At 41.6% G+C, this 144,179-nt stretch overlaps 5 protein-coding genes across 11 annotated transcripts in view; 3 read left to right on the top strand and 2 right to left on the bottom strand.

Annotated features, from left to right (window-relative positions):
• The window catches only part of tpra (translocated promoter region a, nuclear basket protein), a 26,416-nt gene extending 21,161 nt beyond the window's left edge, over positions 1–5,255 (bottom strand). For all 5 annotated transcript variants that reach the window (XM_026373822.1, XM_026373827.1, XM_026373823.1 and 2 more), the window contains exons 1-11: positions 4,985–5,255; positions 4,144–4,248; positions 3,934–3,998; positions 3,520–3,610; positions 3,309–3,412; positions 3,032–3,196; positions 1,888–1,980; positions 1,549–1,629; positions 1,328–1,415; positions 911–1,048; positions 302–396 (exon numbers count right to left, since the gene is read on the bottom strand). In XM_026373822.1, the coding sequence (XP_026229607.1) occupies positions 302–396; positions 911–1,048; positions 1,328–1,415; positions 1,549–1,629; positions 1,888–1,980; positions 3,032–3,196; positions 3,309–3,412; positions 3,520–3,610; positions 3,934–3,998; positions 4,144–4,248; positions 4,985–5,135 (1,176 nt within the window). In that variant the 5' untranslated portion in view covers positions 5,136–5,255. The remainder of the gene's footprint in view (positions 1–301; positions 397–910; positions 1,049–1,327; positions 1,416–1,548; positions 1,630–1,887; positions 1,981–3,031; positions 3,197–3,308; positions 3,413–3,519; positions 3,611–3,933; positions 3,999–4,143; positions 4,249–4,984) is intronic.
• A 314-nt stretch (positions 5,256–5,569) lies between these two features.
• Positions 5,570–12,404, top strand: odr4 (odr-4 GPCR localization factor homolog). The gene is made up of 14 exons (XM_026375518.1): positions 5,570–5,717; positions 5,969–6,072; positions 6,230–6,346; positions 6,675–6,767; positions 7,416–7,522; positions 7,604–7,640; positions 7,779–7,922; positions 8,013–8,108; positions 9,876–9,920; positions 10,140–10,259; positions 10,339–10,450; positions 11,475–11,678; positions 11,884–11,937; positions 12,292–12,404. Exons 2-14 carry the CDS (start codon positions 5,974–5,976, stop codon positions 12,360–12,362), a joined length of 1,299 nt encoding a protein of 432 aa, XP_026231303.1. The 5' UTR covers positions 5,570–5,717; positions 5,969–5,973; the 3' UTR covers positions 12,363–12,404.
• A 5,034-nt stretch (positions 12,405–17,438) lies between these two features.
• On the top strand, positions 17,439–34,452 carry dpydb (dihydropyrimidine dehydrogenase b). Its single transcript, XM_026374293.1, has 25 exons — positions 17,439–17,597; positions 20,657–20,767; positions 20,862–20,944; positions 22,129–22,216; positions 22,330–22,491; positions 22,702–22,898; positions 25,653–25,734; positions 25,955–26,042; positions 26,274–26,381; positions 26,505–26,674; positions 26,753–26,963; positions 27,283–27,467; positions 27,662–27,877; positions 28,543–28,707; positions 28,801–28,869; positions 29,114–29,197; positions 29,311–29,431; positions 29,525–29,644; positions 31,407–31,549; positions 32,019–32,073; positions 32,242–32,363; positions 32,913–33,062; positions 33,198–33,260; positions 33,477–33,554; positions 33,660–34,452. The coding sequence occupies exons 1-25, from the start codon at positions 17,568–17,570 to the stop codon at positions 33,822–33,824; spliced, it is 3,066 nt and encodes a 1,021-aa protein (XP_026230078.1). The 5' UTR covers positions 17,439–17,567; the 3' UTR covers positions 33,825–34,452.
• An 828-nt stretch (positions 34,453–35,280) lies between these two features.
• LOC113171766 (polypyrimidine tract-binding protein 2-like) lies at positions 35,281–48,942 on the top strand. 2 transcript variants are annotated; one of them, XM_026374441.1, is made up of 17 exons: positions 35,281–35,368; positions 36,598–36,619; positions 37,128–37,179; positions 37,549–37,712; positions 37,870–37,941; positions 38,047–38,118; positions 38,241–38,399; positions 38,653–38,763; positions 38,997–39,165; positions 39,616–39,693; positions 40,172–40,284; positions 42,063–42,096; positions 45,637–45,729; positions 45,921–46,037; positions 46,909–47,008; positions 47,100–47,177; positions 47,320–48,942. In XM_026374441.1, the coding sequence occupies exons 1-17, from the start codon at positions 35,361–35,363 to the stop codon at positions 47,447–47,449; spliced, it is 1,572 nt and encodes a 523-aa protein (XP_026230226.1). In that variant the 5' UTR covers positions 35,281–35,360; the 3' UTR covers positions 47,450–48,942. The 2 variants fall into 2 exon arrangements, with proteins under 2 accessions (XP_026230226.1, XP_026230225.1); XM_026374440.1 differs by having other exon boundaries at positions 37,128–37,197.
• Positions 48,943–58,376: 9,434 nt separating this feature from the next.
• Positions 58,377–120,301, bottom strand: chd7 (chromodomain helicase DNA binding protein 7). Of its 2 annotated transcripts, none has more exons than XM_026373829.2 (41): positions 120,006–120,301; positions 102,231–103,816; positions 101,611–101,939; positions 97,177–97,631; positions 90,501–90,645; positions 89,307–89,435; positions 89,062–89,127; positions 87,917–87,972; positions 86,788–86,902; positions 86,424–86,507; positions 86,181–86,318; positions 85,326–85,447; positions 84,175–84,418; positions 83,370–83,546; positions 83,071–83,214; positions 82,882–82,980; positions 82,576–82,750; positions 82,277–82,490; positions 80,997–81,192; positions 80,566–80,733; positions 78,683–78,862; positions 77,829–77,939; positions 76,279–76,490; positions 74,414–74,613; positions 73,260–73,419; positions 71,806–71,895; positions 69,531–69,634; positions 67,893–68,022; positions 67,204–67,319; positions 66,506–66,932; positions 66,155–66,363; positions 65,039–66,013; positions 64,569–64,735; positions 64,007–64,261; positions 63,635–63,805; positions 63,300–63,533; positions 62,996–63,196; positions 62,639–62,779; positions 62,215–62,319; positions 61,876–62,053; positions 58,377–61,728 (listed from the first exon to the last, which is right to left on the bottom strand). In XM_026373829.2, the coding sequence occupies exons 2-41, from the start codon at positions 103,693–103,695 to the stop codon at positions 60,683–60,685; spliced, it is 9,933 nt and encodes a 3,310-aa protein (XP_026229614.1). In that variant the 5' UTR covers positions 103,696–103,816; positions 120,006–120,301; the 3' UTR covers positions 58,377–60,682. The 2 variants fall into 2 exon arrangements, with proteins under 2 accessions (XP_026229614.1, XP_026229615.1); XM_026373830.2 differs by having other exon boundaries at positions 120,193–120,301.
• Positions 120,302–144,179: the final 23,878 nt, after the last annotated feature.

The raw sequence follows: 144,179 nt of genomic DNA, 5'->3' as shown, positions 1-144,179 counted from the left end.
GAATGATTGTCATGCTTTTGGTACATAACCGGGCTAATCTGTTTATTCTTCCTGGGACACATTCAAAGATGAGAGGTGCAGTTAATGTGCTGCTGTTTCACAAAATTGCATTTATATGAATGTGTTATTTTGTTACTTTTTCCCCGTTGTTCATTAACTATCAATTTGATTATTCAGTATGTCTTTGCAACATTTGAAATGCAGTGATTTATATCAAAGTGTTGACAAGATTAATAAAAATATCATGATATCAAGCATTCAACCATATCGTTGTAACAGTATATTACGGCCGTGCACTCACGTCAAAGAACTTCATGCCTGGCTTGACGATAGCAGCAATGGCAGCCGCTGATGGACACATGGAGTCCAACTCCTCTTCGGTCAGAGAGGGGGTGCCTGGAGCAAAACCAGATTCACACAGAAACAAGAATGGTATGTGAACTTGGAATTTTATGGTTTTCTGCATTAATGAAATTAATTACTGATTGAGCCACAGTCCCAAGTGAACTTCAATTAGCTTTTTTTTTAGGTCATTATTCAAAGGGTTTTTTCCATTCACACTGTGAGGTTTTTATAGTTGTTCTTAACAAAAACGTAAAAAAAGATCAGAATTTATTTTTTGTTATTATTTTAGGCACATTATATTTGTTAATACTTTTGACTTAGAAGATCAGATCACATTTTATGACAAATTCATGCAGAGATCAACACCACTGTAAATAAAGGTGGCAGAAGTGTGCTTCCACACATGCTAAATAATCCCTGGGACAGGCGCAATACAAATTGAAGTATCAAAGAGGCCCCCCTCCCACAGAGACAAAAAGTCAAAAGTTACTCATTCTCCTTGTAATTCCAAATGTTTTACATACTTTTTTATGGCACTGTATGATGTGTGTTTGTGTGTTCTTACAGCAGTGCTTGCCAGCAGCCTTTGTTGTAGCATTTTCCAGCTCTTTCTCCATTTTTTTTACTTTCTCTCTAAGATCTGCCTCAAGACGCATCTTTAGTTCTTCTTCTTCAGACAACTTCTTCTCAAGAGTCTTATTAGCTGCAAAGACAATGACATCAATCATACGACCATTAATGATACTTAGTGGATAAAAGCTACACTTCACACACAAAAAAGGCCAAAGTATATATTTGTTTCCTTTACGTGGTCCTTTTGCAATTATTTGCAATGGTGAAGTTGGAACCCATTCTGTCAAGCCCATAGTCTCACAGTCAAACTATGGCCATGTGGAAATTCAGTGTGTTCAAACTGAAGTACCAACAACATAATGGCAGACAGGAATCACACCGTAACTGTTTTATGAAACCCAAGTCTTACTTTCCCCAATGTCTTTGACCAGCTTGCTGAGCTCCTCCACTGCTCTGTTCAGTTCTTGGTTCTTGTTTTCCATGTCTGTTGCTGCCCCCTGCAGGAAGAACAAATACATCACATACTGACCACATGCAAGTAATAACACAACATTACCATATAAAGACCATGCATCATTTAACTTAAAGTTTAAGTTCTCAGTTATTTTAGAGAACAGCAGTGATTGTTACCTTGTAGAGCGAAGACAACTTGACATGAGCGTTGAGCTCATTGCGATATTTCTCTTCCATGGCAGTCTGTTCGTCTTTAGCCTGGAGAGAAACAAGCAGATCACATATACAACAGACATCATTACCTACATTACTGACATACACGCACAAATAAAAAATAAATAAATAAATAAATAAATAAAAAGTCTGGTAAAATGTTTCATATTTTATAAATCATAATCACTGATTCCTTTTGGACTGTAGATATTGTATGAGGTAAGCAATATATACATAAGCTACTCAAACCAACTCTGATTTCTCTAAACTAGTCTTAGGACAACACTGTAACACTTCCATTACCTGTTTCAGTTTGTTATTGAGGTCTTCAGCTCTTTTACTCTGGCTTTCACTCACTTCCTTCAGAGAACTGAGCTGGCCTTCCAGTCTGGTGACCTGTTGAAGAGAGAAGCCAAGTTGTTAAGTCATTACAAAAGACATCAGCACTGTGGACAGGATCACATGCCTCACAGTCCCTTTGCTTACGATTTAACAGTTCAAAGTGAATTGATTTCATCATGTGTTGCAGCCCGGATGGATTCGACTGTGCCTGCTTTCCCTGGTTGTACGGCTAAAGCTCTACCAGCAAAGAACAGACTGATTTTTAGGAGCTTTCATTATTTATTAACAAGTTTTTCTGTTCATTTAAATGTTATCAGGAGCTGCTGCAGTTACTGCTGGCAAAAAAAAGGCACACCCAAATTATTACCCTGTGCGTGGTGGTTGGGTGGGGGGGGGGGGGGGGGGGGGCTAAGTACTGATACATTTAACTATTGTGATATTGTGTGTATTCTCAAAATTACTAAAATGTTTATTTTTTATAAACAATTTTCATGCAAGGATGTGTAGCAGACAGTGGTTCATTTTGTGTTGTGTTTAAACCAAAGTCTATAAAAGGACACCTCCTATTGCTTTCCCAGGACAAAGTTTCAGTTTCAAACCACAAGGAGTAGTTCTAACTTTTAGAGTTGGCCTTAACCAGGCAAGAAGGGTCTTAACAGTAAAATGAACCAAGGCTCTTTCTGCAGAGAGTCCCTCTGCAATAAAGTAGTAAAAGGAATATCGAAGCCCACTTGGACTTCTGTCAAGCCCTTTTCAACCCTGTCAAACTCCCCCCTCCTATGCTATGGAGGAGGGAGATGAGCGAAGCATGAAAGCAGCTACATACATAGAAAGGTTTGAAGAAAATATGATCTAGAGAGACCTGAGACTGGGTGCTGGTACATTTTCAGCACAACAATGACCTGAAGAAAACAGACAGAGAATTTTGCCACATAGTAGCTGCAGTAGCACCCTCTCACATTTTTAAAGAAACATAAATCTGTATAATCGGAGACAGAAATCAATTAGGATTCCATTGGTATATTTGAGTATTTTACTTTCTTTCTTTCCAAAATCTGCTCAGTTCATGCGTTTTTACTCAATAATTGCATTGTTTGCATGTTACCTGCTCCTGGCTGTTCTTCAGACTTCCCTGCAGCTCTAGTATCTCATTGCCTTTGTCTCTGTTGGTGTTCAGCAGTTCATCAGTTTTGGTCTTCAGTTCCACAGTTAACCACTCAATCTTCTTTTCAAGTAACTCTTTCTCCTGCTCCATACGCTTCTCCCGGTGCTACAACACACCAGGTACCAGGTAAACTTAAAGAGTTTTCTAGCATTTATTGGAAATACAATAGCATTAATTAATACTGGTCTGTGGTGGACTCCGGTAATCTGGTGTGTACCTTTATGGTAACCTCAGAGGACAGTAAATCATCCAGCTTTAACTGCAGCTCTGTCTTGATTTTGTTGGTTTCTGTCAGCTTCTCGTTGAGGCGTTTCACATCCTCTGCAGACAAACGCAATAGACAAAAAGAAAAAGAGAAACGTTTTACCTCTATAATCAAATTTTTAAGAAAAAAAAAAATGTTCAGAGAACTTTATCCTGCAGCTCACCAGTAAGGTTCTCCACCTCCTGCATTCTCTTCTCTAGTAGCCTTGCCAGTTCTCTCTTCTCTGCCTCAATCTCATACTTGGTCTTTGTTTGCTGCAGACACACATCCAGACTTAAGCTCTACTATCCATAATGAGTGGAAAATTAGACATAGGTGGTTGTTTGAAGTAGGCTATACAGATAAAATAATTATGATAATTTAATTGGCCCTAATTGCATTTATATGAGCCAAAACATACTAAAAAAAGGTCCCTTAGTCCTTAGAATCTTCTCAATTTGTTTAAGAACTATGTTAGATGAATATGACACACTGGTCTCAATCACAACCTCAAATCCCATTAATCTTATCCAGGCACTGATGTCATTTTATTATCATCTTTAATTTAAACAGTTTATGCTACATGAGTGATATCTACCTGTTGTGGTGCTTTAACTTCATTGGTCTCTCCTTCTATTCCCTTCAGAGTACTCAGCTCTTCATCTGTACAAGAGAAGCATTAAGAAACTCACACAGTGCTCAGACTGAGGCCCAGAGGGAAAAAAAGGAGACATTACTAGATGATGAAGAAGCAGACATAAGAGGGGACCGTGTGTGAACGTAAATTATTATGTGTGTGAAAACTCACTGAGTTTCTTATTTTCCTCCTTGATAGTCTGTAGGTCTCTAGTGGCAGACAGACTGTGTTCCTGACTCTCCGCCAGCCTCTTCTCCAGGTCAAAGTACTGCTGCTCTGTAGGTGCAGAGAACATTCAACAGTAATATATGGGTATAAAATGCACATGTGACTATCTATCTAGTAATTTATCTATCTATCTATCTAGTGTTTTTTAACACAGTTTATAACAGCAGCATATATGCAATTTATCAGACATGGCTACTTAGGTCAACTGGAAACAGTGTGCAATAGATGATATCCATTTGATTCAACATATTTCACTGATACAAATTCAATAGGTGTTCAGCTCTCATATACAAGTAGATAGAGGTTCCAACATTAATGATCAAAACGACAATGTAATAACGTTTTTATGCTGACAACAAAAGACAATTTGCAAAGGAAGGGTGATGTAATGTAAACCTTTACTGAAACTCTGAATTAGTAACCTTAATGTTGTTGTCTGCTTGTAATAAATTAAAGAGCAAATATAAGTTACAGATATTTGGGAATTATTCTCCACGTCGACATTAAATATAAACATACAGTAGCTTTGTTAACATGTGTTTCTAAACTGTTGGTATAACTCTCTTCCGCCAAAGTTAGCCTAGCCTAGCCTAGCCTAACCCGAACCCAACGTTACTGTGTAGCTAATCTTGGCAGGCTGTCGTAAGCACAGTGAAGCACACATACTGATATTTTAGCTAAATTTAACCCAAAATAAATTGGCTATATATTGGAGTTTGATATGACGTTTCTATATTAGCTTACATGCTAACTAGCACACTAATTGATGGTTGTTGCTTCTCACCACTGTCTGCTTTGAACCGCTCATGCTGCGTCTTGAGCGCCTCGTTAGCATTTTGTAGCTCGGTTACAAACTTCTCCAGTTTGTTCTGGGCACCCTTCGGGAGTTTGCTCAACTCCGTCCGCTCCAGAATCTGCAGCAGGACGGCCGCCATTTCCTCCTATGCCCCCGAAAAATATTAATAAACTTTAACCAAACTCTGGTAAAATGATTTGGTGCTGTATTGAGCCCGCAAAGCAGTTAATGACCAAGAAAGGCTCAAGTTAGAGTCAAAGAAAAGCAGGATGTGTCCTCGAAACTTTCAAAATAAAGCAAACATTGGCAGTTTACTCCAGACGTTTACAGCATAACCTATAATAACTAAAATGTGATAAATATTTTGAATTAAACATTATCTAGTAATTCAAAAAGTTCGTTTACATGAAATTAAACCATTTTTTTGTTGTTAAAAGCTTTATGTTGACAATCAGAAATCAACAGAGTTCCGTTAGATGTAACTATTCTAACTTAATCATTTTTCACCTCGAGTCAAATGTACGACACAGATGTGCGACGGAAATGCGTCACCGCACAAAGCATCCCGGTAAATTGTGTTTTCTTCTTTGCTGACGAGCTGCTGCCAGCTGTCATTAAATTAAAATCAAGCGATCTGTCTCCTGGTTCATATTTGAACTGCTTTGTTGCTATTTTCAGGTTTTCCGCCACGGTTCCCGCACAGGTGTTTGAGGTCGAAGCGGTAGGGACTCCTTTCAGTTGCAACTTTAGTTAAATGCTAGTTAGCTAAATGTAAGGCTAGTAAATAAATGTGGGCAAGCTAAAGTTAGAGAGGCAGGAATACCTTAACCATACCGAAGTTAAGTTTTACTACATTGAACGGGTTATTGCTTTAATGAAGCCACCACCTGTATTATTATAAATACTCAAAACTATACATACTGATAAATAAGCCACTGTCTAAACTGATTTCAACTCACTGTCCCCCTGTAGGCAGTATGGGTCGTGGATATATAGTAGAAGATATTGTGGAGGGATATCTAACTAAACTGTGTGAGCAACAAGCAGGTACAGTCACAGGGCTGCTTATTGGACAGGTAAGCTTACATCTTTGCACTGTGTGTAACAGTTTGCCACCAAGGAAACAGCACATACATTGGTCATATTATAACTGCTACTGTTATGTGAAACAGATTAAGAAGCTGTAGATGTCCAAGATATCAGTCATGTAGTGCTATGTACTAAATATTTCAGAGCTCAGCCCAAAGGGATTTTGTCATCACGGCAACTCGGACACCCCAAAGGGATGAATCTTCTGAACCAACTGGAAAGTCCCTGGACAAGGAGTGGGTTACTGAGCATGCCCGACAGGTGGGCAAAGATGAGCGAAAGCTCTAACCCAGCACATATACATGTGGTCTCCCGTATATAAATGAGTATTAAAGTGTAGTACATGTAGAATGTGGAGAAGCTGTATAGATAAATGATACATCAGCAAATAATATATAGGCTTTCTTTCAATTGCAGTAGTTGTAAAACATCATAAAATGATAGAGTTATATATTTACTTTACAATACAAATAAAGTCTTGTAAAGTACAGTTAGAAAAACCAAAACACTTTTGCTTGTATCTGCAGACTTTTATCCTGGTATGGAGAAATAAATTACTAATTAAATTACTGATTTGATCTGTATGTAGGTGTCCAGGATGCTGCCTGGAGGAATTTCTGTACTGGGAATCTTCATCATCACTGATAATGATGCCAAGGACACACTAACCACACTCCGACAGGTGAGAGTCAAATAAGCACACTGTACATGCTCACAGTCTTAAAGACCAGTAACAGTGATCTTTCTCAATAATGATTTTCCATGCAGGATGCAGGTTTTATGGTTCATTGTGAAAACAATCTTTTATTCTGACTAATTTGCACTAAAGAAATGCATATATCCTCCTTTCTCTGTGGTTCCTTGTTGAATCATTTATCAGCACAGGTGTCCCAAACACAAGTTCTGATCTGACAGACCGTGGAGCTCCGTGGAACATACTTCATTTATGACCACACCGGGGGTGACTCGTGACCTATAATTTTTGAACGTCAAAATCTAATCTGTTTGTCCAAGTGGACATTTTTACCAAATTTTAAAGAAAGAACAACCGGAAAACATAATATCTCCAGCCACAGCTGTTGCTGGCGCAGAGGTATAATAATAGCACCACTTGCCTGAATTAGTAGAAAGCTTTCAGTTATGTCAGTGTGCAAAAGAATAACTGTAGTTCTTTAACCTGACAGTACAGCAGCAATTTCTGGCCACCAGGGGGCAAAAAAACAGCGCAATAGCCTTGGTTACAAAGTTGGTATGACTATTGTTTGAGCCAAGACTGTGTGCTTTTTATCCATTTGATAACTATGTCTGTGTGTGTATTATGTATGTGCAGCTGGTTTTTGCAATGGAGAACCTGATCTCCTCAGATCACCTGTGGACCCCTGAAGATGATGATGTCACAGACTGTGTCACACTGCACGTCAATGCCAAAACCAGAAAGTATCCTTTTGCACAGTTTCCACCCTGAACTTGACAGCTGCCGCATACTGTGTGTGGAGATTCTTTAACGCCACATATCAGAACTACCTGCAGAACCTTTGACATGAAGGACCCCAAGGTTAGTTCACATTGTTTCTTCCTCACAAAGCAACAGCTTCACACTTAGGTTGTTATACCTCAAGTGGTTATGGAGCACTTAGTAGTAGCCATTCTTTTATTCATACTGAATAAAAAAGTAATCTCTCATCTCATACAGAGCATGGCCAAGCCTGCAGACTGGAAGTACCAGTCAGGGATCTGTTCTTCCTGCACCATGGTGTCATGTTGTGTAAATGTAGACCTGTTGGTGCCACTATCAGACAACAGAACCAGTACAGAAAACATGGATGCATGTCTTAAGGTTAGCACACCCACCCACCCGCAGTCACACATAAATCATTTTTTATAAGCTGCAGTGGAACTGCAGTCACTCAGGTGACTCTTGTTTCAGGGGGGACTGAAAGCATGGGCGCACCAGATTAAGGATGGAGTTTGTCTGATTGATGGAAGGAAGCTGCCAGAGGAGACAGAGCTATCAACAGGGCAGGTTGGATTACTCTAACCAATACTGAGGAAACAGTGCAGGACTAATCTGTAGTGGTTTAAAACATAGATGATGTCACCTACAACCCTCATCTCCAAAAAAGGTGTTTTTGTGTTCAAATCTGTAAAACAAAAATGTGTGGTTTGTTAATTTGCTTGAACCTTTTATTCATCTGACAAAAGTGCAAAGACATTTCACTGAGCAGCTTACAAATAAATATATTGTTTAAATATAGGCAAGTGTGACACTGCTTCACACTCAAAAAACAAGTTGGGACAGAGTCATGTTTACCACGCCATCACTTTACTTTTAATTATACTTTTGAATTTTTTAGGAACTGAGGATACTAATTAATCAGTCTAATAATTACAAGCGGCTGTTGTAGTCCATAAAGAATTAGGCCTGACATTGTCAGCATATGTCTCTTATCCCAGTATATGGCCCTCTGTTGGTGGTACCTTCACATATATGCAAGTTAGCCGTGCTGTGGGCACTGGGCACCACCCATATGATCCCAGATGCTGGCTTTTGCTCCTTTTGCCGGATGATCTTTTGTCAGACAACTTGACATGCATTTTTCCTGAAAACAAGCTGAAACATGGACATTTTACTATAGCACACATCTGTGGTGACACAGCCCTACACACAACAAGCAGCAACAGGTGATCATGGCCAGTGTTAGATTTTCCCACATGCAGACACCTTGTTCACCACAACATTAAAACCACCAGATGGTAAATTGGTTAATTTAATTTAATTTAATTCAGTATTTGTATAGCACCAATTCACAACAGAAGTTATCTCAAGGCACTTGACAGTGTTTAAGGTTTAAAACCTTACAGAAAATATTTATACAAAAAATTATAGAGAAAACATAACAATCCCCTTTGAGCAAGCTTTAGGCAACAGTGGAGAGGAAAAACTCCCTTTAGAGGAAGAAACCTCCAGCAGAACCAGGCTCATAGTGGGCGGCCATCTGCCTCAACCGGTTGGGGTGAGTGGAAAGAGAAGAGAGAAAAGAACAGAAGGCAATAAAGACAACAACAAGCAGCAAGAACATTGGGCAGATGAACTGGATTCTGGAGATGTACAGCTCCAGGCCGAGGATACCTGCAGAAAAGTACAGAGAGAGGGAGACAGAGAGGAGGAAACACAACTACAGGAGAGAGAAGACACAAAGTTAATCACATGAAATGGTGGCATTTGCATTGATACAGGAGAAAGGAGAGAGGAGAGGAGCTCAGTTTATCAGTAGAGCTCCCCCAGCAGACTAACCTATATCAGCATAACTAAGAGATGGTTCAGAGTCACCTGATCCATCTCTAACTATAAGATTTATAAAAAAGGAAAGTTTTAAGTCTAGTCTTAAATGTGGAGAGGGTGTCTGCCTCCAGAACCTGAACTGGGAGCTGGTTCCACAGGAGAGGGGCTTGGTAGCTAAAGGCTCTGCCTCCCATTCTACATTTGGAAATTCTAGGAACCACAAGTAAACCTGCAGTCTGAGAACGGAGAGTTCTGCTTGGAAGATATGGAACTATGAGGTCTTTAAGATAAGATGGAGCCTGATTATTAAGGGATTTATAAGTGAGGAGAAGAATTTTAAATTCAATTCTGGATTTTACAGGGAGCCAATGGAGAGAAGCTAACGTAGGAGAAATATGATCTCTCTTGTTATTTTCAGTCAGAACTCTTCTGAAATCTTTCTGGATTTCTATAACTGACTGAAAAAAGACTGATCTCTTCTCTGTCTCTTCTGTATCTGCTCTGTAGAAGAGGAGTGTGAGACAGTACACTGCACAGCTGCTTATCATACCGGTAAGACACATGGTGCACACACTGTTTTGTCTTATAAAACCATTACACAACAGATATGTGAAACAAAAGTTTTGCTACACAGTTTTGTGATATAGACCAAAAAAGCATTTCCCATTAAAAATGAATGAAACTGAAACTTTTATTCTGTACTTTATATGAAACACAGTTCTAATAAGTGCTACGGTCTATAAAAGAGAACTGTGACTTCCTGTGTGTTAGGATGAGCAGAGGTTCACAGATGTGGTCCAGCAGTGCGGAGGCAGTGTGTCCGTCAGAGGAGCAATCCACAGCAGAACGTACCTAATCAGCAATAAACCAAAGGCCAAGCTGGCTGAGAAGGTAACATGTTACTGTATTACACATACATCACATAAAAGGCAATTTCAGCATTTTCAATGGAAATGTTTGTCTTGGACAGCTGCTTAAGAGGGATGTGGTTTCTACAGTGGCCACAAGGGTTCGAATGCTTCTGGAGGAGCTGCTGACATCAGAGGAGGACAGCAAGGTCAGAAGAGACAAGCTTCAAACAGGTACACACACAGAAAACCACAGTTAGTTTCACAGATGATGTGGTCAGGATCATGAGCGTGTTCATTAAGTTCATTAACTTGCGTCATTTTTCTTACTTTTGCTGTAGTCAATTACTTTCACTTCTTCTCCACGGTTTCTGTTATTTCCCTAGATATTCATTTGAAAATGGGGAAAAACATTAGTCACTAGAGCTCATCTTAGCCAGTCACAATTTTATAGGACTGAACTGAGTGAAGTGAAGTGGGTACCCTGAAAAAATTGTACAGCGCACAGGACTAGAGTAAATACACTTACGTTAGTTACTGACTACCTCTGGAAATGACGGTGTCAAATCAATTTACTATCAAAAATGTGGTATTACCTTCCCTGGCATCTGTCAGTACGGTCATCACCATAGGTGATGTACTTGTGCTTTTAATTTTACTCAAGTAAAATAATTGCAGAAAAATAACTCCACTACAAGTAAAAATACAGTTTCTTCACTTTAGATGAAGTACTAAATATACATAATAAATATACAAGTAAAACGTATTCCACTAAGAAGACTGTATCATTTCAACAAACCAAAACACAAAAGGAGCAATGTAGTATATACAGTCCAATGCAGTGATGAATGTTCAGGGCTCTTTACTGGAGAAACAAAGCAGCCGCTAAACAGGGGGATGTGCCAGCATAAGCGACACATCAGGACCAGAATCAGATGTGTGTTTTTATCTAAACCACAAAGGACACTCGTATGAGGATATTGACGTTTACATTCTGGACAGAGAAGATGGGTAGTTGAGGTGAGGTGAGGGGACCACAGCTGTTGTTCACTTGCAGAGCACAGTGAGTGAGATGGATTGTAGACCTGAATGAGGGAGTGAGGGTGAGCCAGTGCTGTTGAGTTGACCACTCTGTAGGTAAGGGTCAGGGCTTTGAACCTGGTACAGGCAGCTACAGGAAGTTAAAACTGAACTACTCTGGTAAAGTACAATTACCTCGAAATTGTACTTAAATAAAGTACTTGTGTCTCTCCATCAGAGCAATTCTGCCTCCCTCGTCGCATCTTTTGTCCCACAAAAGCAACTGGACCGGTGTGTGTGTGTGACTACCAGTTCAGTGACGAGGGCCTGTCTGAGGTGCTGGACAGGCTGAAGGAGATGTTGGACATTGATGCAGCGGAGGAAGACTTAGATACCAAGCAGGAAATGACTGCTGAAGTGATAGAAAACAATTTCACAGAAGGTAGGCAAATGGCGCTGCGCGTGTGTGTGTGTTTAACTTAAACTGATCATTTTTTCATGTGAGCAAGTTCATGACATACAATACATCAAACTCAAATCGTATAGTATGTGAACGTTTTTGAAGCTGATAGAAAGGAATTCTATGAGCATAGTAGTTATTGTGGTTAAAGCAAATATTAACCAGCTTTGATTTAATGTGTCTTTAGAGCCCACGGCAGAATCTGTTGAAGCTGTGGAACCCAAGAGAAACAACTATGCTGGTAAATCACAGTCTACTTCTACAACTTCCTGTTAATTAAACTGTGGACAATTGACTTGGTCCAACACTTCTATATACACTGTGGAGTTGGAGAAACATGTTTCTATAGAATATCCACATGATGATGAGAAAACTACTGTGAATATTTGAGTTTGCTAAATCACAGAACTTGGTAAAACAAGAGAATTAAAATACCTTTAAATGCATTTATAATATATTTTTCTATGGTTTTATACACCCCCACCCTCCTGAGCCTGCTCCTTTATTAAATTAAATCCTACAAATTATAACTATGTTTGTCTGTGTACACATCTGTACGAGCACCCTCCTCATTCCTGTCTCCTGTGTTGTTTAGGTGCTGCCATAGCCACTGCTGTCGCCCTTCTTGCCGCTGCTGCCTCAATGCTCTATCTTAACGACATCTGATGGACACACTCACCAAAATAAAGTCACTTATTTAAAACATCACTGCCAAGCGTCTGTTGGTTGATTTAAAAAAAAATCGATGATTAACTGTTTTGATTGTAGATATGATGCATGATACAAAACAGTGTGAACAAAACACAAGGATATGGCAGCGGACAGACTGATGGAGAGTGGGGCACGTCCAGGCTCCTGCCACAATTCTAGACCCGACTTTATGTTTTACATAAGAATCCTGTATAAATACTCTATAAATATGTCCATATACCTGCAGATGTTACATAGATGTATATGTACTGTAGGGCCCCCTACGTAATGCCTTTCCACTTCATCCTGGTAAAACCAAGAGCCTCTGCATCTCAACTGACAATTATCAGTGCAAGATATTTTACTTAGGCTCTGAATTCAAGAAAAAACAAAAATGACAGACTGTGACTGACTGACTCACCACTGACACCAACCTCTCATTGTGGTTCCTAATTGTGTTGTGTGTTTCTCTTGAGTGATGAAGATTCAAAGTAACTTTATTATCCTCAGACTGAGGCAGCAGTATAACAATAAATAACATTGGACTATCAACAAGCTCCCACAGCATTTTGCTCCCACTACCATGTTTAACTTTGGGATAGGGTTGGAGGCCTCTCCCTTCCTTCGCTAAACAAAAATAGCATTAATGTGCCAAACCTTAACTGTTTGGTCTTTTCAGACAAAATGACAGACTTCCAAAACTCATACTCATATTTCAAATTTCTTCAGTCTGGCTTTGATGTGTGCCTTTGAACAATGGGGGTTTTCTTGGACGAAGACCTTGAAGCCACTCGAGTTTGCACCAAAACAACCGCACTGAGACCCCCAAAATGAGGTGGTCTCGATCCGCATCACTTAGTGAACTCTGGTGCGGTCCTCCTGGTGAGAACGTGTACTGAACCAAAACAGGACCAAACGCTATGAATCTCATGATTTGAGGACTTTGGGTAGTGTGTAGATTTTCATTTCTTTTTTTTTTTTGTCCACCAAAAACATGCTGTCTGATTAATGAAGGACAAACGTGGAGACGTGAGGAGGTGAAGTGTCTCACAGACACCAGGTTTGATGTAACGTAATAAACAATAATCAGCGGGATCAAGGATCAACCTGCGTTAACAGTCATAGTGACCTCATCTCAAACGTACAGTAGTCTACAACACTTTACATTCTTCCTGTATTTAATTTTCTGTTCCCGCGGCAGAAACAATCTCACCAATAAGCTGAGAGGACGTTTTCACATAGTTTAAAGTGACGTGTTTTGGTTCGCTTGGATTTTTACTCGGTGTGAAACGAAACCGAACCGAGGAGGAGAAACTGCTCCAATGTTAGAAGTCATTAACTGATTCGGACCAAAGCAAACGAATTAAGGTGTGAAAGCACCCTCAGTCCAGAAGAGGCCAGTTCAGCAACAGTCATCTTGTCAGAAATCCAAGGATTCTTGTTGATACCTTTGACTAGATTTTGAAATCTTGAACATTGGACTGAGGCCAGATTTACTTCTAAACAGCATTTGCCTTCTTGCGCTTTTCATTGATGATGATGATGATGATCAGTGTTTTACTGATGAATGTTTTATGATTGATGCAAACATTTAGCCAAATTTTACATAAATGTTTCATAGTTTCCCAGGGTCTACTCATGTGGTCTTTGACTGTATGTAAGAATAAATTATCTAGGGCTCAAGAGGTGGATTTTGAACCTGGAAGTTTACTATAGTTACTGTTTTATCCAGAGCTCGGGTGCAGTGCACCAGGAAACCCGCCCCGGCTGTTGCCCAGTTCAGCTGGACTTTGACTATCAGAGTGATAGCCACTCTGTCACTCTACCTTATCAACAGAAAAGACAATGACTGGTGGCTTTAACCAGTTTTTCAGTCTCATAGAGCTGAAAAAAGATACTACGCGTGTCCCTGTGATAATAACAAAGGCATCTTTGAGGGTTTAAAGATATTGTAACTGATATTGTAACTGAATAATTGTAACAAAAGCCACTTTGGTTTATTGATGTGATTATAATAATTATAATGACATAATGGTTATGTCACATTCGCCTTGTCAAATGTAGATTTGTTTAATTATTAAGCTAATAAATGATTAATTAAATAACTTCTTCAATACCCAAAGCAGTTTCAGAAACAGCACATTTATCTGCATTTACTGCTCCTTGCTGTGTATGAACCATCCAGTCCTTTTTGCAGTACAAGTTTAAATACCACAAAAGAGCCATATTGCTAGTCAAATACATTTATTACAGCCAATATTTTGTCACTGCATATTTTTTTGACTCAGATTATCTTTATTTCACTATTGTCGTTTATATTTTAAATATTAATTTTCATCCTTGTGTCTAACATGAGACTGTAGGGGGATGCTGATGGAACTACTTTTCTTTGGTATCCAAGTTCCTCCTCTTTGCAGGCTTGTTCACTCGTGTGTCCTTGCAATCAGCATCAATCTGCATCAATAAGTACGGCAATCCCAGTCACAGAATGTTCTAGCAGGAGCAACTTTAATCAGAAGTGCCTAACAGTGTGTTTCTGAGTTACCTCTTTGCTCAGTCTCACTCAACATTCTGCCCTATATGCTGAAAAATTATGAAAAACATATTGAAACACTCTAGAACAGTAAAAACATGAACTGTGCAAATAATCCATTTTATTTGATTTAATATTGGATGTAAATTGTCTATGCATTCATGTGTAAAGAACTCTTATGCTACTGGTGGTGGATTCATTGCGAGTAAGAGTGGTAGTAGAAGTAGAAGAGTTTGTGTTACTTAGTAGGCTATCAGCAACAGGGTCGTCTTGCAATAACAATTTCTTTCTTCTCCCAATACAGGGTTAGGGTTAGGGTTAGAGTTAGACAAGTTAGCCAACTATCAGAATTGCAGAAAGGCATCATGAAGACGTACCACGTACTTAAGAAGTACAGCAACATGACCATACCTGAGGCTTTGAAGATTGCCAAGCAAAGGCTCACAGCCCTGGCTACTACTACTGAAGAGATACACCAGAGAAGTTGAAACCAGGAGACACAGACCCCTGTGACCACCTTTGGAGGTGTGTTAGAGTGTGGGCCTGTAGTAGCAAATCCTCACCCCTACAAGTGATGTTAAAATAAAATGTTTCAAAACTGAACTGAACAATTCATGTTTTTCCCATGATATAGTATAGTGACAGAGCATAGGCATGTTCCACCCAACTCTGCCTCGGATTGGAACTAATGTTGTGTTGTAATGTTGTGATAACCAGTCATCACTCGTACCTAAACTTAACCATACCAATCAACACAGGCAGAGAACACAGTTGGGGTTCGTGCAGTGCATGACTGTGGATTCATGTATCAAGGTGGATGTGGGTATACAGTGCAGACTGGAAGCTGAGGGCAGCACTACATTACATGATGTGGTATGTATTAGTCACTTTTTGGAACAGTACAACAAACATAAATGTTGACGGAAGCATCGCGGTTTTCTTTACTTTATGCAAAGAGGCAATTTTGCATGAATTAAAAGATAATGTTAGTACTGACTCGAACTTCTTTGTTCGACAACCTGCAGGACCTCTCCACAATAAATGTACTTCCCATTTGTTGCAACACACATCTGTGTTTTGCAGTTTTCCCGCACGTTGCTGGCACAAGTCCAACAACGTGCGGGAAAACTCCCGCCCTCTTCTGTAGGCAACCCAATGCGCGCCTATTCTAGCCGCTACGGTAGTGGGTTGTTGACCGATAAAGCTCAGCTGGCCGCTTGCACACAGAGGCCTGACTAGTTTAACTAATAGTATTAGTTTAACTAATAGTTAAACTAATACTATTATACTATTAGTTTAACTAATACTATTAGTTAAACTAATACTATTATACTATTAGTTTAACTAATACTATTAGTTTAACTAATAGTATTAATACTATTAGTTAAACTAATACTATTATACTCTTAGTTTAACTAATACTATTAGTTTAACTAATAGTATTAGTTAAACTAGTACTATTATACTATTAGTTTAACTAATACTATTAGTTAAACTAATACTATTATACTCTTAGTTTAACTAATACTATTAGTTTAACTATTAGTTAAACTAATAGTATTATACTATTAGTTTAACTAATACTATTAGTTTAACTAATACTATTAGTTTAACTAATACTATTATACTATTAGTTTAACTAATACTATAAGTTTAACTAATACTATTATACTATTAGTTTAACTAATACTATTAGTTAAACTAATAGTATTAGTTAAACTAGTACTATTATACTATTAGTTAAACTAATAGTATAATAGTATTAGTTTAACTAATACTATTATACTATTAGTTTAACTAATACTATTAGTTTAACTAATACTATTATACTATTAGTTTAACTAATACTATTAGTTAAACTAATAGTATTAGTTAAACTAATACTATTATACTATTAGTTTAACTAATACTATTAGTTAAACTAATAGTATTAGTTAAACTAATACTATTAGTTTAACTAATAGTATTAGTTAAACTAATAGTATAATACTATTAGTTAAACTAATACTATTATACTATTAGTTTAACTAATACTATTAGTTTAACTAATACTATTATACTATTAGTTTAACTAATAGTATTAGTTAAAAGTTAAAAAGCTATTAGTTTAATTATTAGTTCAACTAATAGTTTAACTAATACTATTAGTTCAACTAATAGTTTAACTAATAGTTTAATTAATACTATTATAGTATTAGTTAAACTAATACTATTAGTTTTAAAGTCCAACCTATGTACGTGAGAGCTGCTTCTATTATGAAACCTGAAATGTTTCATAATAAAATTACATTAGTCTAAGTTTTACAGGAGCACGGCTGCATTCACACAAATCTAAAGCCTTATTTTAGATTAAAAATCCTTCATTTGAACTGAAATAATTCCGCTTCTGTGGTGAAATGTGAAAATAAAGCAGAAATAATCCGACGCTTCCTGTTTCCGCGATGTCCGTCTGCGACCGTAAAGGCTAGAGTAGTGGCGCTCCTCGACTTCCGGAGCGGACTTGCAGTTGACGCCCTCAGAGTGACAACACGTTAGAAACTTCCCCTGTGCAGCAGAGCAGTCTCGGACAGTGCTTCGAACCTCTAATCCAGATTGTTTTTCCTGAGGAGTTTAGAAAGTGTTTGTGTCCCACATCTGACAGTAGCATCATGTTGAGTACAGATCTTCCAGACATTGAGGTAAATGTGTTTAAACTTCACTTCTTTTGCCTCTTTTCTCAGCAGGTTTCTTTTGTTTCCAGGTTTCCTTTTGTGGAAGTGACTTAAACCACACGTCTTTTAGTTCGTAATAGTAAAGGTGCCCAGAAATCAGTGGAGGTCATGTGCTGAATGTTAAATCATGGTTGGTGTAATGGAAGCTTTACGATGACTAAAATAGCCACTAGTCACTAACACAACAAAAGAGCACGACCGTGTGATCATGTTGACTTCCAAAGTCACTTTCTCTGACAGGGTTTTGTGGTCTAGTATATGTATACGTGAGATCCCTGCACCTCTTTGAATGCTATAGAAGTGCAAAGTGATCTAAACGAGATCAGAATATTCGAATCAGCTTTGAGGATCTAGTACGAGTACAAAGAGTTTTCTTAGTGTTTCTACTAATGTGTCTCCTGTGTCTTCATGATCGGACTGGCTCTGAGTTGTAAACGTGGACAATCTGAAGCTGTAGCTGTAGGGAGACTTTTTTTATCTCTTCTCCCCCCGGGACGATTTTTTTCAGAGTAGGAAGTAACAAGACACAAATATGTCTAGCACGTAAAGAAAGTTGTTCTGGCCCTTGATCTGAAAACAAATCAAATCAATCAGTCTGCAATCAGCTGCAGCTTGTCACCAACACTTTCCAATAGGGAGAAGGAGGATCGAATAATTGAGGGCATTGGGATCCACCCCAGCAAATCCAGAGTGATTTCACACACAACCTATGACAAACCAATGACTTCTGGTTGTATACTGGTTGTATACTGGATGTCTTTGGTTCTGTCCAATCATTAGCAACCAGTTTAGTCCTTTCTGCCTTAATATCAAATATTGTGTTTTCTCTTTTAGTTTTTTTTTCTAAAATATCTTATCTAAGACGTGGACGTTTGTCCGTCACGGCAGAAGCTCTAAGGTCAAGGTCAAAAGACGACACGTTGCAGTTTAATGTACTTTCCTTTGTTCTGCTTTGTGAACACATACTACAAATCCTAGACATTTTCAAGGTACATCTGAAGAGTGCATTGAGGGAAAATGACTGAGATTCTATACTGTAAGAAAGAGGGTCATAGCACACTTGGTAGGAGATTCAAACTGCATAATGTTACTTGTTTAAACAGGAAAGTGGCCAACGGCGCTAAAACAATTTTTTAGCCTGAATCCTCCACCACAGAAGATTTCAAAGATTCACAATACGAAGCTCATCTCCAACATATTCTTTTACTTTTGTGTTATTTTCATATTGCATAGTAATCAACATTGTATCTATTAGCGACTATAAGTAGCACATGTACCGTATTTATTTTGGGACCTTTTCACCATGTTACCAGAGCACATGTGCACTGTTGTTTTAATTATTCTGTCTCTTCTGTACCTGGAGAGTCAGTGCTTCAAAATTGCGTTCATATGAGTACTTGTGGCTCCAATGAACCACAATAAAGTCTGAATCTGATCTTTAAGCTGGAGTTCCCTTCTGGGAAATGTAGGATACAATAAGTAAATTGCAGGCTCTATATTCTGGAGACCTGAATGAACACCATTTTAGAAGTCTTATAACACAGTATTACCAATCTGCATCCCCTTTAGCACACAGATCTTCATGCCATTACAGTTAAATTATTTAAAATGTATTTATTTTGCAGTTTTTACAATTCCAAATTTTAACTGTGGTATGATGGGATTTATGTTGATAGATTTCACCAGTGCAAGCATGTTGTCAGCAGCTTTAAAGTTCAAGAGAGTTAATGTTTTCTAAGATATACAACGTGACATGCTGCACATGCTCACTTGCATCACATTGTGTTTTTTGGGGACAGACCCAAACAAGTTGCTAACACTTTCCTTTTTTAAACAAAATGCTTTTTTGCAACTATAACACATCAGAGCAGTAATGACTAAAAAATACAAAACAGTGTCCTAAAGGAATAACATGCTGTTATGTAACAAGTCTTGTGTAGCAATGTGTAGCCAGCTGATATGTGATGCATGGACAGGGTGGAGGTGCTGCTGCGCACGTGTAGAGATTAAGCAATAGTTTAAACAGATGTCATAAAAAGCTGCATGAAAATTCTTACTACGCTGTGTTAGCTGTTAAATAATGTAGTAAACTCACAAAATATACACAAGCTTTGAATGAGTCACAAATCTAAACATGACTGATATAAAACTATTAAAAATTACATTTGAAAACATCACACTTCGATATATAAAGCAGTTATTTCCAACTGTTGATGATAATAGGTTGTTGAGATCTGTTTTAAAGATACAGCCTAATCTGATCCCACAGGAAGATCCTGCAAGTGGCCAACATAAATCTCATATAAACATATTTACACTATACTTACTTTCTTTTACTTGACTTTTCATACATATACTAAAGTATATGTTTGAAAACTACTCATATATTGTTAGAATATCTTGGATATTTCTAAAAGATATACAGATTATTTTTTGTACCAGGTTGTAAGGTTGGGACATACAGTAAATCATTTCTTCATTTCTGCTGTTACCCACCTCACACATCCCCTTAGTGCACTGACCTTGCGGCTCATAATTATCTTATCATGTTGACCCTAAACATTCAAACATGCAAACTTCCTAGAATGTTCTATATTTTCAAGGTTGTTGCCAGCAGACATAGCGTAACAGAGAGATTTGTAACAGTATGGGATGTATGTAAAGGAATAAAACGTTATCTTTGACGTCCTAAGAGAATGGCGTAATTGACTAGTTTACTCACAATTTTGTAATAACACAATATATGATCAAATTTGGCCAGCACAGGAAACATATGTTTAGGTGTCAAACAGACCACTGAACAACTTTTCTTTTTAACTTATAGGTACGTAACAGAGATCTGAGATTTCTGTTGTCTATCAGAGCTAAAGAATTAATATCAAGTGCAATTGCCAATCTAGAAAAACATGGCCTGACAACCTCTTTCAACTAATGATTTATAATCACTGTCTCTGTAGATCTTCCCTTAAATATGTGCTATACATCTTTTAGTGTTGTGTTAAATTGTTTCCCTCATTTTCTTGCAGAACATTCTGGCTCTGAACCCCAGGGTGAAAACGCATGCTCAGCTAGTTTCCACAGCAAACAAGAAAAAAGAGAAGAAACACTGGAAGAGAAACCCTGAGAGGAACTGTAACGTAAGATACTGAATACCACACACACAGAAAGACCCGCTGTTGGACTTGGATTGCGTGATATACTTAAAAGTTCCCCCACTGTTTTTTCTTTCAGTCATGTGTGAAGTTAGAGAACAACTTTGACGATATCAAACACACAACGGTGAGCGAGCGTGGAGCTCTGCGTGAAGCACTCAGGTGAGAATGAATGACTAGGCTGACTTGGCTGTTTATTGTTGCAGTCTATCTTATCGAGCTGACTTTGCAACAATCTCACAAACTCATTCACTTACTTTTAGCGAACTAAAGATTCTTTGCAAAGAGAGTAGACACTGTATTTAATCACTGTCAAACCATTTCTACACCTGTTAAACGACGCCACCTATATGAAAACAAGGTTGTCATCATGTTGATGCTGATGTAGCGGCTGGTTAGTGTAGTGGTAAGATCACCGCATTCCATGTGGGAGACTGGGGTCTTACGCTTACCCCGCCTACCCGTGTAAGTCGTTGTGGATTATATAAAAAAAAAAAGAGGCCTCCTACAAGCAAAGAAAGTACCAGCTGCCAGACTTCTGCCACCTGCTGTCAATGAGTATTACTGCTGCACGTCTCTGTAGGATACTTAGATTGCCATTACTTATTATTACACAGATGTTAGTCAGTCCCTGCTGGATTTTGTAAACTTTCTTGGGGATTGGGATGACCTGAAATACCTGATTTCACCTAGATTTTTATTTTATATATTTCCAAATATATATTTTTTGTATAGTTTATTAAATATCAAAAGCAATTGTTCCAGTGAGAACAAACTGCTGTTCTAAGTGGTCAAATTAATATGCACACATGCGTGCACACAAACAGCCATGTAAATTATGACTAACTATGCTATTTTAGCCGACAGCATTAGAGAATTGCCTTGCACAGCCTTTCACAGTCATTTTTGCAGACATCCCACCTCTCCTGGAAGTTTCTGGAGTTTCCTGTGTCAGAAAAGGACATGCATTCTAACAGAAGAACATCTATTTCTCCTCTTCTTGTAGATCTATCATTTGCCTTAGTGTGATTTAAGACATGAACAACTTAACTCTGGTCACAACATGGTAAACATTACACCTATTAATATCAGCACTGTATTTGTAAGCAAGTTAGCAATTTAGCTCAAGGCACCTGTGAGACACAAAGACTTTCAGTTAGTCTGCGGGCTTATAAACTGTTTTCATATCTTATAATATCGTTATCATCATCACTGAACCACTTTGTTTGCAGCAGTATTTCTAAGGTTTGAAACTTTCTGCTGGCAGACAGCACACTAATACTGCTTTTCAAGGCTGTTTCATTTGCATCTAAATAATTTACTTTACCTGTCACATTTGTGTATAGATGTCTGAAATGTGCCGACGCTCCCTGTCAGAAGAGCTGCCCGACTAACCTGGACATTAAGTCATTTATTACAAGTATCTCTAATAAGGTACTGGAAAATACACTCAATGAGTTGCATGTACATACACAGTTAACACTGAGTGATCGTTTTATTGATATGATAATCATATAGCCAACAATGTGTGTGTATGAATGTACTAGAACTACTATGGTGCAGCGCGGGCCATCCTGTCTGACAACCCCCTAGGATTGACCTGTGGAATGGTTTGTCCAACATCAGACCTGTGTGTAGGAGGCTGCAACCTGTATGCTACTGAGGAAGGACCTATTAACATCGGAGGGTTACAGCAGTTTGCTGTTGAGGTACATGATGAATTTGCATCAAAGTGACTGTGCTACTTTGTTTTGATGCACTTTATACTTAACTATCTTGCTTGCTAAATGCTAAATAGGTCTCAGTTATCACTTGATCAGAAGTTATACTCACAAGTCACCTATATTGTGTTGGGTGTTATAGTAGAGTTATTATAAATGGTGTTATAAATGACAAATGGGTGTATGTTTTTTTCACAGGTGTTTAGTAAGATGGGCATTGCTCAGATGAGGAATCCTAAACTCCCACCAGCCAATGATATGCCAGAGTCTTACCACAGCCCTATTGCCCTGATTGGCTGTGGTCCTGCATCAATCAGCTGTGCTTCCTTCCTGGCCCGTCTCGGATATGATAATATTACTATTTTTGAGAAGCAGAAGTACATTGGAGGACTGAGGTAACATGTTATCCTTTTCATCATATTCCCTTTCATGGAAAATCTCTTGTATTATTCCAAATGCAGTGCTTTTATACAGTTTTACAAAAGAGGACCCACCTTAGAGGATCATCAAAGAGAAAATTAGATCCTGCAACATGAAGCTCTCTATCTGCTATTTATGATGAAACATTCATCTAGGAAGTACACCAACAAACCCACCAGGGGGTAATCATCATAACTTTTCTGCATCAGAATAAACGTCCTATGACCCTTTAGATAGGTTCACACTCATTAGAATACAGACACAGTAGTAGTGCCTGCTCCATAGTATCACACAAACATGAACAGATCCCTAAGTTATGTACAGTACTTCTGTACCCCAGTATACTTCATTTCCCTTATTGCCTCCATTTGGACTCAAGGTGTCAATACAGTTATAATGAAAAATCATTCTGAGCATCATCATCATTCAATTAATATGAAAGTATCAGTGTTAAATACATAGTGTGGTTCTTAGTCCATATGAGTCAGACATGTGTTACCTTTTGGGAGCAATGTAAATTAAATGTATCGTTGTAATGTATGTTGCTCCTTGTAATTTTGTCTGCGCTAACATCCAGATCCATAGAGTTGACAGTGTCCGGGATGGTGTCAAGGTTGAACATCAGATATGGCGACTGTTTTTATGCTGATGATTTAGCAAAAGCCAGGTCTTTTCTTCCAGACCTGCTTTATTCTAGATATTGTGATGCTGTCTTCATGCTTCCATGCCCTTCTGTCACTGCTGTCATCCTCTAAAGTCTGCAGTTGGTCAGCAGCTTGACCACTCTGATGGAGAGGAGATGCAGTTAGAGATGTTGAAGCATCATAGGTTAATCTTTTTGGTCTCCCTTTCAGTAACCCAGACAGCCACTGCAGCGGTCCATAGAGCACCCTCAGTTTCTACTTAAATGTGTAACAATCTATGGTGGTTAAAAGGAGTGCCCTTCCTCACTCTTAAGAATGCAAATCCTGAATGTGTACACTGTGCTCCTGAAGCTTACATTTGCAGTGCTAGACCTAGGTGCCCAAAATATTTTTCCCATCTAGGTTGTTACATGGGATGGGAAATCTCCCTAAAGTTACAAATCCATGGACACTGGATACAGATACACAGGAATAGTATTTGGATTTAAGAAAATGTATGTATATACGTGAGGGAAAAAATTATTTGAACCCCAGCTGATTTTGTAAGTTTGCCCACTAACAAAGAAATGATCAGGCTATAATTTCAATGGTAGGTTTATTTGAACATTGAGACACAACAATGACAAAAAAAATCCAGAAAAATGCATTTCAAAAAGAGTTATAAATTAATTTGCATTTCCATGAAGGAAATAAGTATTTGATCCCCTATCCGTCAGCAAGATCTCTAGCTCCCAGGTGGATCTTATACAGGTAACGAGCTGACATTGGCAGCCCTCTCAGCTCGTTACCTATATAAAAGAGACCTGTCCACAGAAGCAATCAATCAATCCAGATTCCAAACTCTTCACCATGGCCAAGACCAAAGAGCTTTCCAAGGATGTCAGGGACAAGATTGTGGACCTACACAAGGCTGGAATGGGCTACAAGACCATCGCCAAGCAGCTGGGTGAGAAGGTGACAACAGTTGGTGCAATTATTCGCAAATGGAAGAAACATAAATTAACTGCCAATCTCCCTTGGTCTGGAGCTCCATGCAAGATCTCACCTCGTGGAGTTTCAATGATAATGAGAACGGTGAGGAATCAGCCAAGAACCACTCGGGAGGAACTTGTCAATGATCTCAAGGCAGCTGGGACCATAGTCACCAAAAAAACAGTTGGTAACACACTACGCCGTGAAGGACTGAAATCCTGCTGTGCCCGCAAGGTCCCCCTGCTCAAGAAAGCCCATCTACAGGCCCGTTTGAAGTTTGCCACTGAACATCTGACTGATTCAGAGGAAGACTGGGTGAAAGTGTTGTGGTCAGATGAGACCAAAATCGAGCTCTTTGGCATCAACTCAACTCGCTGTGTTTGGAGGAGGAGGAAGGCTGCCTGTGACTCCAAAAACACCGTCCCCACCGTCAAATATGGAGGTGGAAACATTATGCTTTGGGGGTGTTTTTCTGCCAAGGGGACAGGACAATTGCACCGCATCAAAGGGAGGATGGATGGGGCCATGTACCGTCAAATGTTGGGTGAGAACCTCCTTCCCTCAGTCAGGGCATTGAAAAGGGTCGTGGTTGGGTACTCCAGCATGACAATGATCCAAAACACACGGCTAAGGCAACAAATCACTGGCTCAAGAAGAAGCATATTAAGGTCATGGAGTGGCCTAGTCAGTCTCCAGACCTTAATCCCATAGAAAATCTGTGGAGGGAGCTGAAGGTTCGAGTTGCCAAACATTGGAGAGGATCTGCAAAGAGGAGTGGGCCAAAATCCCCCCTGAGATGTGTGCAAACCTTGTGGCCAACTACAAGAAACGGCTGACCTCTGTGATTGCCAACAAAGGTTTTGCCACCAAGTACTAAAGCACGTTTTTCGAAGGGATCAAATACTTCTTTCCTTCGTGGAAATGCAAATTAATTTATAACTCTTTTTGAAACGCATTTTTCTGGATTTGTTTTGTCATTGTTGTGTCTCACTGTTCAAATACACCTACCATTGAAATTATAGACTGATCATTTCTTTGTTAGTGGGCAAACTTACAAAATCAGCTGGGGTTCAAATAATTTTTTCCCTCACTGTATGTGTTTCTTTCATGCAGCACAACAGAAATCCCCCAGTTTCGGCTTCCCTATAAAGTGGTCCAATTTGAAATAGACCTGATGAAGGACCTGGGAGTGAAGGTATGATAGAAGAATTTCAAATTGCTCTGATACATTTTTAAAATGGCTTTGTACTGCCCATAATATTTTAGGAACACAACTGATGTTTAGCTGTTATGTCTTCTGTTGGATTAGAGACCTGACTGTTATTACTAGTCATATTAAATATAATATTTGCTGCTATTATCATTATCATTCTCCCCTGTACATAATGTTTAAATGTGTGTGTCCATGTGTTCAGGTGGTGTGTGAGAAGGGTCTGGGTGTTAACGGAATGACCCTAAGCTCCTTAAAAGAGGAAGGGTTTAAGGCCGTCTTTGTTGGGATTGGTGAGTTTCACAGACATTTCAGAAACTAGCCAGCCAGCTACAGTTACTGTAGCTTTGTTTGTGCATTAGAAAGTTTTGAAAGGACTCTTTTGAGGGTGCTCCACAACAAATACAGTCACACTGTTTCGGTTCAAACTCTTGTAGATACACCCCCTTTTTCTGCTACTGTACTGCATTTGCATGTGTCTCTGTCAAGTGTTTTCACGTGTGTGTGTGTGTTTGTGATTTCAGGTCTCCCTCAGGCCAACAGAGCTCAAATGTTCCAGGATTTAACCACGGATCAGGGTTTCTTCACCTCCAAAGACTTTTTGCCCCTGGTTGCTTCAGCCAGCAAGAAAGGTAGGGGTTAAAGAAGACCCTGTGTGGTTCCATCTACAATGTAAACCTCAGCAACTTCTTCAGCTTCAGGTTGGCTCACACCAACAAGCTCACATTACTGCATCTCTGTCTCACACTGTCCAGAAATGTGCCAATGTCGCTCTTCTCTGCCCGAGTTAAGGGGCGTAGTCATTGTTCTGGGGGCCGGTGACACCGCGTTTGACTGCGCCACCTCAGCTCTTCGCTGTGGAGCCAAGAGAGTGTTTGTCTGCTTCAGGAAGGGATTCACCAACATCAGGGCTGTTCCCGAAGAGGTGCAGATGCGGGATACACAGACTGATTGACGCTCTGACAAATGAAGAATACTGAACACAGATTTTTGTTTCTGTCAGATGGAGTTGGCTATGGAAGAGCAGTGTGAGTTCCTGCCTTTCCTGTCGCCCCGTGAGGTCATTATGAAGAATGGACGGGTCGCCGGGTTACAGTTCTGTCGCACCGAGCAGACGGAGGAAGGTGATTGGCTAGAAGATGAGGACCAAGTTGTCAGGCTGAAGGCTGACTACATCATCAGTGCCTTTGGTTCGCTGCTCAGTGACTCGCAAGGTAATGAACCATTCAACTGACACCACCACAAGTTTTTTTAAATTGCCTTTAACTTCTGTCAGTCAGTTGGAACTGATGAAGCAGAGGATGTGTATTAAACCTGCTGTGGTATCTTCAATTGTTTGTCTATTTTTACTTTACATACTGGACTGTGTCATGTATGTAATCAACCAGTCTAATTTTTCACAACACTGAATCATAACAAAACATGAAAACTTTGAAGGGAGTGCATACTCTTCATAGACAGTGTAAATACAGAACATTAGGACACAGGGACAAGCTTCTATACATTACCCTGATCCATCCATTCATTGTCAAGTGACCAAAGCCTTGGCTCCCGTGAAGCTGACGCGTTGGGGTACTCCAGAGGTCAACACGGACACCATGCAGACCAGTGAGCCCTGGGTGTTCGCAGGGGGAGACGTCGCTGGTTTGGCCAACACCACAGTGGAATCAGTGAACGATGGCAAACAGGCCTCGTGGCACATTCACAGATACATACAGGTAAACCTGGCATGATTTTCTCTGCCTCAAACATCTTCAGATCACATCTTTAAAGTCGAAAAATCTAGTTCAGCTAGCAGCAGTGCTCTGTAATTCGTCCGTAAAAAACCCCAACTGCAGTCTTCTCTCCAGTTCATGACTGAACTAATGCTAGTGGTGTGATTAAAACATCTACCTCCCTCCCTTCTCTGTAGTCCCTGCATGGACAGACAGTGGACCCAGTTCCAAAGCTGCCACTTTTCTACAGCGCTATAGATCAGGTGGACATAAGTGTTGAGGTTTGTGGAATAAAGTTTCCCAACCCGTTCGGCCTGGCCTCTGCTCCTCCCACCACCAGCACAGCCATGATCAGAAGAGCTTTTGAACAAGGATGGGGCTTTGCTCTGACCAAGACATTTGCACTGGACAAGGTACACACACATGGATGGGAAATGCACAAGAATGTGCTTGTTTGCTTTTCTTTTAAATGAGTGTATTTTACAGACAAACTAGTAGAAACATAAGAAGAAGATGGGGAAGGCATAGGAGCCGAGCCAAGAACCTTCAGAATTAAAAGCACACACCCCTCTTCTGTATTCCACACCACTATGTGTGTACAACAGGATGTTTCTTAATGGTTAGGTATCAACCATTGCATGGTTGATACAGTTAAGGACACAGTGACTTTGGAATGTGGACAACACATCCATATTTCATTTAGAAAAGGAAATACAGCCTGGGTAAATTAAAGGGCATCAAAATCAGCTTGGTTTGTTAGATTTTTGAAGTCAGTTTAGTAGATGTGGAGTTGATATATAATCATTGTTTCAACAGAATTCAGATGTTTTCTAACTGAGGTATAGGCCCAGATTCACCCTAATCCTGTATCACTTCAAAATAGGAAGGAGGAGAAGACAAACTCTAAATACGTTCGGCTCATGGCCTTGGCCTTAGTTAATATGACGACCCTATATCACAACAGTGCTTGTTAGTGCTTGAAATAAGTACTATGTGTGAATTATAAAACCACCTTCACATGATACATGTGCATAACTGTCTGAGAGCATTGTCATTGTCTGAACATGTCTGTCTTCAGGACATTGTGACCAATGTGTCTCCTCGTATCGTGCGTGGCACCACCTCTGGTCATGTGTACGGGCCAGGTCAAGGCTCCTTCCTCAACATTGAGCTCATCAGTGAGAAGACAGCAGCCTACTGGTGTCAGTCAGTCACTGAGCTGAAGAACGACTTTCCAGACAATGTAGGTTTCCCATCACGTTGCATTTCATTTCTTGACAATACAGTAGACGATAGTGAGCATTTGAAAACAAATCTCCACCTGTGTCTTTGCCAGGTGGTCATCTCCAGCATAATGTGCAGTTACAACAAGGAAGACTGGACAGAACTAGCCAAGATGGCAGAGGTGAGGACAACCACAAGCTGTAATGTCTCTACATGCATACATTTTCAACTTGCTTCCTATGGTTCTAGTCTGGAGAATACGGTTCATGTAGATGAATGGAGGCATGGAGATGTTTTCATATGGGGAAGGCAGAGGGAGGTTTAATATCATTCATAATTGAATATACTCTGCAAACTAGGGCCATAACAAATGAGCTGAAAATCAGTGAAGTTGTCCTTTAATTAGAATAAGATGTTTTGTTTAGAAATCAGGAGCAGATGCACTGGAGCTGAATCTGTCTTGTCCTCATGGGATGGGTGAGAGAGGCATGGGACTGGCCTGTGGACAGGTATGCGCACACACACACACACAAAGACACACAGAAACGCACTCATACTTAATTATGCACAAATGAGCAGTCTGATAAATGTTGCATTTTGATGTGTGTGTGTGTGTCCTCAGGATCCAGTGCTGGTGCGTAACATCTGTCGCTGGGTGCGTGCAGCCATTTCCATTCCGTTCTTTGCTAAGCTAACACCAAACGTCACCAATATCGTTGACATCGCCAAGGCTGCTCATGAAGGTAAACACATTTCACCAGCACCTATGTTATTTCTGCTACTGTAGCGTAGAGAAACAATTTAAAATTCAATATATCTTCTCTTACTGTTCACAGGGGGAGCTGACGGGGTCACAGCCACCAACACAGTCTCAGGTTTGATGGGACTGAGGGCAGACGGCTCCCCCTGGCCGGGTGTTGGAACGAGCGGTCGCACCACGTATGGAGGGGTGTCTGGTAAGGACTCATACAAGCGTAGAAACACATACGCAATCTCTAGATTCTGTCACTATATAACTGGCAATGGTAACATAAAAAAATAATCAGAAGTGCTGCTGTTACTGTGATTATTATGTGAAGAGTGGAAAGGCTGTTGGTCTGGATGACGTACCTGTGGAGGTGTGGAAGTGCTTAGGAGAGACAGCAGTGGAGTTTCTAACCAGTTTGTTCAATAGGATTCTAGAGAGTGAGAAGATGCCTGAGGAATGGAGGAGAAGTGTTCTGGTTCCGATCTTTAAGAACAAGGGTGACACGCAGAACTGCAGCAACTATAGAGGAATAAAGTTGAATACACACACAATGAAAGCTGTGGGAAAGAGTAGTGGAAGCCAGGCTTAGGAAGAAGGTGGAGATTTGTGAGCAGCAGTATGGTTTCATGCCCCGTAAGAGCACCACTGATGCCATTTTTGCTTTGAGAATGTTGATGGAAAAGTACAGAGATGGTCAGAAGGAGCTGCATTGTGTCTTTGTAGATTTAGAGAAGGCGTATGACAGGGTGCCGAGGGAGGAGCTGTGGTACTGTATGAGGTCGTCGGGAGTGGCAGAGAAGTACGTCAGAGTAGTTCAGGACATGTATGAGAGAAGTATGACGGTGGTGAGATGTGCTGTAGGTCAGACAGAGGAGTTCAAGGTGGAGGTGGGACTACACCAAGGATCAGCTTTGAGTCCCTTCTTGTTTGCTATGCTGATGGACAGGCTGACAGATGAGGTCAGACAGGAATCACCCTGGACAATGATGTTTGCGGATGACATTGTGATTTGCAGTGAGAGTAGAGAGCAGGTAGAGGAACAGCTGGAGAGGTGGAGGTTTGCTCTGGAAAGAAGAGGCATGAAGGTCAGTCGTAGTAAGACAGAATACATGTGTCTGAACGAGAGGGATCAAGGTAGAAGCGTTAGGTTACAGGGGGCTGAGGTGAAGAAGGTGCAGGCGTATTTAGGGTCAACAGTTCAGTGTGATGGGGAGTGTGGAAAAGAGGTGAAGACGCGAGTGCAGGCAGGTTGGAGTGGGTGGAGGAAAGTGTCAGGAGTGTTGTGTAACAGAAGAGTGTCAGCAAGACTCAAAGGAAAGGTCTACAAGACAGTGGTGAGACCAGCTCTGCTCTATGGGTTAGAGACGGTAGCAGTGAGAAAGAGACAAGAGGCTGAGATGGAGGTAGCAGAGATGAAGATGTTGAGGTTCTCCTTAGGAGTGACCAGGTTAGACAGAATAAGGAACGAGTACATCAGAGGGACGGCTCACGTTGCCTGTGTTAGCGACAAAGTCAGAGAGGCCAGACTGAGATGGTTTGGACATGTTCAGAGGAGGGATAGTGAGTATATTGGTAGAAGGATGTTGGAGATGGAGCTGCCAGGCAGGAGGGCAAGAGGACGACCAAAGAGGAGATATATGGATGTCTTAACAGAGGACATGAGGTTGGCTAGTGTTAGGGTAGAAGATGTTCATGATAGAGTTAGGTGGAGAAGGATGATTCGCTGTGGTGACCCCTGATGGGAAAAGACGAAAGAGAAGAAGAGAAGCTGCTGTTACTGTGATTATTATGTAATTAAAACAGTGCATCAGAGTTCATATTTTCACACAGTTAAAATGAACCATAACCAAAGGTGTATTAGGTGTAGATTGACTTTGACATGAATCAGAACGATACCTGATGTGTACACTGGGCTAGCTGCTAGTGAGGCACTCCCCACGAGCACTTAGTGATAATAATGATGTGTGCAGGTAACGCCATTAGGCCCATCACTCTCAGAGCAGTATCAGCCATCGCCAGAGCCATTCCTGGTTTCCCTATTTTGGCCACCGGTGGCATTGACTCAGCAGAGAGTGGACTACAGTTTCTCCATGCTGGAGCCTCAGTGTTACAGGTGATTTGTACATTACTTTTACCACGACAAGACTGCTGTACAGCTGTGACACTACTGTCCAGTCTTTAAAAAATGTACACAACAGTGTAACACAGAACTGCATTAAAGTGCAACTTAACAGCGTCACAAAACAGAACAGTCAAGTTCACTGAAGTGTGTTTTAGTAGATTATTTGCATTCATTATATCATTAGTAAGTACGTTGTAGGTAGGTTAAAAATAGCACACTTTACATACATTTCTTATAAGTGAATAAAAGCTCAATAAGTATACTTGATTGAAGTACACTTTACTTTAGTATACTTTGATTTTACTTACTTTACTTTTGAGGGCTTTGTGAAACAGCATTTGTGTTCAGTATAAACTGTACATTCAAAGTAAGTTAGCAAAATTGCATTGATTAAAAACTAAAACTACATTATGGTTCTTGGTTATGGTTCTTGATATGAATCTGTGTCTGGTTATTACAGGTGTGCAGTGCAATTCAGAACCAGGACTTCACTGTGATAGAGGATTATTGTATGGGTATGTACAATTCTGTATCTAGCATAGTTTACCCAGCAACTGTGAATGACTAATAATTAGAAACATTTGCAGTCATTCTTTCAACCCTCCTGATCTACCCTCTGACCTGGAAGTGATGCTTTGAGAGAGTGACCTGACACCATAATATAATGATGATAAATGTTTCAGGTTTGAAAGCCTTGTTGTACCTGAAGAGCTTAGAGCTGAAGGACTGGGATGGTCAGTCTCCTCCAACAGAGAAACACCAGAAAGGAAAACCAATTCCCAGGGTGGAAGACCTGGTCGGAAAGGTATCAGTACTGACAGTCATTATTCTGTTGAAGAAATACAGTGATTAGAACTACTGTGCTGAATAAATAGCTGCATTGGCTGAATATCTCTGCAACTTTTCTGATACCACTACTGTTATATTATTAGCAGAGAAAACCTCAGCAGAACCATATGGTCAAAGTTTTACATCATGATTTCTCTGAATGCCTGGGGTGTGTTTGTACCTATAGGGCTATTTTTGTGAGGACTAATTAAAGTTTGATACCTTGGGAGGGAGGGTATTTTTGGAAAAGCTAGGACATTTGGGTCAGTCTTCACTTTCTAGGAAACCTTCAGAGGGCTGGTTTTAAGGGTTAGGGTTAGATTCAGGTCTATGTTAAGGTGTCCTTACACAAAGATTAAAGCACAAACATGGACAAATTTTAGTTCAAACCATTGTTTCGAGGTCATTTTGGCCAACCGTGACAACTTCAAAGGATTGAGTGTTAAGACTAGGTTTAGGTTAGGTTAGGATTAGAGATTATGTTAATGAGTGTCCTCACTACTATATGTATTGTGTACTCATATAGAGCCTACCTAGTTTTGGTCCATACCTCCAACAGAAGACAGAAGTTCTTGCAGAGTACAAGAAGCTGCTTAGGGAAGCTGGGAAAACTGATGTGATAGAAGCCAGCACCACTCGGGTCAACATGCCCAAGAAATCTGTCCCCGCAGTCAAGGTGTGGCACACACACACACACACACACACACACACACACGCGCACTTGCTGTTCATCAACCTGTATTATATTTTGTTACATGAAATCACTTTTTAACCAAGTAAACATGTATGTGCTGTATTTGTGTGTTTGAAGGATGTGATAGCAAGAGCCCTGCGCTACATTGGAGCATACCAGGAACTTAACATTATAGAGCAGGTAATATCTAATATGAACTTGATGGACATGAAAAGGACATAGGCCACATAAAGCTGTGGGTTCCGATATACTAATGTATAGCTTGAGGAGTTAAGGTCACCATTATCTAATCCAGGTTATCAAAAAATAAAATAACTATTGATACAACAGTACTGTTATTTAAAAGTGAAATGAATAGAAATCATTCATGATTATGATGCTTGTCTGTGTTCTCAGGTCCAGGCTCTGATAGACGAAGAGATGTGTATCAACTGCGGTAAATGTTACATGACCTGCAACGACTCTGGATATCAGGTACAGTGTGCCAGCTGGTCTGTGGCATACAGTAACAACGATTGTCTCTTTCCTTTCAATTTGTCTCCTCCTGCCTCATTCCTGTCATACTTACTGTCTTCCCAGGCCATAACATTCGATCCAGAGACCCACCTGCCCTATGTGAATGACAGGTGTACGGGCTGCACTCTGTGCCTCAGTGTCTGTCCAATCATAGACTGCATCAAGATGGTTCCCAGAACAACACCTTATGAACCTAACAGGGGTGTACCCATTAGTCCCATGTGTTAGAACGAAAGCAAGACTTTGAACCTAGTCAGTTCTGTTTAAGACTTTTTTTTCCCGCCACGTGAGGTTTAAGATATTTGTTTCATATCAATGCAAAGTCATTTGGATGATGTAAACAGTCTAGAGGTGGTAGAAAAAGTAGAGAAGGAGGATGATAATTTATGGAAATTGTAGTCCTAATTGAAATGTGAAGATCCAACAGATACACTAGAATACATCATGAGCTATGTGTTCGGAGTTTACTTTTTTGGGTCCTGCAACACTAGACACCCTCATCCAAACCTAGGCTGCAGTGTTAATTTAAGGCTGAGCTAAGAATGATTGTTTTTTCTGATTAATCTATTGATTCACTTTCTTTAATTAATTAGTTAAGTTAACAATTATTTTTTTGATTTAAACTTTTTATTTACCATGTTGTACCTTATTCAAATTACAATCATTGTAGATTCTGCTTTTTTTGTTATCAGTTTGTTAACATGTTATGTTTGATTTGATGATTGCCTATTTCTACTTAAATGGAAATGTACAGTATTATATGTTAAATGTATCAATGAAAAAGAAAATGCTATTTTGATGCAACAATGATTTAAATAAAGTTTCTCTGATGCAGCAAACCATCTGTACAGTGCAAGTGTTGCCTTTTCACTGACCATGTTCCAGCGAACAGCTGTAGGCACAAGAACAGGAACTTGCCTGAAAAAACATACGAGCTGAAATAGGGTTTATTCCTGTATTGTTCGTTTAATAATTTCATGTTATGATTTTGCTTTTGCTTTCCTTTAAATCTCAGAAATAGAAGAAAATAGAAACTGTTACTGAACAAGCTTGGCACATTTTACAAAATACGGCTGAGGGAGAAGTTTAGAAGCTGGAGAACTAAATTCAGAATTTACAGATTAGGAAAAACACTAACTCCACCATTACTACAATTGACTTTCTCTAGACACGTTTATTGGAAAAAGATCTTTTTAGGAGATATGTATCTGTATGTTACTTTGATTCCAACACTATAGGAAGGTGTTTCGGTTAGTTTAATAAACTTTAGAAGCATATTTGAGTACATTTTAAAGGATTCCAATGGGCTATTTGTGGCCACCTTTAACAAAAGAAATGATTAAAGCAAGTAAAAACTTTAGTGTTTTTATGGGAAACTGACTATAGTTTAAGACAGCTCTGAAATATATCATTAACCTGCCCTTTAAGTACAGATGTTTTTAAATAAGACTTTTTATTTTCCCTTATAATAAGAAAACTATAAAATAATATTGTGTGTGTGTGTGTGTTAGAATGAGATCTTTTTAAAGTTGCAGTTCTTAGTAGTGTTGTTTTTTATATATGTGTATCAAAGAACTAGCAGCCGCAGCAGCAGCTTCCCTCCTGAGCGGAAGGTGGCGGTAATGCACGTCACGTCACGTCACGTCACGTCGCCTGACAACAGTCATTAAAGCCTGGAAGAAGAAGAACGCCCATTTTGCTCCCAGGCTCCGGGCTTCGCAGTGAGCTGAAACATTAACAGACTGTAGCGGACAAAGAGCTGCAATGGACGGGTAAATATGTGCCTGTTACACTTAATGCGTCTCGCTCCACTTTCTGCCACTGTGTATGTGGCACAGACAGTATGAACTGTCTTTCGTCTCAAATTTAAATTTACGTTAGCTCATCGGCGGACCATTATTATAATGTTAGCTAGCTAGCTAGTTAACCGCTAACGTTAGCTGGCACACCAAGTCGCAACAAAAAAAAACGTGGTAGTCTGCTTTATAAGAAGATTACAGTTTTATGGCATGTCTCAACTGCATATTGTAAACATTAAGCTGACTGTTTGGGTCTAAGTTCGGCAGTGTAATAGTTTGCAAACTCGTTGGCATATGGTTGTTATCTAATAATACTGTTCACCTTCTGTGGTGTGTAAAATGAATATTAACGTAAACCAACATTAGATTAACTAAAGCTAGCTACCTGCGAAAGTGAAATATGTGCGTTAACTCTGGCTAAATATTTGCATGATGACAAGCTGTTAGCATTGTGTGTAATTAACGAACCATGCCAGAATCTCCACGGGACCTTACAAAATGTAATGAGTTGTCAGTTTGTAAGGTTCCTTTGTCTGAAGCTCATGGATGCTACACTCAACCTCCTAGCTAGCGAATCATATAGTTACGCTGTTACTCAGATGTTGGTAAACAAAATAATAACTGTACATAGAATTATCTCTGTGAAAATTAATTAAATACATTTAAAATACGTGTGATGTTATTTAACATTACGTAGATCTTGGATCTAGGTTGAGCTGAGAGATTATTAAAAAGCATGTTGGTCTCTGTAATGGTTTCATGTTTTTGCTGCAACATCAACTGCCTCTTCTTGAAATAATGTATTTTGCTGAGTAGGTAGCTTTATTCACATGTTTTGTATTATGTCTTAGTATATGTAGATGACAGCTTTTTATTAGTTAGATGTACATGTGCGTTAAATAACACATATTAACAGAAATTGACTAAATAGGCCAGTATCCTTGTTTATTTAGACGTTGCTGAACTGTTAAATCTATGAAGCTCTTAAATGTGTGACATTTCAGAAGCAGCACTTAGAATGAAGAAAACAAGGGGGAAAACACAATTGAAACAGATATATTGCCTAGTATTAATTTAAATATTGTCTGAGTTGGTACACTGTAACACTTAAAGTAATATGCCACAGCATTTTCATACAGATTTTTTGTTAATATTTTCTCTATTTCTTGCCTTCCATCTCTCTGTGTTGTCTCCATTGGCAGTGATGTTGCAGTTGGTGTGAAGGTGAGCTGTTTTTTTTGTTGTTGTTGTTGTTGTTCCTAATTTATTGCGAACACACTCACTTCAGCACAATGTTAAAGTGGAATGGATGTACAGCAGCTTAGTTTTATGATATAGCATGTGAATAGAATTAATCATTTGTGGTTTGGAATGCAAAGTTTCAAGGTAAGTTATTGTAAGGATTTGTAGGTTGGCAGTAAGATGATCAAGGTACAAGTGAATCAGGCAGTGTGCTTTGTCTTCAGTGTGCATGTGTTATGTTATAGTGAATGATAATAGGATAACGGCAGTTCCATTGCATTGTTGAACAAAAACCCAGACATATTTTAGAGCAAAATGTTTGATGCAGCATGTATGGTAATATTATGTGATCATGCTTATAGTAATAACAGTTTTAGATTTTTATTTTTTTTAATTGTGATGTAAAAGAAAGTTACATTTAATTAGTTCCATTTTTTTCTTCTTGTTTTTTTATTTATATTTATTTAATTTTTTTTTCTTAACTTTCCAGAGAGGCTCAGATGAGCTCAACATGTATGGCAATAGCCCCAACTCCATGACTGGTGAGATCAAGCGTTACGGTACCAACAAACACAACTCACCTTTTAAAACGGGAACTAATGTCATTATTGACTATCACATAGGCTGTCTGATAAAAATGCATCCAGACGAGTTCCTTAAGCCTTTGCACTGAACAATCGCTCAACCACTGCCCATGTGATAGTAAATGATGCAAGAAGCTTCTTAAGTTCTTCCACTTCTTTTCTGACAATGATGATCTCCCTCAGCTGCTTTTCACATGCGCCTTTCACATCACCACACAACTTCTTTGTATGTTTTTTACTTTTATAGGTTGATTTTAAAAAGCAGCTGAGGTGTTGTATGATAAATTTTTTATTATTATATTTCACTGTGTGTGTGTCTATGTTTAGCGAATGGCAGTGACAGTAAGAAACAGCGTTTGGATGAATCGCCTCCCTCCAGAGTTCTCCACATCAGGAAACTTCCCAATGAAGTGTCAGAGACTGAAGTCATCGCTTTGGGGCTCCCCTTTGGAAAAGTAACCAACATACTGATGCTGAAGGGAAAGAACCAGGTAAACTATGACTCTATATTGTATGGTAGTTTGACCTAACAGGGCAGTAATCACAACAGCAGTGAAGATCAGCTCAATGATATTCTGCCTTTCCATATTAGGAAAGGACAGTGAGAAATTGACCATGAGATGTTTGGGTTTCCTTTTTCTTTCCCAGGCATTTCTAGAGTTGGGTACAGAAGAAGCAGCCATCACTATGGTGAACTACTACACAGCTGTCACACCACAGGTTTGAAATGCACCAATTTCCATTCATGATGCAAATTCTTATTACTGTTTTCTTGTTGTAAGGAGTTCATAGTGATTTGTGCATTATATGGATCATTCTGCTTAGGTCAGAAATACACCTGTGTTTATCCAATACTCCAACCATAAGGAACTAAAAACTGACTCGGCTCTGAACCAGGTACACACGGGTACTATGCTTCATCAAACCACTTTCTTACTCACTCACATCATACTCCTAACTGATGCTTGATGTGAAGCATTTATCTTTTCATGTGCCCATATTCTTGTCTGTTTACCTAGAGGGCTCAAGCTGTGCTGCAGGCAGTGTCAGCTGTTCAGGATGGAAGCTCTCCATCCTCTCACCAAGGAGTTCTGGATGGCGCTCCACCCCCCAGCCCTGTTTTACGAATTATCATTGACAACATGTTTTATCCTGTGACCCTGGATGTTCTTCAGCAGGTAAAGCCAGAGCGCTTACTATAAATCCAGCAGTTAAATTAGTGCAAAATCCCCCTCGGTTTGTGTTTGGATATTCTTTGCTACTAAAAGAGAACCTTTACAGCCTGAGAAGGAAAGAGTATTACACTAATCACAATTACCCCTTTCTAAGTTTGCATGAGGTAGTTTGTAATCTTATATGAACTCTAATTATGACAATATTTGCGTTAAACTTAGCTTTAAAGTAAAATGTTAAGTTTGATTGTTCCTGCAGATCTTCAGTAAGTTTGGGACTGTGATGAAAATTATAACCTTCACCAAGAACAACCAGTTTCAGGCTCTTCTGCAGTTCAGTGACCCCGTCAATGCACAGCAAGCTAAACTGGTAGGCACATATGAAAAATGTGACTGTTAGTAATAAATTGCAACTGGATATGTCTTTCATGGTTATTTGGTTAGCATTCAAATATTGCAGCCTCAATGAGGCTCAGACAGCAGCAAACTATATAAATATAAGTATCATTGTTGACCTAATCAATCCAATCGATCTTACATAAAAAAAAGCTAAATGAAAAGTGCTGTTGAAACACTACATTTTTTCTTCCTCTTCTACACCAGTCTTTGGATGGACAGAACATCTATAATTCATGCTGCACTCTGCGGATAGACTTCAGTAAACTGGTCAACCTCAATGTCAAATATAACAATGATAAGAGTCGAGATTACACCAGACCTGACCTTCCTACTGGAGATGGAGAGTCCACAAACAAGGACCATTCTTTGTTGGGTAAATATACCTCTGACTCCATCTGTCTCTATTATTCAGACCTTTTTCATTAAACAAAGAAACTATAAAATGAAATGTAATTCCTAGTTTGGTGATGATCAGTTCGAATTACTAGAATATAGAATCTAGAATCTAATATATTCAACTACTTTAAATGTTCAAATTGTCTTTGTTAATATTTGTTTTTTATCAACTATGAAGCCCAGTATGCTTTTACTTTTACTAACATTATGTCTTATTTTGCATGCATGTGTGAATGAATGAATTAATCATTTCTGAAGGGACAGTAGTGTAGTGTAAGCAAGTAATTGGCTATATATTACCATTTATGGTGAATACCATTGTCACAGGTTTAATATTTTACTGGCTGCTTGTGATAATTGTACTTTTTTAGTATTTGGTAGAACACAATTATTTTGTGGATTTCATCTAGTTGTTTTTGTCTTGTAGGTACCCCATCTGGTGCGCTAGCTTCCTACTCTAGTGGAGGTGGTTACTCGTCATCTCTCTCCCTTTCACAGGGCGGAGGTACCCTTTAGTTTTTTATTCATTCTATTTGTCCCATCACTCTGGCTCTGCTGTCTGCTGATGTACTGTCTTGTTTCACGTCTTGCTGTAGTGCCTATTGTGGTGAGTCTAAATGCACCTGGGTTGGGCTTACTCTACTGACGTAGTTCTCAACCTGGTTGTAACCACTCATTTTTTGTAATAGTTGAGATTGAGATCAATGTTGTAGATAATGTTGATTATTGAAATGACTGAAGCAACTGTGTTTCACATGAAATGTTGTGCTGCCACCAAATGCTTCTGTTGCAGCAAATGTTATATTACGTATTTTGATAAAATTTATGTTTTATTGAACAAGATAATGAAAAACTCATCAGCTCTTGTGCTTGAAGATTAATGAAAATTACATTTACACCATGGCATTAAACACACAAACTTTGCTGCTGTTGAATTCTACATTTGATACTGACCCGGTTTATGTCTTGTGCCTTCCTAACAGGTGCCATTAGTCCTCTGAGCGCTGCAGCAGCAGCAGCAGCAGCTGCAAGTCGCGTTGCTTTGTCTGGTTCAGGTGTATCAGGAGTCCTGTTGGCGTCCAACCTAAACGAAGAGGTAAACTAAACTTAATCATGACTTAGTTGTCCATAAGTATCTCCAAACTGTGCCTTACATTACTCATTTCAGCCACTGAACAGACACTGCTGAATGCTTTTCTTGCATAACTGAACTGTAGTGTGAGTTCCTGTGTGGATGTGTGCTTTTGTGTGTTTACCCACTTACAGCATGGTTTATGATGCATCTTCCATCTAGTCTGTTAATATAATTAAGGAATGGAATAAATTCACAATGTCACAGTCACCCCTAAAATCAAGCTGTGATATCTTCTCCAGGGATGTTTACAGATAAGTTGTTTTCTGTTTGTTTAATTTTTTAAGATTTATCAAAAGTGATGCATTAATATTTGAAGAAACAGTTTGATTTTGGTTTTCTACAGAGATTGCTGTGTACAGTATTTCCTCTTGATTCTTTAAATGTGAATATGCACCTACTCTTTCATCTGTAAGTCTACACTTGACAGCACCTGTTATCAGTTTGTGATCCATCTCTCTATCAGAGCCTCTTACTCTCTTTCTCTCGCTCTGTCTTTCTTTCACTCTCTTTCTTTTTCTCTCTCCCTGCTCTGAAGAGTGACTGTATAGTTGAGTGGTGGTTTTCTGCCCCCCTCTGGTAAACTCTTGCCACAGCAGCTGTATCCTGCCTGTTTCAGTAACAGCATACAGTTCTGTGTGGTCACACATGAGTTTGAGAGCAGCAGCATGGGCATAACTATGAAATTGCTTAGTGAAGTCCAGTAGCCAGGCAATGGTTGAGTGTGGTGTGGCCATTTATCATTTTGTGACAGTTGAATCCAGGGCATTCCCATAAATAGATTAAAATCTATGGTCACATTTTGGTAATTCTCATGCAGAACAGTGTGTGTTTTTCTATAGCAGAGGAATAGAAACAAAAAAAACACACAATTGATTTTTTTTTTTTTTTTGTACATTTATCGTGTCTGGTATTTCCAGCACAGTTGCGGCTGAGCAGGACAAAAGAAACTTGTCTGGTTAGGTTAGTTCAATTCAGGTGTCAAATTTAAACAAAGTAGTTTGAATTAAATTTTTTTCATTGTTGAAAAAAAAATCTTCTAGAGATATGATGAAAAATGTTGTTTATGTACAGTGTCTCTACACACAACTCTGTCACACTCTTATTCTTTATTGACCTGATCTGCCATCTGCCTCCTGTTACTTAAAATATTGTGCCACTCACTTTTTTTCATTTTGTTATTTCCTGGTTTATTAATCTTTCCATTCTTAATTCTGTTATTTTCTCCTGCCATCTCTTGTTTTCCTCACTGATAAATATATCGAACAGTGAAGGTGTTTGGGGTGCGTGTGTGTGTGTGGAAACAAACCAGCAATCATTCAGACTCCGTTGATGTTCCAGTGATACTGTTTACTGACCTCTGCTTTGGTTTTTGTCCTCCTCTCCTCCTTTCTCCTTTCCCTGCCTCCTTTCTTCACACCTCTGCTCCCCCTTTCACACATTTATTTTTTTCTCCATTTTACTCATTTTGGCCTCAAATGTTGCACAAATCTCTTAACATCCCTCCCATGTATGTTTACCCCAATTTTCTTCCATCTCCTCTTCCTCTCTTCCCTCCTCACTCTTCTTAATCTGACTGCCCCCCACCCTCCCTCCATCTTTCCTCCACCCCTCATCTTCTTGGAAACCACCTCCTCCCACGTCCAATGCTGGGCGGTCTGATCTCTACCTTCGTCTCTCCTCTTCCTCCTCCTCTGTTCCTCCTCTTCCTGTCCTCTGCTCTGCGGTCTCTCTCTCTAAAGATGGTCACGCCTCAAAGTCTCTTTACCCTCTTCGGTATGTTCAACCTCTACTATTCTATCTGTATATCTCTCTCTGTTAATCCAGTTTTGTTCACTTTCTTCAGTGGTGTCGTGGACACGCTTACTTCTCTATTTCTTTCTGTATCTCTGAGCCTTCCTCTGTCATATTGTGCATTACAAAGTTCAAATCTACTTGTGTCTCCACATTAAAATACCAGTGAGTCTGAGAAATGTCTGTTTGGTCAGCTTTTCTATTAACTGTTGAGAGCAAAGACATCAAAATCAGTCATGTGTTCCACCAATGAAAATGTAATATAAAACTTTCAAATCTAGATTGAGGAGAGAGAAAAGATTGGTTCTGCTAGCAATGACATAAAAGACTGACATACGCAAATGTGATAACAGCGATGCTGTTGTAAACAATCTTGGCTGATCAGCTTTAATGCAAAGTAAACACAACAACTCAGACTGCTTGCCTCGTGCCTGACTTTGACAAAGGGCTATGGGCTAGTTTTTTGACATTTAAGTTGAGTCAGCCATCTATTTAGGTTTTTGGTACAGTCAGATTTACTACTTCAGTTATGCCTATGCCTAAAGTTTGAGCTACCTGACCTTAACCGTACCTGAGATTTCTACATTTCTGGCTGAAGCCAACCTGAGCATTAGGCAGAGGCATTTGGTATCATAACTGGTATTAATCCACTAACAATAAAATGATTCTACCAATCCATGATTTGGTTCAGAACTTTTTTGAGCCAAGGTTCAGTTAATACCTCTGTTTTGGATTTGGTTGTTTTGGGGAGCGGTGTACTGTTCCTGAACTAATGGCATGCATCACATCAGATGAGCTGATAGACAGCTCATGCTATGCAGCGAGTGATAGGAGCAGTTTTATTTACAGTAGAACATAGAAAAATATGAAATGTTTAAAACTGAGAAAAAGGATCATTTTGAAATTGATGGCAGCAACATGTCTCAAAAACATTGGGCAGGGTCATGTTTACAACGGTGCAGCATTTCCTCTTCTTTCAACAGAAGTCCGTGAACATGTGAACTGAGGAGACCAGTTGCTGGAGTTTTGGGATGTGAATGTTTCTCCCATTCTTGTCTGATATTGGATTCTAACTGCTCGACAGTACTCCGTCTTCTTTCGTTTCAAGATTCTCTTCTACTACAAAGCTGTGCTGTTGTCATAGATGTAGCATGAGGTTTAGCATTGTCCTGCTGAAATATGGAAGGTCTAATATGCAGCTCTAAAACCTGGATCTATATTTCTGCATTGACCGTGCCTCTCCAGATGTACACTACTGTAATGTACCCTCATGCTATCAGAGATGCAGAATGTCAGATTTCAGTAGTCTGACCTCAGTTCTCCACTTTGCCACTGATCATTTTAAATGAGCTTATCTTCAGAGAAGACGGCAGTGTTTCTGTATGTTTATATTTGGCTTCTTTTGGAAGTATTCCTGAATCTATACTGTGTCCATAACAGAATCCTGTCTGTTTTTAAATCACAGGCATCCAGTGTTGGGTTTCAGCTTTGTTGCTTGCTCAAAGAGAATTTTCTTCAGATTCTCTGAGGTCACTTTCACACCTTAATTCATTTGCTTTGGTCCGAATCAGTTAATGACTTCTAACATTGGAGCAGTTTCTCCTCCTCGGTTCGGTTTCGTTTCACACTGAGTAAAAATCCAAGCGAACCAAAACACGTCACTTTAAACTATGTGAAAACGTCCTCTCAGCTTATTGGTCAGATTGTTTCTGCCGCGGGAACAGAAAATTAAATACAGGAAGAAGGTAAAGTGTTGTAGACTACTGTACGTTTGAGATGAGGTCACTATGACTGTTAACGCAGGTTGATCCTTGATCCCGCTGATTATTGTTTATTACGTTAAATCAGACCTGGTGTCTGTGAGACACTTCACCTCCTCACGTCTCCACGTTTGTCTTCCATTAATCAGACAGCATGTTTTTGGTGGACAAAAAAAAAAAAGAAATGAAAATCTACAAACTACCCAAAGTCCTCAAATCATGTGATTCATAGCGTTTGGTCCCGTTTTGGTTCGGTACGCGTTCTCACCAGGAGGACCGCACCAGAGTTCGCTAAATGATGTGGATCGAGACCACCTCATTTTATGGGGTCTCGTTGCGGTTGTTTTGGTGCAAACTCAGGTGTGATTACCGTGTTCACACCGGACAAAACGAACTGCACCAAGAGGGAAAACGAACTTGAGTCCGATTTAATCGAACTAAATCCTGTAGGTGTGTGAACTGTAGATGATTATTTATTCAAAGTCTGTGTAATTTTACATTGAGAACCATTATTCTGAACTAGTTTAACAAATTGTAAACCCAGCTTTTCACAGACTGATGAACCTCTGTCCGTCTTTACTTCTGACAGACTCTGACTCTCTAAGAGTTTCTTTTTATACCCAGTCATGTCAGGTAACTTAACTATTTATTAAATGTTCTTCCAGCTCTTCCTTGTCAGTACCACGCACTATTCAGCCTTTTGTTGCCCCTGTCCAAACTTTTTGGAGACGTGTTGCAAATAAATTTCAAACCATACCTTATTTTTCCTAACATGGTCCATTTTCTCACTTCAAACATTTGATGTGTTTTCTGTGTTGTTTCTGAATTTTAAATACAAATGTATGTTTAGAGTTTTTGAGATTTGCAAAACGTTGCATTCTGTTATTATGTAGATTATTGAATTATTTAAATTGGGGTTGTACCTTTTTGGTTTGCTGCTGTTGCCACTGATATGGATTAATACTGGATTGATAAGATTACAAATCCTTAATTTTTCACAGTACCCCCACCCCCTCTCCCAGGGACCCTTGGATTATTTTATGTTTTTGTTTTTGCCACGTTAATGGTGGAGTTGATCATTGCATTCCAGACACTCACTAAGACTCATTGTTGCTATTTAAGCCCTCGCATCTCTTCCCTTCTTTTTCCCCTCTTTCTCTAGATTTTGTATTTTTCAACAACTTAACATTTGGGATGTCCTGACACTCGAAGTAGACCTATCACAAGGGTCAAATCAATCAGTCAGCAATTTTTATATTTTTGTCTTACATTCACTGGACCAGGTCTAACTACTTCAGTCTAAAGTGATTAGTCTAAAATGTGGAAAAAGATCACTACTACTGTATGTTTCTTAATACAGCATGTTCTGTGTTAGCTTTAGGAAATGGTGTCTTTTTTCCTACACGTCTGTTGATAGCTTTACCTTTCTATTTGCCTTATTAGACCAGATTGGTCAATCACACACAAGCTGTTCAGTCAAAACATTACGTCAGTTTCAGCTGTGTGTCAGCTTCAGGTGTCTGACCTTCTCACTGGTTGGTCTCACTGGTAGTTTCAAATGGAAGTCAAATGGGAAGATTTCATCTGATATTTTCATTTGTCTTTCTAAAACTAACTTGATTCTTTCCATCCTTCACACTTCTTTTTTTTATCTTGGTCGGCTCCATCTCTCCTGCTCTGACTCTTCTGTCCTCCTCCACCCTGCTCTCTCTTGCTCGTGCTCTCTCTCTCTCTTTCCTTCTCACTCTCTGCCTACCTTCAGGAGTCTATGGGGATGTGCAGAGGGTGAAGATCCTCTACAACAAAAAAGACAGTGCTCTGATCCAGCTGTCTGATGGCAACCAGGCTCAACTAGGTGAGTTTTGTTATGTCAATCTCTAGTATTGGACTACACAGTAACATTAATCACAGTAAGTTTAAGTAAAATCGGTGTGCTGAGTTTTCTTTAACCAGGAGTAGAAAGCTATCACTCTTCCATTTTATCAACATTTGTTGATGCAAATATTTTGTCTCGGCTGCTCACATTTCATTTTTTCTCTCCTATAGCTATGAGCCACTTAAATGGTCAAAAAGTGTTTGGTAAAGTGATGAGAGTGACACTGTCAAAACATCAGACTGTGGCTTTGCCCAGAGAAGGACTGGATGACCAACTGCTAACTAAAGGTAAATGGTAAATGGTTTGCACTTATATAGCTCTTTTCTACCTAACTGGCACTCAAAGCGCTTTACACTGCGTCTCATTCACACACACAAGCACACTCACACCCAGATGGCATATGATTGGCAGACAACTGCTCTACCTATTGAGCCACAGCCACCCCAAGTGGTAGGAGTTCACAGACCCAGGATCAAGTGTTCCAGTGTAATAACAGCAATATAAAGCTCTTAATGTCCAGTTCTACTGGCTTCCATCACATTGGCCTCTAAAGTCTTAAGTGTGGTTTCAGGCTACATTATCCACTACTAGCACGAGTCTGCAACAGAACTGTTGGTAGTTCCACTGCACTATGGGAAATAGTTGCCCCAAACAGGGTTCATGCAAGTATCTGTGCGCAATGACAAATATCCCTGCAGTATGTTCTTGGTGAACATACTGTTACGCACACTTGCTTTTAACATTATTCCAACCTTTTGTCACAAAAAACAAAAACAAACAAAAATTGAGCCAAAAATGACTGAGTACCCCTTCATGATTCAGTAGCTTGTAGATGCACCTTTCGCAGCAACAACTAGTAAGTAATCGTTTCCTGTATGAAGTCTCTCACATCACTGTGGAGGAATTTTGGCCCATTCTTCTCTAAATATTGCTTCAGTTCATTGAGGTTTTTGGGCGTCACACACGCGAGAATGAAACTACACATGGACAGACGTGTAGGTTGAAGCTTTTGGCCAGTAAGACTGTGGAATGAAAAAAGAAAAAGATTCTTAACTGTTGATCTGAGTGTGTAAATGATTTTGAGGATATCCCATAATAACTTCTTAATTAATAATATTATTTCTTCAGTACTGTATTTGATTTCTTATTTTCTGACAGACTTCTCAGGCTCACCACTCCATCGCTTTAAGAAGCCAGGATCCAAGAACTTCCAGAACATCTTTCCTCCCTCTGCAACACTTCACCTCTCCAACATCCGGTAGTACAGCAGCTACACATAGTAGTTACTCAGTACTGCGTTCAGTTGGGCAAATAGTTCATGTCTTTGGGTTTGTTTTTTCCATACCCAGGGATGGTGTTGGAGAGGATGATCTACGTCTTCTGTTCTCTAACAGTGGAGGAACTGTCAAGGCCTTCAAGTTCTTTCAGTAAGAAACAATTCAGTGGTTTGCACCACATCTGCTTTTATAGAATTTTAAAGGAAAAAAATGTCTTCTTAACCTGGAACACGCTGGATTAGTGGCTTGTCGTGCTCTGACCTGACAGTGTTACTGTTACTTTTCTCTTCAGGGACCGTAAGATGGCCTTAATCCAGATGTCGTCGGTCGAGGAGGCCATCCAGACCCTGATGGATCTTCACAACTATGATATGGGAGGGAATCACCACCTTAAAGTTTCCTTTTCAAAGTCCACCATCTAATCCGACTCGTGTATCTAAAGAACCGTGATGAGCGAAGGGGTCGCTGTGGTTCTCACTGAACTGTTTTGTGCTCCCCAACATTTAAATGAACTAGTACAATATTTTTATCACACACAATGTGACGTCCAAACCTCTAAATTATTACAAACAATAGTTTGCAGTTAAAGTACTGTGAAAACATGTTTGCAACTGATCCAGTGCAAATGGCCGTTTTGTTTTTGTATAGTTCGTCGGTCAGCATGACAGACGAACTGTCTGACGTTTGACTTCCTGCAGTTAATGATCTATAATTTTTCTGTACACTGTGTCACTAGCTGATCAATCAAATATCGATTTTAGCCCCAAACTACCGTTCTCACACTCACTCTCAACTTCCTCCAGTTGATTTGTGTCCTGAAAATAAAAAAAGACACCTTGGACATTTCTTTCAGATGCAGACATAAAGCAATAGAATGTGTTGGTGATCAACGTTAAAGTGAGATTCACTCAGCCTTGTCACCTGATCTGCAGTATAAATGTGACCCAGCAGGGATTTTAACAAGCTGCACTAAAGCAACTTGCAGCTGTAGAAATTCTCTACTTCACACAATCACTAAAAATGTAGTTTTACACCAGACTCAACTGGAATTTGAGGATGTTTAGTAGCTAGAACTCATGGAGTCACATTTCAAAAGACACTTTGTAGTAATCTGTGAACAATCACTTTAATGTTATTTAAGAGTGATGCACATTTGCTTAGAAGAAGCAGTTTCATACTGTGCATCATTGAGCATGTTCAAAGGCATTCTGGGAAAGGGGAATCAGGATTTGAAGCTTTTCGAGGACAATGGAGTACTCCCCAAATGTCCTGTACATACTAACTTGGGAATGTATTGACATAACACTTTGTAATAACACCGGTGATGTGGAGATGGAACAGTCCTCGAGGAGCAGCGTTCCTTTTTTAATCCCATCTCAGACTTCTGAAAACAGTTGCCATGAGCGGGCGTGTGAGCGCGCGCACACACACAGGATGCATGCTAATGTTTAGACAAGGTTTTAACATGTGATTGTGGTCTTGGTCTTAGATTTTGGAAGAGACATGCTCAGACCAAAGTACATGATGTTTTTTCTGTTGTGTCATTTAACATCAATCTTTTTACTGGTAGTATTTGTCGGTCCTGTGTGTGTGTGTGTGTGTGTGTGTGTGTGTGTGTGTGTGTGTGTGTAAACCACTAGAAACAGCATTTTGTTAGTATTTTAAACATTTGAAACAGATGTGAACCTTGTCATCCCGCTGCTCTGTTTTATAACATGGATGTTTTTTCTTTTTTATCGAGCAGAGAAAACAGAGCGACTCTTTGAACTGAGCTCATCTCCAATGTGGCTTTTTATTTTTCACTCTTTTTGGACAGTTCTTCTTCAGGAGGTTGTTGTACATTTTCTACTTTAGTTCAGTTTCTTTTGTGAGAAGATTTCAGATTGGCACAAATTAAACTTGTCTTTTCTACAAACCTGCTCAAGTTAAATTGTGTGTGTGTGTGAGTACGATGTTTGCTTGTTCAGGCTTCTGCTCTTCTCTGTATCTGTCCTGTCAATAAACATCCTTCACTTTGTTCAGCTCTGTCTCTCTGCTCTAACTACTTTCTCCTCATTTTCCCTCTTTGAGCTCTTCTGTTCTTTCTACGTTTTACTGTTGACACAAAAACAGGAAGCGAGTTCACAAAATGGGCCTGAAGCACAAACCAATTCCTTCATTGATCAGTTCTGTGTTGCACAGCCCCAGTGTTCAGTAGACTTATCAATCAGTAGTTAAATCAATTAAATAGTCTCACATTTTACAATTCTTGTAGGATGTTCAGGGCCAGTATCATAGCAGCCAACACCCTGAACCTTTCCTGTTCTGAAGTAGGTGATGGTACTGTCATGGATGCTGACCCTTAAGGATAAGAGTAGAGTACAGTCCCACATAGAGACTGTGTGCTGTACAGTATGTACTGCTTTTCTTTGTAGATGACAGTTAATTCTACATCTCACATTGGATCTTATCACACTGGTCAATTTTGCTCAAAATAAACTGGTGTTTAATTTTTTTCCGTTTGAGTGACAACTGAACCTAAATTCTAGTTTCTGCCTTAACTCAACAAATCCAGTGTGATTTCTTCCTGCTTCGATAAAAATAGTTTCCCATCACATATGAAGCCGTTCAGTGACCAGAGATAAAAGTGTAGTTAGTCAGTGATCAGCAGGAATCAGACAGGTTTCTCCTGCGGAGCCAGGATATAATTGTCCAGAGGCTAAGATGAGAACCAACAGTGCTTCATTCAGACATGTAGTAACATTTAGCCACAGTACTTTAAATATTGTTCCTACAGTTCATACTGCTGTTTATGAGTCTAACATTAGATCAGGATCTTCTGAATATCACAACGGCTCAGTTATGCTGTAGTGTTTTCTAATAGATTAAGATAGAAAACAAAAAACGGCCGTTTACCCTGGAAATGCAGCCGTTTTTTCCGCAGTGGTACAAAATTACTGAATAGTATTTTCATTGGGTAGATTCCTTTTTAACTACAGTTAAGAAGACGTGCCGGAGTGAAACATTAGAAACATATCATCAGATGTTGATCACCTACATTAAAATGTTAATAGTGTTAATAGTGGAATGTTTAAAAGAAGCTATTAATCAACATTGTGGGTATTTTTGATATATTTCAAGTCGATTTTCTCCACATCGGCTCATGGCTGCAGTAGTGATTTGAGCTGCAGCTACAGGGTGATCTTTGAATGCAGTCTGTCAGCATTAGATGCAGGTCCTCTCTAATCTGCCAGAGGTCAGTGTGAGCTAAGTGTCTGTCTGCAGGGTACAGAGTGAAACCTGGAGGAGTCAGAATAAGCACCTTAGATATTATTGAAAGAAGGACGGTTACTGTGAGACGAAACTCAGGTATAGGACAGTTGAATGGGTCTGTGTGTTATCAGTCATGGTCATCTCCCATGAGCAGTACATTTCATGACCAAGCCCAGCACACACACACACATGTACATGGACTTCCACTGACTGTGTTCTGCATGAGGTCATCAGACCACTGTTACTCCCACAGATGGTGGTTGGAGGTTCAAACACATACACATTCAGTTGTGGTCTGTGTGTCACCACGTTGGAATAATCTTCTTTGCTGTCGCTCGCTGTAGCATTTGATCTCCTCAGCTGTGACCTTGTGATCAGCACGTCTGTCAAACTCATCTCAACTCGAGGTCTGTTTCCGAGCTTTCACCTGCATCTTCCCGTCTGGCATCTGGTGCCTCGTAAACAAACCTAATTAATGCACTGAAGCTCCCAGCACGGTCTCGCCATCCAGTCAGCAATTAGCTTCCAACCTGCAGCTCTGAGAGACGTGTTCACATTCATAGACAGTATCTTCAACTAGCTGACACTAACACGGCTTTGTGGGCAGCAAACCAGTGGCACACTTAGTAGTAGTACAGATACTTATTATACTTGGTCTTTCTACACACACAGCATAAAACAACAGTAGAAATAAGAACAATTAAAGTAGATCAGTGTTCATAGTCGTATGTATTTTCCTCCTACATGACTGAGTTACTGGACTAAAATGTGAACACAGCTGAACTCCCCATCAGCAACCCGTGCGTGTGAACAGGTGAATCAGCTGCTACAGTTTTGTAGAAATGATCTAAGACTCCAGAAGATCCAGACCAATGTAAATGATGTAACTACATCACTTCAGGCTGTTTCAAGTGGATGTGTGGGGACGTCCAGCCTCTTGTGGCTGCGTGTAGATGATGATGAAGGGGTGTCCAGCTGTTTGCTTCTCAGTCTTCACTCTTCATGACATAAAGTGAGGCTGAACATTGGTGCAGTCACAGCTGTTGTGGTGTAACCTGTGTTCTTTTAGAGTTAGGATGTAGCCATCACGTGTCTCACCAGTTACAGACAGAGGGCGGGTCTTGCTGGACACACCTGTCGTCATATGTAACAGAGAGCCCTGCCTCTCAACGTGGTGTGCATGTAGAGCACCACCCATCACATAAATCCCATATATTAATGAGATTAGTTCCATCTTCAGCTGCACATCCATGTGTCTGCCACTCATCTATCCATCACCCCCCTCTCAGTCAGCCAATCAATACTTGATGTCAGGATGAGGTAAGTGATGACTTCAGAGTCATTAAGCCATATGATAGGCTGACACCGTGTCATCAGCAGCCACTGCTGGAAATGGACTGACCCCAGACACCCCAGGTCGTATTTCACTGGTCTCTAACAGATGCACACGCACACACTCGTCACAATGCAGGCCCAGCGAGGAGCTCATATCTCCTGCCATAGAAATGGATTTTCCCCTGCAGACCACACATGGCTGATTCATATGTCTATCGATCTGGATGAGATGAAGTGAATGGGATGAAACGAGATCGAATTGAATTAATCACACATAGAAACTGAAAATGTAACTTCAGTTAAATGCATACATAAATATAGGTGATTCCTAAGGGTTCACTTACGTTTTCACTAGTGTATGGAGACAACATCCAGCTGCAGCAGCGTGACGCTTTAATGTGAAATGAATTATGAGAAAATAACGCTGAGATTGTCATTAGTCACGTCAGCGACGTGAAGGTCATCGCAGAGAAATGTGGATGTTTACAGCAAAGCGCTGAGCTGTTCCCACGGTCCACTACTGGGACCTCTCTGTAGAGACACAGCCTGAGACCAGGACAAACACACATCACCTGCACCTTTTACATTTACACTGCTAAGACAGCGCCACATCCCACTGAGAAGTACCTTCACTGCAGCTTCTCTGTCCGTCCGTCAGTCCAGCATCAATCTTTTTACTGGTAGTGTGTGAGTGTGTGTCTGTGTGTGTGTGTGAGTGTGTGTGTGTGTGAGTGTGTGTGTGTGTCTGGGCCTCGTTAAGCTGCCATTTCTTTCTTCCATCAACAGCAAAAACACACAGCTGTGGTTCAGTGTCCCACCTGTCTCCATATCTGTGGGGGTCACAGCAGATGTAGTAACATTTAAAATAGCAGAAAACCGTGAAGAGAGACTTTCTGTGTTCCTCCAAATTCATACATGCTCCGGAGGAGGAAGTGAGCTTCAGTGCATGCCATTCTACTCTGTGTGTGCGCGCGCACGTGTGTGTGTGTGTGCAATTGATGCACTGGCTCTCAGTGTCACGTTTCCACCATTTGTCTCCCTTGGAAACAGAGAAAGACTTAAAACCCCAGAGCAAACAGGAGGACATCTGGACCTGTCTCTTCCTCTCCTCTCCTCTCCTCTCCTCCTCTCCTCTCCTCCTCTCCTCTCCTCTCCTCTCCTCTCCTCCTCTCCCCCTCCTCCAGGCATGCCGTCACTCTCTGGGGACTATCAATCATGGCCGCCGTGATGGCGGCTGACCTGTAGGTGGTCATGCCAATGGCAGATGGCTCTTTATCGCTGGAGCCCCGGCCTCTCCATGACAACCACAGAGAGCAGGAAGTGACACATCCAGTCGAGTGGAGACAGATTCATCTGGACAACACACACACACGTTTGGATGCCTGTCTTTGTGAGGACACTCATTGACATCACACACTTCCTGGACCTTTATGTAACCTCAGCCGTCATCCCTCACTGGAACCAACGAAAGGCGGAACGAGGCAGGATTCGAATCAAACTGTACAATGTTGGAATTCTTCTTTTTGGTTGTGTTTGTGCCTCGTTTTTCTCATTTGATCTGTATGTAGACATGCTGTCCTGCCCTTCAGTTTCTTCACCTGGTCCCTGTGTTGCGGCGTCCCTCTCTATAAACTCAGCTCGGCTGTCGTCTGCATAACTTCCCAGTGGCCTTTGGATTCTGGTTTGCGCATAGTGATTATCACAGTGCAGCCAGTCGTGCCTGCAGTGACGTGGCTGACCCAGTGGGGTTCAGGGATCCACTAGCAGATGTTTTATTAGGGCCTTAATACCAAGCTGACGTGAAAGAACTGGAGGCGAGTTGGACAGATGCCTGATGGTCGACCACAGCAAAAACATGAGTGTCCAACTCAACATGTTTGTTAACCTCCCTTCTTCTGCAGGATTGACATGGAGCCAGGAGCAGACTGTGTGCAGACAGGTGCAGCATGAAGCATGCAAACCATTTTCTTTGTGGTTTGGAAATGACTTCCTGTGTATTTACTGTACTGATTTGGAAGTGTTGAAGGCTGCTCTAACCCAAACCTAATTCTGACTAAATGTCCTATCGTGTTTCCAAGATGTGGTCACTCGCTGCACAGTTTTGCTGCTGGTGTTCCCATCATGCTGCCTCAAGAATCCATAGTCCTGTTCCAGTCGGAGCACGTCCTGCTGATGCCGCTGTCGTTACCGTTAGGATCACTGAACAGCAACGTGCAGCAGCAGCACCAACCCTGTCCTCACAGCCGTTTGAGCTCCAGTGATCCACTGCTTCCATCCTCTGCTCTTTTCAGATATCTTTGATTACATTAGGACTAAAAAAACAAATTCAAGTTAGAGAGAGCTTTATTGCCAATATGACAAAGATATTACTAGTCGCAATTCATCTGTAGATGTCTTCAATTATAATAATAACATCAAATAAGAAGTACATTACAGATATGTGTGATGTGAATCCTGTCTGCATTGTATATGTCAAAATATAGGTTTTCTTAATGTAAAAGGCTTTTATCTGTATACATGATGAAGATATCTACACGTGAGCTACACGTCATTCCACCCTCTGCCCTCTGGACTTGTCTGACTCGTCCTGATGCTCAACTTCTGGCTGGAGATCTCGTCGCCTGGATCCACCGTTTGCTCTATGGGATGCGTTTGGAGACTGGAGTTGGTCACATGCTACTATGAAGTCGGTCTTGGCCTCGGCAGACGTCGGAAGCTGTTTCTTGGAGGTCTCGACTAAACGCTCGATAGACCAGGAATGGAACAAATCTGCCTGCAATTAACTAACTGGACTCCACATTAACTTAAAGACATTAACTGTTATACTGGACTGCTGCCTACACAACATGTAATCACACATATATGAGGATGGGTTCCCTGTTGAGTCTGGTTCCTCTCAAGGTTTCTTCCTGTTGCCTTCTCAGGGAGTTTTTCCTTGCCACTGTCGCCCTCGGCTTGCTCATCAGGGACAATCTGATTATTATGATTCTTACACATTCACTGTTCATGTACTGTTCTTTGGTTGTGTAAAGCTGCTTTGTGACAATGTCAATTGTAAAAAGCGCTCCACAAATAAAATTGAATTGAATTGAATTGATATCGATATTATTATTATTATTATTATTATTATTATTATTATTATTATTATTATTATTATTAATAATAATAATAATTTGTTTTGTTCTTGTTGTTGGTGATTTTAATATCCATGATTCTCCACATTCAATTCTGATGTTATCACAGATCTGGACATCACACGCTCGACCTCCTACAGCACCATGTAAATCTCCTTCTACACACACTCAAGACCACACTTACACACATTTCAGTCACATGCTCTTCATTTCTACATTTGTAAAATATTAACGGGATTTTTATTACAATACAACATCTGTGGGAGATTTCTGGGTGTGCACCCAACCCTGCAGTGTCATGCCCTGCTACTAGAAGGCGCTTTCAACTCTCGGCAAGCATTTATTAAAGGGATTAGACGTATTACGCGTTCTGTTTCTGATGCTTTCGAGTGTCCTTACCCAGTTGAAAAAGCAGTCTTTATAGTAAAATACTGGACTTTATTCTGATGGAATTTTCATGTCATCTCTACATTTTGCAGTGACCTTCAATATGCAGGATGAAATCTGGCACCTAACACAGTTGTTTTTTCTTAATTCCTGGAAGGAGAAATGAGGTTAGAAGACAAGAGTACATGCTGGGCTGGTGTGTGTGTGTGTGTGTGTGTGGGGGGGGGGGGGGGGGGGGGGGCACGCAGGTGGATTTCACGTCCCACTTCCTGCAGCAAGGCGATTAGGCCAGACGTCTGTCACACACACACACACACACACACACACACACACACACACACACACCACCTCTCCCTAATGTCTGCTGGAGTAAACACACCCTTGCTCACACACACTTACGCATGTATTCCTATTCGTGTGAGGACATTCACATTAAAGAGGAGCTGAAGTACTCATGTTTGCAAACAGCAACACTGTTCCACTGGCTCTAAAATGCAGAATTGAATTTAAAATTCTTCTCCTAACTTATAAATCCCTTAATAATCAGGCTCCATCTTATCTTAAAGACCTCATAGTTCCATATTTTCCCAGCAGAACTCTCTGTTCTCAGACTGCAGGTTCACTTGTGGTTCCTAGAGTTTCCAAATGTAGAATAGGAGGCCCCTCTCCTGTGGAACCAGCTCCCAGTTCAGGTTCGGGAGGCAGACACCCTCTCTACATTTAAGACTAGACTTAAAACTTTCTGTTTTTATAAATCTTATAGTTAGAGATGGATCAGGTGACTCTGAACCATCTCTTAGTTCTGCTGATATAGGTTAGTCTGCTGGGGGACCTCGACTGATACACTGAGCTCCTCTCCTCTCTCCTTTAATGCAAGTTCCACCATTGCATGTCATTAACTTTGTGTCTTCTCTCTCCTGTAGTTGTGTTTCCTCCTCTCTGTCTCCCTCTCTCTGTACTTTTCTGCAGCTATCCTTGGCCTGAAGCTGTACATCTCCAGAATCCAGTTCATCTGTCCAATGTTCTTGATGCTTGTTGTTGTCTTTATTGCCTGATGTTCTTTTCTCTATTCTCTTTCCACTCACCCCAACCGCTCGAGGCAGATGGCCGCCCACTATGAGCCTGGTTCTGCTGGAGGTTTCTTCCTCTAAAGGGAGTTTTTCCTCTCCACTGTTGCCTAAAGCTTGCTCAAATGGGATTGGTGGGATAAAACAAAATGTGTAACCTGTGGACCTGTACTGAATGATATAGAAAACCCAAAAAGCCCACTTGAGCAGGTGACAGTAGAGAGGAAGAAACCTGCAGCAGAACCAGGCTCAGGATGGGCGGCCATCTGTCTCGACCGGTTGGGGTGAGTGGAAAGAGAAGAGAGAAAAGAACATGCTTGGGAGCATCTAGTGTATGTAGATTAGAAACAAACACTGTACACACTCTGGTCTTTGAATGCAACATCCATGACCTTAGTTTTAAGCTGGTAGTTTTGAGGTACAAGAAAAGGACAGCCAAAGTCTTATGCATACTGTCGTTCTGCTCTCCCCACTGACACACACACACACACCTCTTTCATGCTCACACATACGGTTAAACAGCCAAAGCTACATCTGATCCATCTATTTGGTGTATTGGCTCAGGTATGGCGTCACCTCAGGTGTGTAATCACTATAATGGTCTCTGACTCTCCTGTAACGTAGCACCAATGCCATTTAGTCTCAGCCTTTATTTTATGAAACCCTGAACAGGTGCAATCAGAAATATGCAACGTTCTTCTACACGCCCATTACCATTCGATTCTACGTCTGCTACCAGTATCATGTTTGTAGATAAGCTTTCACTACTTTACAGCTAACAGTATTAAGTATTTATAAGTATACGAGTCATTCTGCAGAAAATCAACTGAAAACTATTTTTTAATGTTGCTTCAAACCTTTTCTGATTTCTGCTTCTCAGTTATGAAGGTTTCATGCAGCATCACCTCTTGTTTGAATCAGTTTGAATCTGCTACATTTTATTATCCAATGCTGATAAAGATACTTTTGATTTATGAGGTGAAAGCAGCATTAATGATTCACCAAACAAGATATGTTTTATACTGTTGTTTCATTTACAAATCTGGCTCTTGTGAAATAATTCAACAGTGGCAATACCTCTACACCAAAACCAACTGATAAGAAAATGTATTGTCTAAACTTATTTTACTTTAAACACTTTGACTTATTGATGGAAGATTGCATTTTGTGATCATATCTGAAATGTACTACTACCATAAAACCATAAGAAGACAGAACATTTACAGTCTACGGCAGGATCGTAATGGAACAAATGGGCTTTTTGGCATTTGTCTTCTGTACACCACCACGTTGAATTTACATGAAAGTACGTGCAAAAATGTAAATGGTTTTGAAGTGTGGCATTAACCATTCAGGAGTTACAGCCATTTTTAATCACACACAAATATTTTTTTGGAAAAGCCTTTGCAGTCAATGACTGCCTGAATCCCTTTCCTGCCTTCACTGCAGCTTGTGTGTTTTTCTGCCTTCAGTAACTGAAAAACTGCTGTCGGGTTGAGGTTTGAGTTTTCTCTTCTTGAGTGTTACCACTGTTTTGTACCTAACATATAAAACAAGTCTTCACTCTAGACTTTGATGAAAACAATTCATCTAGCTCCTTACTAAATGTTGTGAAAGGGTTCTTCTTCAACCTTGGACAGAATTGTGTGTTTATCCTCTTTAGTTGTCGTCAGTGGTTATTTATGAGTCCCAAAAAGGCCATTAGTTCCTGAATTGTTAATACCACACTTTTGTCAGAGCCTTTGAATTAAAGCTGATGGAGTGTTTCATTTCAAATTCAATGTGTTGGTGTACAGAAGACAAATGCCAAAAATTTCACACAAACATTCGCAATCTATCACCCCTCAATCCCACCACATGCCACCCCATTTAAGATTTTTTTCCTTTTGCAGTGGCACAATGCACCGGGTTCCTCCAGTGGGAACATGTAGAAGAACCAAGTTCTACTAAAGGTTCCTGGTCTGAGGGGAAATGTTATTGCAGTGGAAATGGGCCTTTAACATTCATGTTCAGCATAAATGTGTCCACACACAAAACTCACTGCAGTGTTTGTAGCAGTATTATCAGTGAATTTACTTCCACCAGAAGCGCCCCCCCGACCCCACAAACCCTCCCCTCACAGTAGAAACTAAGTGGAGTAAAAAAAAGAAAAAAAGAAGAGAAACAGGCTGAGGTTTGGTTTCCTAGGCGAATATCATGATTCACTTTTATTAAAAGCATCATAGCTACAATTCATCATACATGATGTCTCCAAAAAACAAAACAAAGACACACACCAAAAAACAAAACAAAAAACAGATCAGGAAAAAATAAAAAAAACATTTACATGGTATGTCTGTAAACTTCAAGGCTAGATAAGAATTTTGAGGTAATGCTCTTCAGCTTGCTGGCTAAAAGTAACAAAAAGTCCATTTTTCAAGAAAAGTAGCTAAGTAATAAAGGTACCTGATTATTTTAACTCTTTAACACCAGTGCATCAACAGGAACAGAGTGAGACAAAATTGATTGCAGTACTTATTTGCCATCATTTACAGTTTTAGTTTTGTTTTTCTATTCATACGACACTTGTGGTTATTTATATAACGAGAGAGTGAGTGTGTGTGTGTGTGTGTGTGTGTGTGTGTGTGTGTGTGTGTGTGTGTGTGTGCACGCGCGCTGGGAGAGTGATGTTGGAACATTCAAAAGCTGCCTTGGTTATTGCTGTCTCAGCAATAGAGAGAAAAAACAGGGACCTTGGACATAGAAGGCGTCTTCCAGCGAGCCAAAACTCACCTCTTTTCCCTCTTTTCCTGTCCCTGTTCCCCCTCTCTGCAATTTGCTGGGCTGGCTGTGATAGCAAATGTTAATAAGACCTGGCCACAGTGTGTGTGTTTGTGTATATGTTTAACTGTACTTTCAAATAATTGAGCCACTGGCAGGGCTTGATTTATCTCAACACACTTGAACTGGCCCTCAGGAATGGAAACAAATCAAGCACCACACGCGCTTTTCAAGTATTTAAAAACTCAACTTGCTGACCAGAGCTGAACTTCATATAGAAACCAGTGAATTTCCAACTCTGCTGAAAATGTGTCTCAGTCCTGTTCTGGCCAGGCCTGGTGTCAGTGTGTGTGACTAGAGCAACAGTCTTCAAAGAGAAGGTCACAAGGGAGCAGCACTTTGTCTGGAACTACCAGGATGCAAAGAAAAATAAAATACAGGAGAAAAACTTATGTGGCAGTTACTGGGTAAAACTAGCTCATGTGCCCCCTTAAAAAAAAACAAAAAAAAAAAAACCCTGAAACATCACATCCCTGTGTGGACTACCGCTCCAAATCCATTCACAAAATCCTCCAAAGGAAAGGCTGGATTTTGGTGCCATGAAGCACCAACCAGAGGGCAGACCAAAAACCAACCCCCCATCGAAAGAGACTCTGGACTTGGATGTGGCAGTGGAAAGACTCAAGACTGGTATTCAAACAGTGTGGGACTGGGATTAACAGTATTGGTTCGGTGTGTGCGCGTGCACACAGACACACACACACACACACACACACAGGCGCGCACACACACACACACACACACACAGATGCACAGACACACACACGCGCACACACACACAAAAAAGGAAAACAATCCGTCCCAGAAACAGTCAAGTGACGGAGAGGTTTTAGAGGGTTAGTGTGTGTAGTGGTGGAGATCTGATTGAGTGCGCACACGTGTGTGCGTGTAACTCATGATCAAGTACGTGATGGGATAAATATGTTGCGATCGTCAGTGTGAGAGACTTGAGTTTTAGACCAGTCTAGTATTCCTCTTCCGAGTCTATCTGGTCTGATATGTGAGAACTAAAAACCTGCTCTTAAACAGAACAGCTCAAATCCACTACCCACAATTCCTTCTGTAGCAGCTTTGTCAGACAGACAGCCTGTTTAGCTGAAGGCTGTTTTTTTGTTTTGTTTCTTTTCCGAGAACCGATGTCCGAGAACGAGTCAGGAGCAGGTATTTCTGCTCTTTTTGACAAGATGCTGCTGACGACCAACAACAACAACAAAAAAACCAAAAACAAAACAAAAAAAAAACAGGCAAAAACAGATTAGAGAGCTGAAAGCAGCAATAATATTAACCATAGTACTCCTGGAACCTGGTGAAGTCCTGTTTGATGGATTGTGGAAGAGGAAAAGTGTGAGTGCACTGCCCACAGTACACACAGGCAACCAGACAGAAGGACCCGGTCTTTTGAGAAGCCGAGCTCTAAGGGAGCGGCTGTGAGGACTTTTACTGACCACAGTCAGTCAGACTGAACTTAATACAAACCTCGTCCTCTCGGACACATAGTTAATATACCTGCTCACAAAATAATGAAAGAGAGAAACCAAATAAACTAAACCAAAAAAACAACGCAGATTCGTAATAGTTTGGATATTTCTGGTGGAGGCGTGTAAACGTGGCGAGGGGTGGGGGGCAGGTGAGGAAATGTTCGAGGCCAGTCACTTTTAGTTCAGTCACTCTTGTCCTTCTGAGGAGATGCTGTTGCCTCCTCTTCCTCTCCTCCTATTCCTGCATCCTCTGCAGCTGAATCAGCCTCGCCCCTCATCTCCTCGTGTGCTCCCCCCTCCTTCTCCTCAGCCAAGTCACTCTCTTCTCCTCCTCCTCCTCCTCCTCCTCCACCTCCCTCCTCCTCCTCCTCCTCCTCCTCCTCCTCCTCATCCTCTCCTGTCAGCAGGCCCTTCTTTGCCTGCTCGTTTCTCGGGGGGTTTGTGGTCGAGACGTTGCCCCCTAATGCTCCGGCCATGGCGTTCTGCAGCTCGGCCAGGGTGGAGGCGGCGGGGAAGCCAGGCAGGCTGAGCCCTCCGAGGCCTGGAGGTAGGAACATGGAGGGGTAAAGGAGGCCGGGGGCCATGGTGGAGAGGAGAAAAGGGTTGAATGCCAGAGAGTTGGCAGACATACCAGCTGCAGCCAGCAGGGCGGCAGCGTCACCGTTGATGGAAGCCTCAGCTGACTGTTCAGCCGGAGTGACCTGAGGAGCTGAATCCTTTACAGACTTCTCCACTTTCTCTGGTCCTTCCTCAGGCTCTTTCTCCACTTTTGCCTTCTTCCCTCCATCATTTTCTTCTGCCTTCTCTACCTCCTCATCCTGTCCCAAATCACCATCTTCTCCCTCTTCTTTTTCCTCTCTCTTCCTCTTTTTCATCACCGTCTCATCACTCTCTCCTCCCTCTGCCTCCAAAGTTCCGTTGGTGTTCCCTGACGCGGCAGCGACAGCAGAGTTTGACGCAGCTGCTGCAGCTGTGGCCAGGTTACCACCAAACAGCCCGCCTAGGCTGAACATGTTAGGGAGGGCCGCCATGTTGGGCAGGCCTCCCATGCCAGGTAGCATGAGCGGTAGCATGGAGGCAGCAGCAGCACTGGCAGCAGCCTGCTTGGGGTCAGTTGGGGGAGGGAAGGCCATCAGACCGGCAGCCAACTGAAGAGACTGGAGGCTCTGGAGAGAAGATAGGTCCATCCCTCCAAAGAGACTGTTCAACAGCAATGGGTTGATGCCGCCTGGGAACACACAGAAGCAGTGTTAAAATGGACCTCTTAAGGCTGCTGAGTGTGAATGCTTAATAAAATAATGTTGCTGTACAGTGTCTGCCTGTGCAGGTGGATTCTTTCTGCGTGATAACTGGTCAGTTCAGAAGTAACATGTACCTGCAGATGAAGCAGCAGAAGCCAGTGATGCCTGGGCAGCCTGAGCAGCTGCTGCTTGGGCAGCAGCAGCTGCTTTGGCAATCTCAGACTTGGGCCGTCGCCCCCGCCGACGGGCACCTTCCTCCCTGACTACAGGGCCAGTCAGAAGTCGATCAAACATGGCTTCTGGGAGGAAACCCTGAGAGAAGGAAATTAGATCAGATGACAGCTCTAAATGCTCAAGTAATTTAGGCAAATTGGGCTGCAAGGAAAATATTAGATTTTTTAATGTGCAGGACTGATGAAATTGAGACACAAACTGCTGCTGAAGCACAGGATAGATTTTGTTTTGTTACTAACCGACTGTTTGACAATGTCTGTCCAATCAGGGGCAATAGAAAACTCTGGGTTCTCCAGCAGCCATCTGGGAAGCTCCTTCATTGGTGGAGCCATGGCCCCACCCATCTAAAAACAGAAAAACTTAGTTTTAGAAACAAACTATCAACACACACACACACACACACACACACACACACACACACACACACACACACACACACACACACACACACACACACACACACACACACTAAACAATATGTACTATGACTGTGTTGAATTAAGAACGCAGGTAAGGGCCTGGATACATCTTCTCATTCAGTTTTTCTTTATTTTCTACATTGTAGATTAATACTGATGACATCAAAGCTCTGACATAACACTTAAATTGTTCAGTATGCAAAGCACAGTTAAAACTAAATATGTTTTGTTGGAGGCTTTTTACCTTGCGTCCATTGCGTCTGTTGACCACCGGCACTCTCTCATCTCCTGTCAGGGTATTGATGTCGATCTTGTTGGGGTTTCGACAGCGATGGCGTTTCTGCTTAGGCTTCGAGAACTGAGACAAAAGTAACTCCTCGCTCTTCTGTAGTTGGGACATAAAAAAAGACATGAGTAAATCATTTTAATATAGCAGATAATTAACAGTAAGAGTAAGAACAGTAAGAATAAATGGAACTCTTCACTATTCCACAGCAGAAAAGCAGCTCCCAGACAGAGCTAGCAGAGGTGCTGTGGTCTGGGCTGTAACAGCTAATACTAAACAACTCAACATGGAGATGAAAGATAAGGAGATGCGTACTGGTGTGAATCCAGTCATATCCATGGTGTACGTCGGGTGCTGCCTCAGCCACTCTCCCAACTCCTTGTTGGACACCGCTGCCTCTTCCTCTTCCAGGCTGCCAGAAGCGGCAGATCTGGCACTGGGACTCTGCTGTGGGACAGCAAGGGACCTGTGGGCATCCTGAAGCCCCTCCACAACCTTCGCCCCATCAGCATCATCCTTTGTCCAAAAGTGACACATGGGGAGAAATACATTTACTACAGTTCTTATATACAACAACAATCATCTGTTCACACAACTTGACTAGAATTCTACTTCATACCCCTCCTGCTCTCTTGTTGCCCATGAATAGCAGATCCAGGCCCTCCACGTTTTTCCTGCGGCCTCGCCTCCTCCTAATGATTGGCAGGTCAGCCTCCAATGAACCATTAGCTCTGTGTCCAGAGGGTGGGGCTTGCTGCAGCAACTCCATCTGGGTTTTGAGGGAGGGGCTTGTCACCAAGGCACTAGGGAAGCCAGCCAAGGATGGAGAGGCCTTGTGGTGATGGTGCATACCCTGAACAGCAAATACATATACTTCATGTTATAGAATGTTATAAATAGTTAGTCACACCATTAAACAGGATTAGGTGTGGTAGAGTGAGTTTGTGTGTGCACCTTGGTCAGGTCTATAGCCTGGCTCTGGGATTCAGCTGCAGCATGGCTCTCTCTCAGCTGAGCTACCATTTCCATCAGGTTACGTCTCTTGGCCGCCCTCTCTGCCTCAATCTCGATCTTTCTCCTCCTCCTCCTCCTCTGTCGAGGCACCGTGAGGCTCAGAGCGTCCTCCTGCAACATGAGGCAAGTGTTACACATGTGTCTAACCAACAACATTCTCATACTCATCAGCTGATTGTTATTGTCATATCATTACTAATACTTCAACAAGCTGCAACAATTGGCAGTAATGACATCAGAACCATTTATTTCCACACACAAAATGCTAAAACACCATCACACTAACATATGTGTGTGCACACCAACACTCACATGAACCTGTGGCGATAGTGTTTTATCTTCACTCCCGCTGTAGGGCGTTGTGATGCCCACCATTGTCAGCTCAGCCAAGCTACGTCGCTGTAGTGGGCTCTCCGTTGCCGTAGCTACGGCTGCTGCGGGTACCATGGAGCCGTGCCCTGGCAACAAGTTGCTGGGGAAGTCAAAGATGTGGCGTCTGGTGACAGGCCACTTGCCCTTTAGGACAGCTTCACAGATGTTATCCATCCTGTTTATCATCACTCGATCCTGAGCATTGGAGAGAGGATTGATTTGGTTATATTTAACATCATTGAACATTTAACAACCAATTCCTCTTACATTTTCAATTGTTATACTGTCAAATAAACTTACCACCAGTGGTTTAAAGAGCACTAAATATTCCCTACCGCGTTCAAATGAAGGCAGTGTAAGGAATACTTCATTTTATTAAGTAAAAACATCTGTCAATGTGCCAGAAAACACTATACCAGTTCTTTAGAGCTATTTAATACCTAGGCTGGGGATCGCCAAGTTATCAAACATTCCCCGGTGTTGGCTATAATCCGAGACTTACTTTAGGCCAGAATGAGAAGGCATAGGCACGGTCCTGTAGAGCCTGCAGTGCAGAAGTTTCCGGCAAGTCATCGGGGCAGAACCCATCCCTGGTTTCATCTCGGGCAGACGTGCTCAGAGATGCAACACTCTCCTCATCAAAGTTCTTCTGCTCTGATGCAGCGCTCGCTGTGCAGAGAGAGGGAAAGTCTTAATTTAAGAAAAATAGTTTGGGTAGTTAGCAGTTATCTCTTGCCCCTTGATCTTAGACTCCATAACCAGAAATACACCTGTGACCAAGAGTGGTGTCATCAATGATTGTAGTCAACAACAGTAAGCCGTTAAATAAACAAAACTATAATTTTGTATCTTACATTATAATAAATGTAAGATATCAGACCTATTTCGTATTAATACAGAACTTTATTTCATCATGTTTTCGGCTGTTTTTCTACTTCCAGGCTATTGTAAAAGCAATAAAGTTCCCGCTACCTTCAGCCTGAGAGGATTTCTCTGATTTGTCGTCTTCATCCATTCTCTCTTCTTCCTCCTCATCTGGGCTCTTCTCTGTGTCAGCAGACTTTGGAGATTTAGGAGACTCTGGGCTTTCCCTCTCCTCTCTGTCTTCTTCTTCCACAGTTTTCTGGCTGGCTTGTGCTTTAGGAGAGGCGCTAGGTCCTGAGAGCTCAGTGGCAATCTCCTTCTGGTCCCCAAGAGCATCAGAAACACTCTTCTCTTCCTCTGTCAGATCTTTGTCATCAGTCGGTTTGGGGGTCTTCTCTCCACTCAGCTCCTCTTTCAACTCCTCCTCTAGTTGAGCTACGTCTTCCTCTTTCTTGATGTCCTTTCTTGGTGAAGCAATCGCATCATCTTTCCCTTCTCCGACCTCTCCCTTATTTTCCTTCTGTTCATCAGGAATTTCAGTCTTGGTGCATGGAATGTCACTGGCGTCCCCTTTGTCCTTTTCCATTTTCAATTCCATCTCTGTTTTACCTTCCTCAGTCTTCACATCCTTCCCTTTTTCTTCCTCCACTTTAGCTGTATTAACAGCTATTTTGGTGGCAGCTGCAACACTCACCAGCTCTGCAGGGGTGAGGATCGGTGCAGAAATGCTTTCCGCTGTTCTACCGGTCTCTCCCTGGGCTCCCATGCTGATGTTGGCCCCCCGCTGGCTGGTAAAACGCTGGTGGGCCTCCAGAAAGGCCAACGTTGGGTCGTTTAAAATGTGATAGTCTGTACGGCTCACACCATGTTTAGAGGCCCCCAGAAGAAGGTCCCGATCATGGTGGCCACACTCCCACCACTCTGGTAGGTCTGGAGAGGGCTGACAGAGTTTGAGGCGCTCAGAGAGCAATGGGTGTGGGAGGACCTGCTCTCGGATGCGGCGGAGCAGCTCAATGCGGTACAGGGTGCGAGAGGCACGCTCCTCTGTGATAGGATCGATGATCAGGGTTGGGTCTGGGAGTTCTGATGATAAAAGAAACAAGTTAATTACAACAATAGCCAAATTCTCTCTGAGCCCAAACTCATATTTATCACAATACCTAACAATGAAAGAATAAAATATAAAATAACAAATAACTTGAACTTCTGTCCGTTTCTTTTTACCTGTTTCAGTTTTGACCTGCATTCTGCAGACACGTTTACACATGGCAATAAACGAGTAGTAATACTTCTCCAGACTCTCGTCTGTTTTCTTGTCCAGTCTGGCAAAGGCCCTGAACTGTGTCCAATCAAACTTCTGACGCTGCGTGTCAAAGACGACGCCGAAGGTGGACACAACGCGGTAGAAATCAGCCTCCTCACGTCGAGTCCATCTGAGAGAAAACAGAAAAAAAGGTTTAACTACCAAGGAAAATATCACACGACTTTAGTTTTTTGTTAGATTTTTCTAGTGTTTTATGTCTGGGGTGGTGAGTGTGAAACCCTGCATCTATGGGACATTGTCTGGTATTCTACCTTTGTCTTCTTTCTTTATAGTACATGGATCCATCAGTCATCAGGGAACTGGGAGTCATCACTGAAGAAGCCTCTGGCATGAATTGTCCACCTTTGGCAAAGTAAGCACCTCCTTTTGCAAGATATGGACTTCCCTCTGCCATGAATGTTGCTGCACCATCTTGGATGTAAGCAGCTCCTCCTCCTCCTGTCTCTGTAACCATGGCCATGGAAGGCAGGAACTCCCTGCGTCGACGGCGGCGACCATCAGGCCTGTTCAGGGCCTCCTGGCGGAGCTGCTCTCTCCGGTTTGAGCGCTGATAGGCTGTGATGAGCCGACGCAGACGGGCTGTCAGAGCTGAGGCCGCTGGCCAATATAGTCGCTCGTTGGAGCCCACAGCTCCATCCACAGCAGGTGCACTTTGACCATTTTCACCAGATTTAACTACTGTGAGTAAGAAAGGACAAGGCACATAAAAACTTGTTCACTTGTTCTACATTCAGGTAATACAAACTTAAAGGAAAAAAAAATTATTGGGTAAATGTAAATGCTAAAAATAGCTGTATTATAGTTTTGGACAATAATAAACAGCCATTACTTGGAGACAAAAAAACTAGTAAGATGTTTCCAAACAAAATGTATGTGCCATTTCCATCAACAGCTATCAACATGCTGCTTCACCAGAACCCTTCAGAATTCATGGTAAATTCGCAGTTACCTTCAGTCTCGCCCTCCACTGTGTCATCTTTGTCATCCAGTGGAGAGTTGGTGAAGTCGTCCAAGTCATCTTTAAATGGCATTCGCAGTGGCTTGTACTCTGGATCCTCGTCCTCGCTGTAGATGGGTTGAAAAAATATTTTGTGTGAGGGAAGCACAAATTTCTAAATTTTGCAAACCAAAACCTTTTTATTTAAACAACATAACTAAGAAAATTACTAATATTGAAAGGTGATAATGTAAGAAACTTCAGGGAAATAAGGAAAGGCGTGACATAAATGGTGTGATTTAGACTTTTCAAGGTTTTAAAATACACAAAGTTGGCATGACTCCAAGTAGGTATACATGGGTACGGTATTATTCTAAATGAAAGTTGGTACAAGCTATTTTTTTCCTGTGTCAACATGTTGAAAGCTGTGAAAATATAAATCGGCTGAGATCAGTACAAAAACAGCAGCAACAAAAAAGAAAAAATGACTTAATGTCAGATCCTCAGAAACACATAATAAGTAAGCTAATGCTTTATTCATATTTTTGGAGAGGGGACATACACATGCACAAAGAATTTGGAAAAAGGAGGGGGAAAAAAACAACAACAGAAAAACAAACCAAAAACAGAGCAAAGTAATAGGGGAGAAACATGGGGGAGTAAAGAAACCGCTCTTTGCTCAGTGAAGTCTGCTTTCTTACCCCTCAGCGCCATCTGCCATCATATCAGAGCCCCTCTGCTCAGCGGCAATAGCCTTGGCGTCCGGCATGCCCACCCTCTCCAAGAAACAGAGGGCGGGGTCGGCTCGCATTGAGTTGTACTTCTCATAGCCTGAAGGGTGAAAGAGAAAATGAGAAGTACGGACAGATACTTCAGAAAGGCACAGACCCAAAGTTTATTGGTCAACACACCCATCACCCTAAGACAAACTACTAAGAAGACGAGTGAAGGGTACTCTCTGGCTCACTCCTAGACAGACATGAGCATATACACTCTTTAACACACAAAGTCAGGCACACATGCATGCACCCACAATCCATATTAAATGAAGGACTAGACAAAAACAGCAGCAGAAGGGCAGACCCCAGGAGCCAGCTGCTGACAAGACAGACAGCCTGTGTGTATCTGTTTTTGTGTGTACACTTGTCTCTGGTTCTGCATGTGTATGTGTGAGCCTGCAGGTGCTCATTTGTGTCGGAGAGGGGGAGAAAAAGCAAGAGAGGATGAAGAGGCATGTGTGTCATGGAGTCTGTGAAAGTGAGCTAGTGGGTGTGAGAAAGTGTGTGTGTGTGCGTTTGTCCGTTAGGGGCATTCAGGCAGAACAGATTAGAATGTGCAGATCCTACTGAGACACATTGGGAAGAAGAGGGGCTGTGGTTGTGGTGGAGGTGGAGGGGGAAGTGAGAGGAAAATGCTAAGCAGCAGGTCAGATGAGGGGAGGAGATTAAAAAAAAAAAAAAAAAAAGTAAAGTAGGAGAGGCATCTCTGCCACACAGAATCACACACAGCTCTGCGCCTGCAGCCAAACATTAATCACGAGGGCCTTTATAGTCCATCACCTTTCTGTGTGTGATGCTCTGTTTTCTGTGGTTGTGTGTATCTACATACAAAGCTAACTGTACGTGTTTGTGTATATGTATGCGCACATGTGTTAGCTATTCCCCTCATTCTCTAGTGAATAAGAATTATGATTAAATATGGGGAGTACTTTTGTATTACTGTGTGTTAGTGTGTGTGTGTCCTAATTGAATCATAAAGGGTGGCAATGATGGAAAAATTATGACAATTATACCAAATTAGTATGAAAGAGGGTCCACACGCACGGGCACTTGCACTCACTCACCCCGTCAGTACTCAGAAGGTGGGTCATTAAGACATCAACAAAATTGGTACATTTTCCAAATAACAGAGTTAACAGATTAAGTGAATGTGAGTTAGCACAGAAAACATTTGGGTATTTTAACTTGGGGATTAGCTTTCTTAACACCAATAACGCACTGCACAGTGCGCATGCGCACACACAGCTAGTGGTGTAACCAGCCATCAATCATTTTTCCCGAAAGCACGCTGTGCCTGCCAGCTGCGTGCCGCTATTGCCATAGCAACACCAATCAACTGGTGGCAGCAGAAGTGGGTGGGATGTGTTTGACAATGTATGTGTGACTGCTTGCGTGATGCTTACTGGGATGGGAGTCAGTGAAGAATGTCCAAGGGTGTCTGAAGATGCTGACATGTGTGATGTTTATTTTGTATTGTTTTGTTAACTGCCTATATGCTGTGTAGGATGATTTAGATTTGTATGTTCATGAGTGTGTCACAGTGCTAGCGAGTGTTCTTACCGTGTTTGAAAACACCAACGAGCAGAGATTTGTCAGCCTCGCTGTCCCACCAGTCAGCTGGGACCTCAGCATGGAAGGGCTGGGGAATCCAGATATCCAGCTCACTGTGGCAGAGATAAACATATCACATCACTGATAATCAAACTGTGTGTGTTTGTGTGCATTCGGATTTGCTTCAGCATGGCATCAGTCTCCAGTTTCAACTCTTAATGAGGAAAAAGAAAAAGGAAGAGCAGAAATCACATTAGAATCAATTTGCGTTGAGAACAGATTCTAAAAAGGCATCACCTGCCAGATAGACATGAAAACGACTACCCTTAACATTTAATGATATTACTTCTCATGATTTTCATTCTGCTCTTGCTCCGTCATGTTGTACAGATGCACCTCTAATGACCGTCTAATGATTACACTCAATTCCTTCCCATTTCTTTGTGTGAAAGCAGTAACGTTCAAGCACATATAGAAAAAATAATCATGAGGTAAAGGGGACACAGCTTAATGTTCAGCCTGTGGCAGTGTTAAGGTGCTGTTGAAGACCAGGTTGCTTGAAATTTGTTGAGATGAACCTGTACTACACTCCTTCCCAGGCACTACATATAAAATGTCCCTTCAAAGTTAAATTTCTAAATAAACTAACAACAGTTAGGATTAGCAATAAAGAATTTAGAGATGATCATCTCAAAAACAAAAAGGTTGCTTACACCTGCAGTAATAATGATTTATTATTTAGGAAAAAAAAATAGCAGTTTTTAGTTGTACTGCTGGAGTATTTTATGTATTTTATATATGGAGTGTCTATCTACTCTCATATTTGACATTGGTCAACATAGTTTCAACCTTTATTCTTTGATTTATAAGATCTTATTCTACTAGGATTTTTGGTAATGACTCAGCAGTAAACTAAAGCAGGTAATCTATATGTTGTTTCTCTATATGACCAAATTTCCTGGTCCAGAGCACAATTATTCATACACGTACACGTACATGAGATTTCAGACCCCTTCACCTTTTGCAAATTCTTTGTTTTATGCTTAGGTTTTAGTGAATAAAATTGTAATTTGCATTGGGTGACGATTATTAGTGAAACATGCACGACAGTTTATTTAAAATTAAATCTAGAGCACAAAGTTTAAAAAGTGAAAGGTTCTGTGTCCTTACTAAGCTGCTGAAAGTGAAAAACTGAAAATAGTTTCAAGATGCATATTTTTTTTGTAGGATATATTCTGTGTTGTGGTACCAAACAAAATCCTCTATTATGGAACAAAGATGGTAGAAAATGGTATTTCCAGCTAGTTATGGAGTGAAAGGCTACAATGCACAATAGAAGCAGAAAGACATGGTGACAGGAGGAGAGGAGAAACCAGGGAAACGGTCCCTTATCTCTGCAAACAGCAGCATGCCCGGCCTTGGCAACACAAACATACACGTGCGCGCCAAGACTGGCATGCTAAATCCCTCTGGCATATGTTGGCACGATGGCACCCCGTATGCTCTCACACACACACACACACACACACACACACACACACACACACACACACACACACACACACACACACACACACACGTTGAGCTAGGGGGAGGGAATGGGGGAAGAGTGGGAGACGACAACATGACGTGAGTGTGCTTCACATTATAAATGCATTCACATCTGGGTGAAAGGGTGATGGGAGATGCACTGCAGAGAAGGGGACAAGATGGACAGATGCCAAGAAAAGTGCATTGTGGTGGTGAAAAACATGGAGGGAGCAGTGTAGGAGCTGCAAGAAGGTGAACTTAAGAGGGTTTAATCTCCATGATAAAAAGATATAGCTTGTAAAAAGTAGAAAACTATTCCTAATTGGGTCAAAAAACACACAGATAAAATATCGGTGTTGTGTTTATTAGAATACGAAGAAGCCTGGTAAAGAGGCCACTAGAACAGACAGAAATACACCCCACTAATAATTCATGATGTATTCATAAAAATATCCATCATTGACTCACTTTCATGACTAATCCAATAAATAAGAGCCTTTCTTCAATAAACATCCATTTACACATGATGGATGTTTTCCTTTCTACTTTCACACAATCTGGTCCCCACATTTAACACACACCATTTTGAACACAAACAACTCGATGGGTCTGTTTTACATCTTTGCAGACAACTAGTTTTAGATCAGTTATGTTAGAAAGACATAATTAGATTTCTTTGTTCTCAGTAAAATATAAAGATGTGTAAAGGAGATATTAAATGAGACACAGAAAGTAATATGAAGTATCTACTGACTTGGAATCTGCTCCTTCCAGGATGCGCGTGGCTTGGTCACCGATGACTTCCTGTCTCAGATAGTACAGCATCCTCACCCTCAGCAACACCCTGAGATAGCGTAAAAAGTTAGTTAAGCTGTTCTTCCAGAGACAGTGTGTGCATGTGTGATTTAGTTCAAATACAGACAACAGATTCTGAGTGTTGGCACGTCAAATATTTAATTTGCAAAGATACAAAACAAAAATGCAGCAAATTGTCTCATTGGAAAACCTGGAGTCAGAGAATGTTTGTTTGTTTTTTAGCTTGAGAAGTTATTTAAAGAGTGAATCAACTCAAATGACATCACAACAGGTCGAGTGGCTGAACCAGAGCTATTTTGGGCAGCTGCTTTAATTTTATAATTGCTGGATGCTGTACATCCATTTCACATTATTCACTTTGTTATCAAACACTTTTTAATGCTTTAGTTTGATAGTGGACAATACAGAGAGACAGGAAACCAAGCTGTAGAATGAGAAGTCACATCTGATCTACTGACAGTAAAAAGCATTGGGAGACTGGGAGATCCGCTTCACTGTAAACATTTGTCACCAGATTTGTAACCATGACTTAATGTCAATAATGGCATTTGGACAGGGAGGGGAGGAGAAGTGGAAGGGGGAGCAGGAGGAGGCGGTATGTGGGAGGAGCAGAGAGGATGAGAACCGAAAAGACAGAGAGCTGTGTTGGAAGAGAGGGAACAAAGTTTGGAGAGGCGGTGAAGTGAGGGGCAAGGGTATAAAGACAGTAATTTGCAACTCATTCTGTGGTGTGTGTTTGTGCATCAATAGCATCACAAGTTGCAGTGAGAGAGAGAGAGAGAGAGAGAGAGAGAGCGAGAGAGCGTGTGTGTGTGTGTTGGCAGGCTCTGTGTGCTCATCCATCAATGTGCCAGGCCTGATTAGCCACACAACACTGTGCTCCAGCCTAGCAGATGGCACCACATAATCACCCCCAAGAGTGTGTATGTGCGTGTCTGTGTGTGTGCATTTGTGTGCACATGCATCTTTCACTCATTTCCAACAGGTCTGCCTGCTTAGCACCTGGCCTGGCACACAGCCAGACACACACATACAAACTTTCCCCTCAAGAAAAAAAAACTGAATCTGGATTGCACAGAAGCATATCTACCTGACAACAAAAGAGAGAGCTGTTCACAGAGCAAATGAGTGTGAGGAAGACAACGGGAAGACTGCTGCATTTCTTAAAGTTATGCTGTGCATGTGGTTGTTGAGCCGTACTCGGAAAATGTCACACGTGCCACATGGGTCCACTCCAAGCTCAAGTTCCGTTCATATTATTTTGGTTGTTCCCACTATGTCAACGCTAATTCTACCAACAATATTTTAGGAAAATATCTGCCTGCTAACAATTGAAAAACATGATGTTATCACAGTGTTTCAGGTGTGTGTCGATGTCTGAGGAAGCCCTACTTGTTACAGTGATGTTTTAGGTGTCTCTTGTAGCTATCCTCTTGCAGTAAATGGTCGGGATTGCAGCTGGCTAACCAATCGGCTCGTGGAGTCTGTGGAGGCGGAACTGGGGGCTTCCCCTTCTTCCCTTTTCTTCCCCGAGGGACTGGGGTGGAGAGACCTATTGAAAAGAGAGAGAGAGAAGGTAGTAGGTGAATAGGTCATAGGATTTTACAAATGACTGGTGAATCTTCAAAATTGTACAAGTGCCTTTTATTCTTTGAGTGTGTAATTCATTTTTACACATTCTGGATATTTTCCAAAAAACAAAAACATCTGACATATTGCTGGGTTCACTTGGAGTCGGTACATACTTAAATAGTGCCAGAATTGTCTACGTAGCACTCCTAGAAGGTTCTTGGCCAGATTCAAATCTTGTTTACTTACTTGAATCACAGACAAATCTCTCAGAGTTCCTGATGTAAATTAGAGTTTTACTAATGTTTGTATTTTATTTGATCAAGGCTCCTGTGCAGCAGTGTTTCTACTCACAAATATCAAAGTTATCAAGGAACACGACAAAAACACTAAAGTGCTTAAACAAGTGTACTTGTACTTCCAAGCGTGAGGAAGTCTATGGCGTCTGTGAGGTTTCATCTTCTATGACTGCATCAACTGGTAATATGTAAAGTCACAAGATTACTTGAGATAGCTATTCATTGAGAAAACTGGATTTAGTTAACCCTATTTGGAACTTAAGCCCATGCATTCAATGTAAATTAAATATTATTACTTTAGTGTCACCAAAGTTAAATTAGATTTCCTTTCTAGAGTCAGTATTTTGTTAGTCCATTTTAGGTAATGTAAAAACATGGCAGCACAACTCGAAGGCTCTTGTGATAGCGGAACCGCTCCCTATGTAGCTGTAAGTAAACACTGTAATTAAACTGTGTGCAGTGTCGCTCTTCACTTAGCAGTAGGCATTATAAGCTTGAGATGTTAGGAACCTAGCAAGCTATCTGTCAATATCTATATATAACCTGCCCTGTTTACTAGGAGATGTCTTTTCAGCTGTGCACGTAATGATAAATTACGCTAACTTTAGCCATCATCTAATGATCTCATGAAAAGGGGGATGGCTAAGCTGTTTTACCTCTTGAGTGAGTGTGTTTTACCTGAGTGGTTGGTAAGCGTCTTAGTAGTCCCATCTTCACTTGGGGTGATCAAGTCCCAGATGAAGCTTTTAATGTTCTCATCCCCGCGGTAATGCAGCAGGCAGTAGGCCAGCAGGGCTCTGCAGATGGTTTCAACATCAGCCTCCTTTAGGGGGCGCTTGAAACGACCGTGAGCCAGGATGTCGCTCCACCTGCCCCAGCTAAAGACAGACGTGCACAAAGAGCAAAAAGACAAGGCTGTCAAGCATATGGATATATCTGGCTTCAAACTAATACTACTGACTTTACAACAAGAGTGGCCAACCGTGGTCCTCGAGGGCCACTTCCCTGCTTGTTTTCCAACTCTCCCTTCTCTTCCCACTGCTGATAACTTAGATCAGGTGTTTTCAGGTGTGTGTTAATGGTAATGATACAATTAATAAACTAAAATACTCTAATGCAAACACCAGACAGTCTTAAAATGACCATATTCCAATAGCATTTGTAAACGTGTACAGTGAAAAACTGATCTGAAAAACAAATTCAATGCTATGGTAACTAAAATAAGGAAAATGCAGGAAAAGCTCAAAATAAACCTAATTATGAACTGAACTGAATTATTTCATCCTTTTGCTTAACATAATCGTTGACTTCAGTTTTCTTTACTAAAATGCCCTACTTGTTTAGATCCTTTGAAATACTAAACTAAACTAAGTCAGACAGTTTGTAGCCAACATGACCCTGATCCTTCGAGACTATAAACTCAATTCCACATCTTTTTGTTTTGCAGCCCAGGCATCAATCACACTCCAGTGGCAGACACTGATAAATGCCGGGCTCTCGTTTTACCAGTCTGTTGACTTAACTGTAGCTGGCACCGTAACTAGTGCCACCCAGGCGTTTCATAGCTGAACTCCCCCTCCCCACTAACTCCACAGAGCAAGTGACCCTAAAGGCTGATGTGGCAGACAGCGTCCCTCAGACTGTCTGGTTCTCATTTAAACTTTGTCCACTACTGATTCCTGAGTTTCACTGAACCATGGGAACCTGTCATACTCTGAACGACTAGATGGATATGGTGGATGAAGGCGCGTGAGAGAGAGAGAGAGAGAGATGGGAAAAGACAACAGAGAGTGCTGAGCAGAGAGGACAGACTCAGTCAGACAGTGTGTTTTTGTGTCCTACAGCCTCAGGCTACAAGACTAGACTGTAACAATAACAATGCTGACATCTCACTAGCACCACTGTCACTATCTATGGTAGGACTGTCAGTTTGTCTTTGGGTGCAGTTTACTGTACTCCTGTGACTTTATTACTGTGAACTAGTACAACTCTGAATTAAGTGTATATGATTTTAAAAAATATTTGTGTCACAGGTTAAATGTCAGTTGCACACCAAGGCCACTTTGTGTTCACTAGAATAAGCACCATGTATACAAGTGTGCGTTTACATGCACTACTGATTATTGCACAGGCCTACTAAATCGCTCCATGTGCACCTTTTAGCTTGTGTGCTCTATGACATACAAATGCACACATTAGTTGATTGATGGACAGCACCCACCAACATGACTTTACATCCACCACAATCTAAACTATTTTATTCTCCTTTTCTAGTGAATTGTCTATTTTGGTGGCATTCTATCCTTGTTGTAGCCATTAAGCCATTTGAATAATTGCTTTCCATCTTGTGCTTGTTGAATTTTTTTACCTATGCAAACAGTTAGCCTCCCTCCTTTTAATTGTTTTGTACTTAGATGTTTTATGGCTGTAGTTTCTTATTAAGTGGCATCTATGCTTTCATAGATACAGCCTTGGAGGAAAAGGCATTTCTGCATTGTCAATAAATCTTTTTTGTGAGGGGGAAACATGAATATGTGACAGACCCATAGACAAGCAGGTTCTTCTCTACTCTGAAGCACTCAGACCGGGGGTAGCCCTGGGTTTTGTCTTGGGGTCGTCGTGGTTTGGACAAGGGTTTGCTCGGTTCATCGTCATCACTCTCCAGCTCAGAGAACTCCAGCATCTCATCCTCCTTCACACTGCTGTAGTGCCGGGTCTGCTTCCTCACTCTTGGCGTGTCAATCACCAGTGTGTTCTAGAGACACATTCAAAGAAAATGTTTAGTTGGTGTACCTTTATGGCCTTTACCATTTTAACGCTTTTAATGATCTTTACTAGGAACCTGGTTTTAATTACAGACCGTCTAAAATCCACTAGTAACAATATGCAAAGTACATGTGGCCCATTTGTACATTTCTTTTTTAGTCCGAGTGGTGTGAACACTAAATACATGGTTTATTTTAGTCCAAATCTGAGTAATTGGATATTTTGCCCCACGTTTCATTCCTGATGCTGAGAAAATTGCTGTCCAGCTCAAACATAAACTGACATTAATTATGTTGTCTAATGAATTAAATTTTTTTTTTTCAATGAATATGACCCCCCCCCCCCCCCTTCAATTCCATTAACATGTGCAAACAGGACAGTAGTTGGTTCTGCAATTATCACAGAGTGCTGCAGTCATTTCCATTTTGACGTTGTACAATAAGAAATCCCAGGGGAGCAGGCCACCCCCACAAAGGAGGCAGCAAAGGAAAGAAGAAATACATAGAGAGGTAAGTGAAGAAATATCAAGAGGGAAGGAAAGAAGACTCTTGGAATCATGTGTTTACGAATGAGATTGATCTCGTGTCTGTGTGTGTTTTTCTTTGTCTTTCTATGGCTGTTGGAAGAATGTTTCGACACACTCACAACATCAAGGGCCAGTTTGAGGGTTAGAGTTAAAATTAAGTGTAGATGTTAAGGTAAAGGGATTAAATAAAAAAAAAAGCTTGTCCTCATAACTATTGAAACACTAATGTCTGTGTGCTTGTGTTTGTGTGAGCACTAGGCTAAGTGATATCTCTGTACCCTCCAGGCATCTGTGCTGTTAAGTGGAGCTAAGGAGCTTACTCTCGCTCTCACTCAAACACACACACACACGGAAACATGGGTAATTAAGGAAGAGAGGAGATTCCCAACTGTCAATATTAATCTCTCTCTTTTCCTCCACCCTGCTCTTTCCATCTCTCTCTTAGTCTGTCTCACTTTCCTCCTTCTAGCCTGACTAATTACCACCGCTAGTCACCTTTCCATAAGGTGATACTGCCAAGTGTGTGTGAAGACGGTTTTTGGATATTGTTGACTCTTCTCAGGCTTTAGCTTTATGGTTCATCAGGTGTGTATTCTTGAATGGGATTTAAACTGTGATTTTCCAGTTTTTAGTAAGATCTTACATCATTGTGAGGACACATAGTAACCACTGTTGTGAGCACATTCTGGGTGGTCTCTCTCTCAAAAAAGATTAAGATTCGACTCATGTTGGGGTAAGAAGAAAATGCATCAAGTAAGGACAGTTCACAAAACTAAAGAGAGACAAATGTGTCTGTGGTACCCTTCCATTGATGGCATCCAGGTCCAGCTCTGCCTTCTTTGCCCATTTCTGCCAAAAGTCTGGATCCTCCAGAGAAATGTCTGTTCGGTTTCCTGCTGCAACAAAACTGGCCTGCAGATATAGGAAAACATGACGGTCAATGCTAGATAATCATACAGGTACATACAGACACACAGTGCATCCAGAAAGTATTCAGAGTGCTTAATTTTTGCACATTTTGGTATATTAGAATTCCATATAAAATATCGTGTCATATGTCAAAGTGAAATAAGTTTGTTTGAAAACTTTGCATATTTATTAAAATAAATAAAAATATGTACAGTAGTATTCACAATCTTTGCCTTGATACTCAAAACTGAGCTCTGGTGAATCCTGTTTCCACTGATCATCCTTTAGATGTTTCTACAACTTGAGTTCACCTGTAGAGAAGTCAGTTGATTGAACAGCATTGTATCGAGGAATGGAAGAAGCTTGGACCAGTGCACACACTTGAACCTGATTAAACATTTCCGGAAAAATCTGAAAATGACGGCGTGAATGTGCACCGACAATCTCCATACAATCTGATGGACCTTGAGAGGTACTGCAAAGAATGGGAGAAACCACCCCAAAATAAGTGTAGCATCATACCTAAAAAGAATGAATACTCGTGAACATCTGATCTTTTCATTTGGGATATCGTCTGTAGAATTTTGAGGAGAATAATGAATTTAATCCATTTTTGAAAAAGGGCTGTAACATAACAAAATTTGAAAAAAGGTAGGCACAGAGTATTTTCTGGATGCACTGTACTTCTAACACACATATCACAAACCTACCATACAGTATAGACAGACCAAGTTTTGATTTGTTACCTTAGCGAATGTAGACCCCTTGCCCTCAGACTCTATGGTGATGGTGTGGGTTCGTCTCTGCAGGATCTGGTCAATGTCTTCTTCACAAAATTTGGAGCCTTCATCTTCCTCATCCATTAGAGCTCCATATGCTCCTTTTCTGAGCAGGTCCTCGATCTCCTTCTTGGACAATTGCTGGACCTGGAACCGCAGATGTAAAATTATTATTTTTTAGTGTTTTAAACCTCATGAATGACTGTCCAGCTTGTGGATTTTAATTCTAAAACATACACTAGCAGTACGACAGATGGGTCAAATGACAATATACCTAGGAGCCCGGCAGTGTGGTCAAATGACCACCTGGCCCCCTGTGGACAGCTGCTTTTATTATGTAAAGACGGTCGTTAGTGGCGCATGTTGGGGGCAGATGGGGGGAGGGTTGTCGCTGACACACCACAATCTTATGGAGACATCCACACACTTCTTCCTTCTCCTAAGCGGGATGACAAGTCGTCTTTGGTGCTTTATCCGTTGGTCACGTAACACATACATAGAACTAACGAACGGATCCACTCAGTGTGACACGGAGCGGGACTGGAGATCTACATCCCCGACTCTAATCAGGGGAAAAAATGCAGATCTCGGCAACTCAGAGTTGCCAAATATTGCACCTCCCTCCCTTATTAATTGTAGCCTAACACACAAAACGCCATTTGTCATTTGTCCATCTTTTAGATTATTTTAGGCTGAAAGTGAAAAATAATTTACGTAAAAGTGTGAGGCGCTTATTATTAGCAGATATTTTATTAGATTGAGCTTGACTTGACAAAGTATGACACATTGATAACATTCATACATTGATCTGTAGCAGACTTTGTCCCACTTTTGCATACGTGAATTTTCAATGTCAGCTTAAAATAATCTAAAAGATGGACAAATCTGGTTAGGCTATAACGTGTGTTACAGTTAACAAGGGAAGGGGGTGCAATATTTGGCAACTTGAAGTTGCCGAGATCTGCATCCCCCTCCCTGATTAGAGTGGGGGATGCAGATGTCGGCAGGCATGAAAACTCTAGTGCAGTGTTATGACCATGTTACAGTGAGGACATTCTTTCCTCCTTTGTCCATTAGACATATAATTGCAAATGCACATTTTTCACTTCTGCTGTTTCTATGGGTGGGCCATTCACCATTCAGAAGTGGGAAATGTGCAACAATTGTCAAGTGCAGTGTTATGACAATGTTTCATTGAGGGGCGCTGGGCATGGAAGGGCCGCCCACTTTCATTCAACAGCTGGCGTGGACGTAATGGACCAAATGGTGCGTGACTACAGTTGCGCAAAAGAACACGGCGCTGGCCAGTCTCCATCTTCTATAACCCGATAGACATGGCAGCGCTTAGGAAAAAAGGCAATGAAGGAGCAAGAGCTTCGAAATCAACCCACCACGCCTAGCCCTGGAAAAAGATGCTTCACCTGGCCGTGTGCCAGGTGAAGCATTGCTGCACTTTGAACCACACGACATGCTGGTTGCTATAGGTTCACATGTGGACAGTGGATCAAGCAGAATTCATTTTCATGAATAAATCTGTTGCATAAAGGTGTGTGGATGTCTCCATAAGATGGCTTGGTGAGGCAGAGCTTCAGCGGGCCTCCGTTCCCCTTGTAGTGTGTCAGCGACAACCCTCCCCCCAGCTGCCCCCATCCCGACATGTGCCGTTAACGACTGTCTTTACATAATAAAAGCAGCTGTCCACAGGGGGCCAGGTGGTCATTTGACCACACTGCCGGGCTCCTAGGTATGACCACAAAAGCCAGTAGTCCCAGTGTTAAAAAAAAAAAAAAAAAAAAATTATCTGATGGTACTGGTATAGATACTGGATGTGTGACTGTGATGAGCCTCACCCCACTGTTGGCGTTCTCCCGTCCGCTCATGCTTTGCAGCACGGCCTTGTCGAGGCCCAGCTTAAGACTGGCCTTGTCAAACATCTCCCTCTCGTAGCTATTTCTGGTGATCAGGCGGTAGATCTTTACCGACTTGGATTGGCCAATGCGGTGACATCTGGCCTGGGCCTAGTAGATGGAAGACAGAGATTCAAAAACATTGTTCATTTGCTTACTTTTCTGTTCAGTCCACAGGAGGGTGTTCTGGTGCAGCTGTGTGGTTAAAGGAGGACTAATGATATGGTCCGGTGAACCAGAGCTCAATGTGGCTGGCAGAGTCATTACATTAAGACAGTGTGAACTCGAAACTCACCCCCATGGAAAGCTGGTCCTGCAGAGCACCCAGGACCAATACACAACAAACTGTGGGTAAAGCAAGTTGCGGTTCGTACCTGCAGGTCATTCTGGGGGTTCCAGTCAGAGTCAAAGATGATACATGTGTCCGCTGCAGTTAGGTTGATGCCAAGTCCTCCAGCTCTTGTACACAGCAAGAAGACAAAGCGGTCCGAGTCCGGCCTAGAGAAGCGGTCAATGGCTGCCTGTCGCAGATTACCACGGACTCTGCCATCTATACGCTCATAGGGATATCTGGACAGAAATGACCAGTGTTAATTCTTGAAATGCTGGCCATCAATAGGAAAGTCAATTCTGTAGTGTATGTGTGTGTATATACACACACACACACACACACACACACACACACACACACACACACACACACACACACACACACAGATCTTTAGATTTTGTTAATAATAACATAACAGCTAAAATATAACACTGTTTTACTGTACTCCTGTTTTAGGTTGAAGATACAGTAAATAGATAAGTCTGATATTAAATTTGCCTGCACCTGGTGTCAGAGTTAAAAGACCATCAGATGGAAGAAATTTCCCTCTGTACCACTACTGTTAAACTGCAACAGTTTACATTACATTACATTTAGCAGACACTTTTATCCAAAGCAACTTGCCAGTGAGATACAAGGTACAAGCATAAGGAGGTCTTGCTTAAGTACCCCAACTGGAAGTAGGCCACAGCTATCTCCGGCATGGAGGGCAGTGAGACATTTATCACAATGCTATCCAGCCACACAAAGTCATGCTTTTGTATTCCCTACAACTCCAACAAACTAATACACTACTCTATGACACTGCGTCAAGTCAATTTTAGGAAGTCACATTCTCCTAGTTCATCTTCCATTACCATAAAAACACAATTCAGGCTTATCAACTTTATATTTTTGAATAAGCACCTTTAGTTTTTTAATCAAGTAGACCTGCATGAAATGTGAAATTTTGCCACTTTGACCACAGACAACTTGCTCAAGTCCACTTTCCAGCCCTTACACATTTATGTACATGTCATTTTGAGGTAAAGCTGTGGGAAACAAAAACTCCAGTTTAACAAAATCATTGTGTAAGTTTACATTACATGTATTAGAATCCTTCTAGACTTAAGGTTGATAACCATCAGCAGTTTTTAGTAAAACTTAGGAAATGCTATTCTGACGAGATTTCTTTCAAGATTGATTAATTTTCTGTTTAAATACATTTTCAAGTTGTATCTTGCATGTGCACTTGGAAGCGAAATGCAATTATCACATTTGCCACTGTATCAGCAGATCAAATCAAGTCCAGTATAGTCCCCTACACTACACCCCCCATCTCACCGTTTCTGGATGAGGTAGTCCTCCAGGATGTCTAGACAGCGGACCATCTGACTGAACACCAGGACTCTGTGGCCACCAGCCTTCAGTTTGGGCAGCAGCTTGTCAATGAGCACCAGCTTGCCGGCAGCCTGGATCATGGCCTGCAGGGCTGTGTCCGGCATATCTACCCCGCTGTGGGACTCCCTGAACTCCTCAATAATCTTCTCTTCCGCTCCTACACAAATAACAAATATTTAGTTTGCTGAGTCTTTACAATGCAAAGCTATATCATAATTTTTTTGCAGGATGTATGTGTGTACCAGTAATGAGGTAAGGGTGGTTGCAACATTTCCTCAGCTCCATCATTGTGTTGAGGAGGTTGGGGACACTGGCTCCTCCGCCTCCTCCTCCCCCTGCACCTCCTTTTGATAGAAAGGAGAAGTTCTTCTCCAGAATGGCTCGATAGTATTTCTTCTGGATGTTGGTGAGCTCCACCTGACAACAACGCAGCATTTGAACCAAGTGTAACAGGACGTGGGCTGGATTATAAATATTTACTTTTTATGTTTGACTAACTGAAGAACCCCACCAGAACATGTTAAAGAGTTTTGACACTACTGTCCTACCTCAATGATGGTCTCTTCCTTAGGGGCTAGGTTCTTCTCCACATCCTCCTTTAGTCTTCTCAGCATCATGGGCTTCAGAATGCCTTGCAATTTCTGAACCTAAGACACAGAGAAGCAATGTCAACACTTCATTAGAACAAGAACTTACAAACTGAGCCAAGCCAAATAAAGACTCAACTATCTGCTTACCTGTTCTTCAGTCTTGAGGTCTCCGAATTCAGTCATGAATGTCTGCTCAGATGGGAACCTGTCAGGCTCCAGGAAGTTAAGCAAACTGAAGAGCTCCTCCACAGTGTTCTGGAGAGGAGTTCCTGTCAACAGAACTTTGTGCTCCTGAAGGAGAAAGCAGATGCATAAAATCAAATGCCTACAGGACTAGAACTTGTAATCTGTCAAGACTCTCCAAACCCATACTTCTATCTTCTTTATTCCTCTTATTGTATTGCTGTAGCGAACACCATATGTTACATAAAACCACCACCACTCACCATATCCATCATTTTGAGTCCTTCCAGTAGTTTGCAGTTTCGGTTTTTGAGGCGGTGGGCTTCATCTATTACCACACAGCGCCATGGGACACTGCGGAGCTCCGGACAGTCAGCCAGAATCATCTCGAAGGTTGTTATCACCGCATGGAACCGATACACTCCCTTTAATATCTTACCCTGGATAGAATATAATTAAGGTCAGAATAATCTAACATCTTTATCTTTCGCTGTGATGGAGTAACAGCACTATCTACTTGTGTCCATTCATTATCAAAATCTGTAAGCCATCAAAGTCATAGCATACAAAGCGTCACTCTACTGCGACCTTGAAAACTGCCTCAGCAAGAAACAACAAGCAAAACACTGTTACGGCTTATTTTCTTCACAGGTTCAGGCTGTGGTGAAGGTTACGCAAAGAAATGCTAATTGAATTGTACAGTGAGACTTTACAGTACATGGATTACAGTCAGGGTACTGTGAGAGCTTATGCAGCAAAGCAGCATTGACTGATTAAGTCTTCCCCTTTACTAAGGAGGAGATCAAATCTGCTGACTGTCTCACACAACATCTAAGGTACAATTGACATGTTCCTCCTCCAAGTCAACTGTCTCCCGTCTCCTGAGAACACCACACATTCTGTTAATTTCCTTCACCTGTTTCTTAAACTTCAGGAAGCTGGTGTTAAGCTACAACCTAGACTGGATAAATGACAATACCCTAACGTGACTGACTGACAATATTTACAACTATCTCTTAAGAAACTTTGTTTATGAGTAAAAGAGCTGATGTGCCCTGCTTTGTTTACCTGTGTGTCTCTGTAGTACATCTCGTAGGCTTGGATGGTCTTCCGGCTGGCCTGGCTGCCGTGGTAGACCACCACATTGAGCTCAGTCCAGGTCCTGAACTCTCGCTCCCAGTTGGGGATGGTGGAGAGTGGGGCGATCACCAGGAATGGCCCCTCAATGCCCTTCATGTAAATCTCATAGAGGAATGTTATGGACTGGATGGTCTTCCCAAGACCCATCTCATCAGCCAAGATACAGTTACGTCTACAAATGACAAAAGATACACGCACAGTGAGAACCACAGAATCAAAGGCCTTGTTTGCCAGGTATGAAAGACTGCCCCCAATGTGGCTTTGGTGTAAACTGTCATGACTTTTACATGACTCAGCAAACCTGTTTTGAAAAGATTACTTTCTGCCTGTTCACTCTTTTTCAAATTGGAAAACATTTTATCCACTCCAGTGAACTAATGCTGAAAACATATGAGACAATGTGAAAAATAACTGGTGCTTCAGAAAGTGTTCACATCCCTTCACACTTTGAGATTGGGCTTTGGCTGAGCCAGTCAAGAAGAGTCGGACAATTCAGCAAACTCGTCATGCTGAAAGGTTAAGTCAGGTCATGTGCACAGAAGAGCAGGTTTTCTTTATAGACCTTTCTGCATTTATCCTTTTATCCAGTTCTAGACATGTCAAGAAAGCTAAAGCAAAAGGGCAATAATTTGCAGGACCACATTTTAGTGAATGGGTTCTGAATATATATTGAAGTCACTGTAGTTTTAAGAATGTTATATTACCCCAATCCTATAATACGCTTGATGCTTACATTATATTACAGAAAACCTTGATTACAATGAAACTGTATGGTATTATGCTGGAAAAGTGTTTTTATTATTTTATCCAGCCCATTTTCTATTGATGTGGTAGTCAGAGTAACAGAAACTCTGTTCACTTTAAAATTCAAATCAACAACAAAATGAACTTAAGTCCTTCTAAAGTAAATTAAATCTATAGTACAATTCAAACAGTTTAAACAAAAACTCAACTATTGTGAAGAAGAGCCTTCTATTTGTTTATTTACTGCTAGATCAGACCAACTTTTAAATGTTGTACAAGCAGTACAGTTGCATTTAGGGACCAGTCCTAACAGACCAAAGTTATTGGTAACTTACGAGTTGTACCAGTTGAAAGTAAGCCAGTTGAGGCCTTCCAACTGGTATTCCCTGAGTGCATTTCCGTTCCTGTATTCCCTGGAGCTATCCAGCTTTTTCCAGTCAACTGCGTGAGGACGATCCTAGGCACAGAAATTATTTAGGGTTATCAAACGACACAGAATTATTAACCCCAATCAAGTTATTGGAGCATGATGGTGATTTTCTGAATGGTGTGCATAAACTGACAATGGTTTTCATGGGCCACATTTAAGGTGAAACATCTGCTTAATCAACTATTTTTTAAGTCAACTTTCAGAGAAAACGTACACTCTCTCTCATCACAGTCAAATGTATTAATTTGTTGATTGTGGGTTAAACTATGAAGAAGTCACATTATTGACCGACACACTCAGGAGATTTAATTTTTGAAGATGATGAACATCCGACACAGGTACTCCAAAAGTTTTACGTCAGTCCAAATGACAATCTAAATCACAGTAGAAATAGCTCCCTCTAAATACTGCTGATCTATGACAAAGCGCTTCTAACACGGCCCTTAAAGACAGCAGGCAGCAGTTAAATGGATGGACACTGAAAGGAGTAATGGAGGGAAGGACTGCAGCCAGTCAGCTGTTTCTGTTCAGCATTAAATACGCTGTTAGTGGTTTGGCCTGGCCACAACAGCAGGGCGTGTGTGTGAGTGTAAGACCACAAGATCATGGCCCTGTGGAAAGCAGTTAAGGGAGCTGTAAATCTGGAGGAGGAAGGAACAGGCAGCAGGCCAACAGACACACGCCTACTGGAGGGAGGCTGGAACACAGATAGCGCACGCACGCACGCACACACACACACACACACACACACACAACTTACCACTCTCTTAGTGTTGGGTGTGCGTGCTGCAATGCGTTCATATTCCTCTATCTTGGACTGGTCGATGTCAGCCTTGAGCTCCCAGGTGGAGTCTTCATACGGCAGACTGCACCATTTCACCAAATATAAAGTCACCATCTACAGGCCAAGATACAAAAGACAAAGGGAGGTTTGGCGAGTGTGAAAAGAGAGAGAGAGCACATCGCAAAGCCCATGAAAGATGACAGGAAAAGATCAAAGTACCTCTCCATTTTCATCTGTGCTCTCTGAAACATCCAGGACACGGTCCACCTCCACATAGTCTGGGTTAAAAGGCTCATCATCCATCTAGAAAGGAAGCAAGTTTTATTTGTCAGACTCAATAAGACTTTTGTGACTTTTAATGCTTTACAGCAAATATTAAAATGAGGTTATGGTAAAATGCCGTTTTCCCCATTTAACATGTTCAATTCTTTATACACAATGTGTAAAGAGTCTACTTTGACACTAAGAAACTCAACAGAATAGCCTGAGAGTTGTCAGCTGGTTTGATGCTTGTGTTCCGTGGTGCAGCGGAGTGTCAAGAGCCTGGTAATGGACTAACTGTAGAGTAGAGCTCTGCTCTTACCTCAGTTATAAAGTTGTTGAGTTGTTGTTTGGCCCTAAACCTCTTGACCTTCTGATGTATTCTCTTGTCCTTCTCCAGCTCTTCCAGGTCAGCCCAACGACAGTGGAGGTACGAACTGAGTCACAAGAAAACAGAAACACTTATGACTCACATCAGCCACAGAACACAGCAGTTTTTATAAATCATAACACCACTATCCACATTTGAAGGTATTAGCCATTAGCCTGGACATGTTTTTAAAAAAACAAATGAAGACCGAAGCCCGTTTAATTTATAAAGAAAAAGAAATGTGTACACTCTGCAGAGAAGTTCACAACAAATTATTTACTGTAACGTGAACTGAAGACAGTTGACACCCAAAAGTTTAAGTATGTAAATTTAGTTGAACTAACTGCTACAGGCAGTAGGCTATATTATTCCCTATACATACAGCATCTGTGCTCTTTGTGGTTAGTAACCATCTACTTGTAAGAACAAGTCTCATCAATGTACTACTAAGTAGATCCAAGATAGATAAATAAAAAAATAAGTTTAAAATAAGTATTTCACATCAGATCATTTTATTTTTAATGAGTCTGTGGCTAATTTAATTTATCCCCAGTGCCGAGTCTGAAACATTCATAATAATGCAACTTGTTTAGCAAACAGAGATTTTGCTAAACAGGCCCTATGATAAGAAATTAAACATCTTTTGTTGACTGGACAAAACAAGACAACACTTTGAACTCTGACAAATGGTGCAAATTTTTGACTGGAATTATTATTTGATTAATCAAAAAAATAATCAGCGGATTAAACGACACTGACAATTATTAGTTAGGCCTTTCCAGTTGGTTCACACTAGTTTAGTTAACTTCAGTCACGGCTCACGTGTTTTTAAGCTACCTGATTTGCACTAATTAAATCTGTCAGCAATGGAATGACTACTATGACAAAAACTGGAAAATAACACTTGTTTAGCAGGGTCATATGATTCCGTGTGTAACACAAAAGAAGGTGAATGAGGCTTTCAGGCTTCAGATACCAAGCTGCTCACACTTATGGACATCCTGGTGTGTGTTGGAAATAGGTCTGTAAAAAAAGAAGCCTGCTGTGAATACAAAAGGGAAAAAAAAAGCATGTTACTCACAAGCCCTTGAACTTGACGTAGAACTCCTCCACCTCCACTTCCTCTCCTGACTCCAGCTAAAAAGAAAAAAAAGGTCAATAATCACTTAAATATAGCAAGGTAAAAGGTCCTGCAAGGTAAAAGAGTTGCCGGTAACTGTCATGCAACATGTGCTTGGATTAGTGACGTGGCAAAGAAGGAGCCTTCCATCAGTTTCACACTGGCATCACTGAATCTCACTTTGCTTGACATTCTCTTGCAGCCATATTTTGCTTTGGGTAAAACAAAGATGCAAGTGAAGTTTTAAAGTTTTTAATAATTTAATTGGTTTTAGGAAAATTACGAAGAAAGTTTGAATTTTCAAACTAGAAACAGATGAATATATAAATACATTTCAAAATATAAGGTGTAATATATTGTTTGTAATATGTTTGTTTTCATACATAGTTGTGTGTGTGGGAGGGGGAAGGGGAAATACCAAAACATAGCTCTTGTTGTCCCCTTCTATTCCCATTACTGCCACAACACACACACCCTCCACCATGCAACTACTACTGTAATGCCATGAATCATCACTCACAGTCACTCACACACACACTCAGAGTGCCTGAGGAAATGCTAGCTTGGTGTCTGGCGTAGCTAGCTTTGTGGTTTTGGCTGTGTGCCAAGGCCAGGGCCAACTCTGAATGGAGTGGTGAGAATGTGTGTGCACACGTACGTGGAGTGGTAACTCATTGGCACCTGGCAAGCAAAAGAAAGTTGGCTGATGATTGTATGTGCGTGTGTGTTGGATGAGTTTTCTTTAGACAAGGAGTGTCTAAAGAAAGACACTCACTCACACACACACACACACACACACACACACACACACACACACACACACACACACACACACACACACAGTAAAGCAGATGTACACACCCTCTTGCATACATTTTGAAATACAAGAACTCTTGTCTCTGCTTACCAAGTGAATACACACTGTCTGAGCTGTGTGTGTGTGTGTGTGTGTGTGTGTGTGTGTGTGTGTAAGTACTTGTGCGTGTGCACATAATCTGCTTAGACCAGCTGTGGAGCGGCTAATCAGATGACGTAAACCATGACTCGGGCCAGTGGCCATGTGTGAGTGTCTCAGTGCACTGTGGGTTTCTTTCTGTATGTATCACCTGTTTTTTGGAGGTACGCAGGCCCATGATCTTCTCCACAACAGGCCCCTCGGTTTCAGCCACATCCTGAAAACAAACCAAATATTCATTAGAATTTTTATTCTGTTTTTGATTGTGTCGCTAGATATCCAGAGGGCTAGGAATTATTTGACTTTCATAAAAAAAAGAAAGAAATTAAAAACAAATAAAAAATTGATTTTAACTCCTCCATACACTCTAAACCTTTAGGGACATCCAAGCTGTACCTGATGTTGGGATGATGAAGATGGGGATTTAGGCGCTGGTGAGTCATCTCCGCTGTCATCCTCTGAAATCCTAAACTCCAGATCCTCAGTGTATCTCTTCCTCTTCACCTGACGACTGGAGCGACGCTTCTGATGGTCAGAGGAAAAGATGGAGCCATGTCAGACAGTTGTGGTTTTTATAGCTCTTCCAGAGCCACATTTTATTTGTTTTGTAACACTACTGACACTACGTCTTATTGGTTTAATGTTGTGATGCAAAGGGGTTATCGTGGAAAAAATGTAATCCTGTGTATCGTCTTCTATGTATCTGCAGACCAGTCAGAGCTCCCATGCCCATCCACAACACTAAAACCACCAGGTGTTATTAATGTTATAGCCGATCAGTGTATCAAGCAAATTAAAAGAATGTATAAATGTGCACACACAAGTAATGTGTCTAATAATATTTTTACATATAAAATGGAAAACGAAAACTGTGTGTAGGCAGCACTGTTACAAGATACACACTTCATTTTCATTATTCCACATTCAGCAGGTTATCCATACTGACTTTGAAGAAAACATCAACTTGTCATCAACATCAACATTCTTGGGCTCATAATGTTGCCAAATAATAAGACTGTGGATAAAAAAGGCAGCAGGCTGTACTGAAGAGGCTAAAGAGGACATACTGCTGCTGAGGTGCTTGCCTATTTGAACGAGAGCCACGACTCTTTAAGCAGCTAATGGCCAGATGCTACTCTGTTTACATGACCCAAATAATTACTTTTGCACATAAAAAATCCAAGATTGATGAGGGATACATGGAGGTGCTGCTTGTTCCTCCAAACAGCAACATCCAAACTAAAACAACACTTATAACTTTAACTATATATAACTTAATGCAGATAGTTCTTTTGATGGTCCCAAAAAAAAAAGAAAAAAAAAAAAAAGTGGATGGAGCAGCTGAACAGCTGAAGCATAATGTGAACTTGGCAGAGAGACCTGTGTGTTTGGTCTGTCAACACTGCACAAACAGTAGATGCCTCCTGGCCCAGTGCCTCCTACCGCTAACAGGCCGTTTTTTTGTTGAGCTTCCGGAAACCATGCTGCAGTATTAGTTATGATGTTGTCTACTTTCCACAGCTGTGTGCTGCCTGAGCATTGGAACAAGCTCTCAAAACTACTGGCTATGTTTTCTTCTGTGCGCCGTACCTGTACACCGTCATCATCTTCTTCTTCAGGAGGTGAGGAGGGTGGAGACTTCACCTCCACACAGTCACTGACTGACGACTCTCTCTTTCTCTTGGAATCCTTCTTAGCAGCACTAGCCCCACCCTCGGACTCCACCTTCTTACTGCTGCAAGGACAGACAAACACTTTGTTAGTACTCTGAAGAAACATGTCTTAACCTCTTTCCAGATTACAAGGCATTCTTTCAGAGTGTGACTGTGTGTATGCATGTGTGGTGCACTTGTCGTTCCCAGGGCAGCAGCCATGTTTGATTTACCCATTTAGGAATCATTAGGGTGCCTCAGGCTCTGGTACACAGGGGGTTAATATGATGAAAGGCCATGAGGAGGCAGAGGGAGTGACATAGAGAGATGCAGGCACAGAGAGAGGGAGGGGGTGAGAGAGAGAGTGAGACAGGCAGACAGACAGAGAGGGACACAGAGAGGAGGGGGAAGGGGTTGAGAGGGCCCCCAGGCCTACGCTAATCTCTGGCATGGAAAGAAAAAGGAGCTGGCTCTATCTGTAAGAGTGTGTGCGTATAGATCATAGAGGAAGACGAGAAGACACACAACACTCCTCTCCTATCTGTCACACACATTTGGTACTCGGTCGCTTTTCTGCCATGCCTGGTCAGAAATGATGCTGAAAGGACAGGTTATAAAATGCTAATCTTTAACATACAGAGGGTATAGACCTATTTACTGAACTTGAAGCATTATTATATCCAATTAGGTTACAACATTTGCAAGTAACTAAAGCTATACCTGCAGACCCAAACTGAAAATGGGTCGGGCGTCAGATAATACAATGTGTTAGTCAAATATGCATCATACTGGGAAAACAAAAAGTGTAGCTTACTAAATTGTGCACTTGTTATTTGTCTTTGCTTGTTGCTGCAAATACTGATGAATATAAAACTGTGTCAAGAGTTAAGAGCACAGATTCAAGTTTCACTGGGAAATTCACACTCTTGAAATTTAGGTGATGTGGGCCAAAGACATTGGTTCACTTGAGAAGACTCGTTCCTTTGTTGGTCTTCCAGAAATGTGTATACATTCCACCCATGATCACATAAATGAGCCCCTTTCAACTCCAGGAATTACACAAAACCTAACAACATGTAGCCATTGTCAAATGTGCAGCTTATAATTCTACTGTTCTCGGCCGACATGGGGATGATTTGGAATTTAACTTTTGCACTTGTCAGACAGTGGACCAGGGATCCTCCAACAACGTAGTTATATGTTCACAACAAAATGAAAGAAATTCAATCATTTCTTACACTGGTGCTCTTCCAACAACCACACATCAACACAAAAAGGTACTCTCAATCTCTAGGTTCAGGTCTTTATAGATTTCAGGACATAGAAATGATACCTTCAAGCAATAAGGAGAAAATCTGCTCCACTGGCTTATAATGAAACAATTACACAACACAAAACATACAACTGCTTTGCGTCTTTCCTAGTGTGTACTGCCTTTTCTCCCATCTTGGCCTCTGCTGTACTCTGTTTGGCTCTCTCTCCTTCTCTCTGTCTATGTTGCTCATCCTCTCTCCCTCTCTCGCCCCCTCTGTCCCTGGGGCCCTTCTCCTTTCATCCTCACGCCAAGAGCAATCACCATCTCCGTGGTAACGGCTGGTCATGTGACCTGCACCTGTTCCTCTGGCTGGTCGCCACACGCTGGAGCCATCTGGTCACAGACACGCACATGCACATGGACGCGCGCAAGCACACGCACAAGCACACGCACAAGCACACGCACACCACTTGGCTGCCTTCTTCCCCCTCTTCCTCCTGGCTTTTGCATGGCCTCACTTCTCTTTGGTCGCTCAATTACTTCTGACTCCTTCTGCTGAGTCCATCTCTTCACTCTTCTTTCTCTGCTGACTGCTCTCTCTTAACATCCAGCTTTACTTCTTTGGTCTACTTTGGTTCTCTCACACCTAATTGACAAATTAGATTGTATATTTGACTTTGACTTCACTTGTTCTGGAGAAAATTGGGGGTTGTTCCTATTCACTGACAAGATTTGCTATGTCTGAAAGTGGCCTGAACATGCTCGCTGATAAGCTTGCTTGGCTGACATTTTACTTATTCGTGTAATGCACACATGTTTTAACACTTTTTCAAAGCCTATTACAATAACCTTCTGGACATAACTGTACTCAGTACAATTTACCAAAGTATAGTTGAGGCGTCAGGGTTTCAACTATCTACCTGGTCAAGACATCAAGAAAGATTTTGCAAATTTGTAAAATGTCTGCCTGAAAACTGCATGATTGCATAATTGCATAACTTATCAGTATATGATGGCACTTTTATTTGATGTCACATTTTGATTGATATTGTGAAAGCGTCAAAACCGCTAGATTCACAATCTACGTCATCAAGAAAGTTAACTTTGACAAGGGATGCTGTTCAGCACCAAGATCAATCAATTTGTCAACCAAAAACCTTTATGGATAAGTTTCAACTCAAACTTTTTATTCAGCCCTGGACTGAAACACTGGATCTTCTCTGAGCCACTTGGTCCTGTGGAACTGTGTCCAAACCATTGGGAACGATAAGACCTCTAGTGGGGAATGAGGTGATTTCTATTATATCACTATGAAACTTTTCACCTGTACTCTTAAAAAATCAGGCCTCTCTGGAAGAGGCCAGTTCTGTGCAGTGTACACCCGCTCCACCCCGGCATTCACACATGCTGCCTAGCTGTGGTGTATGTGTGAGAGAGAGAGGAGTTGAGATGCTCCTTTCCGGAGAGGTGGGGTGGGGTAAGTAATGCAAGGAAGACAGGAAGTGAAGTAAAATGGAAGGGGGGTGGGGGGATCGACAAACTGAAGGAAGAGAGGAAAACGGGAAGGGTAGGGTGTAAGGGACACCTGCTACCATGATGAGTCATACGACTGAATCTCACACACACACACACACACACACACACACACACACACACACACACACACACACACACACACACACACACACACGGCTATGAAAAACAACACTGGTAGTCAGTCAGAAGCAAACTGATACACACACACCTTCTGTGTGTGTGTGTGTGTGTGTGTGTGTGTGTGTGTGTATGTGTGTGTGTGTGTGTGTGTGTTCAAAAGCAGTGCTGTATTTGCACACATGCTAGCAGACACACAAAACAAGATGCCTGCATGCATGTCTGACTTCTTTGTGTGTACTACAAACAAATGATACAACCACACACACACTGAGGGAAGGGTGTGGCAGCTGAAAGCCAAGTTATTTATAGATGTACTTCCTCAGAGAGGTAGACAGAGAGAGAGAGAGAGAGGGAGTGTGAGTGAGAAAGCTAGGGAAAAGAAGGATGGAGTGAGACAGCAAGGTCAAAGAAGAGGAGTGAGCTGACTAGAGAAGTAAAATCACCTGATTCTCTATATTAATCACACACACACACACACTCACACACACACTCACACACACACTCACACACACTGTCTGAGCAGCTGAAACTAATAGCTGTGACTGGAACTGAGATGTCCATTAAGATCAAGTCATTCTACATTTTAACAATTCCGGACGCTGATGCCAAGGCACATTTCACCCTTGTGACCCTGTCAAAACACACACTGTGAATCCTAACATCGTCAAAACGCATACTGCTGAAATCAGTGCAACTTACTCTTTCCACTGCAGACTGCACTGCAAACATCTACAAGGCTACAAGACAATTTATCAGATCACAGTTTTCAAAAGCCACATTACAGATGCAATTCAGTCAAGTTTTTTTTGTATATGTACAGTTTGGCTTCAATGTCGCAGAGCGGTCCATCAACATGTTGAGCGGCATCATGTCCTCTCTATAATTAGTTATCACCCAAGTATTTCCCACTGATCTTGCTAACCCAGTGGAGTTCGAAACTCTGCTGAGGTTTCGTAAGCCACAGTCAAGCCTGGGTCAAATGCAACATTATATCTGATCACTTATATATTATCAAATTTACAAAGCACAAATCATTAATGAAATCATGATGGTGAAGTCCCTATATATTAATCACAACAACATAGGTTAAGTAAAATGTATACTTATAAGTGTACTCTGAATGCCACAGAATGTAACTGATGTGTAAACTGACTATAAGTACCTTAACTTCTAAAAAAAAGTCAAAGTAACATGACATGATTTGTGGTGCTAATGCCACAAACTGCAAATAAAAAGGAAATGAAACCAATACACGCCTTTTGTTCAAAGAGTTAACAGAGCAGCCCAACATCCTGGTTACAGCAGTAAGCGTTAGCTTATTTGTTCATACAAATACATTGAGCAGACAGAAAGCATGTGTTGTTTTGTGGTACGGTCCATATGAAAGAAACAACCACGGTTTCTGTACCCATGCCGGTCACATGTTTCTGTTCATACTTCTACCAGGGATAACTACACTGACATGTTCCACACATGCTCAGTAGAAAAAAAATGAGAAAGTGCCCTTTTGTTTTTACTACTGTATTTGAACTATATGAAGGCGGGAAAGTAGTGGAAAAAAGTAGTGTCAAGGATGTTGAAATAAACTTAACATATATTTGATGTATAAAATGAGTGTCTTGTTTCAAGCCACAGCTCAATTCATACTTGTTTTTTGTTCTGATTTTCCATTTTTGGGGGGTTCTGGCCTTGAAACACAGCTGACCTACACTCTATACTGTCCCATCTGACTACATGGATTGCCTACTAGACAGACTACTAACGCTACTCTGGACATGATAATTAAGTAAAGCCTGTGCACAAAGGCAAGTTATGGGTCCTCTTACAGCAAGAGACATTAGATTCCAAGATAATGTATTGAATTTAGGGAGGACCAGGAAGTAATATTATATGGGCGACTTCATCACAAGGGAGGTGGGATGTCTCTTATGGGCTTGCAGCAGAACAAGAGTCTGTCCTGACCCTTATGGACTGGGGTGGTGACACGAGAGCGGTGGATGTCTCTAGAACAGGGGTGTCCAATCCTGGTCCTCGAGAGCCACTGTCTGGCTTATTTTGTAACCAGGCCTTCACTTCCAGGTTCTGATTGGTTGAACACACCTGATCCAGGTAATCAGCAGTGGGTAAGGCAGAGATAGTAGGAAAACTAGCAGGATAGTGGCTCTCGAGGACCGGGATTGGAAACCCCCGCTCTAGGGAGTTCATCAGATGAAGGAAGAAGAAAAAAAAAGCTGTAAGAAAAGTAGATGAATGAACAGTCCCGCTCACATAAAAAAAAATTTAAAAAATAAATATAGACACATTGTAGGACTTGTGTGTCTGTGTGTATTGGAAATTAACCACCATGACTCATGAGTGCAACTTCATGATAGCCATGTCAAGCTTCATTCAAAATGTCCAACTTTAAGGACAAAATTGGACATGAGGGGAAAGGATGCACTTCACTCCTGAGTCCTAGGCTTAAATAAGAAAAACAAGAGTGTAGAGTACAAGATCAAAGGAGACACTTTTCAGAATGAAGAGGTGGGACTGGTGGGAGGGGAAAGGAGAAGAAAGTATAGAAGAAGATAGTTGGGTGATTGCAGTGGTCCTCCATTTTAGAGCAGCAGCGAATGGCCAGTAGCCATTATTATGCTAAATTAACCTGGGAGTTCAAGATGGAGGAAAGCCTGACATAAGATAAGAGCTAGTTTACCAACACGCATGCTAAGAATGGATTCCCCACCACCCTACATTTCCTCTGCACTCACACACGGACACACAGTTGTGGCTGTGGCGTGGTCAGCAGCGTGGCCTTCATTATCATTAGACGCCATTTTCTGTCACAAAGATTACCAACAACCCCTCCTCCCACACACACATATACACAAAAGGCCTGCTCTCTCACTGACTCAGCCACACACACACCCTATGCTAGACTCTTTTCCAGTGGTCGATGCATGCATATGCACACACCTCCCCCAATGCTGACCCCTGCCTGCTGCTCTCACCCCCCCTCATCCTCTGGATAAAAGAGGCCGAAAGGAAAGGGGGAAGGGGGTACTGCGGGGGCAGGGCAAGGGTAGAGAGAATGAGGGCTTTTATTTGCTGCATCCACCAAAACCAAAAATAAAAATTACTGAAACATCACCCTGATTAGCTGGGCACAGCACAGAATATCCTTATAACACCAGATGCTGATTGACTTCTCCACATCTCTCACATACAGCTGATTAGATGACATTATTATTGATTGCTAAAATGTGACCTTTTAAAAAAACTTTTTTTTAGCCCTTGAGCTTTTTCCCCAATATTATCACAGTTATTCAAATACAAGAGAGCCCCAAAATATACGCCAAGAGACTTTAAAGACAGCACAGAAACTACCATTAGTACACTCTCAAGGTCTGAATACAAGACCTGAATCTATGAGATTCAGAGCTGAAACCAAATGCTTTCAACATGTGTCACAGCTGGTCAACTTCATCAAAAGCTTTTCCTGATCTACAGAAATCAGGTCAATGTAACAACCCAATAAACAATAAACAAGGCATTTTAGGACATTTAAACATCCTGGGCATCAGATGTTCTAACCAAAGTGTTAACACCAGCTCATGAGGGAGTTTACTTGTTTCACCTGAAGAGTGAACTGGCTTTCTACACTGGTTCTTCTTCCAACACAAACAACCGAAAACACAGCACTTACAAGAAAGGTTGCTCTTACCTGGTTTTCTTGGGAGTCTTGGTCTTGGGGGTAGAGCTCTTTGCTTTCTTCTCCTTGGGGTCTTTGGGGGTCTTAGGTGTTTTGGGCGTCTTCTGTTCTTTGGGCTCGTTGCCCTCTGTCTTCTCCTTTGGTTTCTTTTTCCGTTTTTTCTTCTCCTCTACCAGTGGCGAACTTTCCTCAATTCCTTTGTCAGTAACTTGTTGACCTACATCGCTTCCTGATCCAGGAAATTCCAATTTTACATCTTCCTCTGTTGCTCCTGTCAATGACTTCTTCACTCCCTCTTCTTCATCACCATCCATTATTTTTGCTTTCTTCTTCTTCTTCTTTTTTGGCTTGGTCTCTTGGTCGCTGGGCTGCTCTGTGCCGATAGGCTGGCCAGGTGCACCGGCGCCAACTGCAGGCCTGTCAGGAAGCCTCATTGAGGCGTCACCTGACGGGTCTGTGGGGGAATGCTAGGGGAACATGAGGAGAAAAATATCAGTTAATCAGAGTTATTCAGCACCTTTAAACCACACTTAAAGACTGTAAGAAATCATTATGACACTCAATGCCATCTTCCTACAACTTCACTTGGTGGAGCACTGTCCAAAAATGTAACACTGGAAACCACGTGAAAGTGTGCATCTCCGGAAGCTGTCAGTTCTGGAAAGAAGCAGTGCAGATAGCACCTAAATATACAGTAATAATTAGTCACCTAAAATGTTTGTAATCAAATGTATTGTGTCAGCTGGCAAAAATGTAATTTGCTGGATTATTATTCTTATTTGCTTATTATACAATTAAAAGCCACGTCACATCAAATAAAGAATAGTCTGTGTGTGTATCATTAAGCATATGTTTTGCCTCAACACTGGTTCAGCCATGCCAGCCTGTCAGTCAATACCGTTATACTTTCTAAAAGGTGGGGGTTGAATTTGTCAGTAATGGTGCACTGAAGAGAACAGGGGGAATAGGGGATCCAACCATCCATGCTCATGGCCACCACCTTCTTCTCTAGCACTCCCCGTTGCTACAGTTCCCCTCCCTCTGCCCCTCCTGATTCCTCCTCCAGCATAGCAGGCTAACCTTAGTAAACAAACCGACTGACACCTTATTTTGCTCTCTTGCAGACCAAGTCCTCTCTTTTTTCTCCTTCTTCTGCTAGCCCCTGCTCCTCCTCGTCCTCCTCCTCATTGCTCCCAAGTAAGCTTTCTGTGACAGGAAACTGCTTACCAGCTGTTTGGGAGTCTCTCCAGCTGCCTCTCCTCCCTCTCCCTCTATTCTCTGCCTCACTCCCTCCCTCCCTCTTCCTCTCTCTCCAGCTGCTCAGGGTCCCAGTAGCAGATGGGAAATCAGGCATCATGACACGAATAAATTATCTACATACTTCAAAAGGCGCAGCGAGGGAGTACGCGTGCATGTGTCATATGAGAGCAAGCGAGACCATGCCTTTCGTAGGGTGTGTATGCACTTCTGTGTGTTTGTCTCTCAAGGTGTGTGCAATAATCAGCAAGTTTAAAGCAGAATGCCACGGCAGCACCTCCCCTCAGTGTACAAACACACAGGCTTTGCTTGCCTTTACATGGAGGACGAAAGAGTTGCGGAGCTATAACTGAAAGTCCACTTCCATCAGTAGAATGCTAATGCACACACAGACATTTCACACCAAACCACTGCAAGGTCACACATCACACAAACTCTGGAACACAAATGCCCACTGACACACACGTAAACTGAGCCATTTAGACACACAAACAGGAGAAGAGAGGAGGGTGGGGGTAGGTATATGAGAGAGGGACACACACAATCTTAGAGGATGAGAGAGAGAGTGGGGAATACAGTGCCAAGAGATAAATCTGTCCTCCTGCCAAGCTTCCCAGATAATCAATCACACCAATGACAATGGAGGGAGGGAGAGAGAGAGAGAGAGAGAGAGAGAGAGAGAGAGACACACACACACACACACACACACACACACACACACACACACACACTTGAGTTCTGCCTCAGGTTTGGTGTCTGCAGAGTGACTTTAGCAAGCTGGATAGTTCTATTACTGGTTTAAAAGCAGCTGTGGATCAAAATCCTTTGTTTTTTTATTGACATCATCATACCCTTTAAAAATATATGTCACACTATCACCAATATGTTAATTTAAGAAATAAAACAAAAGGAGAACTCACTGCTCTGCAGCTATTATGACAGGCTAAGAAGAAAGATACCACCGCTGTATCACTAGCCTGACTGAAACTACACATTTCAGGCTCAGTGATGCTGAACTGGAAATGCAGACAAAACACAAAACTGAATAATATATATATATATATATATATATATAATATTAAAAAAAAAAAAACAAACACTATGAATCAGCTTACTGAGGACTGAGATTATTATGAGATATTATTACCTGTCCTCAAAAGGATGATTAAGAGTGTAATCTTTCAGAACAAGGATGCACCTAAACCAATTTGCTGTGGTTTTCCATATGGGATTTTTACTATTAAGATATAACGAATACCAATGTTCTCACAGCACTGATGACATGTCCATCTCAACAACTGCTTTGAGGACCGATAGCTCAACAGGCTTAAACTTGTGCTAAATATTGTTTGAAACATGGTTTTGTTACTGCACATAACTGACATCAATGTCTGAGGAAAGAAAACAAATTCACCCCACCGCTGACAAACAGTTTCCATTTGTTGAAACTTGAGGAGACAACGACTAAATATCAGAGCCATTTCCTCGAAGCTGCATGGCCTTGGTGAGGTGGATGGTATAGCAGCTCACCGATAGTGTGTATGAGCGGGGGAGGGGTGACAAGCATGTTATGTGTCAACTGGAGTGCCGCATGAAACACTGTGCACATTTGTGTGTGTTTGTATGCCAGATATGTAGAATAAAGGTCACAGCACAGCACTCTGCCAGAGCTGTGACCTTGAGTTGCTGACGAAGGCACGCGTGTGCATGTGTGCACGTGTAATAACCATGCTTAGTGAACAGACGGAGCTTAGAGTACCAGACATACAGTCATCATGACTGACTGGCCAGCTTGGGGTGTGTGTCTCTTTCTAACAAGTGCATCAAGAGACACAGAACTCCCTTCCTGTGCCGCAGACACGCATACCGCTCTTGAGTACTCTAGCCCTACTCTAGCTAGGCTATCCCATTTCCCCAGGCACGTTTGGCATCCCATTCCAGACCAAACCATTCCAAGTTATACTGGTGTGCGTGTGTTTGCGTGAGTTATGATGGGCGCTGCCGGGCCTGCAGCTAGAGTCAGAATGGCACATGCAGCCATGATGCCAGTCAACCTGGCATCTAGGTCAGGAGTGCTGGATAAATTATGTGTGACGGATGAAATGCCAACCACAAAACACATTGATGGAGACTTAGAGGTGGCGTGGGGGAGTAGTAAGCGAGCAGAGTAGTGGTGTGGAAGTGAGAGAGGGAGAGTGAGTGAGTGTGTGTAGCCACAGGGCTGCTATTGTGTGTGAATGGGTCAGTGAAGAATGGGGGCTTTGAGCAACAAAACAAGCTAATGGAACCCAGGGCACGTGACACAGGCAGCAGTGATGGTGAACACTCTCTCTCTTTTTCACTCACACACACGCACATGGAGGCTGCCTTTGAGAACTGCTAACCTCTTCCCACCAGCCTCCTCTATTTTGCTACAGATCCTGGACTCCCCCTCTTGAGATCTTTGCTCGTTTTCTCCACTTCTTTCCTCTTAGTGTTTTCCCCTCCACCAATCTCTTAACAACCACCCAACCCAAATGTCTGTCTCTGCATATCTGGCTACACAACATTAAGTAAGAGATGACACCCCTGCAACAGATAAGACAAACAGTGAGACAGACACACAGACCGAGCGGAAAGAGCGGAGACAGGGAGGGGGGAGAGACAGGAAGGGAGGTTTCCTCCACACGGGAGGGGGAGATGTGTTGGAGCAAGAGGGAGAGATTATGCTGGTGGCGCCTCTGCATGTGCACGTGTATGTACACTGCACACAAGTCTGAGGATATGCAGCTCACAGGAAACAAACAGCTGCAAAAATCCATTTCCCCACACACATACACGGAAACAACCACACACAAGGTCGACAGCGGAAAACACAAAAGGCACAAACACACTGATATGAACACACACACACACAGACACACACACACACAGACACCCCCCCCACTGAACTGGTGCCTAATGCACTGCTGTGCTCTCAAATGTCATGTATATATATATATACACACACACACACACACACACCACACTTCCTTTACACTCCAAACACACGTTCCCCCACCCACATGAAAAATAAACATTCACTTGAAATACACCCACACATGAAAACAAATGTACATAGTCTCCATCTCTGGTCACATTCTCTCTCTCGCACACACATGCATGCAATGTGTTAACCCACATCAAATCATTTCTTTGATGGAGACTCACCTGTACGTGAGGCACTTTCTGTGGGGTAAGAGGAGGTGAGGAGAGAGGGTGGGAGGCAGGAGGTGGAGGTGCCCAGGGGTTGGACGCTGGGTTGGGTTGAGGGGGTGTGCTCTGCAGGTGGTGGGGGGGCAGGTGTGTGTGCTGTGTCTGAGAATTCTGGGCAGGCGTTGCTAAGCCCTGATTTGGCCCTGGAGCTCCATGCTGACTGACAGGAGGACCCTGGAAAACCATGGGAGCAGGCTGCATGGGCTGCCCACTTCGAGAGACCTGCTGCTGTGTCTGGAGCAGGCGCTGGTCTCCCCCTTGGCTGACTGGAGCTTCATGAGTCCCTGGAAGCACATGCTCTCATTCAGTACAAGCCTTATCTTTCATTTCTTTCTTTTTTTTTTTAATAAATCAGATCTGATTTTTGTCTACATGGTTCCTGCACTGCAACATATCCATTAATTTAGGTAAATGTTAAAATGACAAATCTGAAGCTTTGTCTTCTCACCATTCACCTCTGCCATTACTCTACTAATTTTTACTACTCACTGTGAAGCAATACACATATGCAAACATAACTGATTAAAAAATGGATTCTGACTATTATATAGTGTCTACAGAAGTTCAGTCCTTACCTTGCTGTTGCTGGAGCTGAGGCCTACTTGGACCCATTTGTGGAGCACGCTGAGGCCCCATGCTGGGATATATCTGTCCTGCACTGGGAGTCATGTTGTGGGACTGCTGGTGTTGGGGATGAGGGGCAGATAGAGAGGTCTGGGATGTTCTCTGCGCATGGGCCATAGCACTGGGTGGCGACTGCAGGGCTGTGTATCCTGCAACCTCTGGGGGCCCAGCTAGTCCTGCACTAGGGGGTCTGCCTTGTTGAGGAGGAGGGGTCAGGGTTCCCAAAACCCGCATGGGGGACATGGATGAGGGGGAGGGGTAAGATCCCTGAGCTGGGGCAGCAAGATGGGACTGGGGTTGGTTTTGTGACTGGGGCAGATTCTGGGTATGCTGGGGGTGGTTAAGGGGGTGCATAGGTTGACCCTGCTGCCCTGTCTGCTGCTGAATTTGGGCAGAATGAGTCTGAAGGGGCTGGGGTTGGTGTGCTGGTCCAGGGGGGTATCGCTGCCCCTGTTGACCAGCTGCTGTGCCTGATCCCTGGTTAAACCTCTGGCCAAGCTGCCCTGGTCCCATGGCCTTGCTGGTGTTAGCACTGACATTAGCATTAGCACCCTGACCCATCCCAGGTCCAATAGCGCCATACTGGGCCTGATAACCAGGGTACTGGGCTCCCCCAAATCCACCCATGCCTTGTTGGTGCTGATGGGTGTGTGGGGGCTGTCTGGAGGGGGAGTGTGGGTATCGGGGCGTGTGACCCATATTGGGATAGCCCTGTGGTTGTGGCTGGGGCTGTCTCATCTGCGGCCCTCCCATTCCAACACGTCCCATGTAGTGAGATGGGTCCTGAGCAGGAGGATGTGCCATGTTTTGTGGGGGGTAGTGTTGGTTCATGCAAGCTGCACTTGGTGTAGGTGGGCCTTGCATCCCACCATAGTTGCCTTGAGACATCTGGTAGCCTATTTGATTGGGGCCACCCCCTGGTTGTGTCGAGGGTTGCTGATAAGCTGATCTGCCCTGCTGCTGCTGGTTCCAAAGTCCACTCCCACCTCCTCCTCCCCCAGCATCACCTGGGTATCCATGATGAGGGTTGCTAGAGTTAGCTGGGTTATTATGGTAGTGGGATGCCATGCCATTCATGGCTGCATTCACATTTGTTGGGCCCTGGCTGGGACCGTTCTGGGCCATCATTCGTCCTCCAGGGGCACCAGGTTGATCATAGCCTGGGTAGGGGCTATGATCATACATTTGCCCCATTTTAGGCTGCCCTGGGCCAGGCCCAGCACTGTGCATCATCCCCTGGTGGTAACCCCTGTTTCCCTGGTGCTCATGGTTCAGAGACGGGTTAGTCTGCTGGGCAAGAGGGTTCGACTGGCCCGGTGCAGTCTGCTGAGGAAAGCAGTCTCCTAAACCATCTAATCCATCTGAGAACAGACCTGCATCGTCCCCAAATAAACTCAACATCCCTGGGTCTGCCATGGCTGGGTGGGGAGGCCACAGATGGAGGGGACTGGATGCAGGGAAGTGTGTTGTGCAGTGAGAAGCTTATCAGCTAGCTGCTAATTTGAAGCGTATTACTCCATGGTTCCCATTATGGTTCCTATAAAGAAAGACAAAGAAAGGACAATTGTTTTATATTGTATATTATTACTTAATAATAATAATAATAATAATAATAATAATAAGTTAATTTCAAGAGTATTCACAACAACAACTAGCAAGATCACTAAAGTTTACTTTTGCCAATCAAGTGGTCTAGGTGGGTCTTAGCAACTAACAATGACTGGCATCTACATGTGATAAAACAAATAATGCTGTAACTCCGCAGGAAGGCACTTTCTGTGGGGAAACTGAAAGATTCGATAGGAAATTTTTACAATTTAAATCCAATATTGGTCAACAAAATCACAAGGATATAGTTTCCAAAAAGCCCTCAGTTATCTTCAATCATTCATACTAATGCATTTGAAAATGTCACCACTGTTAATAGCAGTTAAAAAGCACAGACCAACATCCTTTGTAGTCAAACCATAAAAGATATGCATCCAATCAGAAAAAAACTCCACATTCACACACTGAAGAAAAAAAACAACACACTTCACTTTAGAACTCCTCAAAACCCTCCCCCACCTAAAAGACTAGAGAATGCATTGTGTCAATGAGTGTCCTTATAACTATAGAACAACCAGTGTGTGTGAATTAGAACAAAGAGCGCAGCAGATGCAGCTCTGTTTGAACAGCAACAGCTGCCATCCAGCCAGAAATACACTGGTCAGTCAGTAGTTAACTACTAGGTCAGCAAGCCTTTCAGCTGCCTAACTTGCCTGTCACTCACTACGAGCAGATGTGAAGACAAGAGGGCTGGCAACCTGTAGCCTGTCTGATTATCTCCCTGTGCACAAAAGGGAAACAGACATAAAAAAAAAAAAACAGACTCAGTTGATTATTAATAAACCAGGTGTATTTTTTTTTTAATTAAGATAAATTTACATCTCCAAATACACGTAACACCCCAGCCTGTGTAAGTGAGGGGGTAAAGGCACTGTAGGTGGATCTAGCCATTCACAAATGAGATTGTGTAGGCCATATAGAGGCCGGACACAGGGAGGAGATGGGAGAGGTATACTTATATGCAGGGAAAACACTAAACCGACGCTTAAAAATTCACCTCGTTTCTTTAATCTTTTCCACATTTCTTACCATTATGATCACATTATTACCATACCATATTATTTCTAGGTACTAAGAAAAAATGGATCTCAATTCATTCCTATGAAAATTGCTGAGTGGCACATACTCCAGAAAAAAAGAAATCTGCTGTTAAATTTGAGTTTTTGGATCTATCGAGTATACACACTTGCACCAAGCAGACCAATTTCCTGTTGGCTCACAGCATGCATCAATATGATAAAATGTCATTTTGCTGGATTTAAAACTCACCATTTCATAGCCACTAGTTTTCTAATGAAAGCCAAGGGGTAAAATGCTTTTTAGGTCAGTTGGACCAGACCCCTGGGGCTCTGCTATAGATCTGGTTAAATGTTTTCTGCAAAGTAACATCATCAGGAAATAAATAGGCATACAGATTAGCATTCGTGCTTGCAAGTACAGCGAGCTGCAGCATATCCCAGCATGCACTGTTCCAGGGAGTTGAAAAGGCTGCTAGTCTATTAAACAGCTAGCAGTATTTAGCATTTTCTTATGCCCTCTTATGAAGGAAACAACAGTAATGACGAGTATGTAAGAGTAATGACATAAAATGCTCCAACAGAAGTGGCGTGCCAGTGTCTCATCTTTCCTATTGAATGTGAAGACATAAAAAAAGAGTCGCTGACAATGCAAAGTCCTTCTGTAAGTTCTGCAAGACAATAATAAGCTTTTTATTACAGCTAATAACTAACATGGGCATTCATCTCCACCACAACCATAAAGACTCGACAGTTAAAGCTTAAATCACCTCCATCAGTCCACCTGTATATAGCTATAAACCTGCATAATTTTCTCATTTGTAAAGAATCTAGTTAAACTGTTCCATACGGCCACAGGACTACAATAGAACAGCTTTCTGCTGCAAGAAACCACTCGTGTTTTGTAAATAGCAGATCAGAAGCCCTTTCCTCTATTTCTCTATTGACCATAAACAAGTTGGCACCAAAGACAGGAAGACAGGTGCAGCTCAACTTTTTACTATATTAGGAAAGGACGGGCATATCATTCATATACAGTCACCTTCTTTTATTAGTAATACTCCGGCATGGATAGCTAAAGGATGAAATGTGATGACTCAGCGACACCATTGTACACCAACATACACGGCACACCAGAGAAACACTCCAACTTCATGTAAGGCCTCTACTAGTCAGTCTCTAATGAACAGTCAAAGATCAGTGCTTGAGCTTGATTTTTTTTTTTTTTACCAGTGTTGCTAGTGCATAGTTTGTCAGCAATCTGCAGTTTCAGCTTATATAATGGCAAGTGATTGTCACATATGTTCCAGTCTAGTTTACATTACAGTTAATAAATCAGCTGGTGAACAAAGTGCACTGTAACCGGGGCGTAAACAAAAAACTGTTGTGCTAAGAGTATAACCTTTGATTCACAGAACACAATTAGTTAAATTTTTACCACCAAAAGTGTTGATGTGCAATAGATGGAAATCTGGCCTTGGTATAAAGTGGATCTTGTGTCATCTACAGTTCACCTCTATTCTGATGACATTTCAGAAGCTTCAATTTAAACTTGATTTATTCCATCAGTAAGGTTTGTACAGAAACATCTCACTTGGTCACTAATGTCTTTTACAGCATTTATCTACACTACTGAGTAGAGATGTCCAATCCGGAGGACTGGTATGTAATGAGAGAAAGTAGATCACGTGCCTCATATTTGCGTTTACCATGCTGCTGCAGTTCATAATGTAAGGGTCTCTATTCCTCTCCCTCTTTCAGAGCTGGTCATAGAAACACAAAGTGGAACAGAGGTTTTTCTTGAGTTGACGTTAGATTTCACTACATTTAAGCATCGGATTGGACTTGGGATGAGCACATACCCAGTAATACAGGACTTGAATAAAGGTCCAAAACAAATTGACAAGATGTTAGCGCTAGTCCCTTCCTTTCCAAAAAAAAAAATAAAATAAAATCAAGAACTATATTATATTATAATAATCAGTGGCCAGTGGACATGTGCGAGAAACTAAGCTCGATGCAATTTATTAGAACTTAAAAAGAACAATGAGTGATATTAGCAGATTTAAAAGTACAGTCAAGGTGTTTGTGCTGCAGCCTCTGTGTCTCTGTGACTAAGGATAGAGCGCAGCTCTTCCACACAGAGCAGATGCAAGCAAGAGAGGAGAGGGAGCCCAGGTGAGCTGAGACTTTACTTTGTTCAATCTGACCTGTTACTGTACATGCAATAAATGTGAATAAGAAGCCAATCAAAACACTTAAAAAGGCACAAACTTAGAATGGTAGCATCAGCTCTGCCTAACGTCCCCATCCACCTTCGTGTTAACCACAATGACTGTTTGCTAATCACTCATTGCTATAAACACGCTTGTGTGAAAATTGAATATTTAGAACTGTATGGTAACTGTTCACACTAATATTTATTGAGCAGGTGGACTTTGTCTGACTCCAATCAGCCCCTCCCTCTGCCAGGTGCAGACCATCTGCTGAACAGTATTAACATATATGTACTTTAATCTTTTTAAACTTCACCCAATTCTTAATGTCAAAACTATTATTGTGCATTTTAATTAGGTGGGGTTTGTTAGACTGGATTATTTTCAGCTGTGTGTACCTAATAAACTGCCAACCTAGTGTATATCATTTAATAATAATTAATAATTTTACTGGGGGTGGGATAATCTGGAAAATGACCTGATCCATGTCTTAAAATCCATGATACAATCTGTCCTAGGACTCTCACCACTGCATATGATTTTGGGCCTGTGTGTTACTAAGTAATCAAGTATCATTTCACATCTGTTGCAGCAAGCTATTACAAAGGCAACTGATTTCCTGTCAGCTCACAAAGACGCACACTACATTAAACCACAAATTCTAGATGCAGAATAAATGTAGCTGTATAAGCACTTGCTATTGCACCTGTGTTTGTGTGTGTGTTTGTATGGCTATCATTGTGAGGACCAGCATGAATTTTTAAACTTTGGACTGAGGACATTTTTCCAAAGTGAGGACATTTTTAGCTGGTCCACATAATGAGAAGGGTGTTTAGAGCAATTAGGGTTAGGATTAGGTTTCAGAGTTAGAACTGGGTTTTGGTTATGGTAAAGTTTAGGCTGATGCAGTTAGTTGTAATGGTTATGGTTAGGTCAAGGCAGTACATGTGATAATTAACATGGCCTACACGACAACAGGGGGCTATCATGTTTTATGGTAATGAGGGTCCTCACAATGACTGCCATAAAAATAAGTGTGTGTGTGTGTGTGTGTGTGTGTATGTATGTATCAGCCTCAGGCCCTTCAACTCTGTAGTCTACGTCTATCTCCATCTCTGTGTCGGCACAAGGAATTAGGTGAACGGTCAGTGTGCGGTTTAGATGCCAAATCTCATCAAAGGATGAGGTATTTAAGACCACCACTCCCCTCCCCCTGCTACAACACACACTTAGCTAATGAGGTAAGGACACAAACACACCATCTACCCATAGGAATCATAGACAAGGCTTACAAAAATGTTTATTCTGACTAGCACTGTACAATCTCCTGAAAACATAAAGATAAAATGTTCACACTGGCTGCTGTTACTGTTAGAACTATATCTGCAAATGTCTCCAAAGTGGTGGACTGGATAGGTGTACATTTGTGCAGGCCTTACCCAATTTATCTGACACGTGATGTTCAGAACCTGAGAATTAATAGAGCCCAAAGACAAAATGCAGAATAGTAAAATAAATAAATTAGTGCATTATGTTTATTAGACAGCAAAGCAATACCACAGGATGCAGTTGGTTACATATGTACCTATAAATGTATTTTTAAACATCTAAAACCCACCCAGTACAAAATAAACAAATTATGTCATTAGGTTCCTTTATGTTAGAGAACTGACATTCAACACTCCAAGTAAGCTGTGCTTTGGTAAATATGAATAAGTATAATCTTTTTCTTAACATGAGATAGGAAAATTAAACCAATGCATATTTTCCATTGTGTGCCCTTAGTTTGCTGGTTCTTTAAATGGCAGACTAACTATAGCTTAAATACAACTACATAAAGTATAATTTTAAGCTGTTCTTAGAATTAAAAAAAAAAAAAAAAAGTAAGACTATTGGTTTTTAATCACCATAAGGGTTTGTGCTTTCCATAGTGTTCGTGACACTGGAGACAGCAGCTTTGTCCCATGCAAACCTGCACTAAACTTAGCTTAGACTGTCAAGAAGTACCCTACTTGCAAGTAGGGTAGGCAGGGTAGGTGTGAGGAGGTCTTGCCTAAGGACTGGAGGTATCCCAGATGTGGCCTACCTCCAGTAAGGGTCCTTAGGCTGGACCTCCTCACGCCTACCCTTGTACCCTACTTGTTAGTCGCTTTGGATAAAAGCGTCTGCTAAATGGCTAAATGACTAAATGTAAATGTAAGAAGCCTCAGCAGTCCCAGGAGACATTTATTCCTGCAGTTATATGGACCACTATCTAATGACTGTAAAGTCATTTAAAACTTTGTTTGACCCAAATGTGTAAAAGAGGGTCTGGTAGTACATAAAGACTGAACAAAAAACTGAACTGTGTGGAGCCAGATGGAAATTCTGAAAATACTGCTCATTTTGGAAGGCATTTATAAGCCCCACAAGATTTACTGTTTCATATTGGTCCAAGTGTCTGACAACAGAAGGAAATGCACAATTTAAATAAAAAGGTGCAGCTAAAATATATAGTTAATTAACCACAGGTCCAACAGTCACTTAAGTATTTATGATGCATTTCTGCAGAAATGCTTCACCACATATCTTTGGGTTTTGAAATCTGAGTTGCCCCAAAAACAATTGTTATGAATTAAATAATAAATCATTAACTTGCTAGCTTAAACAATGGCATCACAACTCATCTTCCTGCCTGTTCGCTTCAGCATGCCCTAAAACACTTGGTGGTGAACATAGTTCCGTCTTTTCTGCAGCAGTCCATCAGATCACTCAGTTGTCCAGTGAGAGTGAAAGAAAGTGACAACTGAGAAATTGTGTTCAGTTATGTGGCTTCACAAGACCACAGTGATGTCTATCAGTGTTTTCAGAGGTCACAACCTATATATGTTAACCTCAAACTCTGGGGGTCAGATTCAAGGAAGGCGATGACGAAAAACAACTTTATCACTAATACAAGAATGTCATTCCTCATGTCCATTAGTAGTGTGCCAATAGCACTTTCACAAGTGATTCATTAAGGGGAACACCCAGAGCAACTATCTGTTTTTTTTTTTGTTTTTTTTTATGACAGTGTTAATGACTAATATGTTATCAATGTGCATATCAGTTACTCATATTTTCTTTCTAGAAATATTAAAATTACATTTAGTGGGAAAAAAGGTACAATTTAGACAATGTGACAACTGGCTTATGTAAAATTAGACAAAAATACACAGAATACATGGAAAAGTAAACTAAACTGATTTTTTTTTTTTTTTACATTTTCTGTCATTTTCTTCTCAATATATTGATTAATTGGTTTATAAGATAGAAACATTCCCTTTACAATTTAATAGAATAGGGATTTTCAACCTTGGTCCACAAGGACCACTGTTGTGCTTGTCTTGCAGATTTACCTAACCTACCCATCAGGTGTGTTCAGTCAATCAGAAACCATAGATAGATATCATCTCATCTCCCATCCCAGGAGTAGGGGAAAAGAAGTAAATTGTATCTTACAGTTTCCCACTGACTTAACACACCTGATCCAGGTAATCACCAGTAAGAAGGTCAGGGAGAGGTTTTTTTTTTTTGAGAAGGGGGGGTGTGTGTGCAGTGACAGTAATTACCTGTGTTGAAAAACCCTATTTTGCAGCACAAGAGGATATGTTGAAATTCTTGTTTGTATGACCAAAAAGGCAACAGCTGTCAAAAGATGTTTTGATAATCGATTATCAAAACAATCTGTTTAAGATTTGATCATATCTTGTAAAAGTATGAGCTAGTTTCTGTATGGAAGTGAAAAAGGGTCTTTCTTTAGCTTCTCTTATGTGTTGTAATCTCAAGCAAACTATGTCCCAAAATAAAACTTGTTATTATTATTATTAGACAGTGCATCAGACCTTGACCTTAAAGTGACTTCATAATCTAATTTAAATAAATCAAGACTAAATATAAAAAAGGGTTTGGTTCCATCACTGCTGGAGGCAGGCCCATGAGCCAGTGACTCCAACAACATAATTAACAGCTCCCCAAGTTCCTCCTCACCTGAAACCATAAGTAATCACAGAGTGTATAGTTTTGGCCGACTTGATAAATGAGCTAGCCACAGGAATTCACATTGACTGTGCGGCTCTGTCAAACTGAAACCACAGAATATCACTGCCAAGGCAGTGCAACTGAATGGCCTCTCTGGGGTGTTACAGTCATTCACTGTAATGTACTGAAGATGAGCCTTTATTTATCACAAACCCAAACATCAACTCTAATGAAAACACTGTCACCACTGTCTTCAGCCCCAGCACAAATCTCCTCTCAACTTTGAAACATTTATAGTCAATATTTTGCTTACATTTAGACATTTTTCAAATACTCGAGCTCATCACAGTCTTTTGCAGCTTCAACACATCCTCTGTATTTGCCAATAATATGACTATTTAACATTGTGAAAAGTGTATGTGAACACAGACAAGTGTCAAACATCAAACTCCTACCAACATATATGCCTGCCATGGACCTCTTCCCTTTTAAAAGCCTGTGTCAAATATCTTTTTTTTAGTCTCAGGATTATATGGTGGACATAGTGCCTACATGCACCGAGTCAGATTTGAGAGTTGGCAATGATCACCTTGTTTCAGTTTATTTTAACAAAATTTGAATGTGAATGAAAAGTGAAGCTGATTCTGTTTTTCCTAACTAATCTGAAATGTGGTAATTGGCCACACAACTCCAGAACACTCCGTATGCACAGGGTTAAGTCTGTGGTGACGAAGAAACAGAGATTAGCCAACAGCAGCTCAATGCAGTTCTGTCTGTGCTGTTGACAGTTTGGCAGCTAAACCGTCTGTAGCCTCCAGGCTTTACTACAGGAAATCTCTGCCATGTCAACACCATGTTTCCTCTGAGACAGGCAGCCAGGCAGGCACAGACAAACAAAACAAAGCCAACAAGAAAAAAAAATTAAACTACACCAAAAAGTTCAAAAGACACAACTTAACTAGACACCTGAAGGAGTGAGTGATCTCCCTCTTCCTCTCCGAGAACACGTGTGCACCCGTCCACCATCCATTACCACTAGGATCTAAGGCACTTTAATTTATACCTTTGTTCCCAAATGGAGGACAGCACGCTGGAGCTGGCTAGCTGTGTGTGTAATTACGCTCAAGTGAGAGGATGAGGGGCCGTGTGTTTGGGGCTGGGATTTGAGGCCCGGAAGGAAGGAAGAGAGAAGAGGATGAGGGGGTGGGGGCAGGGGATCTAGAGAGAAGAAAGAGAGAGGCAGTGAAGCTAGAGAAAATCTGGTCATTTTACACACGGCTGCTTCGTTAATGGACAGTGTATGTGTGTGCAGTGTGCATGTCGTGGCAAGTGCGTGTGTGTTTGGGGGAGAATGGTGGGCAGTGGGGGTAGGTCAGCAGGAAAGGGCTGTGTTTATCCAATCTGTTCCCTGCCTTTACCATGTGCTAGGAAAAACCACTGGCCAGCTCTCAGCCTGATCCCACAGGACACAGAGGCAGAGAGACAGACGCAGGATAGGAGAGGACAGGGGAGGGAGGAAAGGAGGGAAAGGGGAGTGGGGGTGGTTGATGTGGGGAAGAGACACAGAGAGAAGTAGGCCACAGGGGGTGGCCAATGAACCTGTAAGTGGGAAGTGTGTATGCATGTGCTCACCGAGCTAAGGAACCTGTTTCTGAAGTCTAGTCACTGGAAATCACTCACATATCTTAATAGGTGGGAGATACACGTTTGTATGTGGAGATGACACTGAGGGGGAAGGACAGAAAGGCGGGGAAAATGTGGGGAAGTACAACATAGATATCATACTAAACGTATCGTATTACACAGGGTAAATTCTCTGTATTTCTTATTTACTGAAATCCCAGTCTGACTTAATTTGTCAGTCCTAAATCTTTTAAAGTTTAAATAAAACACTACAGTCTATGCTATATGAGACATATACATCTACTTGTTGTAAGTGAAATGCTCTCAGGAATGATTTTAAGTATCCCAACTGATAGTCTCAAAGAGTAAGTAACACAGCTGTAGGTCTTAAGAAGCTTATACTACAGCCAGAGGAAATAGACATAACTGACATGAATGTGATCTCTACAGACACTGACCCACAAAAGCCAGACCGAGTCACTGCACATGGGAGTTCACAACATCACGAACTAACCTGAAGTTCCCAGGTATCATGTGAGGGAGAGACTCTCTTAAGTACTTTATCATTCATATTTTAAATGTGTGCATAGGGAACATGACAAAGCCAAATTTACAACCAGATGGTTTTAACCTTCAGTACTTTGTAATGGACATTCAACAAACCTCTAGTTTGCAGGTTTGTTATGCAGCAGTCACATCACACATCTTTAACAGATTCAGACAGTGGAACCTGGAGCTACTGTGGCGCTTATTAACTCAACTAATAACTAGGAGTTATGTAGGTGGATCGACTCTTACCTTAGTCACTATTACTAGTTGCTGTGGAAGTGCACATCTATGAATTAAGGGGCATGGTTATACAACCCTAACTAAAGGGAATTGTGAATTTGTTCAGGTGCTGATGTCAACATGTGTCAGTCTTTTGCCAGAATCATGGACTATACATCTAATGGAAATTGAGATTTACCAGTTCTTTATCCTTAATAATAAACTAATATTCACAGCATAATGGTGGATGGAAACATACATGTATGGTCATTCCTTCCTACAGATTTGCTGTTAACATTTGCATTAGCCTTGGATGGAAACCTAGATACCTATAGGGACAATCTGATCTGAATTCAAATAAACACCATGGTTCCACTAAGTACACGTTCAACCTCCATTTGACTCATTGATGAGATTGCTGTAAAAATCTAACTGACAGTCAGCGCAGGTTTGGAAGCGGGTTGTGACAGCAGGTCATACTGAACCCTTCAGGATGACAGGCATAAAGATTTAAACCCTAACCCTGAAGTGTCTCTGAATTATACTAGTGTAAGAAAGTCAAAGTGGAAAATCTGAAATCAAACGGCAGGTGAGGGGGAAATTGTTGCTCAGTGATGCAGATGAGTTGTTAGAGTGGCACACCGCCACTGTTACAGGCTCTGGGAAAAACCCTGCAATTCTTGTCAAGAGGTTCGCTTGTTATAAAGTACAGGATTTGTCACTAACTGGGAGTCTCTTTCATTTATTCAAAAACCACCAGTGGTTTTGGGCTTGTGAGATTTGTCATTCATGTGTAGAGAAAGTAAATGAAGCTTTGGAAACCTTTCTGTACAACAAAACCATTACAGGCTGTACTTTCTTGATTCTCGGTCTAGATTTTCTTTTTGGTAAAAAACAAAAAAAAAAAATGAATATGATATCAGCTTCCAAAGAAAAGCTTTTTACTATGAATATGCAAGGGCAAACAGGAAGTCATAAACACACACATGAACTGGGTATAGAGCAGACTCTTTAAAATTCTATCCCCACAGCTCCCCAATCAATCACTGATATTGATTTGGCCTTTTAGACCAATGGGACACAGGTCTGAACAGTTTTCCCCAGGCATTGGCCAGTTCCCTTTACTGCTCCACTTTCCTGCTTACTAACAACCAACTGACTTCCAGAGTCCATCCTATAAACTTCTCTCCTGGGACGCACAGACACATGCCTTTTTTTTTAGCATTAATGTGCTCTATGGCATCAAAAGCTCCTCTGTTGGGGTGGGGGTTTGAATTCAGCACAAGACCTCTTAAGTTGGGTTTTACAGCCAAGTAAAATTTTTCATGAAGACAAAAAGCCAGCTGGCACTTTGGGTCATCTTTCATATCTCCTATCTTCCATTCACTTCCATCTCTGTAAGGCAACGTTGATTATACAAGCAAGCAGTGAATCTACTGAGAACGATGGTGACAGTAAATGCGGAGAGGTGGAAGGGATGCTCGGGTGCCACAACTGTGCCATTAAACCACAGTGTGCACTGGGACGTTGCTAAAGGTTTTTGTTCAGTGGAAGCATTCATCAGCAGCAGATGACACAAAACTCCCACATACTTCCAGTGGAGAGTCCCGGGTTTTAGCTTTGCTTATTCGTTTCCCAGCAGCAGTGAGGTTAGATGGTATACAAGAGCTAAAGTACAAAGAGGAAAAACAGGATGTGCCACACATCAATATCAGTAGATGTCCAGGATAGATTATAAGGCACATACACATGGGTCAGAGTACTTGACAGGTCATCTCAACACACACACACACACACACACACACCCTTGAGACTTGTATTAATGCCAGCCTCTCCTATAGGAAAAGCACTTGGTCCAGAAGGCCCTCACTGCAGGAGCAGGATGGGGGAGGCAAGTGCGGAGGTGGGAGGGGTGGCAAAGAGAGAGACAGGTGAGAGGGAGAGATGAGACAGAGAGAGAGACAGACAGTGATGACACTTGGTTTTGAATGTCACCACAGTGCTAAAGACCCCCGCTAACCTTTTGGCTGGAAATGAGGAGTGGAGGAAGGAGTGGAAGAAACGAAGCAGGCAGAGAGAGAGAGCGAGAAAAATGAAAAATGAGGATGAAGAGTAGAAAGAGGAGGGAGCTAATGTGAGGGCAGAGAGGGAGTGGGTGGGCGAGGGGGCGGAGGTGGAATGGTGGATGGCAAGATGAAAGAGAGGAGATAAACAACAGACCCGCTTCTTGTCTCTTCTAACAGCACTGTCATCTACGACACACAATGATAGGAGACAAAATGGCCACCCGAACAAACACCAGCACTCGGGCTCAGATACCAAACACTAAACTGTCCAACAGGAGCACTGCAGGCACCTGGTGCTCTCTACCCTACTGAGAGAACAATATGTCAGCTCAATATTGCCCCAAGCTTTGCAGTCAGAGTCATCCACTTTCAACATTCAAGTTTCTACTTCACCATAGTGAGGGAATGCTTTTGTCAATACCTTCAATTCTGATCTCTGTCCAGAGAAATAGTGTAGTAACCATGGAAAGGCTTTGAAAAAAACGTTAACGAAAGATCTGCTGTGACAAAAATACAATCCAACAACTATGCAAGCTATCACCAGCAGACCAGTTTCTACTAAACCGTGGTTCAGTGGGCTGAAAGTCTAGCTGGTGCTGCTGCTCAGGGAGCTTTTGCATTCAGCACAGGTTAATGTTAATCCCGAGGACACTTTAGAGGGGTAAAAGTAATTTACAGAACCCAAGAAGAAAACTGAAATTTCTGTTTTCAGACATTTTCCCACATGCACAGTGGAAATTACATCCGCGATTGTAGTGGTGTTACAACTGTTGTTTTGAAGTGTTGAATTGCCTTTTTCTTACTACTGTTCATTTTGAAATTTGAAAGCGATGAGGGTACCACCTTATCATATACTACAGTGAAGCATTGTTGCCTCCAATTCCCAATTTAACAGATAAATTTAGGGCACTGTACTTCACACTAAGAGAATGGGAAAAAACATTAGCTTACAAGGTCCAGACAACACAACTGCTTTAGTCCTGCTTAACATTACAAATACACGTAAAGTTTTAGGTCAAGGTCAACTGCATGAACCAAATGTGCCTGCGGGTGCTAATTCTTAAACATGAAAATCACTTTTTAAAAGGCATCGTGTTGAAAGTGAAGAAGAGCTTTTGATATAAACTTCCTCTCAGATAGAGAAGAAAAAAAACTGACACCCATCAGACTCAAAGCTTTTCTGCCCTCCTTCTGATCAACTGACAGTAACATGAGAACGGGTGGTTGTTTTGAAGGTGACTTGGTTTTTGTAAATACAAGCTGACAATTCAATTACAATGGGAGTTTCATTCAGAAGCTGTAGAGAGAGAAATAATACATAGTTGGAGATATGTAAAATACCAGCACCAAAACTATTGTGTGTGTGTCAAATTACAAATGACAACCAGTGAAGGACATTGATGAATAACATGCAAGAAGAGAAAAGGGGAATGGAGATGAAATGGACAATGGCATCAACAACACCAGCACTGTCTGGTTTAGTTGTAGTACTCTGTGTGCTACTGACTTATCATACACACACACACACACACACACACACACACACACACACACACACCTATTTTGCCTTTTGTCATCTGGCCCTCTTTTCTCCACTTCAGACAGCCAAGCTCTCTTGTTTTGAACTATTCTGAAGTGGCATGAAAGCATAATAGTTGTTAAGGTCAACAGAAGAAGGTGCACCATAGATAAAGTGTCCAGATAGCCAACATTGAGTAAAAACAACACCGGAGAAGTAATTCAAAGATGCAACACACCGACAGACACTCTACAACGGACTGAATAAAACGTGATCATAGATTGCTGGGGAATTGTTTAATATTTATGGGAATTAAAATGTCTGTTCCCAATGAGTTAACGTGGGCAGCTATACATGTGGACAACAACCATCAGTGCTTTGTGGGGTATGAGTCACCTGCTGGTAGTGTATCCCCCATATCTGACCACCTGTGTACAGGTGCAGGAGGGATTTTCCTATTTGTCACCATCAGTTACACTGATAACTCGTTGGGCAAACTTAAAATGAGAAACATCTGAGCATGACAAAGGACGAAAAATATTTTAGAACATATGGCATGGAGCAAATGCTTCTTTATTATTTAAAAAAGACAAAGCAGCCAGGAAGGATTTTTGCTTTAGACTGACCTACAAATGACACCCAAACAATAATTTATAGTTCCAGTAACTCAAATGGTAATACATTTCGAGTTTAAAACACATTGTAGATAAATTGTTTTGCCCTCTGATGGTGGATAAGAGGACATATTTTCTATGTGTGAGGGCTTTCATCCTGAAAGGCTATGAGCCAAATACACAACACAACTTGCAGAAAAGCCCACTGGAGGAGTCCGAGCTCAAACAGACACATCAATACTACTTTTAGTAATTTGCATAGATGAAGTAACTTAGAAGATGTTTAAAATAAATTTGAAAAAAAAAAAAAAAAAAAAAAAACAGTTCTCACCACATGCTAATTACATGAGTGGAACCCGACTTATGTCCAAGACACAGCTCAGTTAAACTTCAACAAACCAAGGCATCACTGTAACGGAAAGGGAGAAAGAGTTCCTCAACTTTAACCACAAGAAAAAGCACAAGAGACAAACGTGAACGAGACTTCGTAGTACTGAACATCTGTTGTTTGTGTGTGTGTGTGTGTGTGTGTGTGTGTGTGGTCGGGGCCTCTTGTCTCTCCCTCTGTGGCCCTGTGACTAGCTGCCATCTTGGCTCACCGACACAAGGTGGTGGGGGTAGCAGCTCCTGGCTCTAAGGCAGGATGAGGAAAAAGAACTAACCAGCTCATGTCCACCCAATGGCAATGAATAAAAATCGGCCGTGTGAGAATAAACGACAACGAAAAGTGTGTATGCTAGAAATACAACGCTGAGTTTTCAGTGATTTTTTTGCGCAGCCAAAGTTGCGTGAGAGCGACCGGGTGACCATTATGCAAGTTGACCGATTACAGAACACATAATGGAGAAAGAGGACAGGAAAGCGCAAAGGCACACGCAATAAAGCCAGCTTTCAAAGACTGAATCAAAGTGGTTATGTTACTACACCGGTACAGATTTTTGTGCTGCGTTTTTTCCTCCACACCGGTAACAAGTGTAGTGATTATCAAAGTTCGCCTGATACACGACATTACACACGAAAAGACCGTGAAGAATAGACAACATTACTTTGTTTTTATTAAACCTCGACAAAAAGTGAAGGGTAATATGCTTGAAGTTTATTTCCTTGCCCGAGAGCCATGCACCGCCTGATAACCGCCCCGAGCAGCTTAGCAGCTAGTTCGGGGGGGCTAATAAGTGGTCTTTACCCGTACACAATGAGGATGAGACCTCGCTACTAGCCTAGCTGAACTTCTGTGTCCTAGCACTGGGCTAACCTCCAGCGGCTAGCACGGCTAATTAGCCTATCAGCGATATTTCGCACGTCGGTCTGTTCCAGGGAAAGATGTGTTCGTCTAGGTTTTTCATCAAGTAAAACACTTTCCTCTCTACCCCAGAGCTGTACACAAACACTAGAGTCAATGTCGTTGACTTTCCCTGGGTCTGATAAAGTAAAGAAAGAAGGTAAAAGACACGGCTGTATGGAAATGACCGCCTGGCCTCACATCCCCCCCTCCTCGCCTCCACTGCTCTGTCCCTTCCTCCAACAAGACCAGCGATTACTACGGACACTTCACACTGTGCCCTTCCTGCAAAAATACAAGAATTCAGGGAAAATACAACTATCATCCCCACTTCTCCACAGAAACACTCTGATTGAACCCCAGCACCGTGGCTGTGGCCGTTTGTGCCAAGTGCTCTCCGCTGGGAATCTCCCTCAGAGCTCCGCTCATTCAGTCGGCCAGTGACTCACCTCTACGCTCGAGCCACCTCGTGTCTGCTACAAGCTTCAACACAATTAGCTAACAGGGCTAACACTCATACTTTAAAACTGAATTAAGTCAGCATTTCACATTATAAAATTCAACAAGTTGCCAGTCGATCGGACTCGGACACAGAGACGCTCTCCGTGTTGTGGAAAAATAGATTTGCACTTTTCAACTAGCTAATGGGACTGTTGTGAGTGTGTGAGCGATGCAGCGGGTGGCAAAGCTAAACTTGCTATTGTTAGCATGTCGGCATGGCAGCTACATGGACCTTCAATGACTTTCTCTTGAAATGAGATAATAAAACAAAATGCAAATAAAAGAGCAGCCCTAGAGATATTCTTCCCAGAGAGTTAGCCCCGAATGAGACGTCCATCCGGCTGAAAACCCAACTCGCACCGCGGTGACTACGATAGCGCTGAGAAAGTATGGAAAACTTAACTATCCAGACAGAATAGAAAAGGTTTTAATCCCGAACCGACGGAACCGCCGCTGAATTCGGCTCGACAAAATGTCAAATGCACTCCTTGAAGAGGAGCATTTGTTAGCTTACCCCACACGCTCGGTGACTTCGGGCTCTTTATCAAATCAACTCCTTGTTAGTATCTCCGCTTGCTTGAAAAAAACCCACCGTGGTCCTTGTTCGTTTGAAATATAAATAAACAGAGGAAAAAGTTCAAGTTTTCTGTTGTTCTTTTCATGAAATGTTTGTCCGGCGCGTATCGCATCCGCGACCTCACCGACTTGTGTGCGTTGCTCTTCTCTCCTTTGTGTTAATTTCACTCAAATCGAGTTTAATCCGATCGATCCCTCGGCTGGTCGCGCTCCCGAGTCCTCCCCTCCAGACACTCGTTCACCTTCCTTGGCCAGGGGGGGCGCGCTCCCGAGGACCTCATTCAGATAAACAGGCGGCGTGCGCGGTCACTGACCCCGCTGTGTGTGTGTGTGTGTGTGTGTGTGTGAGTGTGTGAGAGAGACGCGGTCCTCAAGAATAGAGAAATCTGCCACAATCAGACGGTGATCAACGTTTAAAAACGACAGGTTATTTCATTTTCCTATTGAAAGCTAGAATAATACAATAAAAGCCAGCAGCCCATGTCAGGGGAGCACAGCTCTTCTCCTGGGAAATGACTTTACATCTAAATGATCGTACTTCTATGTATTTAAATAGCTGGTGTTTTAAAGTAGAGCTTAGGGTTCCCATTCTTTTCCACCTCATGGACCATAATCCAATAATGTGTGTTTGAAGTGTTTTCTGGTCTTAAAAGTGTAGAGAGATCAAATTCCTTGACAAGGCATCAGTAATAATGACATTTTATCATATTTTAAAGAGGAGCATCCAGAAGCATTTTTTTAACCCTGCAAACACTGGGTCAACAAGCATCCTCTGCCTGCCATGATTGTGCGCACAAAAAAAGTGTGCAGCCAACAGGAACAGGAAACTTCATTTGAATGTTTCTGTACTGATTACGACTGACACGATTACTGTGTGTCTGTGGTGGAACATACAAAGGCTTAGTTTTTTTGGTATTTTTTTATGTGAACATCCTCAGGAATATAGTGAATATAGTAAATCAATATCTATGTAGATGTGCTGTATGTAGAAATGTGTCTGTTAGTGAAACTGAATTAAATGAATAGACGTGACATTTTTTTGCACCAATTAAGGGATTGTCTGCATTTTTGTGCATGTGATAAACCAAAGTTTTTGCAGAGATAAAAAGACACATACACTGATTTTACATGTCAAAGTGTGTTTCTAAGATGTGGGTAGTAATGCTCCCGCTGCACATGTGACAAAAGTTGTATAAAGACATCTGTGTCTCCAGGGAGAACTGAGCAAAAGCCCCTAAATGACCTGAATCAGTTGGCTCTAAAGAATAGATGTTAGGGGTGTGGAGAAACAGGTGAGTTTACCAGACCTTGAGGCTAGAGGCCTGAGGCTGCATGAGCTGGTACTGCTCAGATCTCTATCGTCACGAGGTGCATTGTGGGTAACGCAGGCACCAGGCTTTCACGAGGAATGTGTGGAATCCAAGTTATACAAATCAACCACTCTAGCAATAAGGTATTAAAACATGTTTTTAGGTAAGTATTTACCATGCAGATGAGATGTCTTTTTGCTATGAAATTTTTAGGTTTTAATTAGTTTGGGAATCCTGGCGAAAATCACAAATGATAAATTCCGTTATATGAATCAAACAACGTTACAATTATGTGCACTACACAGCCCTGTTTGAATTGAACGGAAGGGGATTTTTATAGACGTTTTAGAATTATAACCTGGTGATCAATATTGTAGGAATACCTGGCAGTAATTCAGCTGGCCCTGATACAGACAGCAATTTGCTTATCATGACAATCTGACCAGGACCCAGGAAGTAAATAGTGAGTGTTTCAAATGTTGTCCGTTTACTATAAATGGTACATTTACATTTAGTAGACGCTTTTATCCAAAGCAACTTGCAAGTGAAATACAAAGTTCAAGGGTCAACATAAGGAGGTCTTGCCTCCTCTACTGGAGGTAGACCACAGCTGGGATTCAAACCCCTGTCTACCGCATGGAGGATGGTGATCTTACCACTACACTATGGAGCTGTCATGATACATAGTTTGCATTCCTGCAGACATTTCTGAACATATTTCTCTACCTTTCAGACAATCCCTGGTTTTAGCCCATTTGTTTTGAAATTAACATGCGGAGACTTGAAACTTGCTTGAGTTAGTTAACCCATCGCTGTGAACACTGCCTCTTTTTGGTACAGTCAAAAGTTATGTTATCATCGCCTGATTATGGCGCTGAAAATGCACATTACTAAAAGCTTTACTGCATGTAAAGCTACTTGCCTGGCAGATACATGATTATTTTCTTTTCACTGAATAGATGACCACTAATACACTGTTTGGCTGCATGATGGAAAGGTTGGTTTTCATTTGTTTTGAATGCACAAAATGATCACACCTTTGCTGAATGTTGATGTTTAATTTTCAGCTATTCAGTTTGCTGTTTGTGTATTTGTGTTTGCGTGTATTTAATCCCCTAATAATTTCTAGCAACCCTCAGCTGTTTATCTGTGTCAACTAATATGAACTTCACACAACTCTGAGTTGTGCAGAATGAATACATTCCAAGAGCTTGTTTCCAGGAAGGTGGCTCGCAGTAAATGAGCTAATAATTATTCTCGCTCACAACTCATCAAACATTTGACCAGTGTTGTGTACTGTGTCATTTTTCTTTTTGGTACCTACTTTACTTGATTATTGTTATTTTCTGCTGCTTTATTTATCTGGTAAAAGTACATGGAAAGATGTACTGTTCTGGATGACTCCAAACTTAGCAGGTTTAAATAGAGCATCCAGCAAAGACTCATCACTCAGCACTTTGTGCGCGACTTGTCACTGAGTTCAAAAAGAATATTTCTCAATGTAAGGCTGCCAGAAAGTTAGGTTGTTCACCATCTACAGTTCATAATATTATAAGAAAAACATTCAGGAAACAACTCCCACGCACTGGGGAAACCTTAGTGCTTGAAGGCCAAGTGCGGGAATCCACTGCTTAATGTTTTTGACCCTCAAGCCCTCAAGCAGCATTGCATGAGAAACAGTCATGCTACCACGATGAGAGAGTGAAAAAATACACTTAACACAGTCCAATGTTTTTAGAAGAGACAAATAAAGGCTCAAAGGAATGAACATTTTTTAAAATTTAGATATTAAGATAACAGTGCTTTTATACTTCCTCTTTTCTTGGTAAAATCCTTTTCTAAAATAGTGAACCTCCATTAGCTGCTCTTATATTCACTCCAGATAATATTCTATAAGTAGCCAGATAAAGTTCGATATGTGAGTTGTTTTAGTCAAAAACCACCCAACTCAAACATGATGGAGGCACATTTCAGTCAAACTGAATAACTGCTTATCCCTCATTGGTTAGAAGGAGGAACCTCAATAAAAAAAACTAGAACTACATACAGTGGCAAGAATGTAAACTTTTGGAATTTTGTGGTTTTCTGCTACTAATTTGTCATCTTCCTCTAAGTCAAGAGTATTAACAAATATGATGGGCCTAAAATAAAACACAGAAAATTGTTCATGTCTTTATTGAAAACAACAATTAAAACCTCATAGTGTGAATGGAAAAAGTATTGTCTCTCTTAAAGTTGTTCCATAGCATCTCTGTTGGGTTGAGTCTGGGCTCTGACTTGGTCACTCCAAAAGGCAGATTTTGTTTTTCTGAAGACATTCTGTTGTGTGTTTTGTCATTGTCCTGTTACATCAGTCAACTACAGAGTTTCAGCTGACGTACAGACATTATACAAATATCCTGAAGAATTACTGATACACTTGGGAATTCATCTTCCTCTCAATTACTGCAAGCTGACCAGGCCCTGATACAGCAAAGCAGGCCCAAATCATGATGTTTCCTCCACCATATTTTAAGGTTGAGATGATGTTTCCATGATGATATGCAGTGCCTTTTTTATGCCAGATGTAGTGCTGTGCTTGTTCAATGTTTTAACTACTCATTAACACAGATGTTAGCCAGTTCCAATGATGCCTTCAAATCTTTGTCTGTCACTCTGTATTGCTCCTTTACCTCATTGATTGAGGTTTGTTGTGCTCTTAGAGTCATTTTGACTGGTTGCCCACTTCTTGGTAGAGTAGCCACAGTCCCAGAGTGTCTCCATTTGTAGATTCTTTAACTGTAGACCGGTGAATGTCTTTGACATCACTTTCTAACCCTTTCCAGCTTTATGTAAACGAAGCAGTCTTTATCATAGATCCTCTGAAAGCTCCTTTTGGCGACGCATGGCTCACATAAGCGTATTCTTCCTGTGGGGAGCAAACTCAAAAAGTTAGTGGTGTTTGTAAGTGGAAGTAGCTCTAGTCTACACCCTCAAAATAATCTTCTTAACTTATGCTAACACCTGACTCCAATTAGCTATCAATATAACAAACTCAGATGTAACTGCATGTTTATAAGTAGTAAACGCTGGAGAACATGTTGCAACAACATCCTTACAGTAATTGTCTACACTACGCTTTTCAGTGCCGATCATATCAGCATATGTATAAAGCAGCATTTTACATGATACATCTTAGATGTAAGCACTACACATGCCATCCTCAAGTTGCTGAGGAACTTCATACTGCCAACTGTCCAATGATAAAAAAACTGTGCTAAAATGCAAAATATACAACCATCCAGTGACCTTTGCAACTTAATTGCAAGTTGCTCAGTACAGTCTAATCATAAAAGTTTCCACTAGAACCACCTACTGTACATATAGGTCATATGATGACTGTGCTAAAGATGTGTTTGTTCATTGTATTATTCATTTGGACATGACACAGCATGAGAAACACTGGTATTATAGAAATAAAAGCTGAAAGGATAAATACAAGCCTATGAGCTCTCCCCACAAAAGGTACTGCTCCCACAAAAAAAGGTTAATAGTTCATCTTTCAAGTCATTTTAATTATTTAAAGTGCTCACATTATGCAAAGTCCACTTTGTGGTGCGAATGTGAACACCATTTACCAAACCAGATGGTTTAACCTCAGTACTTTGAATGGACATTCAACAAACCTCTAGTTTGCAGTTTGTTATGCAGCCAGTCACATCACACATCTTTAACCAGATTCAGACAGTGGAACCTGGAGCTACTGTGGCGCTTATTAACTCACAACTATAAACTAGGAGTTATGTAGGTGGATCGACTCTTACCTAGTCACTATTACTAGTTGCTGTGGAAGGCGCCATCTATGAATTAAGGGCATGTTATACAACCCTAACTAAAGGGAATTGTGACATTTGTTCAGGTGCTGATGTCCCATGTGTCCAGTCTTTTGCCAGAATCATGGACTATACCTCTATGGACATTGAGATTTCCCGTTCTTTATCCTATAATAAACTATATTCACAGCCATAATGGTGGATGGAAACATTACTGTATGGTCCTTCCTTCTACAGATTTGCTGTTAACATTGCTTTAGCCTTGGATGGAAACCTAGATTACCTATAGGGACAATCTGATCTGAATTCAAATACAACACCATGGTTCCACTAAGTACAACGTTCAACCTCCATTTGACTCATTTTAGATTGCTGTAAAAATCTAACTGACAGTCAGCGCAGGTTTGGAAGCGGGTTGTGACAGCAGGTCATATGAACCCTTCAGGATGACAGGCCATAAAGATTTAAACCCAACCCTAAGTGTCTTGCAATAAATTATATAGTGTAAGAACGTCAAAGTGGAAAATCTGAAATCACAACGGATGGTAGGGGGAAATGTTGCTCAGTGTGCAGACTGAGTTGTTAGAGTGGCACACCGCCCACTGTTACAGGCTCTGGGAAAAACCCTGCCAATCTTGTCAAGAGGTTCGCTTGTTATAAAGTACAGGATTTGTCACTAACTGGGAGTCTCTTCATTTATTCAAAACCACCAGTGGTTTTTGGGCTTGTTGAGATTGTCTTCATGTGTAGAGAAGTAAATGAAGCTTTGGAAACCTTTCTGTACAACCAAAACCATTACTGGCTGTACTTTCTTGATTCTCGGTCTAGATTTCTTTTTGGTAAAACAAAAAAAAAAAATGAATATCGATATCACGCTTCAAAGAAAAGCTTTTTACTAAATATGCAAAGGGCAAAACAGGAGTTCACAACACACACATGAACTGGGTATAGAGCAGACTCTTTAAAATTCTATCCCCACAGCTCCCCCAATCCAATCACTGATATTGATTTGGCCTTTTTAGACCAATGGGGACACAGGTCTCGAAACAGTTTTCCCCAGGCATTGGCCGTTCCCCTTTCTGCTCACTTTACTGCCTTACTAACAAACCAACTGACTTCCAGAGTCCATCCTATAAACTTCTATCCTGGGACGCACAGACCACATGCCTTTTTTTTTAGCATTAATGTGCTTTATGGCATCAAAAGCTCCTCTGTTGGGTGGGGGTTTGAATTCGCATAAGACCTCTTAGTTGGGTTTTACAGCCAAGTAATTGTCATGAAGACAAAACAGCCAAATGGCACTTTGGGGTCATCTTTCATATCTTCCTATCTTCCATTCCACTTCCTCTCTGTTAAGCAACGTTGATTATACAAGCAAGCAGTTGAATCTACTGAGAACGATGGTGACAGTAAATGCGGAGAGGTGGAAGGGATGCTCGGGTGCCACAATGTGCCATTAACCACAGTGTTGCACTGGGACGTTGCTAAAGGTTTTTGTTCGTGGAAGCATTCATCACCAGCAGTGACACAAAACTCCACAACTTTCCAGTGGAGAGTCCCGGTTTTAGCTTTGCTTATTCGTTTCCCAGCTAGCAGTGAGGTTAGATGGTATAAGAGCTAAAGTACAAAGAGGAAAAAACAGGATGTGCCACCACATTCAATATCAAGTAGATGTCCCGGATAGATTATAAGGCACTACACATGTGGGTCAGAAGTACTTGACAGCCATCCAACACACACCCACACACACACCACACACCACACACAACACACACAACCCACACACACACACACACCTTGAGACCTTGTATTAATGCCAGCCTCTCCTATAGAAAAGCACTTGGTCAAGTGCCCTCACTGCAGGAGCAGGATGGGGGAGGCAAGTGCGAGGTGGGAGGGGTGGCAAAGAGAGAGACAGGTGAGCGAGAGATGAGACAGAGGGAGAGAAGGACCGTGATGACACTTGTTTTGAATGTCACCACAGTGCTAAAGACCCCCGCTAACCTTTTGGCTGGAAATGAGGAGGAGTGGAAGGAAGGGTGGAAGAAACGAAGCAGCGAGAGATGGAGGAGCGAGAAAAATGAAAATGAGGATGAAGAGTAGAAAGAGGAGGGAGCTAATGTGCGGGCAGAGAGGGAGTGGAGTGGGCGAGGTGGAATGTGGAATGCAAGTGAAAGAGAGGAGATAAACAACAGACCCGCTTCTTGTCTCTTTAAACCAGCACTGTCATCTACGACACCAATGATAGGAGAAAAAAAATGGCCCCCCGACAAACACCAGCACTCGGGCTCAGATACCAAACTCAAACTGTCCAACAGGAGCACTGCGGCACCTGGTGCTCTCTACCTACGGAGAACATATGTCAGCTCAATATGCCCCAAGCTTTGCAGTCGATCATCCACTTTCAACATTCACAAGTTTTACTTCACCATAGTGAGGGAATGCTTTGTCAATACCTCAATTCTGATCTTGTCCAGAGAAATAGTGTAGTAACAAGGGAAAGGCTTTGAAAAAAACGTTAACGAAAGATCTGCTGTGACAAAAATACAATCCAAACAATATGAAGCTATCAACCCAACAGACCAGTTTTTACTAAAAATGTGGTTCCGTGGGCTGAAAGTCTAGCTGGTGCTGCTGCTCCGGAGCTTTTGCATTCAGCACAGGTTAATGTTATCCCCTAGGACACTTTGGGTAAAAGTAATTTACAGAACCAAGGAAAAAACTGAAATTTCTGTTTTCAGACATTTTCTCCACATGCACAGTGGAGAATTACATCCGCGATTGTAGTGGTGTTACAACTGTTGTTTGTGAATGTTGAATTGCCTTTTTCTTACTACTGTTCATTTTGAACTTTGAAAGCGATGGTGTACCACCTATTCATATACTACAGTGACGCATTTGTTGCCTCAATTCCCAATTAACAGATCAATTTAGGGCACTGTACTTCACACTAAGAGAGATGGGAAAAAAACATTAGCTACAAGGTCCAGACAACACAACTGCTTTAGTCCTGCTTAACGTTACAAAATACTGTAAAGTTTTAGGTCAAGGTCAACTGCATGAACCAAATTGTGCCTGCGGGTGCTAATTTAAACATGAAAATCACTTTTTAAAAGGCATCGTGTTGAAAGTGAAGAAGAGCTTTGATATAAACTTCCTCTCAGATAGAGAAGAAAAAAAAACTGACACCCATCAGACTCAAGCTTTTCTGCCTCCTTTCTGATCAACTGGACCGTACATGAGAACGGGTGGTTGTTTTGATAGGTGACTTGGTTTTGTTAAATACAAGCTGACAATTCAATTCAATGGGAGTTTCATTCGAAGCTGTAGAGAGGAAAATATACCTAGTCGGAGATATGTAAATACCCAGCACCAAAAACTATTGTGTGTGTGTCAAATTACAAGACAACCAGTGAAGGACACTGATGATAACATGCAGAAGAGAAAAGGGGAATGGAGATGAAATGGACAATGGCATCACAAACACCAGCACTGTCTGGTTTATTGTATGTACTCTGTGTGCTACTGACTTTCATATACACACACACACACCACCACACACACACACACACACACAAACTATTTTGCCTTTTGTCATCTGGCCCTCTTTTCTCCACTTCAGACAGCCAAGCTCTCTTGTTTTGAACTATTCTGAAGTGGCATGAAAGCATATAGTTGTTAAGGTCAACAGAAGAGGACTGCACCATATATTAAAGTGTCCAGATAGCCAACATTGAGTTAAAAACAACACCGGAGAAGTAATTCAAAGATGCAACACACGCAGACACTCTACAACGGACTGAATAAACGTGATCATAGGATGCTGGGAATTGTTTAATATTTATGGGAATTAAATGTCTGTTCCCAATGAGTTACGTGGGCAGTATACATGTGGACAACAACCATCAGTGCTTTGTGGGGTCTGAGCATGCTGGTAGTGTATCCCCCCTTCTGACACTGTGTACAGGTGCAGGAGGGATTTTCCTATTTGTCACCATCAGTTACACTGATAACTCGTTGGGCAAAACTTAAAATGAGAAACATCTGAGCATGACAAAGACGAAAAATATTTTAGAACATATGGCCTGAAGCAAATGCTCTTTATATTAAAAAAGCGACCAGCGAAGCCAGGAAGGTTTGCTTTTAGACTGACCTACAAATGAACACCCAAACAATTACATTTATAGTTCCAGTAACTCAAATGTTAATACATCGGTTTAAACACATCGTAGAAAATTGTTTTGCCCTCTGATGGTGGATAAGAGGACATATTTTTCATTGTGTGGGCTTCTCCTGAAGGCTTGAGCCAAATACACAACACAACTTGCAGAAAAGCCCACTGGAGGAGTCCGAGCTCAAACAGACACATCAATACTACTTTTCGCTAATTTGCATAGAGATTAGTAACTTAGAAGATGTTTAAAATAAATTTGGAAAAAAAAAAAAAAAAAAAAAAAAACAGTTCTCACCACATGCTATTACATGAGTGAACCCGACTTATGTCCAAGACAGCTCAGTTAAACTTCAACAAACCAAGGCATCACTGTAACGGAAGGGAGAAAGCAGTCTCAATCTTAACACAAGAAAAAAGCACAGAGACAAAAACGTGAACGAGACACTTCGTAGTTACTGAACATCTGTTTGTTGTGTGTGTTTGTGTGTGGTGTGTGTGTGGTCGGGGCCCTATGTCTCTCCCTTGGGCTGTGACTAGCTGCCATCTTGGCCCCACGACACAAGGTGGTGGGGTAGCAGCTCCTGGCTCTAAGGCAGGAATGAGGGAAAAAGAACTAACCAGATCATGTCCACCCAATGGCACTGAATAAAAATCGGCCGTGTGAGAATAAACGACAACGAAAAGTGTGTATGCTAGAAATAACGCTGAGTTTTTCAGTTGATTTTTTTGCGCAGCCAAAGTTGCGTGAGAGCGACCGGGTGACCATTAGCAAGTTGACGATTACAGACAACAATAATGGAGAAGAGGACAGGAAAGCGCCAAAAGGCACACGACAATAAAGCCAGCTTACAAAGACTGAATACAGTGGTTATTTTACTACACCGGTACAGATTTTTGTGCTGCGTTTTTTCCTCCACACCGTAACAGTGTATGATTATCAAAGTTCGCCTGATACACGACATTACACACGAAAAGACCGTGAAGAATAGACAACATTACTTTGTTTTTTATTAAGCTCGACAAAAAGTGAAGGGTACTATGCTTGAAGTTTTTCCTTGCCCGAGAGCCTCACCGACTGATAACCGCCCGAGCGCTTAGCAGCTAGTTCGGGGGCTAATAAGTGGTCTTTACCCTACACAATGAGGATGAGAACTCGCTACTCGCCTAGCTGAACTCTGTGTCCCTAGCACTGGGCTAACCTCCAGCGGCTAGCACGGGCTAATTAGCCTATCAGCGATATTTCGCACGTCGGTCTGTTCCAGGGAAAGATGTGTTCGTCTAGGTTTTTCATCCAGTAAACACTTTCCTCTCTACCCCAGAGCTGTACACAACACTAGAGTCAATGTCGTTGACTTTTCCCTGGGTCTGATAAAGTAAAGAAAGAAGGTAAAAGACACGGCTGTATGGAAATGAACCGCCTGGCCTCACATCCCCCCCTACTCGCCTCCACTGCTCTGTCCCTTCCTCCAACAAGACCAGCGATCACTACGGACACTTCACACTGTTGCCCTTCCTGCAAAAATACAAGAATTCAGGGAAAAATTCAACTATCATCCACTTCTCCACAGAAACACTCTGTATTGAACCCCAGCACACGTGGCTGTGGCCGTTTGTGCCAAGTGCTCTCCGCTGGGAATCTCCCTCAGGCTCCGCTCATTCCGTCGGCAGTGACTCACCTCTACGCTCGAGCCACCTCGTGTCTGCTACAAGCTTCAACACAATTAGCTAACAGTCTAACACTCTACTTTTAAAACTAATTAGTAAGCATTTCACATTATAAATTCAACAAGTTGCCAGTCGATCGGACTCGGGACCAGAGACGCTCTCCGTGTTGTGGAAAAATAGATTTGCACTTTTCAACTAGCCTAATGGGACTGTTGTGAGTGTGTGAGCGATGCCGCGGGTGGCAAAGCTAAACTTGCTTTGTTAGCCATGTCGGCATGCAGCTAATGGACCTTCAATGACTTTCTCTTGAAATGAGATAATAAAACGATGCAAAAAAAGAGCAGCCTAGAGATATTCTTCCCAGAGAGTTAGCCCCGAATGAGAGTCCATCCGGCTGTGAAAACCCAACTCGCACCGCGGTGACTACGATAGCGCTGAGCAGTATGGAAAACTTAAACTATCCAGACAGAATAGAAAAGGTTTAATCCCGACACCGACGGAACCGCCGCTGAATTCGGCTCGACAAAATGTCAACATGCCACTCTTGAGAGGAGCATTTGTTAGCTTACCCCACACGCTCGGTGACTTCGGGCTCTTTATCAAATCAACTCCTTGTTTGTATCTCCGCCTTGCTTGAAAAAAAAAACCCCACCGTGGTCCTTGTTCGTTTGAAAATATAATAAACGAGGAGGAAAAAGTTCAAGTTTTCTGTTGTTTTTTCATGAAATGTTTGTCCGGGCGTATCGCATCCGCGACCTCACCGACTTGTGTTGCGTTGCTCTTCTCTCCTTTGTGTAATTTCACTCAAATCGAGTTTAATCCGATCGATCCTCGGTGGTCGCGCTCCCGAGTCCTCCCCTCCACGACACTCGTTCACCTTCCTTGGCCAGGGGGGGCGCGCTCCCGAGGACCTCATTCAGATAAACAGCCGGCGTGCGCGGTCACTGACCCCGCTGTGTGTGTGGTGTGTGGTGTGTGTGTGTGTGGGAGAGGACGCGTCCTCAAGAAAGAGAAATCTGCCACAATCAGACGGTGATCCACGTTTAAAAACGACAGGTGACTATTTCATTTTTCCATTGAAAGCTAGAATAATACAATAAAAGCCAGCAGCACCATGTCAGGGGAGCACAGCTCTTCTCCTGGGAAAATGACTTTCTTTACATCTAAATGTCGTACTTTTATGTATTTAAATAGCTGGTGTTTTACAGTAGAGCTTAGGGTTCCCATTTTTTCCACCTCATGGACCTAATCCAATAATGTGTGTTGAAGTGTTTTTGGTCTTAAAAGTGTAGAGAGATCAAATCCCTTGACAAGGCATCATAATAATGACTTTATCATATTTTATAAGAGGGCATCCAGAAGCATTTTTTAAACCTGCAAACACTGGTCAACAAGCATCCTCTGCCTGCCATGATGTGCGCACAAAAAAAGTGTGCAGCCAACAGAACAGGAAACTTCATTGAATGTTTCTGTACTGATTACGCTGACCACGATTACTGTGGTTGTGTGGTTGGACATACAAAAGGCTAGTTTTTTTGTATTTTTTTATGTGAACATCCTCGGAATATAGTGAATATAGTAATCAATATCTATGTAGATGTGCTGTATGTAGAAATGTGTCTGTTAGTGAAACTGTAATTAAATGATAGCGTGACTTTTTTTGCACCAATTAAGGGCTTGTCTGCCATTTTTGGCATGTGATAAACCAAGTTTTTGCAGAGATAAAAAGACACATACACCTGATTTTACATGTCAAAGTGTGTTCTTCTACATGTGTAGTAATGCTCCGCTGCACATGTTGACAATAGTTGTATAAAGACAATCTGTGTTCTCAGGGAGAAACTGAGCAAAAAGCCCCATAAATGACCTGAATCAGTTGGCTCTAAAGAATAGATGTTAGGAGTGTGGGAGAAACAGGTGAGTTTACAAGACCTTGAGGCTAGAGCCTGGAGGCCGCATGAGCTGTGTACTGCTCCGATCTCTATTGTCATGAGGTGCTTGTGGGAAACGCAGGCACCAGGCTTTCACCGAGGAATGTGTGAATCCCAGTTATACAAATCAACCACTCTAGCAATAAGGTATTAAAACATGTTTTTAGGTAAGTATTTACATGCAGATGAGATGTCTTTTTGCTATGAAATTTTTAGGTTTTAATTAGTTTGGGAATCCTGGCGAAAATCACAAATGTAAATTTCCGTTTATAATCAAAACAACGTTACAATTATGTGACAACACAGCCCTGTTTGAATTGAACGGAGTGGATTTTTTAGAATTATAACCTGGTGATCAATATTGTAGGATACCTGGCAGTTAATTCAGCTGGCCCTGATACAGACAGCAATTTGCGTTATCATGACAATCTGACCAGGACCAGGAAGTAAAATGAGTGTTTCAAATTGGTCCGTTTACTATAAATGGTACATTTACATTAGTTAGACGCTTTTATCCAAAAGCAACTTGCAGTGAAATACAAAGTTCCAAGGTTCAACATAAGGAAGGTCTTGCCTCCTCTACTGGAGGGTAGACCACCAGCTGGGATTCAACCCTGTCTACCGCATGGAGGATGGTGATCTTACCACTACACTATGGAGCTGGCATGATACCTAGTTTGCATTCCTGCAGACATTCTGAACATATTTCTCTACCTTTCGCGCCAATCCCTTGTTTTAGCCCATTGGTTTTGAAAATTAACATTGGGAGACTTGAAACTTGCTGCGTAGTTAACCCATCGCTGTGAACACTGCTCTTTTTGGTACAGTCAAAAGTTATGTATCATCGCCCTGATTATGGCGCTGAAATGCACATTACTAAAAGCTTTACCTGCATGTAGCTACTACCTGTCAGATACATGATTATTTTCTGTTTCTGCACTGGAAAGATGACCACTAATACACTGTTTGGCTGCCTGATGGACAAGGTTGGTTTTCATTTGTTTTGAAGCACAAAATGAATCGCCACCTTTGCTGAATGTTGAATGTTTATTTTCAGCTACTTTCAGTTGCTGTTGTGTATTGTGTTGCTGTATTTAATCCCCTACTTAATTATCTTGTAAAAGTATGAGCTAGTTTCTGTATGGAAGTGAAAAAGGGTCTTTCTTTAGCTTCTCTTATGTGTTGTAATCTCAAGCAAACTATGTCCCAAAATAAAACTTGTTATTATTATTATTAGACAGTGCATCAGACCTTGACCTTAAAGTGACTTCATAATCTAATTTAAATAAATCAAGACTAAATATAAAAAAGGGTTTGGTTCCATCACTGCTGGAGGCAGGCCCATGAGCCAGTGACTCCAACAACATAATTAACAGCTCCCCAAGTTCCTCCTCACCTGAAACCATAAGTAATCACAGAGTGTATAGTTTTGGCCGACTTGATAAATGAGCTAGCCACAGGAATTCACATTGACTGTGCGGCTCTGTCAAACTGAAACCACAGAATATCACTGCCAAGGCAGTGCAACTGAATGGCCTCTCTGGGGTGTTACAGTCATTCACTGTAATGTACTGAAGATGAGCCTTTATTTATCACAAACCCAAACATAACTCTAATGAAAACACTGTCACCACTGTCTTCAGCCCCAGCACAAATCTCCTCTCAACTTTGAAACATTTATAGTCAATATTTTGCTTACATTTAGACATTTTTCAAATACTCGAGCTCATCACAGTCTTTTGCAGCTTCAACACATCCTCTGTATTTGCCAATAATATGACTATTTAACATTGTGAAAAGTGTATGTGAACACAGACAAGTGTCAAACATCAAACTCCTACCAACATATATGCCTGCCATGGACCTCTTCCCTTTTAAAAGCCTGTGTCAAATATCTTTTTTTTTAGTCTCAGGATTATATGGTGGACATAGTGCCTACATGCACCGAGTCAGATTTGAGAGTTGGCAATGATCACCTTGTTTCAGTTTATTTTAACAAAATTTGAATGTGAATGAAAAGTGAAGCTGATTCTGTTTTTCCTAACTAATCTGAAATGTGGTAATTGGCCACACAACTCCAGAACACTCCGTATGCACAGGGTTAAGTCTGTGGTGACGAAGAAACAGAGATTAGCCAACAGCAGCTCAATGCAGTTCTGTCTGTGCTGTTGACAGTTTGGCAGCTAAACCGTCTGTAGCCTCCAGGCTTTACTACAGGAAATCTCTGCCATGTCAACACCATGTTTCCTCTGAGACAGGCAGCCAGGCAGGCACAGACAAACAAAACAAAGCCAACAAGAAAAAAAAATTAAACTACACCAAAAAGTTCAAAAGACACAACTTAACTAGACACCTGAAGGAGTGAGTGATCTCCCTCTTCCTCTCCGAGAACACGTGTGCACCCGTCCACCATCCATTACCACTAGGATCTAAGGCACTTTAATTTATACCTTTGTTCCCAAATGGAGGACAGCACGCTGGAGCTGGCTAGCTGTGTGTGTAATTACGCTCAAGTGAGAGGATGAGGGGCCGTGTGTTTGGGGCTGGGATTTGAGGCCCGGAAGGAAGGAAGAAGAAGAGTATTAGGGGTTGGGGGCAGTGGATCTAGAGAGAAGAAAGAGAGAGGCCGTGAAGCTAGGAAAATCTGGTCCATTTTACACACGGCTGCTTCGTTAATGGACAGTGTATGTGTTGGCAGTGTGCATGTCGTGGCAAGTGCGTGTGTGTTGGGGGGAGAATGGTGGGCAGTGGGGGTAGGTCAGCAGGAAAGGGCTGTGTTTATCCAATCTGTTCCCTGCCTTTACCATGTGCTAGGAAAAACCACTGGCCAGCTCTCAGCCTGATCCCACAGGACACAGAGGCAGAGAGACAGACGCAGGATAGGAGAGGACAGGGGAGGGAGGAAAGGAGGGAAAGGGGAGTGGGGTGGTTGATGTGGGGAAGAGACACAGAGAGAAGTAGGCCCACAGGGGGTGGCCAATGAACCTGTAAGTGGGAAGTGTGTATGCATGTGCTCACCGAGCTAAGGAACCTGTTTCTGAAGTCTAGTCACTGGAAATCACTCACATATCTTAATAGGTGGGAGATACACGTTTGTATGTGGAGATGACACTGAGGGGAAAGGACAGAAAGGCGGGGAGAAATGTGGGGAAGTACAACATAGATATCATACTACACGTATCATATTACACAGGGTAAATTCTCTGTATTTCTTATTTACTGAAATTCCCAGTCTGACTTAATTTGTCAGTCCTAAATCTTTTTAAAGTTTAAATAAAACACTACAGTCTATGCTATAGAAGACATATACATCTACTTGTTGTAAGTGAAATTGCTCTCAGGAATGATTTTAAGTATCCCAACTGATAGTCTCAAAGAGTAACACAGCTGTAGGTCTTAAGAAGCTTATACTACAGCCAGAGGAAATAGACATAACTGACATGAATGTGATCTCTACAGACACGACCCACAAAGCCGACCGAGTCACTGCACATGGGAGTTCACAACATCACGAACTAACCTGAAGTTTCCCAGGTATCATGTGAGGAGAGACTCTCTTAAGTACTTTATCATTCATATTTAACTGTGTGCATAGGGAACATGACAAGCCAAATTAACAACCAGATGGTTTTAACCTTCAGTACTTTGTAGTGGACATTCAACAAACCTCTAGTTTGCAGGTTTGTTATGCAGCAGTCACATCACACATCTTTAACAGATTCAGACAGTGGAAACTGGAGCTACTGTGGCGCTTATTAACTCAACTAATAACTAGGAGTTATGTAGGTGGATCGACTCTTACCTTAGTCACTATTACTAGTTGCTGTGGAAGTGCACATCTATGAATTAAGGGGCATGGTTATACAACCCTAACTAAAGGGAATTGTGAATTTGTTCAGGTGCTGATGTCAACATGTGTCAGTCTTTTGCCAGAATCATGGACTATACATCTAATGGAAATTGAGATTTACCAGTTCTTTATCCTTAATAATAAACTAATATTCACAGCATAATGGTGGATGGAAACATACATGTATGGTCATTCCTTCCTACAGATTTGCTGTTAACATTTGCATTAGCCTTGGATGGAAACCTAGATACCTATAGGGACAATCTGATCTGAATTCAAATAAACACCATGGTTCCACTAAGTACACGTTCAACCTCCATTTGACTCATTGATGAGATTGCTGTAAAAATCTAACTGACAGTCAGCGCAGGTTTGGAAGCGGGTTGTGACAGCAGGTCATACTGAACCCTTCAGGATGACAGGCATAAAGATTTAAACCCTAACCCTGAAGTGTCTCTGAATTATACTAGTGTAAGAAAGTCAAAGTGGAAAATCTGAAATCAAACGGCAGGTGAGGGGGAAATTGTTGCTCAGTGATGCAGATGAGTTGTTAGAGTGGCACACCGCCACTGTTACAGGCTCTGGGAAAAACCCTGCAATTCTTGTCAAGAGGTTCGCTTGTTATAAAGTACAGGATTTGTCACTAACTGGGAGTCTCTTTCATTTATTCAAAACCACTGGTGGTTTTGGGCTTGTGAGATTTGTCATTCATGTGTAGAGAAAGTAAATGAAGCTTTGGAAACCTTTCTGTACAACCAAACCATTACAGGCTGTACTTTCTTGATTCTCGGTCTAGATTTTCTTTTTGGTAAAAAACAAAAAAAAAATGAATATGATATCAGCTTCCAAAGAAAAGCTTTTTACTATGAATATGCAAGGGCAAACAGGAAGTCACAAACACACACATGAACTGGGTATAGAGCAGACTCTTTAAAATTCTATCCCCACAGCTCCCCAATCAATCACTGATATTGATTTGGCCTTTAGACCAATGGGACACAGGTCTGAACAGTTTTCCCCAGGCATTGGCCAGTTCCCTTTACTGCTCCACTTTCCTGCTTACTAACAACCAACTGACTTCCAGAGTCCATCCTATAAACTTCTCTCCTGGGACGCACAGACACATGCCTTTTTTTTAGCATTAATGTGCTCTATGGCATCAAAAGCTCCTCTGTTGGGGTGGGGGTTTGAATTCAGCACAAGACCTCTTAAGTTGGGTTTTTACAGCCAAGTAAAATTTTTCATGAAGACAAAAAGCCAGCTGGCACTTTGGGTCATCTTTCATATCTCCTATCTTCCATTCACTTCCATCTCTGTAAGGCAACGTTGATTATACAAGCAAGCAGTGAATCTACTGAGAACGATGGTGACAGTAAATGCGGAGAGGTGGAAGGGATGCTCGGGTGCCACAACTGTGCCATTAAACCACAGTGTGCACTGGGACGTGCTAAAGGTTTTTGTTCAGTGGAAGCATTCATCAGCAGCAGATGACACAAAACTCCCACATACTTCCAGTGGAGAGTCCCGGGTTTTAGCTTTGCTTATTCGTTTCCCAGCAGCAGTGAGGTTAGATGGTATACAAGAGCTAAAGTACAAAGAGGAAAAACAGGATGTGCCACACATCAATATCAGTAGATGTCCAGGATAGATTATAAGGCACATACACATGGGTCAGAGTACTTGACAGGTCATCTCACACACACACACACACACACACACACCCTCGAGACTTGTATTAATGCCAGCCTCTCCTATAGGAAAGCACTTGGTCCAGAAGGCCCTCACTGCAGGAGCAGGATGGGGGAGGCAAGTGCGGAGGTGGGAGGGGTGGCAAAGAGAGAGACAGGTGAGAGGGAGAGATGAGACAGAGAGAGAGACAGACAGTGATGACACTTGGTTTTGAATGTCACCACAGTGCTAAAGACCCCCGCTAACCTTTTGGCTGGAAATGAGGAGTGGAGGAAGGAGTGGAAGAAACGAAGCAGGCAGAGAGAGAGAGCGAGAAAAATGAAAAATGAGAATGAAGAGTAGAAAGAGGAGGGAGCTAATGTGAGGGCAGAGAGGGAGTGGGTGGGCGAGGGGGCGGAGGTGGAATGGTGGATGGCAAGATGAAAGAGAGGAGATAAACAACAGACCCGCTTCTTGTCTCTTCTAACAGCACTGTCATCTACGACACACAATGATAGGAGACAAAATGGCCACCCGAACAAACACCAGCACTCGGGCTCAGATACCAAACACTAAACTGTCCAACAGGAGCACTGCAGGCACCTGGTGCTCTCTACCCTACTGAGAGAACAATATGTCAGCTCAATATTGCCCCAAGCTTTGCAGTCAGAGTCATCCACTTTCAACATTCAAGTTTCTACTTCACCATAGTGAGGGAATGCTTTTGTCAATACCTTCAATTCTGATCTCTGTCCAGAGAAATAGTGTAGTAACCATGGAAAGGCTTTGAAAAAAACGTTAACGAAAGATCTGCTGTGACAAAAATACAATCCAACAACTATGCAAGCTATCACCAGCAGACCAGTTTCTACTAAACCGTGGTTCAGTGGGCTGAAAGTCTAGCTGGTGCTGCTGCTCAGGGAGCTTTTGCATTCAGCACAGGTTAATGTTAATCCCGAGGACACTTTAGAGGGGTAAAAGTAATTTACAGAACCCAAGAAGAAAACTGAAATTTCTGTTTTCAGACATTTTCCCACATGCACAGTGGAAATTACATCCGCGATTGTAGTGGTGTTACAACTGTTGTTTTGAAGTGTTGAATTGCCTTTTTCTTACTACTGTTCATTTTGAAATTTGAAAGCGATGAGGGTACCACCTTATCATATACTACAGTGAAGCATTGTTGCCTCCAATTCCCAATTTAACAGATAAATTTAGGGCACTGTACTTCACACTAAGAGAATGGGAAAAAACATTAGCTTACAAGGTCCAGACAACACAACTGCTTTAGTCCTGCTTAACATTACAAATACACGTAAAGTTTTAGGTCAAGGTCAACTGCATGAACCAAATGTGCCTGCGGGTGCTAATTCTTAAACATGAAAATCACTTTTTAAAAGGCATCGTGTTGAAAGTGAAGAAGAGCTTTTGATATAAACTTCCTCTCAGATAGAGAAGAAAAAAAACTGACACCCATCAGACTCAAAGCTTTTCTGCCCTCCTTCTGATCAACTGACAGTAACATGAGAACGGGTGGTTGTTTTGAAGGTGACTTGGTTTTTGTAAATACAAGCTGACAATTCAATTACAATGGGAGTTTCATTCAGAAGCTGTAGAGAGAGAAATAATACATAGTTGGAGATATGTAAAATACCAGCACCAAAACTATTGTGTGTGTGTCAAATTACAAATGACAACCAGTGAAGGACATTGATGAATAACATGCAAGAAGAGAAAAGGGGAATGGAGATGAAATGGACAATGGCATCAACAACACCAGTACTGTCTGGTTTAGTTGTAGTACTCTGTGTGCTACTGACTTATCATACACACACACACACACACACACACACACACACACACACACACACACCTATTTTGCCTTTTGTCATCTGGCCCTCTTTTCTCCACTTCAGACAGCCAAGCTCTCTTGTTTTGAACTATTCTGAAGTAGCATGAAAGCATAATAGTTGTTAAGGTCAACAGAAGAAGGTGCACCATAGATAAAGTGTCCAGATAGCCAACATTGAGTAAAAACAACACCGGAGAAGTAATTCAAAGATGCAACACACCGACAGACACTCTACAACGGACTGAATAAAACGTGATCATAGGATGCTGGGGAATTGTTTAATATTTATGGGAATTAAAATGTCTGTTCCCAATGAGTTAACGTGGGCAGCTATACATGTGGACAACAACCATCAGTGCTTTGTGGGGTATGAGTCACCTGCTGGTAGTGTATCCCCCATATCTGACCACCTGTGTACAGGTGCAGGAGGGATTTTCCTATTTGTCACCATCAGTTACACTGATAACTCGTTGGGCAAACTTAAAATTAGAAACATCTGAGCATGACAAGGACGAAAAATATTTTAGAACATATGGCATGGAGCAAATGCTTCTTTATTATTTAAAAAAGACAAAGCAGCCAGGAAGGATTTTTGCTTTAGACTGACCTACAAATGACACCCAAACAATAATTTATAGTTCCAGTAACTCAAATGGTAATACATTTCGAGTTTAAAACACATTGTAGATAAATTGTTTTGCCCTCTGATGGTGGATAAGAGGACATATTTTCTATGTGTGAGGGCTTTCATCCTGAAAGGCTATGAGCCAAATACACAACACAACTTGCAGAAAAGCCCACTGGAGGAGTCCGAGCTCAAACAGACACATCAATACTACTTTTAGTAATTTGCATAGATGAAGTAACTTAGAAGATGTTTAAAATAAATTTGGAAAAAAAAAAAAAAAAAAAAAACAGTTCTCACCACATGCTAATTACATGAGTGGAACCCGACTTATGTCCAAGACACAGCTCAGTTAAACTTCAACAAACCAAGGCATCACTGTAACGGAAAGGGAGAAAGAGTTCCTCAACTTTAACCACAAGAAAAAGCACAAGAGACAAACGTGAACGAGACTTCGTAGTACTGAACATCTGTTGTTTGTGTGTGTGTGTGTGTGTGTGTGTGTGTGGTCGGGGCCTCTTGTCTCTCCCTCTGTGGCCCTGTGACTAGCTGCCATCTTGGCTCACCGACACAAGGTGGTGGGGGTAGCAGCTCCTGGCTCTAAGGCAGGATGAGGAAAAAGAACTAACCAGCTCATGTCCACCCAATGGCAATGAATAAAAATCGGCCGTGTGAGAATAAACGACAACGAAAAGTGTGTATGCTAGAAATACAACGCTGAGTTTTTCAGTGATTTTTTTGCGCAGCCAAAGTTGCGTGAGAGCGACCGGGTGACCATTATGCAAGTTGACCGATTACAGAACACATAATGGAGAAAGAGGACAGGAAAGCGCAAAGGCACACGCAATAAAGCCAGCTTACAAAGACTGAATCACAGTGGTTATGTTACTACACCGGTACAGATTTTTGTGCTGCGTTTTTTCCTCCACACCGGTAACAAGTGTAGTGATTATCAAAGTTCGCCTGATACACGACATTACACACGAAAAGACCGTGAAGAATAGACAACATTACTTTGTTTTTATTAAAGCTCGACAAAAAGTGAAGGGTAATATGCTTGAAGTTTATTTCCTTGCCCGAGAGCCATGCACCGACTGATAACCGCCCCGAGCAGCTTAGCAGCTAGTTCGGGGGGGCTAATAAGTGGTCTTTACCCGTACACAATGAGGATGAGACCTCGCTACTAGCCTAGCTGAACTTCTGTGTCCTAGCACTGGGCTAACCTCCAGCGGCTAGCACGGCTAATTAGCCTATCAGCGATATTTCGCACGTCGGTCTGTTCCAGGGAAAGATGTGTTCGTCTAGGTTTTTCATCAAGTAAAACACTTTCCTCTCTACCCCAGAGCTGTACACAAACACTAGAGTCAATGTCGTTGACTTTCCCTGGGTCTGATAAAGTAAAGAAAGAAGGTAAAAGACACGGCTGTATGGAAATGACCGCCTGGCCTCACATCCCCCCCTCCTCGCCTCCACTGCTCTGTCCCTTCCTCCAACAAGACCAGCGATTACTACGGACACTTCACACTGTGCCCTTCCTGCAAAAATACAAGAATTCAGGGAAAATACAACTATCATCCCCACTTCTCCACAGAAACACTCTGATTGAACCCCAGCACCGTGGCTGTGGCCGTTTGTGCCAAGTGCTCTCCGCTGGGAATCTCCCTCAGAGCTCCGCTCATTCAGTCGGCCAGTGACTCACCTCTACGCTCGAGCCACCTCGTGTCTGCTACAAGCTTCAACACAATTAGCTAACAGGGCTAACACTCATACTTTAAAACTGAATTAAGTCAGCATTTCACATTATAAAATTCAACAAGTTGCCAGTCGATCGGACTCGGACACAGAGACGCTCTCCGTGTTGTGGAAAAATAGATTTGCACTTTTCAACTAGCTAATGGGACTGTTGTGAGTGTGTGAGCGATGCAGCGGGTGGCAAAGCTAAACTTGCTATTGTTAGCATGTCGGCATGGCAGCTACATGGACCTTCAATGACTTTCTCTTGAAATGAGATAATAAAACAAAATGCAAATAAAAGAGCAGCCCTAGAGATATTCTTCCCAGAGAGTTAGCCCCGAATGAGACGTCCATCCGGCTGAAAACCCAACTCGCACCGCGGTGACTACGATAGCGCTGAGAAAGTATGGAAAACTTAACTATCCAGACAGAATAGAAAAGGTTTTAATCCCGAACCGACGGAACCGCCGCTGAATTCGGCTCGACAAAATGTCAAATGCACTCCTTGAAGAGGAGCATTTGTTAGCTTACCCCACACGCTCGGTGACTTCGGGCTCTTTATCAAATCAACTCCTTGTTAGTATCTCCGCTTGCTTGAAAAAAAAACCCCACCGTGGTCCTTGTTCGTTTGAAATATAAATAAACAGAGGAAAAAGTTCAAGTTTTCTGTTGTTCTTTTCATGAAATGTTTGTCCGGCGCGTATCGCATCCGCGACCTCACCGACTTGTGTGCGTTGCTCTTCTCTCCTTTGTGTTAATTTCACTCAAATCGAGTTTAATCCGATCGATCCCTCGGCTGGTCGCGCTCCCGAGTCCTCCCCTCCAGACACTCGTTCACCTTCCTTGGCCAGGGGGGGCGCGCTCCCGAGGACCTCATTCAGATAAACAGCCGGCGTGCGCGGTCACTGACCCCGCTGTGTGTGTGTGTGTGTGTGTGTGTGTGTGTGTGAGAGAGACGCGGTCCTCAAGAATAGAGAAATCTGCCACAATCAGACGGTGATCAACGTTTAAAAACGACAGGTTATTTCATTTCTCCTATTGAAAGCTAGAATAATACAATAAAAGCCAGCAGCCCATGTCAGGGGAGCACAGCTCTTCTCCTGGGAAATGACTTTACATCTAAATGATCGTACTTCTATGTATTTAAATAGCTGGTGTTTTAAAGTAGAGCTTAGGGTTCCCATTCTTTTCCACCTCATGGACCATAATCCAATAATGTGTGTTTGAAGTGTTTTCTGGTCTTAAAAGTGTAGAGAGATCAAATTCCTTGACAAGGCATCAGTAATAATGACATTTTATCATATTTTAAAGAGGAGCATCCAGAAGCATTTTTTTAACCCTGCAAACACTGGGTCAACAAGCATCCTCTGCCTGCCATGATTGTGCGCACAAAAAAAGTGTGCAGCCAACAGGAACAGGAAACTTCATTTGAATGTTTCTGTACTGATTACGACTGACACGATTACTGTGTGTCTGTGGTGGAACATACAA

The sequence above is a fragment of the Anabas testudineus genome, chromosome 17 (assembly GCF_900324465.2).
Source record: "Anabas testudineus chromosome 17, fAnaTes1.2, whole genome shotgun sequence".
Taxonomy (NCBI): domain Eukaryota; kingdom Metazoa; phylum Chordata; class Actinopteri; order Anabantiformes; family Anabantidae; genus Anabas; species Anabas testudineus.
The sequence above is the reverse complement of the archived record's forward strand: the minus strand, read 5'-3'. Positions and strand labels throughout refer to the sequence as shown.

Bases quoted from the DNA above. Each gene is read 5' to 3' on its own strand.
- odr4 (XM_026375518.1), top strand. From the start codon at position 5,974: ATGGGTCGTGGATATATAGTAGAAGATATTGTGGAGGGATATCTAACT. The intron at 6,347-6,674 runs GTGGGCAAAGAT...ATCTGTATGTAG, and splicing joins TTACTGAGCATGCCCGACAG to GTGTCCAGGATGCTGCCTGG. The intron at 7,923-8,012 runs GTTAGCACACCC...CTCTTGTTTCAG, and splicing joins ACATGGATGCATGTCTTAAG to GGGGGACTGAAAGCATGGGC.
- dpydb (XM_026374293.1), top strand. From the start codon at position 17,568: ATGTTGAGTACAGATCTTCCAGACATTGAG. The intron at 26,382-26,504 runs GTAGGGGTTAAA...CACACTGTCCAG, and splicing joins TGCTTCAGCCAGCAAGAAAG to AAATGTGCCAATGTCGCTCT. The intron at 28,708-28,800 runs GTAGGTTTCCCA...TGTCTTTGCCAG, and splicing joins AGAACGACTTTCCAGACAAT to GTGGTCATCTCCAGCATAAT.
- LOC113171766 (XM_026374440.1), top strand. The intron at 36,620-37,127 runs GTGAGCTGTTTT...TTAACTTTCCAG, and splicing joins ATGTTGCAGTTGGTGTGAAG to AGAGGCTCAGATGAGCTCAA. The intron at 39,694-40,171 runs GTACCCTTTAGT...CCTTCCTAACAG, and splicing joins CTCCCTTTCACAGGGCGGAG to GTGCCATTAGTCCTCTGAGC.
- chd7 (XM_026373829.2), bottom strand. From the start codon at position 103,695: ATGGCAGACCCAGGGATGTTGAGTTTATTTGGGGACGATGCAGGTCTG. The intron at 76,491-77,828 runs GTACCACAGACA...ATGTGTCTCTAG, and splicing joins TGGATGCCATCAATGGAAGG to AACACACTGGTGATTGACAC. The intron at 69,635-71,805 runs GTCAGTAGATAC...TCTCTGCCACAG, and splicing joins CTGGAAGGAGCAGATTCCAA to TGAGCTGGATATCTGGATTC.